This window comes from Choristoneura fumiferana, chromosome 18, assembly GCF_025370935.1.
Source record: "Choristoneura fumiferana chromosome 18, NRCan_CFum_1, whole genome shotgun sequence".
In the NCBI taxonomy this organism is placed as follows: Eukaryota; Metazoa; Arthropoda; class Insecta; order Lepidoptera; family Tortricidae; genus Choristoneura; species Choristoneura fumiferana.
Genome location: NC_133489.1, coordinates 13,441,037 through 13,585,215, shown reverse-complemented (window position 1 = coordinate 13,585,215; position 144,179 = coordinate 13,441,037). Strand labels below are relative to the sequence as shown.

Genomic DNA, 144,179 nt, shown 5'->3' with positions numbered 1-144,179 from the left:
TTTTAAAAGATTCCTTCTCGTGAAATGGCATGAAATTGAGTCTGGGTTGCGGTTCGCGTTGGGTAGTTAGATGTACTGAACTCTGTACCGGGTGCCTTCGAAGCCCCTCGCGTGTTGCGCTGCAGTCAGGTAGGTAGATGGTGCTTCGGCAGCGGGAGTCGGGCGTAAGCCGTGTAATCTCAGCTTTAATTGTAAAATATTTTCTTCAGTTGTGTGCCGTTGTTCGATCTCGAATTCTAAATTATCAGTCTGAGCTTCGATATCGCTTTGAATATTATCGAATTTTTCTCATAGTTTTCGAGATTTGACAATCTTTGACTTACTTCGAAATCCGATGTAATTTGTATTTGTTCCAATTGCGAACATATTTCGTTAGTTGACCGCGTATTGCAGCCCGTAAACGAGTAAGGCGATTAATTTCTTCTTCCGCCATCGTCGCCAAAATGTTAAATAAATTATCAAATGAAATAGAGCAATTCGTTCATCACATATATTTTCAAGTGACAAGCAAAACATGTAAACAAACGTGTCCAGGTAACGACATGACAGCAATAGTCTATGACAGTACACGAACATTCTGGTGATAAAATTGTGAATAAACAAATAAATGGTGATGTACAAACACGCTCGTTTCATGGCGCCCTTTCCGTGTGTCTTTAAGTGAAGAACACGTGTGTAAAAACGAAAAATCGTGAACTGTGCATTACTTTGACTGTTTTATAAACATTTTTACCTTTTTCGAGTGTTTTACGTGTTTACAATACTTGCCTACACAATGATGACTCGTTCTGGTAACGCCGCCGCCGCCGCCGCCGCCGCAGAGCACCATTCTGATGTGGATGATGGTGAACGACCTGGAAATGTGACGATGTCGATGGATAACCTGTCCACCTTGCTGCAAACCATTCAGCAATCGAACGCGGACATGTTCCAGCGGCTGCTGCGCGAAGTTCGCTCTTCGACCCCGGCTTCGGGCGAGCCCGTCAACGTGACCGTCGCCGCCCCCGCCCCTGTCGTGACCGGCAATTTCTCAAAATGCCAGGCCACTTACAGCGGCCGCGCCGAGGAAAGTTTGGAAGGATTTATTGACGCAGTGGAGGCCTACAAAGATTGCTGCCGTGTGACGGATGAGAATGCCATTCGAGGTTTTTCCATATTATTGACTCATTCTGCTGCTACCTGGTGGCAAGGAATCAAAGGCACTACGACGTCCTGGACGGAGGCCCTAGACAGACTTCGGCGAGCCTTCGGAGACCGTCGACCGCCCCACCGGTTATACCGCGACTTATTTGACAGCGAGCAGCAGGTCAACGAAAATACCGACAAGTTCGTGGCTCGAGCTCGAGCAATACTCGCCCGAATTCCCGTCGAGGACCTCACGGATAAAGCCCGACTCGACATGGTGTACGGCTTGCTACATCATCGAATCCGCGAACGCCTTCGTCGTGAAGAGTTGCAGTCTTTTGACGAGCTTCTCAGCAAAGCTCATTCTATCGAAGACGCATTAGAGGTGACAGGGGTGCCGCGGTCAAGCGCAGGGAAGCCGCCAGCTGCCGGCCCGCGCACCGCTCGACTTCAAACGCGCGCCGCTCAACATCAAACGTGCCGCCGCCGCTCCCGCCGCCGCCGCCGACGACCCCGGCTGGCGCGAGTACGAGCAACGCGGATCCCAACAGGAAAAAACGTATGTTCTGTTCGTACTGTAAAAGGCCCAATCATTCAAAAGACAATTGTCCTAAACTTAAAAATAGAATAAGTAGTGAAAACAGTGCTACATATGACGACATTAATGATATTAACAGTAACAACAATAACGGTAGTCATATTTATTGTTATGGGTGCGGGGAGAAAGGCGTGATAAGATCAAATTGTTCTAAGTGCAATTCGCAGTTTTCTGCAATAGGTATGGAACCTATTTCCGATATAAATTCAAGTTCACTGACCTTGTCTTCCGCACACAGTTCGACTGTTTGTTTTATTAACAATGAGTGTCATATTCGCTCTGACTGTAATGCCGCCGCTATTAAAAGGCATAATCAGATTTCGAGTGCTGTGAAATCTATTGTTTTGCCTAGTGTGCGTCGTAAATTTAAAGACAATGTTGCAACGAAATCCGATTACAACCTATCAATGTTTAAATCGGTTATTCCTGAATTGTTTTATGTTAGAAAATTTCATCATATGCAGTCAAATAATGTTGTGTTTTTGCCTAATCAGTTTACGAATGTTTTACCTACAGCTTTCTATGATTTACGCGTGACCTCGGTAGTGTCACTACCCGAGTACGAAATGTGCGTCAAGCCGGTAGTGCCCCTACCTTATGGTGATTGCGTTAAGCAAGTAGGGCCAGAACTTAATAGTGATGTGTATGTTAAACTGATAGGATCAGAAAATAATCAAAAAATGTGCGTTAAGCTGGTAGGGTCTCAACCGTATGAAACGCGTTTGGCCTCCGCAGTACCACTCACGGTGGGTAGTAATTTTGTTACGGGTGAGTGTCCTTTATCCACATGTGACACTTTCGCAAACGTTTCGGGTGACGATGCTAACTTAAGGGGGAGTGAATTTGATACTGATTTCTCTGAATACAAGGAGGTTTCACGTGATGTTATGGTAACCTGTTCAGACGTTAACGATAACGTTTCTACGTCTATTAACAGCCGGATTACGTCGAATCCTAGTATGCATTCAGTCTGTGCTCCACCTTCGTTAGATTTTGATTGTGCGTCTGCCGATTTGCACTCGTCCTCAAACCCAGTGGTACAACAACAGCGACCAATTTTGGGTGTAACTATTTTAGGCATAAGGGGCAGAGCTTTAATAGATACAGCCGCAAAACGGTCTGTAGTAGGTTGTTCGTTGTATGCTTTGTTAAAGAAACACAACCAGATTTTTTCTGAATCTTTCATGTCCATTAGGTTAGCAGATGGATCTGTGCAGAATATGAAGGTGCTCACAACAACACTAGATGTTGTTGTAAAGCATAAGACCGTGTCACTTGAGTTTGTTGTATTGCCAGACGCGTCAGGTAATGATACGTTACTAGGTATTGATTTTCTAGTTAAAGCTGCCATTTCGATGGATTTTGCAACTGCCAAGTGGCGTTTCTCTGAGGAACTCACACAGTATCCAGTAGAATTCGAATCGCCGAGTAGTCACGTCACGTGTTCATCAGCCGACATACTTCGCAGCGACGAAGGTGTTATGCTGCAATCTACTCAGCGTAATAAACTGGCAGGTCTACTTTATTCTAACGCAGACATCTTTAAATCAGGGGGAGCTCCGACCACCTTTGCCGAGCACCACATCGATACAGGTAATCATCCGCCGGTGTCTTCTCCGCCGTATCGCCTTACTCCTGCTAAGAAAGAAATCATGAGACAGGAGCTCGACAAGATGCTAAGTGAAGGGGTAATCGAAGAATGTGAGTCTGCCTGGACTGCTCCCGCCATTCTAGTTCCAAAAAAAGGTAATGGTGTTAGATTTTGTGTTGACTACCGCAAGCTCAATAATGTGACCAAAACTGATTCTTATCCCATTCCGGTTATTGACGAGTTACTTCAGGCAACGAAGCAAAACTGTTTTATGTCCACTATAGACTTAAAGTCTGGATACTGGCAAGTAAGTGTTGCGCCAGAGGATCGTGACAAGACTGCTTTCGTCACGCACTACGGGACCTTCAGGTTCACGCGCATGCCGTTCGGGTTGAAAAACGCACCGGCGACGTTTCAACGTCTGATGGACCGGTTTCGTTCAGGTAATACCCTCAAAAATGTCACCTTACTTTGCTATTTAGACGACCTCTGCATAATATCCGAATCCTTCGAGAAGCACGTGGAGGACCTGCAGAGAGTATTCGACAGGCTTCGGTTGTTCGGTCTGAGGGCCAATAGGGATAAATGCTCGTTTGCTCGTGAGAGTGTCACTTATCTTGGTCACGTGGTCGCTCCAGATGGTATCAAAGCAGATCCTTCGAAGCTCGATGCCATTATGCAAATGAAGGAGCCTACCAACTTGAAGAACTTGAAGTCTTTCATCCAAACATGCTCCTGGTTCCGTAAGTTTATCCCTAATTTTGCTCAAATTGCTCAACCCTTGACCAAACTTACGCGTAAAGATGTGGCATGGACGTGGACGGATGAACAGCGTGACTCTTTCAACAACCTAAAGCAGAAACTGACAACTGCACCAGTACTTATTCAAGCCGACTATAGTAAACCTTTTGTGATTCGAACAGACGCAAGTAGTTATGCTTTAGGTGCTGTACTTATGCAAGGAGAAGCTTACGATGAGAGACCCATCGTGTACGCAAGCAGGCTACTAACGTCAGCGGAAAGAAACTACACGACCACTGAGCGAGAGGCTTTAGCGGTGGTCTGGGCGGTGGAAAAGTTCAGAGGGTATGTTGAAGGTCATACTATTATAGTCAAGAGTGATCACCAGCCCTTGCGTTGGCTGCTCACTCTTAAATCTCCTACTGGGCGCCTAATTCGATGGGCTATGAAGTTACAAGCGTTTGATATTAAATATGAGTATACTCCAGGTAAGTTGAACGTTTTAGCGGACATGTTGAGTCGTCCCAGCTGCAATGAGTGTATTGATGGTGAGTGTAAAATATGTTCCGTGACGCTCGACTTACCTCGCTACACTCCAACCAGCCTCCGCGAAGCTCAGCTGCAGGATCCTGAAACAAAAAAGATTATTGAAGATTTAGAAAATACTGACCTGTTAGCTGCTAACCGATGGCTCGAGCGCGGATATGTCATGTCACAAGGAGTACTCTATCGCTTGGATCCTGACTCCGACTCTGAAGATCCTCAACTTGTAGTCCCGGCGTCCATGGTAAGTAAAATTCTTGAAGAATTTCACGACGTTCCTACTGCCGGCCATCAAGGCATCGAAAGAACGTTAGCTCGTATCAGAAATAGATACTATTTTACAGGTATGCGTAAATTAGTTACTGAATACCTGAAGAATTGCACGGAATGCCAAAAATATAAGATCTCGAACCAGAAACCGGCTGGCCTTCTGCAAACTCCCGTTTTACAGCAGCGAGGTGAGGTTCTCTCCGTTGATTTATTCGGTCCTCTACCGAAAGGTGACAAAGGTGAAACTTGGATCCTTGTAATAGAAGATGCTGCTACCCGGTGGGTAGAGCTGTACCCTCTCCTCGATGCATCTGCCGAGACGTGTGCACTAATCCTGATCAACGAATATTTTCTCAGGTATGGGTTTCCTCGTCGTATAATTTCAGATAACGGCGTTCAACTAGTTGCTGCAGCTATGCAACAATGTATGTTTGTGCTTGGAATCCAACAGAATCTCACCCCTTTATTTCATCCACAAGCCAATCCCGTAGAACGAAAAAACAGAGATATAAAAACTCAGTTGTCGATTCTAGTCAAGCACGAACATACATCGTGGCCGAAGTACTTGCCTCAGATTAGATTCGCGTTGAATAGCGCAGTTTGTTCTTCCACTGGTTGCACTCCGTCGTACTTGATGTTTTGTAGGGAGATGAGAACCCTTTCGAGAGTCAGACAGATATAAGGTCTGTTTTGGACAAAGAAAATTTTGTTCCTCAATGCACGCCCTTTTTGAGAGATTTTATTGATAAAATGAGCCTTATTCGCGAGAGGGTAGAAGTTGCTCAAGACAAAGCGAAAAGGTTCGCTGACGAAAAACTTCGTCCGGCACCCGAATACAAAATAGGCGATTTAGTATTGGTAGTAAATTCATCCTTAAGCAACGCCAGTAAGGGTATTACAAAGAAATTTATGCCTAAAAGGGATGGGCCATACTCTATTAAGAAACAGGTCTCGCCGACAACGTTCGAGGTGTCACATGTGGATAGTGGTGTTAGTGTAGGGAAGTTCCATACGTCATTTTTAACTCCTTTTGTTAGCAGACAAGGCGAAAATGCCTTACCTATTCAGTCTCGACGACCTCGGGGACGTCCACCAAAGGTGAATACTGCTAGGGCCAAGCCACATACGGACGTTCATGTAGCTTGGAGGGGAGGATGTAACACTAGCAACAGTACCCGTAGCGCCATCTGTGGGCTTTGTAGGGAATAACCCCACCGGCCGCCCGCGCCGACAAGTACAGCGCCCGGCGCGTTTTAAAGATGGCGAATTGAACTGATGTTATGGCCGAACGAATAATATGTGAATTGTGATTTATATAAGTTAAAAATTGTACACGAACATTCTGGTGATAAAAATTGTGAATAAACAAATAAATGGTGATGTACAAACACGCTCGTTTCAATGTTATAAATGAATACGCTAATTATAAAAGATATTAAATTTATAATAAATTACATGACAACGAAATATTTCCAAACATTTGGTAAAATTCACGTAAAATTTCCCGCTTTTTTAATAAAGTATGCAACTCCCTATATAGACTGCCTGCAGGGCTACTACGAAACTAGAAACTCGGAAGTTCGTGTCGTGCGGTCCCTCTCGCTCTCGTATTAAATAGTATAAGTGTCAGAGGGACCGCACAACACGAACTTTCGTAGAAGCCCTGCTGTAGTCTTCGGTATGCAATGCAACCTCGTTGTACGAAACGAACGCCGCTGCTGGGCTACTACGAAACCCGAAATTCGAAGTTTCTCTGACGTTGGCACTAAGTGATGAACACTTTATTTTTAACTGTGCTTAGATTTTATCACTTTATCGTAAAAGTGCATTTATATTTACAAAATGGAAAGTATAATATTCTATGCTATAATGTTATTTTTGCTATCGTAAAATATACATTTTATCGGTTATTTACGAAACCGAAATCATGGAGCAGCACTGTTCCTTTTATGCTGGCCACATTATTTTTACTTTTGACATTTCAGACTATCATTTTAGTATCTTCATTTCAGGAATAGACCATAGCAGAAAATAACTTAATTTGGTCCTGGCGCTTCGCCGGCCGTTGTCGCGGCACGCTCTCGCTACGCTGCAGCAGGGCTACTCCGAAACTCGAAACTCGAAGTTCGTGTCGTGCGGTCCCTGTCGCTCTCGTATTAAATAGTATAAGTGTCAGAGGGACCGCACGACACGAACTTCGAGTTTCGAGTTTCGGAGTAGCCCTGCTGGGCTACTACGAAAGACGATACTCGAAGTTCGTGTCGTGCTGTCCCTTTCGCTCTCGTATTAAATAGTATAAGTGTCAGAGGGACCGCACGTCATTGACAAACTTTAAGATACTTGTACATAGGCGGACTTATCCCTTTAAGCCATGCAAGTCATGTCAGTCATGTGTCATGTGTCAAACTCAACTTGAGTGTGGACAGTGCTGCCACCTTAGGGTATTTTACTCTAAATTTTGGTTATTTTTACGAGTTTAGGGTATTCATTAGGGTAGAAAATGATTTAGGTAATTTTTAGGGTAAAAGTTTTCGAATGAAATGTCCGATTTCAAGAAAAAAATTCTGCAGATGACATAGAAGCCAAGACTATTATGGTGCATTCCAAGAATGTTTCGAAACGGTGGAGTAGTTTAGGCATTAGTTTACTAATAAATTGCATTTATTTGCTTAGTTTTTATATTAAGCAATTTTTAGGGTCATAATTTAGGGTAATTTCGCTTTAGGTGAGGGTAAACAAAATATCTGAGGTGGCAACACTGAGTGTTGGTGTACGTACATTGGTTTGGTGTTCTGTTATGTTGCTTGAGTTGAGTCAAAGAGTATAAGTACCTATGTAGAGTTGAGTTGAGTTGAGTTGAGTTCACGTTGAGTTCCTCAAGTCGATCGAATTGCGAGCGAAGCATGATCGAAGCCGAAGCGCCTGAAGCCTGTGATATCTATTCGTATTTGATCGTATTTATTGTGTTGATAAGAACCGATACGGTAAATTCCAATCCAAAAGTCCGGAATAGAAGTTAATATAGCAAAGCAAAAGTCAGTTTCTTTACTTAATAATTAAGTAGCGGCCCTTTTAATTCTGAATATGGTTTTAAGATTTAAGCATGCGGCGCATAACGAAAAATCTAATAACTTTTCTGTCGGGCATTCTGTTAACCGCCCTTTATTGTGAGTTTATCATTTACTATGTTGTCATAGCGCAGGTAAACCATAAACATTGTTTTATTAGATTAAAATTTCTGCAATTGTTATTTTTATTTGTGATCAAATTTGTTTGTCAATTTCCAGTGTACCTGGCCAGAATTGAATATTCCAAGAAGTCGTACTGAACTGAGAGCTTTGATAATAGCAGACACACATTTACTAGGTTCAAGGAAGGGTCACTGGCTTGACAAATGGAGGAGAGAATGGCAAATGCATCGGGCTTTCCAGTCTATAATGACGTTGCATGAACCTGAAACAGTATTTGTATTAGGTAAGTACTTCCTTGTTTAATGAGTACTTTTTCCCTTAAACTTTGTGAAGCTGCTAATTAAGTTATTAACTTTATTACAATAATATTGCAGGAGACCTTTTTGATGAAGGCGAATGGAGTAGTGATAAGCAGTTTCAAGACTATGTGGAGCGTTTCTACAAATTGTTTTTGGTGCCTGATAATGTATCCATGCAAACTGTAGTCGGGAATCATGATATAGGATTTCATTATAAGTATGCTGTTTTTGACTTATGCGGATCATGATCATTGGCATATTTAGGGTTATTTTCTTCCGGACAGACTGGCCCATGAATGAATCTCATGCCAGCCTTGGCTGATAAGACAAAGCAGAATAAACACCCAAATCCTGGGGCGGAGAGGCATGGCCCAGCCTCTTATACACAATGATTTTTAATTGGTGAGCCGGTACACAATTTAAGGCAATCATGGTGAAGACACAGTTACACTGAACTTTTTTTCATTGAAATTTTTATATGAGACAATTTTGAATTATCAACTTAGAGCAATGCGGGCTTCCTACCGGAAGGGAGTAGCCTTAGTGGTAGATTACCTTTAAAATAGTTCTGGCGTTTGTTGCAAGGGAAATGTGCACACAAGTGCAGTTCCGCACACCTATACACTAATAATTCGTGTACAGATGACTCAAAACTCACACATTGACAGTAACATCACTAAGTTGTTCATCGGTGAAAAGTCGGATTTATTGCTTGACAGATCCATAATTTGTATGGATTAGTGGACTCGATGTTGGTAAACGAATCCGGCAATAATATTGTGATAAAATGAACGACTGTTGTTTAAATGTAATTAAATAGCAATAATACAATAACAAGTAACTTTCATGTGAAATGTTACACCTTTTTTTTGTCACAATACATATCTCTTTTTACAGCAGAAAACTGAACAATTCGGCATTTTTACCACTGCAGCGTTCACTCGCGCGACACGATTCGGTCTAGTTTGAAATTCGAGCGCGCGTTGTTTTATAAAGTTCGTATGCCCAGTTGGGCTTGTACTTTGACAGAGGGGAACGCGGCGAATGGCTACTCCCTTCCGTAGGAAGCCTGCGTTGCTCTAAGATTATCAATCAAAAGTTACCATGCTAATGGCTAGTGATGCACTTAAATCCTTTTGAAAGCAGCGTCAATATTCAGAACACACTGGAGCGGGCGGGCAAAACGCTCGTGAGCCTTACCCAGATATATCAAGGACAAAACTATATTAATGAGAGATAAATGATTAATAATTATATCCATGTACATACAATGTGGTGGGTCACAAATCAGTTGGGATGTGCATTGAGGGTATTCAGCGCTAGTGTTGCTTACCCTGCTGTGGGAAGGGTGGCGCGCTGCTGCAGACACAAACTAGCAGCTGCCTACCCTGAACTTGACAACTGCATGACAATGCAAATCAGATTGGCTGTATGTATGAAAATAAAATATCCATAGACCCGGATCTTGAAGACTGAAAACATCAAACCTATTCCTATCTTTAAATGCATTATTTAACCAAATTATTTAATTTGAAACATTAATTTTACTTTGTTTCAGCATACGACCAGGGTCAGCACAAAGATTTTTTAAGTCCTTAAATACCTCTTCAGTGAAGATGTTAACTTTGAAAGATAACCATTTTATTCTCTTAAATTCCATGGCAATGGAAGGTGATTCATGTAGTCTATGCAGAGAAGCTCGGTACAGCATTGACAAAATATCAAGTGAGTTTTTGATAATGAATTCTTGTTGCACCTTTTTACTTTTTGTAGTTTTGCTACAAAAATAGTTAACAGTTAAATGCCTCAAAATTCTATATACTTACACTCAAAAAAATTAGCATAGGACAGTAGGCAGGATAGTATATTGCTGTTTTTGAGCTCTTCATTAACAACAAAATAATATTCATTCGTTTTGAACCCCAAGAAAGGTCATCAAAGTTTAAATTAAGGTGATTATTATCATTTAATGTAGCCTGTTATGCCGCCTCCACATGCTTGGTGTTTGCCAAAAATACCAAACACTTGCCAAAAACTGACCACAATCACCCAACACAAACACGGCATCCCCAGGCTTGGCGAACATGGCCGGATTGGCAAACATGGTGGACGACGAGCTTGTTGTGGCAGCGATTACTTTCGGGTTGACCTATTTTTATTATAAAGAAAGCAAAATGAAATTAAACGAAAAAGAAGGAAAGCAAGACGTTGGTGGATGATCAAAATTCACAGAAATCGTACAAGGTTTGAATACATCGCAAACACGTTTGACGAATAACCTTTCATTTGTGCACAAAAACCGACACCGACGCCGATCACTGGCAAACACAGGCGAACACCTATCCACACGTTCGTGTTCGCTGTTTGCCGTTGTTTGCAAAGCATGTGGAGGCGGCATTAGTGTGTTAAGTTACTTCAATGGTTGGCTACCCGGATCTTGAGAATCAAACCGTCATTCATTAAACAAAATTTGTCACCTCTCAAAAATTACACTAACACATTTTGGTATAGGTACTTTCACTTGACCGAATTTCATTTGCCCGAATTTCATGTGCTTTAATATTCAACCGCCATAATATTGTTTCTTGTAAATTCATTTTCACTACTCATTGTTTACCATATTAATCAAATGATAGAAACTTTGTTTCCCATAATATTAATTTCAATCATTTCATTTTTTTTTTTTTATGGTATAGGGGCAAACGAGCAGACGGATCGCCTGATGGTAAGCGATTACCGTCGCCCATGGACACCTGCAACACCAGAAGAGTCACAAGTGCGTTGCCGGCCTTTTAGGGAGGATTTTTCATAATCATTGTAAGACATAAGTATCACATGCCATAATATCATTTGCCATCCATGTAAATGGTGAGTATCGACACTATAATACTGATAAATCCCATACGTCAAACAAGTCTTTGAATTAGGTAAATTTTAATCAAGATTAGATTAGGTTAGAATTGCTACTTTTGATTTGTGCGAGCGAGCAAGACGGTTCGGAGCAGAAGCGACTCGGATAGGTTAGGTTAAGAAGTTATGATGTTAGGTTTTTTTTTATAGCAGCCCGAATAATAAAGATAATAGATTGATTAGTAATAGAAAAAAGCAATTTTAATCAATCATAATCAAAATAAACACTATTTAGTATGGCGTTTGAATATTTTATTAAATAATATGATTGCACCTAATAATATGGAAAACAATACGTATTGCATTCGTATCATTATGGCATCTAATTTTCGGGAAAATAATAATTTATCAAATAAATTTTCTAGTAAACGAAACATTCGGGCAAATGAAGTTTCGGGCATATGAACTTCGGGCAAATGAAATTATGGCATATAACTTTCGGGCAAACAATAGATAACCGCACATTTTAGCTGACATATTTCGTTTTGTGTAGTTTAGTGACGGTTTGATTCTCAAGATGCGCATCTATGTATATGTTTTCTAATGTATGATATGAAATATTTTAGGATCCCTGGAATGCTCGAAATATCCAGATCTTTGTAACGATGTATCAAAACTCAATTACAGCCGACCAATACTCATGCAAGTATGCCATTTTATTATTTAAAATTTGTAGGAATTATAATAAATCCTTTTTCAAATTGAAAGTTGTTGATGACGATTGTCTGCTTTTCCAGCACTTTCCATTGTACAGGATGTCAGACGCACTATGTACCGAACCAGACGCGCCACCGCTGCCACTACGAAATAAACGTTTTAGAAATAAAATAGATTCCTTGTCCCGTGAGGCAACTACATACCTCACTAGTAAAATAAAGCCTAGAGCTGTGTTCGGCGGACATACACATCATGGATGCCTAGTTCATCATAAAGATGACAAAGAAAACATAGAGTTTTATGAGTATTCTGTGCCATCGTTTTCGTGGAGAAATAGACCAGATCCAAAATACATGTTGGTAAGTTTGATGTCTTTTAAATTTGAGAACTATATGATCATATTGTATTTACATTAATGTAATATGGTAAGTAATTCTACATTGTTGACATTACATAGTCAATGCAAATCCTGACATACCTAGCTAAAGGTGATTGTAAAAAAAACACCAGCAAAAAAAATAAATAAAAACGGCCGAAAAAAAACCGCCGCTAAAAAAGACAACTAAAAAGTAAAAAATAATTGTGCACTACCTAGCTGTTGCCCGCGACTTCATCTGCGAAGAATTCGTTTATCGCTATCCCGCGGAGACTATGGTGATTTAAAATTAGCCTAAGTTAATGTAGTATAAGTATCTAGTATCTAGTAATATTTTTTTATCTAAGCGTCGTCGGTGTCGGGGGACCGCTAAGGTTAAGTACATATGTTGTATTTTTTAAAGTATATATGGGTCTTTTTCTGGTTTTTCTGTGCATCCATGTCTCAGTTTGTATTTTCAATATGGTTTCACTGGATACCCGTAAAAGTAACAAATTTGGACAATAAAGCAGATGTATGATTATTGACATTATACATTTCAATAATGCGGATAAATAACACTTATGATTAAGAAATATATGAAAACAAATATTAGTATTAATAAAATTATGAATATTGGTGTTATGAATTAGAATGATTAGGAGGTTCGATCGTTAATAGAAGAAAATATATGAAAACAAATATTAGTATAACCAATATAAGTACAAGTTGTATGAATATTACGAATTTCGATTTTTATGAGTTTTGATCGTTAGTATTAAAAAAAATATATGAAGTGATCATTATGGTGTAAAATGGTATAAGAAAAATTTTCGGACTTCCGATAATAGGACTTAAAAAGTTATGTGAAAAAATGCGCACCCGGCCCTGACCGCAGGCTGCGCAATACTGAGTAAGGTTGCCTTCGTAGTTGCGAAGAACTAAACACTAGGTCACCAAAGAAACGAGGACTAAATCCAGCCTTAAGATTTAAAAAATAAGGATTATAGTTTGTTTGTAACTGTAATTTCTGATGCAGCATGGGAACAATTTCAATGGGATTTAGAACTGTATAAAATTGTGTCAAGTTGTGCAAGGTAACTGTCGAATCTACAGTAAACTACAGTCCGAGTGGACAAATTAATGATTGAACTTCTTTTTTTTTTCAGGTAACTATAAGACCAGAATCATATGTTGTGAACAAGTGTGGTTTGCCAAAGGAAACTACTATAGCAATAACTGCTGTAATACTAGTCTTTATAACTTGTTACTACTCATTTAGAACAAGACTAATAGGAAGGAGGTAGCAGCGGAGTGAAGGTGGGATTCCAGCATCATTGTATTATTGTTATATTGAGTGAGTAAGAAATAAAATCAATTTATACTGTTATTCAAAACTCATTGTATGGTTATATTTTATTTTTGACAATAAATACTTTGACAAGATCGAGCACTTTGTACACTATACACCTTACATTAACAAAGAAAGACATGCACTGAATAGCAAGTTCTAGCGGGGCAAGCTAGAGAACTTACTAAAAAGTTCATGATTTGTTCCAGTACAAGTTCTAAATTATCACAAAAGAAGTTATACCTACTGAAGTTAGGATTCAGCTGTTGCAATGATTTAATTCATACTAAGAAGTAAATATAAGAGGTAGATAAGAGGCAACATCTTAAGAGATTCAATGATTACTTAGAAAAATGAATACTGGTACTGGTACTTAGGAGTTGAAGTGAATAAACTACAGGCTGCTTGAACTCTTATTCGCAGCCTTATTGTTTTTAAAGCATAAGCTGGTGGTGACAACCAATCAACCAACATTGTTAACTAATTTCAAACAGTTGTTTTGAAAATAAGTTTATTATAACAATCCAATAAACTTTAGTCTTTAGAGCATCTAACACTTAAAACTAAAATCAGTCTGTAAACTCGAAAATGAGTTATAAAGGTACATAATCTACTGAGCATTGACAACTAGCAACTAAATTACCTGATAGAACAATACAAGCTTAGGAATAACACCTAATTCAAGGCACTTTTCGTATAAAAATTAGCTAAACGCTTTACAATTTCAGAAAGTGATAAGTGCATCTGATGTTTTTTACACAACACTGTTCTCAGCCTTTTCTCCAGTTACAGTTGTACAGCATAACATTTACATAATCTTTAATAAATACTGATTAATGACTACACTGTTACTTGTGTAAATTAACTACATTAATTTCTATCATGTTTGTTGACAATAGTCACAAAACTTTTTCACCACTTTCACCTTGGTAACTCACTATTAAATGTTTTTTTTTTTTCACAAACTGGTTATAAAGATAAACGGCTTTGTCGCCAGTGTCTATTACACAGTTCTATAAGAATATTATCTGTAGCACTCTGGGATGCTGTGATTTTAGTGTAGGTAGGTCATGGGAGCGCGAGCGGGGGTGGGGCGCGGGGCACCGCGGCCGCGGCGCCTGCGCCTGCTTCTGGTGGAAGCCCGTGTGCGCATGCCGCGCCGACGAGCAAATCACTGCGTGCAAGTATCGGTCGTATCGGCACAAATTGGAATCCCCTCCACACGCGAGATCCAAGTATCCATGGCCAGAATTATCCGACTTCGCCGTATGGAATGTTTTCGTTGGTTTCTCACTGATTGTGTACGATCTATTGCGGAGCTTCTGGTATTTGCTTTTTATCTCCTCTTCATTGGGAACGGGATCGCAGGGCTTTCTGTGGAGAAATGACATCAAAATTTAATTCTTATATTAATTCAGAAATGGCATCTCATAATTGTATCTTTAACTATAGCAAACTAACCTTGAAGATTGAAAACTCAAATGGTTCTTCTCCATATTCGCTTGGATGATTTCAAACAATTCGCGTCTTTGCAAACTACCAGAGCGTTTCTTCGTGTGTTTGCGTTCGCGATGTTCCTTGCGGTGATACCGGTGCGTCCGAGACGGCTGGAGTGGTTGCGGTCGCTGCTGGGGTCTTCGGTCAGCAGAACATGACGATTTCGAAGAAACATCATCGCCTGGAGACCTTTCTCTGTGCTCTTCCTCACTTTGCTCATTCTCCTCGAGTAGTGTCGTCGCAGTCTCTCTTCGTCGTCTTCTTCTCCCCTCTCGTCTATCCCGGTAACTCCGTGAGTTCTCGTCTTCAGGTACGACCGTTAGACGAACTTGTATTGTCTTTGAGCCATAGTGGGGAACCGTAACCGATTTTCCAATAGATTCGTAAATTGTTGATACAATGCCAGCTATGTCCTGTAAGGGATAACCACATTTATTCAGCAGAAATAACGCAGTTTTTTCTTAATTAAATGTTATGGTGGTCGCAAATCACGCTTCGCTTCCCGATCCAGTATTAGTTACAATAAAAACACGCAAAGTGGAGAATAAAATTGTCATTTGACTTTGTCAACCTAAGGCCGAGTTTAGACGCAAGAAAAATCGTGCAAGTTGCATTACATTGCGAGGCTGTAAAGCCAACGAGTTTGTGATCGTCGATTGAGCCCCGTAATGTAATGCAACTTGCACGATTTTTATTGCAAGTCTAAACTCTGCTTAAGAATTATTTATTTAAATTAAAGGGCAACAGACACAGAAAGCGTGCGCGGGTCGGGTCGTGTCCGCCGCGTGAGCCGCGCGGTTCGTTTTATTCACACAGAGAGCGGGTCGGACCCGCGACGGGCCCGCAACGGCTATCAATGTTGCCAGTTTAGTGACTTAGTCCCTAGAAGTGACGACTTTTGCTTAAATCTTAGCGACCGCAAAAAAGTTCTGACGAATAAAATGGTTTATCTGGCGACTTTTGGAGTACAAATTAAAACAGTTCTAGAAACAACAATAGATACGACATTTTTGTCAACTCGACACAGAATTATACAGTGCCGCGAGATATATGTGGAAAACGACAAACGCGCTTGCGCACCAAGGTCAAACTTTATTTACTTACTTAATTAATTAAATCCAATTTATATAATGATGGGCGATGGTTGAAATTTTTAAAAGTGGCTAATTTTTTTAATCGACAGGAATCAGCTTATATTGGTCAATGGAAAAAAATATCAGATTTTTCTGTAGTACCAATTAATTAAAAAAATAAAATACTTATATTTTATTCTCGCCAAAATCAACTAGTTACTGCGCATGAATACGGTTTTTAGGGTTCCGTAGCCAAAATGGCAAAAACGGAACCCTTATAGTTTCGCCATGTCTGTTTGTCTGTCCGTCCGCGGCTTTGCTCAGGGATTATCAATGCTAGAAAGCTGTAATTTTGCACTTTTGTATATATGAAAACTATCCCGACAAAAAGAAAAATAAAAAAAAACCTCCCACAGACGTTAAGTAGGGTTTTTTTTATCATCCAACCCTAAAGTGTGGGGTCTTTTAAATTAAAACCATTAGGGGGTTACTAAGACGATTTTTCGATTCAGTGATTTTTGTTTTGCGAAATATTCAACTTTTAAAGTACAAATTTTCATTAAACTCGAGTTTTAGGGGTTTTTAACTTAAGCTTTAGGGATAAATATTTTTGAGAGTTGGTAACTGGGCTCGGCCCGCACGCTGTTTGTGACGACGGGCGACGGGCGCGGGCCCGACCCGTCCCGCGCCCGCGTTCTGTGTGAAGGCGTCCATATACCGCCATGCAAATACGCCCGTCGCGGGCCCGCGCACGACCCGCGCCCGCTCTCTGTGTGTGGTGCCTTTAAGGGGATCCCATGCCCCAATGACCTTTGATCTGAATTCCTTAGTTTTCTAATGTTTTTTGTAGCTTATTATATTAACAACAACGGCTTTAAGCAATATAGTATTCCATATTTACTTCAAAGTTTATTTATTGTCTTCGAGATATTTGGCATCAAAGTTGAACAATTTAAGGCCAAAAACTGTTTTTCTGGCCATAACTTTTTTGTTAATTAGTTTCAAATGAAAACCCTCGACACGTTTTAAGAGACGTCAAAGATGAACCCAAATATGTAGATTTCGTATATATGTTAGATCGTTCACGTCAATAGAGATATGAAATAGTGTTTTTAGACAATATTTTAAAAAAATTGACTGCGTTTGACTTATAATTCTATCTGTAGTGCATAAGTAGGAGATACGATACGATTCAAAACTTGTCGAAAATCGACGAAAACCTCGGGTTAAGGTTATCTGTCTTGCGTATTTGTACCTACTTACATCTTTGGTCATCCGTCCATGTCCGTCCAGATCATAGAGAGTGAAGGAGAACTGGACTGGTTTTTGCTTCGATGATTCTGGATGCTGGAGCTCGACGTCACACGTCAATTCCTAAAATGGAAAAATGATATTTTTATTTGGCGCGCAGGATATACATTACAAAACTTTTAATAGGCTTATAAATTCGCGGCGAGATATCGCTACATTTATGAATGGGCGGTAGATAACCAGCGGCGCCGGCGCGTCGTGGACAATCACGGCGTTTCTTATCTCAAGCTTCAAATCAAAAGGAAACTAGCCGCCTAACCTAACCATCGCTCACTTATTACGATGTTTAAGATGCATTTCATGCATTGTTTGGACCGCGGTCTTGTGTGCTTACGTTGCAGATTTTTATATCATATTTAATGTAGAAGGATGTTATCCAATTCTTGGATGAAACTGAAATCAGACTATTGATCTACGGCTAGCTAGATACAGATAACGGGCGATTCATGGATCTCTGCAAGTTAGTGTAACACACAGAAGTTTCTATATCTCGACGAGTGATATAAAAAGTCACTGGTGCTCTTTCGTCATGCATGACCGGCAAGAGAAGCAGAGACGAACTGCGCGAGAAGTGTGGTTTCTACATTCGCGCGATGAGCATACTGTGGCACGCACAAGGGCTATATAAATATAAATAAATAAATATAAATATCACGGGACAATTGACCTAGTCCCATAACGTGTTTTCCATCGGGAAAACTGATGTCAATCGGAATACGACGGCACCGAAGTGTTAATCAATTATTGTATTAAACGAGTGACATTTTCATGTCCATTAATATAGAACTTTTTTTTTATTATGGTATAGGGGGCAAACGAGCAGGCGGATCGCCTGATGGTAAGCGATTACCGTCGCCCATGGACACCTGCAACACCAGAAGAGTCACAAGTGCGTTGCCGGCCTTTAAGGTAGGAGGTTTCTTGAAAACTTGAAGGTCAAAAATTTATTTTTTATTTAGTGTCAAATGTCAAAACGACTGTACAGTCACCAGCACCAATATCTGGCAGAACAAAACGTGCAATTGAAAAACCAATACGCAAGGTGCTCGGATAGTTTACCTCAAACCGCATCCTAGGCTGCTTGTCCTCGTCAGCAGGTAGTTGTTGGTGTCGCTGCGGCGGCGGCGTGGCCGGCTGCAGCAGTGCGCGCGCCTCGCTCGGCAGCAGGTCCGGCGGCGCCGAGCACTGAGACGCCGCCCGCCCGACCAGCTCCTCTGTATCCGTGCGCTCGCTCTCAGTGCCGACTGGAAACAAAACCATTTGACGATTTACAAAAAATCTTCAATGTTATAAAAACAGAGCATTTTTATAATGACTCACGATTATTACATTAGAAATATTTGTAACGGTTTGTTGACCGTAATTGGGCATTTCTATCTACCGTTGTACCCTGAGTTTATCTCTCCGATTTCAACAAAATTTGGGAGGTACTACTCAGTCCATGATTCCGAGCTGGAAAAATAGGGTCTCCAGATGTGTCCCCAAAATAATGTACGGACGTGCCCGTTTTGTTACGTATTTTTCTTACTAATTTTCGGTCGGTTGGAAAAAAAATACTTCCGCGAAAACTTTGAAATCGTTGTAGAGCGTAAATCATAAACGATAAAAATAAATTGATTATTCCCACAATGTCGTCAAGTGATAGTGAAAATTATGATGTCGAGCAAAGAGCAAAAGACATACTTAATTGATAATCTTTTGCCGCCGAAATCTAGAATAATTTATTTAAAAACCTAGGAAAGTTTGGGACACGCCCGATATAGGGTTCCGTAGCCATTACGAAAAACTTAAGTAATATTTTTTTAAGGATTTCGTTATAGTTTTCCTTGTAAGTTTGATATACTTACTTACTAACATCCTGAATTTTTTCAAATTTTCCACCCACTTTCCACACACATACAGTTTAGATTTTAGAGTTGCGCTCAATTTAAAGAAAATTTGCACTTTAAAGCTGAATATTTTGCAAAAACATCACTGAATCGAAAAATCGTGTTAGCAACACGGCAACACCCTAATGGTTTTAAAAGACCTATCCAACGATACCACACACTACATAGTTGGATAAGAAAAAAAAATCACCCCCACTACGTCTATGGCAGGTACTCTAAAAAAAATTTTTTTTAATATTGTACCACTTTGTCGGCATAATTTACATAAATATTCGTGGAAAATTACAGTTTTCTAGCATTGATAGTCCCTGAGCAAAGCCGCGAACGGACAGACAGACATGGCGAAACTATAAGAGTTCCGTTTTTACCATTTTGGCTACGGTACAATATAACACGAGTACAATATAAAAGCCATTACAATTTAGGTAGAGGACACCCTACTTCTTCTACTCACCTTTCTACTCAACTTAGCTGGTATTGACGACCGGATGGTCAGGTGGTTAGAGAACCTGACTACGAAACTTGAGGTCCCGTGTTCGATTCCCGGCCACGGCAGATATTTGTATGAATAATACGAATGTTTGTTCTCGGGTCTTGTATGTTTAATATGTATTTATCTACATAACTATGTTTATCCGTTGCCTAGTATACATAGTACAAGCTTTGCTTAGTTTGGGCTGGTATGTAGGCGTTACACTTAAAGTGCATACTACTAATAGCCCAGGATTTGTCCATGAGAAAATAAGTAGGCAGGCGGCTCTGGGATCTTAACCATGCATGATACAGTCTCTGACTAATGGATTTATTTATGTTATCGGAAGTTAATTATACCTATTTGTTTTGTTTTATTGTAAATGTTACTGTCGTTAGCCCAGTTGGTATTATCCAGAACTTCCGTCCCGCGAGAGCTTTGTATGTACCTACTATGGCTGGATAAAAAGTAGCCTATGATAATCAGGCGTATCTAGTTTAACAGACTGCCCGAAGGAAGGTTGTGTTTTTTTAACGTATGTATTTCTAGTATGTGTAGCCTAAAAACAACTCTGTAGCCATTATCTCTTCACTAAGAACGAAACTGAGAACGGTTGTGTAGGTATATTATATCATCACTTAGCAAAACTAATATTAATTTGACACAGACCGGAAGCTTTTGTTCTGATTGAAGTGGATAGTAAAGTCTAAGATCCGAACTTGAAAAGATCTTCACCGGTCTGATAATAGAATGAAATGTATTTTATAATAAATTTAGTATTTTAGAAAATATATTAGAAATGGATTTTCTAAAAATATCCTGGACAGGCTATTTTAATTATTAAAAAAAAATATGATTTTTTAATAAATTTTTGTTGCATCATCGAGATAATAAGAAAATTGTATATTAACTTAAAGTATAAAACCTATAAAATATGTAGACGTTGGGTTTGCTATTGTTTACCTGGACGAACTACTGGGTTGCCAGTATAAATTCAAATAGTTATATCGATGCCCGTTACTTTCACTTGATTAGATAATATAACTAATTGTATATCAACGTAAGCGCTGTTTTATTGTGAACACGTTGATATAGGGTTGTCTGCATTTAATTAAAAAACATTTAAAAAAAAAATTGCCTGTCTAGGATTTTTTAGCAAAATCATTTCTAATATATTTTCTAAAATACTAAATTTATTATAAAAATACATTTCATCCTATTATCAGACCGGTGAAGATCTTTTCAAGTTCGGATCTTCTACTAGTAGGGTGTGTGGGTGGGAGTAGGTATGGGTTAAAATTTTGATTAGTAGGAACATGAACTTATGCTACCCAATTACTTCGAGTTTACTGTTAGGGCGAGGATCACGTTTTTTTAACAGTTTTAGTTAGGTCTAAGCTATTCTCTTCTCCACTCAACCAGATAAGTGTATATACTTTCCGGCACAGGCAAACAAAATAAGAAAAAAAGAAGCCATTAAAACTAATATTAAACCGGTATAAAAAGCGACTATTCAAATTTATAGCGCGCAACAAATAACAAGAGTAAGAAAAATATAAAACATAATCGGTGAATGACAACGAATCGAATACAAGGTGTCGGCAAAATTCAAAGGTCGTCTGAGGCGGCCGGGCGGCCGGGCGGGCGCGGCGCAAACGGCGACGGTCCTTTATTTGATTCCCAGAAGGGCCATGGAACCGATCGTCCCGAATGCGCGGACCGCGAGACCACATCTGCTGTTTACGTTATTTTTCTCGAAACTTTGAATTCTTTTACATAATCCTGGGGAGATTACTGGGATGATTTCTCACTTAACTTGTGGTTTTAGGAACTTCTTAGCTAAGATTGCTTAATTGACTGACAGGATTATTTGTCGATGCATTTAAAAAACGTATGCGTATGCCGGATGAGTTGTGTTGTGGTGTGGTGTGAGCCAAGATAACCATCGAGTGCACGCCCACCAACACCAACTCGAGAAGGCGACCTGGCAGACCTAGACGGCGATGGCGGGATGAACTGGACTATTTCTTGAAGGCCCTTGTATGCAGGGGACAGTGGAAGTATCGGGAGGCCTTTGCTACTGCAGTACAGTCGAGTTCATAAACTTGTTAGCAAAAATTTGATCAAAAATATCTGATCACGCTTCTACGCCGTTAACAATAGTAGTGTTCAGATATTTTTTAACAATTTTTTTCTCACAAGTTTATGAACTCGACTGTACATAACCTACTTATTACTTTATTTTATTTTTGAGAAGTCACACGAAAACTTAAATAAAATACAAGTCCGGGTTGAAAAAGAGAAAAGCACGATGAGTAAATACCTAACCGGTTCAAACGAAATATTAACGAATTCAAACATTGTCTGATAATTATGAACCCAGGAAGGTACCGCATAAACATTTGAAACTTCCGCTCAAATCGCGAGACGAGACTGCTCGCCTCACCTAATCGCATACCTACTTCAAAGTAGACAGTCATCACTTTGATCTTGTGTTGTATTCCATTTCGAAATATCTAGTTAGATTATGATTTGAGAAGGCGATGCCTCAGTCTTTCATTATAAATGTTCTCGTGTCGAGGTAGGTAATCACACCAAACACGTGACGTGACGCAAGTTTGTTAATAAAGTTTCAGAAGCAAAAGCCGAGCGTCGCTCATTTGATTAACTTCAAAGGGAAAAGTTGAAAGCTCTTCGGCGAAGCGGAGACAATGATACCTTTTATACTAACTTCAAAGAAATTGCCGCCCTACATTTGAAGCTTTAGTGAGCCTATGTAGCTCATACAAATAGCAAATCATTTTGTGGGTAGAATCGGACACAAAAGCATTTTTCGGGATATCGAATTCTTTTGATGTTTCGTCAACCTAGGTACCTACCTACTACTGTTTGTCTCGCATAAGAGGCTGGACTAGATGAGAAAATTTTAATGACTTCGAGATTTAATTGCTCTAACCCGAAATTTCTTTTCTGCTGCGTCCTGCGGAAACTTGGCTATTGCTCGTGTTAACAAATTGCCTGTCAATCTGGGATATTGTAGATTTCCATTAGTAGAAGAATTTTTGAAATGAGTTCAGTAGTTCCTAATATTACTACTACCCCCCCTATATAATTATAAAAAGATACCTACAAACAAAATTACAAAATGTATCTACCTGTTTATTATATCTATTATTATTAGTACAGGACAACGACATTTGCAAAATGATGTTAATACGAATGAAATATCATAATTTTCTCTAAGTATATTAAATACAAGTACATATTTGTTAGTTCAAGAATTATATAAATAATTTATTGAATCAGGCGTTACTTTGCGGAAGTCCATATCAATTAAAAGGTGTAATGTGTGGTCGCGAGCAAAGAAATTCTTTTAAATTCATTGAGAATTATAATTGTATTCAGTCATCCTAGTCGAGGCTTTTTGAACAAACAGCGTTAACGGTTTCCAGTGTGTTTCCAACTATTAAAGTTTTTGAACGTCGTTATACTCACTTGTGATAAAACAGCTAGTTTTGTTCGTTTTTTTTGTTAATTACACATTAATTGCATTGTAATAAGAACCACGGCGCGCGTCATCGTGAATGATACCTATAGTATCGTTTGACGTTTAGAGGATGGAAACCGTTAAAAGCACCTAGTTTGTATGAAAATTTTAGTTTAGTTTCACGATCATCTTATCGCAGTTGTTTTACTACATAGGTACATACTACAAGCTACGAGCTACGAGAAAGATATAAGTAGGTATGTCAGTAGGCAGATTTTGTTTGTTTACACATCTTTGAATAATTGTGTTAATTCTGAAGCATATAGGTGGTAAAGGCCTACCTGCTTAATATTCGGGAGCTAAATAAAATATCACAATACCTACACTAGGCAGGTATTTGTAGGTATTTTATTGGTAGAGGGAAAAACTATCGTCAGCTGTCTTGCTCGGGAGAATGGTGCCGAGAGGAAAAGGCCTGTCAGCGATCTCCAGCCAGGGGGACCTCGCATGAATTAGGTTTTCCGTCAATCGTAAATACTTACTGCTGAATTTCTTGTATCCATTTCTAAACTTGTTGCGCCACCACTTGACGAACTGGTGTGCCATGGGGGCGTCAGCGGCGAATGCCGGAGCTTTCAACGTCTCGTAGCACGTCATGCGCTGCGCTCACGCACGCATCCCGCACACTTCAAAAGACGCCGCTTCTTCTCAAGTTCACTGAGAATAATTTTAAATCACTGCCACAGTATCACTTTGATTCACAGCACAGACGTTGCATTAGCAGTCTTCGATCCTAAAACGATTGCCGCGAAACTTGACCTAGTTGTACGCGTGAATGCCGAGTGAAAAAAATTGTGTAACGTCCATTCAGCACGCCTCTCGTTGAGTGACTGACTGACTGAGTGAGTGTCTGAACGGCGATTGTGAACGAAACGAACTGAGTGATGGAATAAGGGGCGCGCGGCGTGGATCGGCGCGGCGCGGTACGGTATTATATCTGGTAAACGCGGGGCGGCGGGGCTGGGGGAGACGATTCTCCGGCGAGTGAGCGGCGCAGCGGCGGACGCGGCGTAGCCCCAGCGCGGGCGGTAGCACACAGGCGCGAGCTGAAGCGATTCTGTGATCACTTGGTTGGAAATGGTTCCATAAAGTATAGAATTACTTAAGTACAGATGTACGTATTATTATATACTATTGATTACTTTACATACTAGGTACGTAATATTAAAAATTCGGAAGTTTGTGTGTGTGTTGTAGAGATATCTCGGCATCTACTTATTATGTTACTCCTTCAAGTCTTTCACCCTAAAACCGTTGGTCGGATTTGTATTAAGTTTAGCACATAATAATATAAGTACCAAAGTACCTAATTCATAACCTGTGGCTGTATTGTCTAAGGCTCTGGCGCTCGCGATGGCATTTACCATCTCTTACCCTTTTTTTTTTGCGATGTGAAAATGCTTTATGCATACTTCCGTGGAAAGTTATGTGGGACTCTCTGAAATTAGCATACCCACTAAAAACACATCGGCGTTTCTCAACCATGACGCTCCCCGCCATCTCCTACCCTTCCTTATCCTACTACAAGTAGTGTTGCCAGGTACAGGAATTTCATATCCGGGACAATTCAAGGGTTACGAATTGGGTCGGTAGATAAATGCAAATACAAGCACAAAACCAAGTATTTTCTTCAAATTGACAAAATCATTAGAAATGCTCGTTTTAAAAAGTGAGCCCAGATTTTGTCATTTGGCAAGTCTTGGACCTCAAAATCAGTTCTCCGTTGTATGTGAATTCTGAAAACAGGCCGTCAATGTTAACCGCAGCTTTAATTTTTAATATGGAAGGAAATACTGCCCTCGCAACTTATAATAATAAAAAAATAGTATTAAGTTTAGTTAATAGTCGAAATCCGGGACATTAATGTGTAATTCCTGGACACGGGACAATCCCGGATGTTCCAGCCTTCTGGCAACCCTAACTCCAACACCGTGTGGTAGAAAGAAGTGGTGAAATGAAAACGATTGTGATCTGATAGCTTTAGACAAAAGGTCTCTGGTTTATAACAATTATAATTATTATTATTAATTATATATAATTTTACTGGAAGCAACGCCGGATCCACCGTTGTGTGTGGGCACGATGGGCATTGCCCACAACACACCCAAATAGACTAGTAACGACACATTTTCAAAAGTCGTTCATAAGTCATGATTGTTCATGAGCGAGTTTGTACTCCGACTCGCACTTGGCCGATTTTTGGGTGGCTGTGACTGTGACCACAACCTTTTTTGACGGCTGGATCCGCGCCTGACTGGAAGATATCCCTTTAATTAAGGGATAAGTTCGCATTTGTACATCTCTTTCTCTTGTTAACTGTAATTTTCATATGTTTTATGTACAATAAAGTGTTACAATACAATATAACGTTTCCGCGGAATAGCAATATAGTACATTGTGCATTACGGGGCGTAAGAAGGGATTACCAACGAGAGTTTATTAGATTAGCCCGACGCCGGAGTAGGTGGGCTTTTAATGACCCGAGTTTGTAATCCACTCACGGCCCGCGATACACAATGATTTTCATCACATTGCGAGGAAAAAATGCAAAAAAAAAATCTAAACACTTCACAGCTCAGATAAAGCAAGACGCTAAGAAAACAACTGAATAAAACATTGACATATATTTTACATTATATTCTACGTACATATATATCGATAGAATAAAATAATGGCTACCCGCCAATACAGGGGGCTACTACAAAAATCGAAAATTGAAGTTCGTATCGTACTGTCCCTCTCACTCTCAAATTAAGTAATATCAGCGTCAGGAAAAAGATTAGAACTTCGATTTTCGAATTTCGTGGTAGCCCCCCTGGTTGTCACTTTTTTCGAGTCGTCTACCATACATAATACTAAGAACCGTGTTTAGTTTAGAATTGGAATGGTCTTACTTACGGCCAGATTATTCCTACATGCTAAAAAAATATTAACTAAAATGATTGCAAAACAATTTGATACAAATTTTAAATATAAAAATAACGAAGTTTCATGAAGCGTGGTAAAGTTTTATGGTGTAAAATTTAGGTTAAAGTACGTGAGTACTATTATATATTCTATGGTTATAGCTAAGTTTTAAATATGTAAATAAAGAGGCCATTTTCCTTTAGTATACAGGCATGGAATAACATCATTGACGAGCAAGTGTGATGAAAAACGTATTATTCTTCGCAGAAATCGCAAACGCTGTCGCGGGTAGCAGCTACTTATATAGGTACTTCTTTAAATTGTTGAAACACACTTGAAACATGAAGCTACATGGAAACTAAACGTAATGCCCGGTTCACATTATTCCAGTAAAACCGTTCCAGTGGCAAATGACACTGCGGTGCTCGATCGATCTTGTGCACTCGTTTGGATTGTGACCCCGCAATGTAGGTATACTGGCACGATTTTACTGGAATTATATGAACCGGGCATACAAGTATGTAGGGTAATTAAGCCATGCCATCCGTGGTGTAGCTAGGTGGACAAGGTGCATAGAGAAAGAATTGGGCCCTCACCCCCTCTTTCGACGTGTATAGCTTGAACTTATATTGACCTTCAAAATTATAGATAGGAATAAGAATAGGATACATTGAGTTGAAATTATCCGTAGTAGGCTCGAAGCTCAAGCCGGTTTACTAGATTTTTTTTCCTCTCTTTTTCTTTTATGCTCCTCTTTTGTCAAAGCTTAGGTTAGAGGGCCCCCTGAGCTCCGGGGCCCTGGTGCACAGCACAACCTGGCCCTACGATAGCTACGCCAGTGCATATGCCATCTTGACTATTGTGTTGGGATTAATATATATTACTTATTTCAATAAAAGGTAACAAATATAGGTAAGAATCGTCTTGCCAACGACAAACTGAAACAAACAACAACACATAACAAACAAATAAGTAACAAAGTTGGAGTCAAAAAATACAAAAAGACTCCAAAAACAAATCTTAATCATCTTGCCAGTCTTGCAGCCACCATCACGTAAACCTTGTCGCGAACCCCCTACCGTCGAATAGCGAACCCCTAGGCGTTCGCGTACCCCACTTTGAGAAACCCTGGTTTAAGACATAGGTTTCTTCACTTGTGGAGACTTAGCAGGAGCTCCATTAAACTTTCTGGTTCAACCTTGAATAAGGTTTCTGACCGTGACGACGATAATCATTGGACCCTATCGCGGTTTGTGGTCAGTACCCTTAGTGTACGTTTTCGAACTTACACTGAGGGCACTGTGCAACTTCACAATCGTCTTCGTAGAAGTCAACCAACGGGCATTGTTTTCAAACTAAAATCAGCTTCCTAACCTTCGAATCAGTATTTGCACTGCAATGCAAGTACCTACTTCAGTTAAATTAAATTTTTGAAAACTCGAACTCTTGTGTGTTGCTACAAAACTGGCACAAATTAAAACACCGACTACCTACATATTGTTACTTGGTTAACATGATTAAGAGCTATTCTACTAAGTAAGTACTTACTCTACACGTATTCGAATTCAGCGCCTTTTTTCTTTGTGATTTCGTATGTATGTAGCAGGGATGTAACGAATGTGGTTTTATCGGAACCGAAAGCGGAACCAGATGTTTTCAATTTAGTTTATCGGAACCAGAAAACGAATCGGAACCGGAAATGGAACCGGAACCAGAATCGGAGCCTGAGTGATATGTTATGCACGAGATGTTAAGGGTAGGTCTACTAAACCTGAGGGTCTATTGCGTAACGTTTTTGACACAAAACTGTCATTTGTTTGTGATCGCGAGTGTCAGAAACCTTACATAATTAGCCCTTTGTATGTTTTTGATGTACTTACCTACGCCGCTCATGTCCAGTCGCCGCGCTGAGCATTGACATCCAATTTAACTTCCGTTTCAAAAAGAGCGTAACCGGAACCGAAACGGATGTTTAATATCAAACGGAAGTTCCGACTTAACGGAAACGGAATCGGAACTCCTACGTAACATCCCTGGTATGTAGGCAGGAAGACAATGTAGGTAGGTATTAGGTACAGCATTAACGTGTATGTAAACGTGAGTATAAAATATTCATATAAGTTCTTAATTCATATTAACGTTATTCTTTAATTATGTACCGTCAGTACAAAGTACTTGAATGACGGGTGTTGCTCATTTCTCAGGTGGAGCGGTAGGTGCGCGTACACACGCACACAATCTACAATTTGTTGCATTTCTACAATTTTATACCACAATGCGAAAAACGCTCATATACCTCGAATGCGTTGGCCACGTTCATTGTAAGCTATAGACTTAGATTTAAGTATATTCTTCTTTTGCTTTTAATTATTATTATTGATTTGAATTCTAATTTGACATTCTAAATTTATTATTTTTTTCTTTTATTCTGGCTGACAATTCATTGTATTACGTTTTTTTTTATATACATTTGACGATCCTTTTGTGAATTTCTTGTAATTAACTGACATGTGTTTATAATCTATTCTTTCAAAAGGTAATAAATAAATCCAATCTAATCTAATCTATGAAACAGTTTTTCTGGCAAAGGGTATTTAGAATGGCAACATGGCAATCAGGGCAGATTCTTTAGTAAATTATCGGCAACTATTATAAATCTAGAAAGCATCAAGGAGTTTAAAAGAGCTTTACTCATTTTTTTGTGTATCTAAGGCTTATATTCAGTTCAGGAGTACCTATTTGAATGACATTATTTCTAAGTACCTACTTAACAAGCAATTTGTGCTGGTGCCCCTTATTTCGCATAACATCAACTGTTTATAGGTAATAATTATGAATTCGCGGAACAGATTTGGCATAATAATAAAAAAACAACACATTTAGCATAGGATAGGTAATAATGACCCAACTACTACCCCACTACCTAACTACGGCCCAAGCCCTCTTGTTCTGAGAGGAGGCCTGTGCCCTGCCCAGCAGTGATACGTATATAGGCTGGGGTGATGAGGTAATAGTGAATGAATTCGTATAAGTAATTGAAATATAAGTACATACCATTGTTAACTACTTACTTACTACATAATTTAATTATTAAAATGTTAAATTTATTTACAATTTAGCATCTTTTTCACGCTCGTGCCATGCATGACCGTCGGGACTAATCTAATCTAACCTACTAAACATCTACCGCGAAACGCGGTTCACATCTGTGTAGTCGGTAAAAAACGTATGCGTAACGAAAAGACAAACAAGTAAAAAGGTACGGTCGGCATCGAGCCGAGCGCAGCCGGCCGGGCGCGGTTGTACTCGTAAAGAAAGCCGACAGCCAAGATTTTGGATCGTTGATAACATGTAGCGCTTTCCGCCTCACGAACAAGCCGACCACCGCCACCAGCCCAGATTTGGTGTGAGCATTGTTTTTAGGGTTCCGGAGCCAAAACGGTACCTCCCATAGACATAAAGTGGGAGTGATTTTTTTTTCTCATCCAACCCTATAGTGTTGGGTTTTGGGTTTGGATAGGTCTTTTAAAACCATTAGGGGTTTGCTAAGACGATTTTTCGATTTAGTGATTAGTTTGCGAAATATTCAACTTTAAACTGCAAATTTTCATGAAAATCGGGCGTCCCCCCACACCCCTCTAAAATCTAAACCGGTGGGTGGAAAAATTAAAAAAAAATCAGGATGGTAGTAAGTATATCCAACTTTCAAGGAAAACTATAACGGCAAAGTTTGCTTGAGAATTATTAGTAGTTTAAGAGTAAATAGCAGCCTAAGGTATAAAATATACCTAAACTTGGAAGATTCCGTATAAAATACGAAATCCTTAGAAAACTATTACTTAATTTTTTCGTAATGGCTACGGAACCCTATTGTGGGCGAGTCAGACACGCTCTTGGCCGGTTTTTAAACAAATGCCATGAGATTTATTGGTAACATACGAGTAAAGCCCCTTTTTAGCTTACAGCTACTAATGTAATGTACCTATGTTGATCACGAAAGGAAATCCACAGCTTCATATACAGGAGATAATTTGGGCACTTATAAGAAATAAATAGATATCTGTTCAAGCGTTTTTGAAAATTTTACCTGCGAGGGGATGAAATATGGAACGTCGTCATTAAAATCGATGAATCCTATGAAACTCGGCATATAGGCACTTAATGAGAAATAAATAGATATTTGTTTGAGCGATTTTTTTTATTCTACCTGTGACAGTATCAAATAGGGGATGAAAGTATAAATAGAAGGTCGTCATTATCGAAGATAAATCGATGAATCTTTGTGTTTAGGTATTCGATAAGAACTAAAAAAAAAAAACTGGTTAAATTCGACCCGGACTCGCGCATCGTGGTTCCGTACAAATTTGTAGGTATTTATGAATATTCAGTGTTAACAGAGCCTTCTAAGCTCATAAGCAAAATGTACGCAATGTGGGGTCATTTTAGATGGCTTATTGATAAACAGTAATTGATATAGACAGTCAGACATGTAAAATTATGATTTTCGGATTTTTCTTATTTATTGTGCTATAAGTAAGAGCTACCTTTATGCAAAATTCCAAGTTTCTATGACAGCTGGAAGTACTCTATAACTTTTTCTGGCAATTTGTATGGAAACACCTCTTTAATGACTGTAGCTTTTGATTGCCTTGACTTAGAAGTTTGATTTTTTCACAGCATTCGGGACTATTGACCTGAGTTTAGGGTCTTAATTTCAACTCGATACCGATACTCCCCGCGTTTACGAGATAAAGGGTCTTGACAGACAGACGGACAGCAAAGTGATCCTATAATGGTTCCACTTTTTCCTTTTGAGGTACGGAACCCTAAAAAACATTTGTTTCGGTGATTTTCAAATTTCGACATATTAACTTGAAAATATGGGGATGAACAACTTAGTGATGTTACTGTCAATGTGTGAGTTTTGAGTCACCTGTACACGAATTATTAGTGTATTGTTGGATTATTTTTGTGTTAACGTCGTCATAACAGTCAGTGAGCAGTATTGTTTGTGCATGTAAGTGTGGGGAACTGCACTTGTGTGCACATTTCCCCCCGCAACAAACGCCAGAACTATTTTAAAGGTAATCTACCGCTAAGGCTATACTCCCTTCCGGTAGGAAGCCCGCGTTGCTCTAAGGATCACTATGAAGAATTAGCCCTTTTGTGTTGGCACGGTAGAATACACGTCGTATTGCTAAAATGTGGCTACCCGTAAAATATGTATGTTTTACCAAATAATGGAAGAACAAAAAAAGTAATTTATATTTAGAGCAATTAAAATAGGTTATTTTCATTAAACCAAAGAAGTTTCTATGTGCTATTATTGGCAGAATAGGTACTTATACTAAATAAATTAAATACTTCCCAAAGTAACTATTCCACGCAGACGAAGTCGCGGGCAAAAGCTTGTGTATACATAATTAAATCTAAACCTGACCGCGTTTTCTAAACAAGGGTGTAAGGTCAACTTTATAGAACGAGTAAGACCGTGAATGTCTATCTTTCGCATAAAGAAATATTCAGTTTAAATGGTTCCCAGTCTATTCCCAATTCTGGGTTTGAAATTTAAATCTTTGAGTGAACATAGGTGCCTTCATATCTATTTACTACATACATTACCTAATCTTATTCGGCTTATACCTAGCTTTGCGTGTCTCGCTAGCTAATGTCCCGGAGGTCCCGTTAATGCATTGGATATTCACCTAACCGAACGCGTGTGCACGTAAAAGGCGCATCAATCATTCCCGTGGGATCAAAGAATTCGTATAATTTTGATCGTGACACTTGTTTCGTTACTTAGGTATGTATAGTATCTAGACGGTTCATGAAATCGTTTGTTGAATCACAATCTACCTACCTACCTACATAACAATTGTGGCTATACCCTACCAGGGTGTATAATTTCTGTAAGTACTAGTATTTATGTCTTATGTTTTTGCCAAATAAATGAATACTGAATACCTATGTAGGTATTAGGGTTAGGACAGGATTTAAGCGAAACAGGCAGTACCCCTAGTGTAAGTTTTCGGTTACAAAATACGTCTCGATCGCGTTCGCGTAAAATCTCAATTTGTATGGAAACACGAACATCGCAAACGTTCCGCTAGAGGCGCTGTTTGTGTTTCCATACAAATTAAGATTTTGACGCGAACGCGATCGAGACGTAGGTATTTTGTAACCGAAAACTTGCACTAAGGGCACTGGACCAAAAACACCGCATTGAATCAAGTTGAAAATACATTTATTCACAACACAAGACATAGTATTAAGTACAAATAGACAACACGTAGGAAAGTATGTGTCATTGCTTGTGAATAGCGGCTCAGCTAATGCTGAAGCGAATAGCGCTGAGCCAGCACCGTTTGACCCTCGGACCGCTACAAAGATATACTACATTAATACTATACATAAGACTACATAAATAGATAATTTGTAAACAATGAACACTGAAAGACATTAACATTTACATAAATAATTATCTATCACTCACTTGCCAACAACACCGTTAGGTACGCGAGCTAAAAGGTGAGATCAAGGTCGTAGAGGCATAATTCCATCCAATTATTTAAGTTCTTATGCGTAGCTAAGCCGAAGGAAAGGTGAGCGATTTCAGCATGGGTAAAGATAATAATTAATAATGATACCGTACAGTCACAGTAAGTAAGTACAGTGTACAGTGCCCTTAGTGTAAGTTTTCGGTTACAAAATACGTCTCGATCGCGTCAGCGAACAGCGCCTCTAGCGGAACGTTTGAGATGGCCGTGTTTCCATACAAATTGAGATTTTAACGCAAACGCGATCGAGACGTATTTTGTAACCGAAAACATACACTAAGGGCACTGTTCAGTCTACGCACGACATGATCACACCTGCTCCAACAATAGCTACAACCAAAACGTAGCTTGCTTTATTAACGCGATCGAGACGTATTTTGTAACCGAAAACATACACTAAGGGCACTGTTCAGTCTACGCACGACATGATCACACCTGCTCCAACAATAGCTACAACCAAAACGTAGCTTGCTTTATTTAGAAGGATTTAAATCTAAATTAATGTAAAAAGTACTCAAGTATCAAAACTTTTTTCTCCGCTTAAATTATTAAGTAATAGCAAAATTTGCAAAATATTAGAAGATCTTTAGAATTTGTTTCGTTTTCTCAGGTCACCGTTTCATTCATTGCCTTTCAGCCAAACTTTGTCTACATTTCCGTGCTTACAGTATCTTATGACAGTAAACTGTCATAAGTGAGTAAGTAGTAGATACAGGTCATACATAATATCCTCGTTTGATATGAGAAACCATACCTCAGTCGTGTAAGTCGATAGGTGTAGGTACTTATAAGTAGGTAGGTACACTGAACAACGATGCTTGTTGTAGGCAAGTGAAAAAGTCATGAGTAACAGGAGAAACGAAATGTTACACCCAGTCAGGCAATGCGTAGTGCCCAACTAACTACATAGGTGTTACATTACATTTATCTTCAACACACTTGGACATAAAGCAATTCTTATGGGACAGCATCTGGGTTCATAAGTCCACTTTATGTTATTAATTAATTACTGTGCACCAGTATCTTCTAGTTATATTTTTTTATTTAAGCAAAGGGTTGGTAAATACATGCGAGGGGTGATCCAAAAGTGATGATAATTGTAAATATTTATCTGAACAAAATTAAAAGAAATTGCATTAGTAGCATTCCTTACTAAATAAAAATTAAATCATTAAAAATAACACATGTATTAGAGATTTGCGGTTATTTATTCACGCACGGTCGGAACCATTACGCAAAAATAGAAAAAAATGAGGTGAGAGCAGTAATTAAATACGCCCGCTTGAAAAAAAAGTCTATGAAAGATATACCTATTCAGCGAACTGTTGGAAACACGGGGTATTCTGCTTTTTCTGGTAGATACCTCAAGGGATCGGCGGGCTGGTGCTTACCTTGCACAACGCATCAGCCTAGCTATCCAGAGAGGTAATGCTGCCAGCCTCCTAGGAACGGCCCCCCAAAGCAGCAGCCTTGAAGACATTTTCTATTTAGTGTATTTGTAGTTGTATTTTTTTAAATTTTGTATGTGTTATAACTCTGTGCTTTTCTGGTCTACCATATTCTACTATTGCACGCTAGTGCAATAAGTTTTATTTGGGTAGAATAAATCCACTACAGATAAACATAGCGAAGGCCGCCCATTTCCATGTCCATTCGCCATCACTGAAGATAATTAAAAAAAAAACTTGTTTTGGCAGATAGGAGAATGACTATCAGGCATCTAGTTAAGATCACGGGGCGGGGCTCTCATAAGGACGTATTCAAAGGACCTTAATTGATCAACTGCACATGAAAACAGTTTCCGTTCGTTGGGTGGCTACGGTTAGAATGATAACCGCTGAACGGTAGTAGGTACTATTAGTTATTCTGTGGCTGGACAAAAGAAAATACGAACTAATCTTGAAAAGTTTTTGCATCGGTTTGTGACCATAGACGAATTTGAACCCATAATTTCGATCTTGAGACCAAATCGCAGTCAGACCTAGAGAAGCGATCATCCTTCCAACGCTCCGGAAATAAAGACCCAAGCTGAGTGGGAAATGTTATGATTCTGAAATCCATGTTCGGGGATGCCAAGGGATTAATAATGATTAAATAACGTGAGAAAAGAGCAACTATTATAGGTTTTACTAAGCTGACCAAAAACAAAGATTGCGCGAAGCAATCAAAGAGAAACGGCGAGGTAAACTTCTAGCCGGCGTTCTATTCCATCAAGACAACGCACCCGTTCACAAACCATTATTGCAATGGCTGCTATTCGTGATTCAGGGCTCGGAATTTTGGAACATTACCTATATTCGTTAGACCTAACCCCAAGCGACTTTTATCTCTTTCCATGACTTAAGGGAGAACTTTATGATCTCTATTTGTGAAACCGAGATACTAAAATGACGTTTCATGTGCCTACCTGTTTTTTACATCTCATAAATAGTGATGTGCCACGGCCACAACCAGTACCCTTAGTGTAAGTTTTCGGTTACAAAATACGTCTCGATCGCGTTCACGTTAAAATCTCAATTTGTATGAAAACACGAACATCGCAAACGTTCCGCTAGAGTCGCTGTTCGTGTTTGCACACAAATTGAGATTTTAACGCCAACGCGATCGAGACGTATTTTGTTACCGAAAACTTACACTAAGGGCACAGTTATCACCAAAGTTTTCGTAAGTAGCTATGTTATACGTAAATAATGTTAAGATATGAACGGATCTGTGACGGACCTACTAACACGGTAGGGCACATATGACATTCTAAAAAACCGCCCAAGAGCGTGTCGGATACGCCCAAAATAGGGTTCCGTAGCCATTACGAAAAAAATAACGCGACGCTCGATTTTAATGAAAATTTGCTCTTTAAAGTTTAATAGTTTGCAAACAAATCACTGAGTCGAAAAATCGTTTTAGCAACCCCCTAATGATTTTAAAAGACCTATCCAACGATAGCCCACACTACAAGGTTGGATAAGAAAAAAAAAACACCACCACTTTACGTCCATGGGAGGTACACTAAAAAAATTTTTTTTTCAAATTTTTATTGTACCATTTTGTCGGTAAATTGGGTCTAATGAATAAAAAAAAAATGATAACAAAAAATTGAACCGACTTGGAAAACCCATGAAAATAATTTTCTACCAGTCTGAAGTCGGTGCCTCAGCACCAGCCAGCTGGAGTGGACACATAGTCGTCTACCTCACACATACTATAACTTTATATTGGGCTTCAATCACTCCTGCTGGATCGTGCAGAGGCACCGACTTCAGACTGGTAGAAATTTTTTCATGGGCTACGTTTTTGTAGTAAGTTAAATTTTTTTTTCACGCTTTTTAGTGTAAATAAGCTAAGATACAATAGTTTAATGTCAACTGCTGGTCACCTTTTACAAAACATTGCTTTTCCCGATGCAGAGACGTTAATTAATTGAGGAGTCCTGGTGCTTCACCACCCGAATTCACCATTATTCCCCATTTCACCATTATTATGCATTACGATGAGCATAAATTGCTTAGCAACTGTGTTAAAGTAATCAAAATTCAACCCGTGAAATACTTGTTATTGAGCAGTCGTAACTCCGTTCCACTTCACCAAATGATGATTTTCAAAAGCAAATGCACGAGTTACTACTAAATATATCCAAATTACCATAGGTGTCCCTACAATAATTGAAGAGTTCCCTCGATTTCCTTAGGATAAAATAATGATGATAATAAAAAAAATTACAACCGAATTGATAACCTCCTCGTTTTTTTGAAGTCGGTTAAAAAGGCCACCGTTTAGGAGATATTTCGACTTTTTGTAGATGTAGTATTTAAATTTCATTTTGATTCTAAGCAAGTTCTGCCTAAAAGCTAAATGCTTATGGAAAGTAGAATATTGAATGCTTTAATTTAATTTTTTTTTCCATAAAATACTTACCTACTATGTTTTATCGATTATTTGCAATTATGTCGAAAACCTCTCCATTTCTTTCGTGGATGTCGTAAGAGGCGACTGAGGATATAGGTATACCGTAGCGTAGGCGACAGGTTAGCAACCTGTCACTATTGTACCGTTTTTGTCAAACTTAAACCCTAAAATTGCTAAAAGTGGCTCCGAAGCGATAACGTTTCGTTCGAGTGCTCTGCCTACCACATTTGGGAATACAAGCGTGATTTTTGTGTGTGTGTATGTCGAAAACCGAAATGAGAGAGCAGCATTATTCATATTACGCTGGTCACATTATTTTTACACTTGACATTTCATACTGTCACTTTAGTATCTTGGTTTAATAAATAGAGTATAATAACAGTGAGGCGATGGATGCATTTTTTGACGAATAAATTTTTTTTTTATAAATTTTGTGGTTTCAAAACATCATGGACCACGTTTGTAGACATATTAGGAGACTATATTAATTTAAAAAATAAATTTACTCTTTGACCACATGCTTGCATTTCTTACTCATTATCATTACTTTAGGGTCACTTTTTCATCATCATCATCATCACTACCATACAATCATCAATCATCATCGTTTGTATTGGCAAATAAATAAATAAATCATCAGCATCATCTTCATCAATCATCATCATCACCATCACCATCACATCACCACCACCACCAATATCATCATCATCATTACTACCACCCTCGTATGTCTTAATTATTATTTAATGAACATTTTTGTTAATAAATAATTATTTTTACGTAGATGATTGATGAACAAATGTTTTCATTTCAGCGTCGTATGAAACACGAAAATATTTGTGATAGATCACAGATTAGGTAATCTGTGTGATAGATTGATAACTATTTAAGTCTAAGAGTTAGTCGAAGATGAAACTTAGCTCACTTAAGTAGTTGTAATTGTGTCATACATTCTATCTAATATTCTTTCGTGAACCGTTTATGCTAGATATAGTTCAACCTCGCAAAAATGTTATTTCGGGAAATAGCCATTCAACAAATTCATAATCATAAAGTATACGCAATAACAAAGTTGTAAACGGTATGAGATAGTTTGTCGCAATGGATCCGCTATGTAGAGTTGAGTCCGTCATAAGGTATGTACTTTACTTTACGTTCACTAGCGGCAACCCACTCGGTCGACGACCCAGTGAGAGTCAGCGATTACAAAAAAGATTATATTCTAGATATCTAGTATACCACCCACCTTTAACGGACCTCCAAACAGATTAGTCTTTCGTGCTATAAAGAGCTTACGAGTACAATAAATACAAATTACTTTGATAAGATGCGTACTCACATCAGATGTCCGTTGGTTTCATTGTGTATTTTCTTTCCACTACTAAGAACTGTCGCTTACGTGAGAGCAACGTGTAAGATTGACCTCTAAATGTTTTCGTTGACGCAAAATCGCAGTGATGGTCCTTTGAACTAGATGAGTGATCAGCAATATCGGAAATATTGTAGCATGGAAATAATTAAGAATACGTATAAGCTACTCAGCTATTATACTGTTTCACCAGAGCAAAAACGGCAAAAAGTGACAGCATCGGCGTATCAAGGTAAACTTTTAAAAGGAAGTGAAGGACCACATTTAGTCGGAATCGTAATCGGTATCACTAAAGTTCGAACCATCAACGGAATGTTAAGTTTTAAGGGCGAGTCCAGTAAACCTCTGGTCCGGAGGATTAAATTCAGGTAGCCGTTTCGTTGTTTGCCTCGAGTGAGAAAACACTTCCACTAAATAAACACAACAATACTCGTGTGTATGATAGAACAGGCACTGACACCGCTGCGCTAAAGCAGTCTTCTAATCATTAGATTAAACAGAGCACCGGAGAAACCAAAATGTAAATGAGCTTAATTAGAGTTTTAAAAAACTGGTTTTTATAAAAAAGCTTCAAGGTTACGTAGAATCTCGTACATATACTTTACATGTTTATTAGCACACCGTTAATTAAATAGTTCCCATCGTTTCATATTATTTGGTTCGATGAATAAATATTTAATTATTACACAATGTCACACGGATGTGCAAAGTTACCTAAACCTACTCCTAATCCCATTGTAATCTTAAATCGTAATGTCGTTACGTTTAAGAAATAAATAAAACTTAGTAGGTACTTATAAATCCATTTATTTAGAATTATTATAGGGTTGCAACGTTACCCACATTTGATACTGATTGACTAACTGATTGAAACTGAATCATCAAAGTCGACAAGTACTTCCACTCCACAATACTTTGAGGTGAGGCAAAGATATAATGTTTACTTATAGCAATATAAAAGGAACCATATTAAATATATTGACCCGGATAACTCACGTCTTAAATCAAGTTTAGCCCAACATGTTTCGGGCTAATGTTAATCCGTAGCCCTTCGTCTTCGGAGCAACGCGACTCGGCGGCTGCTGCAACACGCGCACTGCGCGCCGCCGCTCTGCTCGCGCGACTACCCGACGAAACTGACACCGGCACACAACTACCCGCGTTTTCATCATCATTTTCAATACAACTGTCAAATGTATAGCACACAACACTAACAACATCGCTCTGTAAAGGTACGTTCACGTTAGACGTGAGTTATCCGGGTCAATATATTTAATATGAGTGAGTCTAGCGGTAGTTTCATGTTCATAAAATAAACTCCTGAATTTTAGAAGACCTGGAGTACCTACCTATCTGGTGGCGTTTATGTGAAACCCAAGTAGCTATGCCTACATTCATAATCAAGAAAACTAGAAGCACTTCATGTAGGTATAATAGGAACGGTGCCTCTTACAATACTTACTTACAATGGCACAACTCATAATATGGAATCCCACTACAGTCCAAATTTTGGCCAAAATTACTGTTTACTTCCATCTGAGTCTCGGCTATTTTAACATTTGACTTCGTTTCATAGACAAATCATCTTAATCGACAATTGGCAGGTTTCTTACGGCATGTCTTTGTTGGGGGTTCTTAATTATAGTTTAAGTTACCTTAAGCCTTATCATATAAATTACTATAAAGCATACCTACTTAAGTACTGGAAAAAAAAATTGCATTGAATTTCTTATATTATCTTGTTTGGTGAAATAGGTTCTTACTGGAAGGGATCATTGTTTCTGAATACGTTTATCGGCTCTACCTACTGGTTTGTGTGATACGTGGTTGCTTGCTAGGCATGCGTTTCAAATTAGATTTTTACTACCTCTTCGTGTTAGGTTTACTGTCGAAAGTTATCTGCGACCGAGATGAGGTCGTAATCCAAAATTGACTTACAACAAACATTGTTTTATGTTTGTAATAAAATTCGGTGGACGGAAAAATGGGTACTTACTTACCTTCGCCCGGGACGTGATCTTTTACGGAGTCCGCTACATCGTGAAATTCTTACAAGAAACTAAAATTTAAGAAGAGCATTTGCTTCTAAGATTATGGTTAAACAATTTCAAAGTTTTCACGGTAAGTATTTTTTTCCAACCAGACACGTTACAGATATAACAAAATCGCATCGGCGAAATGGTCCATACGCAAACTGGAATAAATAGAATGGCGCCACCTTCTAGGCGGAAAAAGCATAGAACTAAGTAAGACCACGTAGACTAAGAACGTAACATTTTCGTTATGAAAATGGTCCACACACAATTTTATTTTATGCCACAAACTAAGCAAGTAGGTACTGGCTGTTTGAGTTTATCTAAGTCACTCGAAGTAAATTAAAAAATTAATTACTTTTACTTCCTATGGACTGTAGTACTCACTTTAACCCCGCCTCGTATTGACCTACATTTACAGCATGAGAAGTGAAAAAGTTACTTTCGCCAAAACACTACATAGGCTAGGGGCCCACCTTATTATTTCATCACGTCAACTAAACATGTTGCTGCAGTTGTTTATCGACCTGCTCGAGTTTAATAGTGCTAACAACATCCATGTCTTTGCTGAACTTGACTACACTTTGCTTTAGAAGCCTGCCAAGTGCCAAATACCAGCAAATGTTACAATACAATACAATACAAAGACTCTTTATTGTACACCAGACATAGTAAGCGATACAGAAAACAGATACACAGAAAAAAATATTATTATTAAATATTATTATTATATTATTTATTATTATTATTATTATATTAAATATTATTAATATTATTATTATATGTTCCTACGCTTCGGCTTCTGGTCTGGTGTTCTATCATTATGGGGACGTAAATATGATCAAAAAGAGTACATCTCTTGTATGTTTAATTAAATTTTATTGCGCGTTGGTGTTTACTGTAATACTGTATTTTTTATTTATAAATAAATAAATGTCACTCAGCGCTCCCATGGGACAGGGAGTACTGCAACTGTATTAATTAAGACAGCTGTATGTAACGTTTTTTAAAAAAATGTTCTATGTTATTGCCCAGAATCCAGGTGATGTCAATGTCGCAGCGATATAACCTTGTGCGGCAGGCTAGCCGGCTCAACGTGGGTGGCGTCTTCCACGAATTAGTAGGGATGGTCAACCGGGCCAATCAATAAAAATCCATTCCCGTACACCTTAACTAACTCACAGTAAAGCACGTTTTGTTCTCTAATAGAAAATATCACTTACCGTTGTATTATATTATGCTCCGAGTAGGTACGCCTTTTGTTTTCATTTACCTTAAAAGCTTAAGTCAATTACATCTATTATCGCATATTATGTTCACATTCCTGTAGTTACTGCACCAAAAACACTTTACGTGAGAAAGATATCTTTATCATTAAGATTTATGACAACGATTTAGTAATTCTGTTCTGAACTTAGGGATAAAATTGCTGGAACTACTTTACAGTTGAAAATTTTACGTTAGTTGTCTTTCTGACCACATGTTGTCAAAAATAAGTTAAACAGTGATTTATTTTCAGCATAAGTTCGAATAATGTACGTAACGTATTTGGATTTTTTTGTACATGCACGCTTATTCTTATAAAGGTACTAACTTTTATAATAATTAAAATGCACTTAATTTCATTTGACTTACATTTCACTAAAAGTTTATGGACGGCATAGTTTATGGACTGTAAGAGTCCAAAGTCCAGATTGTTCGCTTTGAACGAGACGAGTCAGGATTAGGATATTTAATAGACGCTATTTTTGGTCATCCGAAGAAGATTAAATCTGTGTAGGTATAATAAAAGATAATCGTACGAAGTGACCTGGAATGTTGATAGTAGCGTTATTATATGCTGTTTAGCTGGCAAGCGGCCAGCCACGGTCGTCGTCGGACACGCTACTCTACTCTACCAAATGCTTCGTGTTCACCTTCTCTATATAATACCCAATCAATGGGTACCTACGGGTACAAACAGCAGCAATCCATTGTTTAATAATTTATGCCCTATCGAACCTTTGTGGGTCTAGAAAAGCTGTTCTTTAAAATAGATGTCTACTTTTGCGCATGCTTATAGTGCTTATATTAATCTGACGGTGACCTGAGATCAGACGCTACAAACGTGTTTATTGTATGAGCTTAAAAATACTTTGCGGCGGCGCCACGGCATTCGCGACAATTTCCAAACAAAATTAGAAAGACCTCGAAATCGAAAGTTAAAGAGGGTGTGTGACATAAAAAAATGAGTTCGTAGTCTGAGTGATGATACAAAAAACTTTATAGTTTTCATGTTAAATAATTACGTAAAGCTACAAAACAATGAAATATTAAATTCAATCCTGTAAGTATAATGAGAATAGTAGTACCTAAGTACCTACAACTACTGATGATGCTATCATTAGTTGCATGCAAATTACTAATCCTCTTTGGGCCATTGTAAAGCCGCTCCGTATTTCGACGGTAATTTAGTCTTCGTTGATCGGCACTTCAAAGCAATAATAACGTAAGATTACGTACCTTCATCGTCCCTCTCCCTCTCACCTCACGGCACAATACTTCTTTTTCTTGTATCAAAACCAGTTCTCTACCATGTCGGACGATCTCAAAAAGTGATTTCGACTTAATAGCTACGAAGTGTGATTATTAGTTATTATATAACGCTCTACGAAATTCAGTTTTAATAATAGGGTCGAGTCGAAGTGGTAAGATTTACGGTTTAAACTCTCTGGAACTAACTGACCTGACTACGAATTACTGTATGGAAGCCGATATAGGTACTTCTGAGGTTTGATATTACGTTCACAAGAGAGGTGTCTGAAAAAACAATAGACAAATACGCATATTTATTTTGGCGTAGTTGTGCTTACTGGACATTATTTCAACCATCCATAACATTGTAGGATTGGGGTGGTAGCTAGTCCGATGCATCGTGCAATAGGGATGCGATGCGATACGTTGCCGGCTGCCATCAAAGAGATTTTATAATATCAATAGCTTTGTGCTACTGCAAGGCTCTTTGTCGGCACTCTTTGGGAGCGGCAATATCATAGCGAGAGCCGTGCAGACAGACAAACCATTACGGGTATAAAGCGAACATCAAACGGTCCGGCGTCACGTGCCATGTCAATTGGCAACTTTGCATCACTGAGCTTTGTAAAAACAACTTCTGGTTTATGTTTTGTAATGAATTAATTGTTTGCATTATAATGACTGTAGCGATTTATTTGTTGTCCAACGATTCTTATCACAAGGTCACGTTTCGTAGAGTATCCATATAGACCTAACTAACACCTGTTACTGTTTCTTTGTATGTTTGAAAACCATATTGTAAGCTCATTTTTTTATGTTATGGTTCTATTATGTGAACTTAAGTGTAATTATTAAGAAAATTTATCAAGATGGGGAAACATTTCAAAAGAGATAAGAGCAAGCTGTTAAAATTATACATCAGAAATGAAAAGGGCGTGCGTGAGTCCTCTGCCTGCGCCGGCGGCGGTGATTCTCATCTTGCGTTTGATCTCGCCGCAGCCAGCCGGCACAGCCTTTACTCAGCTCTTGGTCATGTTTATATGTATATAATTCTACAGTTCTACTATTAAAATATGTAAGTAATTATATTCACAATTTACGCCTATTTTTAACCCCCGACGCAAAAAGAGGGGTGTTATAAGTTTGACCGCTATGTGTGTATGAGTGTCTGTATGTGTGTGTCTGTGTGTGTGTCGGTCTGTCAGTCTGTGGCACCGTAGCTCGTAACGGGTGGACGGATTTTAATGCGTTTTTTTAATTGAAAGCAGGTTTTCTAGCGATGGTTCCTAGATATGTTTTATCAAAATCGGTTCAGCCGTTTTTGAGAAATTGAACTTTGAAGTGACAAAGTCGGGGGTTTTCGAACTTTTTGTTGGTTAGGTTATGATTATTAGCGTTCATTTACATTCATGAGTTTACAATTCATTTTGTCTTATTGACAGAGCAATCTCTTAGTGCCCATCTCATTGCAAGTTTACCTGCATCATCTGGTACCACATGAGTAGGGGGCATACCTATACAGGCTCTTCTCAAAGTTACGGAAACATCTTTTCCGGGATTTTTTGGTCAATACCTATTACGAGTAGGTACGTCATTTACCCGAACGAAAACGATCTTCTACTGCTACTTCTAATCTGACCGGAAGTACTCGACAGACTTAGTTGAAGGTGACCTCTCAACTCGAGTATTTACGACATAGACATAGTCGAATTCTAAAGGTAGCTGTTTAAACCCAGGTCTCAAATACCAAAGTTTGCCACGACACAATTGGCCGGGGCCCCCTGACAAAAAAAACCGATATGATTTAAGTCATCAACCAGACCAATCGAACTCATGACGATTTTTTTTCTTTAGTGAAAATTTGGGTTAGGTAAGCCATTGTAAACAATGGTCTTAGGCATAGGATTAGAGTTAATGGTAGCCCTTTTGTAGTCGCAAGAAGCGAAAAGTGATAGTATCGCAGCTCGATTCTGCGGCAGGGTGGCGTGGCGTGGTTGTGTCGTGCAGCGAGTACCAAGCGCGCCATCAAATTAATTACGTCTATATTTTACCTCTTTGTCGGCACGATAACCCTAGAAGTCGCAAGTCTGCCGCATACCTAACCACACTGCTGTATGAAGCATTAGTTGGGTTGGATTCAGAATATTATAGTAGTTGAAATCTAACATAATTCAAATATCCAACAGCTGAATAACTTGCTTGGATTGGACGTTACATACAATACAAAATAGGAAGGAAAGAATGGTCTGAACACTTTTTGGAAATGTATAAGCGTTTTTGGCGTAATAAGGAGGTAAGCGAAATTCAATAGTGTCCGTGCAATACCGCCTCGCCATTATAAAAGTAATGCAACCGTATAGTTGAGAATTACATTTAATGACAGAGCACATGTTAACTTGTACTCGTATGATACATACTCGCGTTACAAATATTGAATTAAAAGAAAATAAAGTCGTGCTAGTTACAAATTAAAGTAAAGTATCCCCCCATATTTAAGTCACGCATAAAACCGTGTCTACCTTATGTCATGAAAAAACTAAAGACAAATTGAGTATTTCGAAGCGTGTCCGGCGGTGGCGGCGCGAGTCAAAGGCGCGCCGTGATCAAAGGCGCCGACATTGACGGCAGCCGCTTTGATCTCGCCGCACGAAGTGCAAATTATGTTATAAAGACAGTGAGTATAGCGCCCGTCCGCAACCGCCAAGCGGTGCACTGCTAATTAATTCAACGTTGCGATGCCGTGGGCCGCGAGATGCCGAAACGATATTGCTATACTCGTAGTACTTATAGGCGAATCCGACGTTGATGGCGTGGCCACCTATTTGGGGCATAATAACAATAGAAGACAAAACAGAATTTTAAACTGGAATATTTAAATAGAATTTAAAAGAAAACGTTGTCGTGAAAGCTACGACCAAACAAAACATAAACGGCTACGAAGGGGAGTTTCTAAAACTTATTACATATTGGATAATAAATAACTTATTTTTAAATGCATTAGGTATCTATGCAGATTACTTCTGGTACAACAATAGACATTGGGTTAATTCAGAAAATGATACGAGGAAACAAATAATGCATTAGATCAGGTGACATAACTCTTAATCACTGCGAGCTCCTGGACTAGGTACAGTTTTAATGCAGTGCGTGGCACTTTCGCAAACATTAAAAAAAATCACTAAGTATTAATAATTATTGATAAACAAAAGAAGTATCTACCTATACTTATATCATTTTATAATAAGTATATAATTTCTTTGTCTACTTTTTGCTCGTAACTACTTTTGAAGAAGGTAATTACTTGGGTACGGTTAGTAGGTACGTGTACTTACCAACGCAAACCAATCGCACCTACAACTACAACGGTCAGATATGCGGAAGGCAAACGTTTCGTAGAATAACAAGGCGCAAAACGATATTTCGTTGGAGCAATTTATGGCCATTAAAACTTGGTCGTTTCGTTTTTAAACAATAACCGGTTCAAAGACGGTTGTTTTCTTTGAGCGTAGGTATGGCCGTATTTTGCGCAAGGCAAGGCTGGCGCAGCGCCGCGTGCAGTCGGCCAAACGAATGGAGGCGTAGATATTGTTGTTGTGAGGTAGGCGAGGGCGGGGGGATCGAGAGCCGCGTGCGTCGACCCGCGGCGAGCTTTGATCTCATCGCTTGCGCCGACGAGCGAATGCCGCAAAGGCCGGACCGAAAGGGTCTCGGAGCCCCGCTCTCTTGCCAGCTACCAGTGAGGCACACCTGCCGGTCGCTTGCCTCGATGAATTCACGTCAGCCAAATATACTATATGTGCTTCTGTACTTTGTCATTAGTCTGCAACTGTACATGTCATAAATAAACAGACGAAGCTCTACATTACGAGACGTGCTCAATAGATTCATTTGATGAACGTTGTAAGGCATGACGTAGTGCGCGACACGCGCCTGCTATATATACGGTCGAAGCGTCTGTTGTTCGCGCTCGGTGGCCCACATCTGTTCACTTGTGATTAGGGTTAGGAAGGCTGAGGGTAAAATGACGCTTTTGTTTACTTGAGAAAACAATTGCCCTTGCCGATGCATAATACGACGTAGGCTTACTATGTTAGACAATGGCAGTCAGTTCATGTAGGTATTTATGGAAAGAAGTTTAGCTGAAATTACATTGAAAGTGCATTGAACGTTGTTTATTATTTTGTTTTCCTACATGCAGAGACACAATCTTATTGCAAAGTTTCAAGTTGGACTACAACAAAATCTCGGGTTCTGCCCATCTGTTCACTCACACGATACTCGGACTGGGGACTCGGGCGGGGCCATCCATAAAATGTTTAATTAAGTATTTATCGAACGCTGAGAAGTCTAGTCTAGAGAAACATCTTTAAAATGTACCGTACAGAACGTACGACGACAGAAGACAGATACTACGTTTGTAGCTCTCAGTATTTACTTACCATCAGATTACGATATAAATAAACTCGAGACGAGCGACAAGAGTTCCGATGTAAGAGTTACTCGGAACCGCTATTTCCGACATTCTACGAACGAACGTGTCATCTGCAATACCAATTCTCATTTAAGTGCTGTCGGTGACAGACAGGCGATGGCTGGGGGACCTTTGTTTATGCACAACAGATTTAGGTATTAAGAGAATCAATCACCTACAAATTTTCGTCCCTGCATTTAGCTGGGTGGGCCGATCTAGAAATCCGGTTCGAAGGATGATTGCAGCTTGATTATGATAATGTTTACTTTCACGATTATATTAGGCTCTATCTAGTTTTTTATTAAGCGGCCTAGATGCCCGTAACCCAGTACTTAAGTACTACTTGCGCAAATTTTCAATTTAAACTTGACCGCGGAACAAATTAATATACGTATCCGGTGGTTGCATTTGAATGTAACTATACTAATTAGCGTATGAAGGATACTCAGTATTCGACATCATTTAAGCTACATGTGAGATAAGTGACGTGGCGAAGTCAAAACCAATTTGGAACGGTTTCCGAGTAGGGCTAGTATCCACGTGGTTTATTTAACGAGCTGGTCGCTGTAGTCAGCGGGGCCGCCTTCCATATTCAAATTACAGGTTTGAATGTAGGTACCACTCCACAGCGCCGCGGGAGAGTCGGCTTGGCTTACGTACGACTGCCGATGAGGCCACTTTCTAGGAAATTTCTAAACATTTATAACGGCCAGTGCAACTGTAATTATTTTACGAAAGTTTTACTGTGATTTGCGGAGTCAGCTTTTTGAATGGTAATGGTAATATCGATTTACTTACTGCGCAACAACAGCTGCACACCGGTTATATTACAATTTATTATAATTTTCAGCAATATTGAAATTTTAGCATTAATAATTAAGTATCATTGAAATACAGTTCCATAACTGACAAGACAAGATTAAAAACATTTTGTCATAACATTACATAATTTAGCCTCCCCTCAGCTACTACACAGACCGAGCCGCTAAAAGATAAAGTAATTATTTATTTAGTTTTCTTTCTTCACACGAGGCACCCGCTTTTCTATTTAGTATAATTATCTTGTGTATATAAGATAAATTAGATAGCCGTAAGATAAACAGAGAAAGAAATATTGTTCAACAAAATTAAACTTGAGAGCAAATATACTTATATCGCCTAATGTAAATAAAAGGAGACTTATAGCGGTGAGCTGGTTGCGTTTGTGATCTTGGATCTCGCGTTTAAATATACTTACACGACTGTACTTTCATCTTCAAACTGATAGCTATTTACCTACTTACATTACGAAAGCAATATAACGGTTTTAAACTTAAGCGATTTTTTAGGGTTCCGTACCTCAAAAAGAAAAAACTACTTAACTTATAGGATCACTTTGTTGTCCGTCTCTCTGTCTGTCAAGACCCTTTTTCTCAAGAACGCGTGGTGGTATCAAGCTGAAATTCGTATCAAATACTCAGGTTTACTACTGTCCCTTGGAGCTGTGAAAAAATCAAACTTGTAAGCCAACGCAATCAAAAGATACAATCGTTTATGCTGCAAATTTTCGACAGTTAAGGGAATCAATTACCTACAGGGTACTTCCCGTGAACTCAGAATCTTGAAATTTGGTACGAAGCAACGTCTTATAGCACAGATAAGTTTTTTTTAATTTTAGTTACATCATATAATAAAAAATATTTGTTCGGAACCCTCGGTGCGCGAGTCCGACTCGCACTTGGCCGGTTTTTTAGTCATAGTTATGTAAGTAGGTCATTCCGAGAGGAGGCCTGTGCCCATCAGTGGGACGTATATAGGCCGGGTTGATGTAGGTACTTATAGGAGAAATATGAATCATTAATTAAGGCATAAGTACTAAATATTCCTATAGCAAAACCATAAAATTACACATGTGTAATCCTACTAATATTATAAAAACTACTTATTTGGATTGAATCTCACGAATAACACTTAGGGTACTTTTTGCCCGATATTCCTACAGCATATAAAATTCCGAAATCTCAATCGCTTAGTGTAAAATTTTGCACGAGTTTTCTTCATACAACGTAAATTAAGACTACGATGTATTTTTGAGAACTCCATTGAGAATTTAGTAAAATTCTGGAAATTCAATACAACTGCCAGCCAGACAGTTCACGCCAGCGAGGCTGGTGCAAAGGCTATATACTTAACCCTAGTATAAATAAGCACAGAAATAAGTAGGCCTTATAACCTACCATTCGATTTGAATCAGGCGTAGTAGGCGTAGTTTAATTTCGCTCGAAGCATTTTAGTCTTGTTTGATGATGAGAGTGCAAACAGTAGAATTGAATAGCGCAGAATCAGATTGTATTACGGAAGTGCGCCCGGCCCTGATTCAAAGCGGATTCCTGGCGCATTCAGGGCCCCAGGGCTCGATATCCGTTCAATACGCCGATTTAAGGTTTTTTTTCCGCAGCTGTTCGCTAAGAAGTGGCTGAGAACGTTGAGAACAGGCGAGTTAACATGGTTCCGTCGAAAATCGCATCCTGTTCTTTACAATTTATTAACGCTGGTGAACGTATTCGCGTCCGCCCGCGGGACTATAATCATTTCTGTCCAAATATTGATCTTTTTTCGCTTCCGTTCCATTCGATCAACCGGAAGAGGGCGGATTGTTGACGAAATACTCGTAACTCGTAATCAATACTCAACTGACACCCCAAACCCCTTTATTGTGTACCTACACTTTTCATCCCTTTGTCGATTTAAGCATCACGTAATGAGTTTAATGAAAGGACGTATAGCTCTACATTTGAAGCTCTACTTTTCGTTTGCTACAAGCAAGGATATAGACGACTATTAACCTGTCCTCTCCCAGAGGCACAAATTTGTGCCCAAATTCCTTTGATCCTGTTATCCTGGGAGATGACAGATTAAAAACCAAATCATAAAATTAATTAGGAAAGGTAAGCGGACTACCAGTTTCTATTATACCCAAGAGTGTATCTTTTACAGCTCTACGGCTGGCGAGATGTTATGGATTTGGCTTCGTCGTCGTAAAAATAGTCCCATAAAATAATAATGGTAGTTAAGAATGTTTGGATGTTTCATTGTTGGAACTGTAAACCTGACATGTCTATCTATAAAACTAGGTTTTAGTATGGCGCCAAGGATACATAAGTTACATTACATTACAGTTAGTTTTATTTATTTTAGTACCAGTATAAGTTCTTTCATGTATTTATTTTTTATTTATTTATTTATATGCGGAAACAAATTCATCAAAGCCATTGTAATGTATTTGGTGTTTCGGCTTTCCACTTTACAAAATTTATAATTCGTTATAATTAGCCCGAAGCCCAAAGTTGAGGAGCAACTGGGCTATATACTTATGCATCAAACTGTAAAAAAATTCAACAAACTACTTACCCATTGATTTAAAGATCATTACCCACCAACAGTACGGCTTTCCATAATAAATTAAAGTTGTTTTTGTTGAGAAGGTGCTTCTACAGCGTTGACGAAATTTTTGCCGACAATTGGTGGTAAGTACTCGTATATTAAAATTGTATGCGTGTTACAAGTAAGAAGTAGATTTAAAGTATGTTTTATCAAGTTATACATAGTAGTGCAATCTAAATAATGTGATGTAGTTATATGCAATCTTTCAAACACAATCTTTGTATTGTTTCTGAATAAATTCAATTCAATTCAATAAGTTCTGAATTTCGGCTCTAACGTGAAATGTGTCGTTAATTCAGTCGTTGTTGCATCCCAAAAGTCGTATTCAGTGCAGCGAGCGGGCTGCGGCAATGCATCGATTGTAAGAGTCGGCTCGTCGTCAAATGAAACGGGCAAGCTGGCGGCCGCAGGCTGATAATGGAATTTCTGGGAACGACCCCTGTGGGGTGTGTCGCGGGGCGCGGGGCGCGGGGCGGGCCGGAGCATCCATCACGCCGCGGGGGTGCAATTAGCCGAGTAGATGTGCTGACACGTCGCGCCGGCACCACGAGCCACGACACGCTCACGAACACGACGCGACCCGGCTTCAGTGTCTGATGTGCATCTAACTAAACCACGGCCGCATTAATCACGAAGCGCCTATGCATTCTCGTTGTCCATTAAATATGCAAATAACGTTTAGGATTTTTTTTACTCTATCACGATGTTAATAAAATACCTACTCAGTAGGTAGGGTAAGGTATCTATGTCAATATCTTGTTCAAATGTCAAGGTTAAAATTTTGGCCTGGCTTTGCTCCCGGCTTGGTCTTATGCATTAAGTAAGAGATAAGAGAAAACAAGAAATAAAAACACATCGAATGCTTAGTAAATTGACGCTGCACATTCCAAACTGCAGGAGTCACATTTCCTATTATAAGTTTGTCTATCACCGTACGCATTTATCCGTTTCATTTTATCAGTTCTACAAAAATCCCTAATGGCTTCCATTTACTGCGGCTCAGGCAGCGGCAGATAGCGGCCACGTTAATGTTAATGATAATCAGTTTGTTAACTTTTAATTCCCACAAAAATTCGACAAAAAGTTAATGTCCATCCGGGTAGTGGGAGATGGTGGCGGGAGGGGCGGCAGTTCGGTAGCAGCAGCCGATTATCCGCAGATAACACACAAAAACAACTTTTTGATTTATGAAGAAAGCTCGAGAGGCGGCTACCGGGCGCCGCCGCGCCGCTTGCTGCACTTTAGTGACGTCAACGTACGTACAAACGGACAGCCATTACATCGATTGTTTTTTTGCACATTTGGGTGTAAAGTTAAATTGTTTTTTTTTTGTATAATTCGTTTATAAAATTCATTGATCAGAAAAAACTTTAGAGGGCTGTTTCACAACCCATTGATTAATTTTAATTGACGGATAAATTAAGATTGGTTTTTGGAGTATTTTTTATTACAACTCCAAATTTTGTTACTTTTACGGTCATCCTCTAAAATCCACATCGAAACCACAAACTGAAACATAGATGCACATGGAAAAGAGACCAGCGCTGGGAATCGAATCCAAGTACTAAACAGGTGCAAAGTGACTAAATAAGAAACAAACAAACTGAGATATGTGGTGCATAGGAGAAAATTGTGTCTGTACTCCTGTCCAGTGGTGGTGTAGCGGTATAGTACGCAGCACGGAATGCTGAGGGCCTGGATTCGATTCCCAGCGCTGGTCTCTTTTTCTGGTTTTTCTGTGCATCTATGTTTTAATTTGTGTTTTCGATGACGGATAAATGTGTGTGATGCCCTCTCCGTCTATTCGAACAAAACAAACAGAGACGGCATCTCATTTATCCGTGAAATAAATTTAAGCAATGGATGGTGAAACAGGGGGTAATAATAATAAATATCTAAAGGAAAGTAAAACGAGGACTTCTAAAAGCTAAATTATATTTACCTATTATTAAATGTCTACCTCTACCACAAAATAAATAATAGTACAAGGGAAGTACAAGGGCCTCTACACATGGTGATTTGCTTTTCAACTTTAAACACTGTTAGGTCATATAGGTACGACCGTATAAGGCCGGCAACGCATCTGCAGTCGATGGTGTGATGGCGCTGTAGATGTCTATGGGCGATGGTAACCACTTCAACCAGGCATAAATAGGCCGAAATATTGAATATTTATTCTACATTTGACTGTAGAGAATTCCGCAGTATGACGTGATATTTTCCTGATAACCTATTTCTGCACTGCGTATTATTATTAGTTATAATAAAAAAATAAAATCAAATCAGAATTGAAATCCGTTCCAAAAGAATTGAGCTAAGCAGTTGTGTCGGTATTTCTTCAACTTAAACTTTGCTAACACGCTGCCGTGTATCTCGAGCGAGTCATTCGTCTACGTCATTTGGCAAGAATCTTCAAACACTCGTCCCACTCAAAAGGCAATCACCGAATCGATGCATGCATTTTAAAATAATTTAAATGTCGACAGGTGATGCAGACAGCACTAGCTTCAGTCAGTCAGGCCTGAGCGCGGCCAGATTTTGAAACATATGTAAATGAGCTGCGGTCGAGTCAAAGACGCCGCCTCTCGCGCCCAAGCCTTTTATTAGGTACGCATTAATCTGATATTTATGTAAAAGGAATGTCGATGTAAATAAATTTACCTGGTGCATTTTTTTTTCGTTAATTTATGAGCGCCTTTTGATTTTAGCGATGTCTTTAATTTGGTTCGAATTTTAGTGACACTAAATGTCTTGAGTACCTATAAGTACCTATGCATGTAATGTGTGCTATTACTAGGCGCGCCAAGAAATGGATATTTTTTTAGAGTCCAAGCCTTTGAACATTAAAGTAGGTAGCACATACATACTTGAGAGCCTGGAACTCGCATGTACAACGGGGAGTGCTCCGAGGAGTTATTCGGGTTGATCCCTGCCGCATCCTTTCGCCACCGACCTACGCGACAACACTTCCATCCTCACCATTTAGACGGTTGGCGGTCCTCTACTGTGCGTTTTTCCAGAAATTTCCTGCCTCGCACAGCAAAACTCTGGAATGAACTATCGCCTGCGGTATTCCCGGACCGATATGACCTTCAAGTTTTCAAGAAAAGAGCGTACTCCTACCTTAAAGGCCGGCAACGCACTTGTGACTCTTCTGGTATTGCAGGTGTCCATGGGCGACGGTAATCGCTTACCATCAGGCGATCCGCCTGCTCGTTTTCCCCCTATACCATAAAAAAAAGAACTGCAAAATGCGCGTGCTTTGGACATTGATTCCCGCAGCTTAGAAACTTTGCGCCGGAAATAAAATAAATAAAAGACACATTAATATTTTTTTAATGAATGAAATAAAATCTTAATTTTTAATTATTATTACTTATATATATTATTTAATTCTTATTATCGGGAGTCCGAAAATGTTTCTCATACCATTTTACATCATAACGATCACTCTTCATATTTTTTTTTAATACTAACGATCGAAACACAATCATCGGAATTCATAATATCACTAATCATACACCTTGTTCATACTGATATTGGTTTTCACATATTTTCTTATACTAACGATTTAAAACAATATTATGAGTTCAAATGTTTTCTTATTAATGCCATTATTAATAAGAAAATCATGATATTTGTCTGTTATGAAGGATTTTTTTATGAGCTGAGATGTATTCTTAGTAATGAGTTCCGATGTTAGTAAGTAATAAATATTTATTAGAGTCAATATGGACCCCTCAAACAGCCCGTACTCCGATCTCACAGACTACCTACTCTACTCAGAGAGAGAACTAACGTCGTCCGATCTGCAAAAAAACCGCGAATACCAATGTCAATGTAAAAATGACAAAATTGACAGTTTTTTTTTAGTTTACTTATGGCTTGCTTACAGCCTTTCAAGCCACTGAAAATTGTAAAATATCTATAGACAATATAAGAAGGTTTAAAGCTAGCTTTGGATGATAAATCATTCGGTTTAAGAAAATGCTAAAAGCAGACTTTCCCGAAGGTACAATAAAACAATAAAATTAAAATTATGCTTGAATGTTTATTTCTTAGCATCTTTCATCCTCCTATAAACGTTGTTATTTTTCACAAGTTCTTTATGGCAATACTATGGCACAATATGGCATAACTGAAACATGTCACGCGTAAATATTGAAGTAATTCATCCAGATTGGGATGCCACACCTGTTGCGGATGTCAATATTGGCCGCTATTTTTAGGGTATCTACCTATATTTGGTTCGCCGTTCGCTACTTCACTTGCATAATAAATAACTTACATCAAATGCACTTGCAGTTATGACTTGATCCAGTGATTACTTGGCAGTTACGTTTGAATACAAATGGATTCGTAGTTTATTTTCAGCAAACAATGTGACTCTTTGTTATGTAAGTATTCCACTCAATTTGCCCTAAAAGTATTTGTAAGTAAAGTACCTACGTAAGCAGCTTTTTTGAAAGAATTTAATAGGTAAAGAATAAATGTTATGCTACATTTACACGCTTGCCAAACTTTGGCAAGCTCTCACCAGCACAAGCGTGTAAACGGCCCGTTTAGATAGGCTTGCGTGAGCTTGCCAGCGCTTGCCTGCCACCGATCCGGGCCGGTGTCAGTTTTTCAACACATCACAGGAACTTGCGGCAAGCGCTTGCGACGTGTTTACACGTTGGCTCGTGTTTTGTGTCGCTCTGGAGATCACGCCGTACGGATGTACAAATTAAATACATTTTATTAGTGACCATTATGAATGCTATTGGAATAACGAAGAATTTTTATCCTTTTTCTTTAAATAAAAATATGTCAAGCTCAACACAAGAGCCGAAGCAACTTTGAGATCCACGTCTGCTATGCTTGCCTGCAGGGCTACTCCGAAACTCGAAACTCGAAGTTCGTGTCGTGCGGTCCCTCTCGCTCTCGTATTAAATAGTATAAGTGTCAAAGGGACCGCACGACACGAACTTCGAGTTTCGAGTTTCGGAGTAGCCCTGCTGTCCAGAATACACTGACGCGCTTGCATTGCAACCTTTCAAGCTTGTAAATGGCATTCAAGCGTTTGTATGGGCTTGGAGTTGGTAGACGCTTGGCAAGCTTCGGCAAGCCTGTAAATGTAGCATTAGTAAGTCATGGACATGAATGTCTGCTCTGCTGAGTTGTACAAATATAAACTTGGATAGGTATTACTTACTTGGCGAGGATGCAATAGATCTCTGTCGGGATATTGATTAACGGTCCGTCAAGAAAGAAGTCCTCTGTCAATGTCGATCCCCCTCTGTGTATCCCAGAAACTTTCAACTTTTCAGAAGCATCTTAAGTTCGGCGAAGCTTGCACATTTGCTGACTAAACTACAGCATAACCTTAGTAAAGATGCGCCCACATCATTGTTTAATTCATTGTAGTTCTGTTAATAATAGCATACCTAGATACTTCCTAGATGCGATGTATCTATATGAAATGGTCATTTTAGACTTGGTGATTTTCATCCTTTTCATTTTCATCATGTACGTAAAGGATAGATGTTAATGAAATTTCTTTAGAAGGGGCATGTTTGTTGATGTTTAGTAAATCTCTCATGGTTGTTAAATACTTTTTGATCTTGTAACTAATTGCGTGTACCCCGTGCTACGTAAGTCTAGCGGTGACAAGGTATCGCAGGGGGAGGGATGCACAGTAGGGCCGGCGGGGCTGGCAAGCTTAAGCGTTGATAGGCTAGCGCGACTGTCACGTGCGCAGAAATTAACGGTCAGCGCTTGACTTTCGTGCTATGGGCTGTAGGCAAAATACTTTAGTATACATATGTAGTTGTATGTTCTAAGTTAGTCTTACCTGTAGAAATACCGTAGTGCATACAGATACGTGGATTGTTATTCAGTCTGCTAATGCAGGGTACCAGAGTCGTGACTGCGCTGGTGCGAACGTGCCCTAAGCTGGCACTTCCCGGCGCCAGCCCGGCGGGTTCTGTTTGCTCATCCAATTCAATATCTCCCCTATAAAGGTGGCTTTCCACTAGAGCTGAGCTATATAAGGTTAAGATTAATAGGCTTGTACAGATGGGCCGACTAGGTTCTACATAATGACATTTGGAGCGATACTTTGCTACTTAGATTCTAAGGTCAAATCCACGTAGCCGCCATTAGGTAGAGTAAGTATAAGAATTGAAAGCTGTAACATTTCTGTGGCTGTAATGTAGATTCCCACTGAGGTAAATACGTTTCCCCCTAAAATTCAATGCTACCTACTGATGAGAATGTAAATACACCTAAACTTAGCCTAAACTAGAATAAATAAAAGTTGAATATCTTAAAAACGGCTGAACCGATTTTGATGAAACATGTCTAAGAACCATCGCTAGAAAACCTTCTTTCAAATAAAAAAGCCGCATTCAAATCGGTCCATCCGTTTAAGAGCTACGGTACCACAGACAGAAACACAGACAGACAGACACACATAGCGGTCAAAATTATAGCACCCGTCTTTTTGCGTCGGGGGTTAAAAATGCGTCTGATCAGAGCGCTGTCTAAAAAAAATAACAAAAAAATTGAAACGTCCAGCCTTGGTCCAGCCACAAATCTACCTTCCCATGGATATAGTTTTGCGTCATTATTCGAGCGTTTCAACCGCCTTATCCCCCTGGTCACATTTAAATTATAAGAATAGTTATAAGAAGTAAAATACAGAAAAGTACATACAAAATAAAAATATCATTATTATTATTATTATTATTATTTAGACTTATCATAACTATTATTTATTATTATAACTTAGATATATTGGCTATCGATATTTTTACTCATTCGATATTTTAATCAATCGACATTTCAATCTTAGACATTTTGACCATACATAGGTATAACAACTTTCGATATTGTGGTACAATCGATAATTTAATTTTCGATATTTTGAACATGGACATTTTAACCGTAGGTATTTTAATTTTCGATATTCAAATAAGTATGTAACCAGGGAGAGGGACCTATCCAGAGAAATGAGACGGTTAAAACGCTAGAATAATGTTATTTTTTTTATTCAAAATAAACGGCATCGCGGCACACGCAGCTCAGTGCAGACGAGCATAACCTGGGGGTATTTTCTCTATGTTAGCACTCACGCTATACACATACACAATACTAAGCGTACAATGAGGGTTCTTGACAGGCGAAATATTGGCTAGATTTAGTAGCGAGAGGACTTGCTTACGGTTGGCTTAAGGTTGGCTTATTTAGTTATTTAACCAATCATAAACGTGACACAAGTCAAAATTGTCAGATGGACTCATAACAACTCCACTAGTTTGTCACAGACACCCTCATTACTTGAAAGTCGCGCCGCATCCTCAGTGTGACAGAGCCTTTACACCGACAGTCCCGGCTCCAAACAATACGGATCTTATCTCCGGCGATCACAGACGTATCTAATTAGATATGTAAAGTTAACAATGTGTGCTGACACAATCGGAAAGTCTGATAAGGCTTTGAGCGCAATCCCTAGTTTCCGGTTTTGAAAAATGAGATAAGCAGGCAGGTGTAGAGAGCCGAGTACTTGGCGAATAAAAATAACCTGTCCAAATTAGAAAAGCTGAAAAATCCCCGACATTGTCATTTCAAAATGCAGTATTTAAAAAACCGGCCAAGAGCGTGTCGGACACGCCCAAACGAAATAAGGAAAAAATTAAGTAATGCTTTTCTAAGGATTTCGTATTTTGTACGGAATATTCCAAGTTTAGGTATATTTTATACCTTAGGCTGCTATTTACTAATTTACTAATAATTCTCAAGAAAACTGAACCGTTATAGTTTTCCTTGTAAGTTTGATACTTATACTACCATCCTGATTTTTTTCAAATTTTTCCTCCCACCGGTTTAGATTTTAGAGGGATTGGCCGCTGATTTTAATGAAAATTTGCACTTTAAAGCTGAATATTTTGCAAACAAATCACTGAATCGAAAAATCGTTTTAGCAACCCCCTAATGGTTTTAAAAGACCTTTCCAACTATACCCCAAAGTACAAGGTTGGACGAGAAAAAAAAATCACCCCCACTTTAGGTCTAGGAGGGTAGGTACTCTAAGAAAAAAATATTTTGAATTTTTTATTGTACCATTTTGTCGGCATGGTTTACATATATATTCGTGCAAAACGCTTTCTAGCATTGATAGTCCTTGAGCAAAGCCGCGGACGGACAGACAGACATGACATGAAACTATAAGGGTTCCGTTTTTGCCATTTTGGCTACGGAACCCTTAAAAAAACGGTTGAACTGATTGGTGACGGTTGAACTGAAACATAGCTAAAACCATACCATACTAGACCCACCGTAAAGAACCCCACTTTCAGGTAAAAAAAGCCGCAGATATTAAAACCAGTCTATCCGTTTGAGAGCTTCGATGCCACACTCAGACATTGGCGTCAAACTTAACACCCCTCTTTTTGCGTCGGGGGTAAAAAATGTCTTTCGGCACGGACATGGCCATACTTGCACTGGCGGCGCAGCGAGCGGTTTCTTTATAATCGTGTGCATTGCGTGGCCAAACCGCGCGCCGCACAGGGATTTACCTCTCAACACACGTAATCCTGTCCTATCCTACCTATCTTATCCTATCCTTCTAATATTATAAATGCTAAAGTTTGTGAAGATGTTTGGATGTTTGTTACTCAACCACGCAATAACGGCTCAACGGATTTACATGAACCTTGGCGTACAGATAGACAAAGTCATGAGATACTTGATATCCCGGTAGGTTAACCGTAACCTTTTTCAGGCCAAACTGTAAGACATTTATTTATTGCGTGCCATGGTAGCAAGAGTCGTGTAAGTAAACTGTTGTTTTTGTTTCAAAAATCGCACGGGCATAATATACAACAGTTCAGTTAAGATAGCATGCATCAGGTATTTTTAATGCGGGCAAAGCCGCGGGTTAAGGCTAGTGGACACATAAAATTGGTTGATTCAGGCGTTACTTTGCGGAGGTCCATATCAATGAACTACACTTACTACCTTTGCTTCTCTGCTAAAACCGTTCACCACAGCTATGTGCGTACGACACATATCCAGCGCCGGGGTTGACCAAGAGGAGCGCTCGCTCTACTACACTGACGCGTTTCGAACTATTAACTAGCTCATTATCAAAACCAATAGTTACCATCAACCGACTAATATCCCGTTGCTAAACAAAGTGCGTTAAAGCCGCGGCTTCACGGTGGGTGAAGGCCACTTCCAACCGATGCTCTATTATAGAGATCTATGGGGGAGGCCTATTGTTCTACAGTGGCCTATTTTCAGACTGATATTAATTGCAAATTAATCAGAATAAATTAATGATCTAAACCAGTGTTTTTTAAACTTTTTCAGGACGCGACTCCCCTTAGTTTGAAATAGTTACGTTGGTAATACGAACATTGAATAATAACGGGTGATAACGGTGAGAGTATTTTAAAGATACCGTGACCCCCTAAAGGGGCATCCGCGACCCCCCGGGAGCCGCCACCCACAGTTTGAAAAACACTGATCTAAACCTAAACCTATGATGAAACAAAACCAATGTGATAGCCAACGGCATCAAATTTGTCTTACGTAGTCGTAGCTGTTAGGGTTAGTGAGAGGTGTAGCGATAGTGAGAGGGACGGTACGATACGAACTTCGATTTCCGAATTTCGTAGTACCTAGACCTACTGGGCCTTTATAGTTGACTTAAATCAAACAGGCTACAGACATCACACTAGTGTTTATCGCGGACATGAATGAAAGCATCTGTCCCTTTCTATTTTATAGGTACATGTATGCTTTACACCAGCGACAAAAACTAGCATAAAGTGGCTCAAAGCAAAGAAAAGGGAGGTCCAATCCAATCTATCCGCCCGTCCCTAGAACGTCTCTATGTACGAGTACGACAATCATTAATAACTACACCACACGATTCTCCGTAAGCAATGGTAATTCAACTCCAGTGATTTTCCAGTAATTTGGCGAAAGCGGGATTTAGGTGAACAAAAACCGATGAGTCAATAGGTAGGTATAGGATGGTACAGTGAGCAGTAAACGATTCCATTCAACCAGAACTAAAAGATTTATTCTGGCTCTTACACCATTAGCAATAGAGTCTTATTTAATATTTTTTTGTTGTCTTCGTCCTAGTTAATATATGTGTTGCTGGCTGTACACGCACGTCAGCCTGTCGCCGCCCCCTGCGGACCAAATCAATTCGGGCAATTACTTAGGGACGGGACGAAGCCCCCGGCCAAAACATACCGCTGGATACCTAATCTCTTCCGATTGTTAGGTAGCGCCACAACTACATTTTGTATATGGATACATTGTATGCAACGTTGTATAAGTAAGTCAAAAAAAGCTCGTGGCGTTTAGGAACCCTTATAGTTTCGTCAAGTCCGTCTGTCTGTCTGTCTGTTTGTCCGTCCGTCCGTATGTCACATGCATTTTACTCGAAAACTACAAGATGAATATCAATGAAATTTGGAGTACAGATGTCTTGTAAAAGCCGCTATTTAGTTTTGTAGTTAAATTACAAAAATAAATTTTTATACTGTAACAGAAATTGTTTTTTTTTTAACTCTCATCAACGTGTGGCACATAGTTCGACAGCTCTTTTGAAAAGGTACTAAGGTTTCTCAAAAACTTTTTTGATTAAGTGAAGATTTCCGGAAATAATCGCTCCCAAAGTAGCAAAAATTTTGCCCCCCTCCCCCCCTCTATCTTTTAAACTGTTTGTCCAAAAAATATGCAAAAAATATGGAAAGGTAACGCTTAATAAATACTTTCAACGAAAATTGGTTTCAACATGATCGGATATACCGTTTTTGAGTTATTGCCGAAAAACTGCGCTTCTCAACAAAAGGACGTAAGTGCAGTGAAGATACGCTCTTTTTCTGGTAATACGCACATAATATTACTTGATTTTTTTCGTAATGGCCACGGAACCCTATCTTGGGCGTGTCCGAGACGTTCTTGGCCGGTTTTTTATAATTTGAACCCTATTATACAACCGTTGCATAAAATACTAGTAAAATTTTATTAATCTTAAGTAAATAACATTCGCTATCGCCATGCCATCTTGTGTCTACTATTAACAACGCGACAGAGGCGTCTTTCTTGTTTGCAAATAAGTCTGCTTTACAGAGATTATTTTCTGATGTGACTACTTATTTGGTGTTACTATTTTATCGAAGGGTTGTTTCAACTACTGGTACTATAATAGTTGCCGTATATAGGGAATGTAATTTTCATGTTGAGAAGAAAAAAACGGTTTAAGCGAAAGAAATAGTCCTCTTTCGTGTCAATGTCAAAAGATCGCGTGTGCGGTTGCGGTGCTGCGGTGCGGTGCGAGCGAGTGTCAACACAGTTAACCTTTCACATATATTTCTTTATATTTATTCTCCAATAATATGGGTAAAGTAAAGAAACCAAGGCGTGCAAAAAACGCCCGGAAAACCGAGCTAGCAGATAACTCTGACATTGAAGAAAACTTAGCGATTGATTCTAAAGAAAATGTTATCCAAACAATCCTCGATCAGATACAGGTTAGAAATAGAAGCAAATTCTTGGATTATTATGAAACTTTATCATGCTTTTCTATTTGTACTAAAATCAAATCAAACTTTAAACTAAATCATTTCCTGTATTACTACTACTGTTAATTAGCATAAGCACTTTAGGCCTTTCCCTGGTAACAACATTTAAAGAAAAAGTAGTAAAGGTAGAAAAAAAGGAACTTTTATTACAACAATAGGTAACTTTAAAGGTTTATTCCTTGCCTAAACACAAAACAAGTTTAACCCACCAGTCGGGTTCTCTGTTCATAGGCGCTTTTCGCTACAAAGGAAAATGCACGTTATCGGCTATGTTATAACCTAACGCGTTAGTTGTGTTTATTGTAGGTATATTATTATTTACCAAGTACAACCCCTTACTAAATAACTATGATTTTTAAACCAGAACAATTTGCTTAACGGCCGGGACACCATGCTTCAAACAGGGACATGTCATGGTGTACCGGGATGTTTGGCAACCCTAAACTACATAGTAATACTATATTGTAGTTATTCTTTCACTTTGAGTAATGTGGAATTTAAAACATTTAAACAATTTGTCATATTTATTTATTTATTTCGGTACAATTACATATTGTAAACAACACAGAGGAAATTAACATACATAAATGGAAACAATTACAGCGTCTACAATACAATTACAATTGCACTCAAAATTCATGCACACAAATTTTAAACTAAATACTAAGAACTACAAAAGAAAATTTGCCAAGTACATTTTTATTGCTATGATATTTTTTGCGTATATGTGGCTAGTGTTTGGTAAAAAATATCAACGTCTTGACCTAGGGCATTAAACAGACAACACATTCGCTGTATGGGAGCATTGTGGCTGACATTATTGTTAGTAGTTGCTACAGCAAACAAATTTTGGTTGCGTGTGCACTTCGTATATAACTGTGCATGCAAGAAATATTATCAAATTTTATTATATTTCAGACTGCCAACGTAGAAGAAAAATACTGTGGTCTCCAAACCTTTGCTATGTTGATAGAGACTCCAGAAAATATAGAGTTGGTGATCAAAAAGGGTTTGATTAAAGTTGTGGCTCCCTTGTTGCTTGATGTGGCTAGTTCAGTCAGGAATGCAGCTGCAGGTTCATTGAGGAATTTATCTGCTGTTGGGATGGAGGCATGTGAAGGGCTGCTGGAACAAGATGTCATGACCCCACTTGTGTGTTATTTCCATGAGGTAAGTGTTTTAAAAAATACAAATACAGTCAAAACCGTTTATAGTACAGATTGATTCACAAGAGCTGGTACAAATGGATGGAACAAACAAAAGTAATGTCACTTAGACATTTTTGTTGGAAAGTGACAGATGCTTGATATTTTCATGGCCCATAAACTATCTCTATGCTAAAAATCACGTCAATCCATCGCTCTGTTTTGACGTGAAAGATGGACAAACACACACACTTTTGCATTTATAATATTAACTAACAACATGCCCCGGCTTAACACGGGCAAAATAAAAAAATCCGGCCAAGTGCGTGTGGGACTCCCGCACCAAGGGTTCTGTACTCATACAACATTAGACATTAGCAAAAAACGGCAAAAAAAACCATATTTGCTCTATGGGATATGCCCTTAAAAATATTCATTTTATTTTAATATAATTATTTATTTTAAAGTGAATGTATATATAAATAAATATTCTGTGAATATTTCAAGCAACTACTTGTTGCTTTTATTAATATCAAGCAAAAAACAGCAAAAAAAACATGTTGTATCTGAGCCCCCCTTAAATATTTATTTTATTCTGATTTTAATATTTGTTGTTTTAATATGCCATTTTTTGTAGATATTGATATAATCTTTAATATCATAGAACATTTTTTTGTTCTATCATCAATAGTTTCCACAGCACAGAGATGTTTTATGGCAACTTTTTTGACAAGTCACATTATTGAAGTTTTAGTATGGAACCCTGAAATATAAGTAATATAACCTATGGCACTTTGGTATAATATATGATTTTTTTTTTAAATCGGTACTAGTTTTTAGGGTTCCGGAGCCAAAATGGCAAAAACGGAACCCTTATAGTTTCGCCATGTCTGTCTGTCTGTCTGTCCGTCCGTCCGCGGCATTGCTCAGGGACTATCAATGCTAGAAAGCTGTAATTTTGCACGGATATATAAGTAAACTATGCCGGCAAAATGGTACAATTAAAAATTCAAATATATTTTTTTTAGGGTACCTCCCATAGACATAAAATGGGGGATATTTTTTTTCTCATCCAACCCTATAGTGTGGGGTATCGTTGGATTGGTCTTTTAAAACCATTACGGGGTTGCTAAAACGATTTTTCGATTTAGTGATTTGTTTGCGAAATATTCAACTTTAAAGTGCAAATTTTCATTAAAATCGAGCGTCCCCCCCTCCCTCTAAAATCTAAACTGGTGAGTGGAAAATTTAAAAAAAAATCAGGATGGTAGTAAGTATATCAAACTTTCAAGGAAAACTATAACGGCTAAGTTTGCTTGAGAATTATTAGTAGTTTATGAGTAACTAGCAGCCTGAGGTATAAAATATACCTAAACTTGAAAGATTCCGTATAAAATACGAAATCCTTAGAAAAATATTACTTAATTTTTTCGTAATGGCTACCTTATTTTGGGCGTGTCCGACACGCTCTTGGCCGGTTTTTTTTAAGTTAATTCGTAACAAACATCCAAGAATAAAATAATCCAAATCTTTCTTCTTTATAATCCATACTAATATTATAAATGCGAAAGTGTGTATGTCTGTATGTTTGTCCGTCTTTCACGTCGAAACGGAGCGACGGATTGACGTGATTTTTGGCATAGAGATAGTTTATGGGCCAGAGAGTGACATAGACTACTTTTTATCCCGGAAAATGCACAGTTCCTGAGGGAACAGCGCGCGATGACCGAATTCCACGCGGGCGTACCCGAGGGCAAAAGCTAGTATTAGTATAAATATGGATATTGGATGTAATTCCTGGGAAAAAGACCAAATGTGATCTTATATACCATTATAGATGACTCTTTAATTTTTTCTTTTCACTAATTAATATTTCCCTCATCCAATAGATTAAGAGTATGATTTTATTGATCACCTAATAAATGCGTTTTCGGCGACCTAATAAATAATATTTGTTCCTAAAATAGTAGATCTGTCACCTAAATTGGGTACATATTATAATGTATAAATTTAAAATACATATCGGTTGAAATACATACAGTTGAAATACCGAAAATTGAATAATATAATGGTTAAAATAAATATTAATCAAAATTCATAAAGCACGTTTTTCATATTGGTCGAAATACATACAATTAAAATGACTAAGTTCACAATATATATGTTCAGAATATAACAATCAGAATATATAATAGTTGAAAGAAATAACAATTAAAATTCCTATAGTAGGGTGAGTAGGTAAGTACGTTTTTCATAATGGTCAAAATACATAGGTACTATAGGTTCATCATCATCTCTAGTCTATTTACGTTGTATTTACATGTTAAAGTCTGAAAAAATTAAGGACTGTAAGACAATGTCGACGGAGCTCCTATTCAGCGTAGCCTATTCAGCGTAGTTAAAGCGCTTCGCGCCTGGACAAAACACTAACTTAACCTAACCTATAAGATACCGACTGATCGAAAGCCGTATTGTCTAACAAGACCTTGCATTTTAAACTAAAGTCTGATCATTAATTGAATAGAAACTTTAGGTGCGACGACGAGCGTAGCGAGGAGGAGCGTGTTAGGTTCAACTACGACCAAAACTAGCAAACCAGAATTGTAATATATTCATTTTTCTTTGTAAAAATTCAGTGTCTAGTATGTATTTCAACCATTATCGAAAACATACTGTATAGATTTTGAACGTGTACATTATGAAAATACTTATGCATTTTGTGCCATATGACTAAGAACCATTATGCATCGTAACCATTATATAGGTCCCTGGCAAGCTCGTTTATGTGTGTTTGTAGTCTCTCTTTGTATCTCTTGCAGTACCGGACGACTACTTCTTCATGGTAGGTGTGTTTAAGTATTTGTGTATCTCCGACTTTCGCGAGAACCATGGTGCTCTTAGGACATTACCAAAATAATAGATGTGTCACTAAAACTGAATCACCAAAAAATATAGAAATGGCTTCCAAAAATTAATTATAATCACTGGAAAATCATATTGATCTGCAAATAATTGAACTGAAATTTGACGATAATGATATACTTACAATTAATGAAATAATAATAATAATATCTTCTCACTAGTTCTCACAAATTACACCAATTGAGCCAGCCCCAAACTAAGAAAAGTTTGTTCTATGGGTGCTAAACAACGAGTAGACATACATACATATATACTTAAATACATACAAACATCGAAGACTCAAGTACTTACTACAAACATTTATATTCATCATACAAGTATTAGCAAAAATTGTTGTTGCACACTGAGGGTTGCAGTTCTACCTAACACCTCCTCGCTTCGCTCGTCGTCGTACTTAACCAGACCTGCCTTAGTCGAATAGGTAGAAGCATCAAATTAAGGATCTGATCTTTTTATTAGGTGACAGATTCTTTTTATTTTGGTGATCGAATTTTGATGATCAATTTATAATTTAGGATACAGGTTTATATTAATATGACTCATACATAGAGACAGATATTTGATTAATTTGATGACCAATATATTTCTTAGGGATAGATATAATAATTAGGGTATCGCAATTTAATGACATATCTAAATTTAAGTGACAGAAAATATAGTTCCCATAGATTGATGGCTTGGTTTACAAAAGCACAAGCTTTAGGGGCTGTTTCATCATCCATTGATTAGTGTTAACTGGCGGTTAGGTGTGATGCCGTCTCTATTTAACCGTCAGTTAACACTAATCAATGGATGGTGAAACAGCCCCTTAGACTTTGAATTTACGGTTTGATATCTTTAAATCACTTTCTTAAATAATCATTAAAAAGCAATTGTGTCAATATTGTGTTTGTTCTTTTTTTACAGCACACTGAAACATTTACTCCAGATCCTAGTTCAAAAAGTAAAGATGAGGATTTAGATACATTTATTCAGTGCATCAATTTATTATGGAATTTGTGCGAAAGTTCAGGTACTTGTATATAGTTAGTTTTTATTATACAGGGTATATGTCTTAGCCGAAACTTGTTTTTTTTTTACTTGTAAATTTAGAAATTTTAGTGAAATTTACCACTTTTAGCCATATATTATATGGCTAAAAATGCTCAAAAATACCTCGGCTATTACCCCCTTAAAGCTTTGCACCTAGCTACCAAACACCCTGTAAAGATATAGATCATGTTATTGCTATTATTGAATACTAACTTTTGCTTGCAACTCTGTCTGCGAAGAATTAATTTATTGCTATCCTGCAGGAACTATACAATTTATGTCCTTGCCAAAGTCTCAAACTATCTTCATACTAAATTTCATCTAAATCAGTTCAGTGGTTTAGGCATGAAGAGGTATTAAACAAACTGACTTCTACATTTATAATATTAGTAAAGATAAGAATTTAATTAGTTTGTTTTATGAAAATAACTATAACTTACTAATCTAGTTAAATCATTGACAAGGCATTTGTAGATAGTTGTTGATTAAAGTTTAATTATTTTTGCAGATCTCGCCATCAAATACTTGGGGCAGTCAAGGATATTGGATATACTGCCCAGATACTTGGATTTGACAACATTTGGTAATGACATTGTCACTGCCGTCTTACAATGCCTGATTGTAGTTGTTGAAGATAATCCACCAGCCATGGAGAAAATAAAGTCAAATTCCGAGGGACAACTGCAAGTGCTACTATCATTAGAAAGTGATGAGCCTTCTATACTCTTAGTAAAAACTCTATCAGCTGGTGTCATTATAAACACATGTGGTGGAAATATATCAAGTCTTCCTGGTAATGTGATCAGTCAGATCATCTCAATTTTGGCTAAAACTTTGTCTGTAGACCACAGACAAGCATGTAACCAGCTTTCTAGCAATGTACCTTTGCCAGCTAGTGATGGTAAAGTGGCTGCTCCTAAAGGCAAGGCAGCACAGGTGTTGGAAAACCATATAAAATCAGTCTCGCAAATATTAGACGCTCAGCAGAGTTCAGTGGAAATTGTCGCGAATATTTGCTCTTGTGAAGGTAAGTCCAACTTATTAGTTTAATCTTCTTACTTTTTTAATATAAACGTGAAAGTTTGTATGGATGGATGTTTGTTTGGATGTATGTTCGTTACTCTTTCACGCAAAAACTACTGATAGGATTTGAATTAAGCTTGGCACACAGTAATATATACCCTGTATTAACATATAGGCTACTTTTTATCCCGATATCCCCACGGGATAGGGATAAAATCTCGAAATAATAACTCTGGCTTTAGAATCATGAAACTTGGTATGTAGGTAGCTGGACATCTGAAATAACATATAGGCTACTTTTATCCCGATATTCCCACGGGATAGGGGTAAAATCTCTAAATAACAACCGCTGGGCTTTGGGTCATGAAATTTGGGATGTAGGTAGCTGGACGTCTGGAATAACACATAAGCTATTTTTTATCCTGATATTCCCACGGGATAGGGATAAAATCTTGAAATTTCAACCGCTGGGTTTAGAGTATTAAAATTTTGGATAGTTGTTCTTGACATAACCTCAATGAAGATCACGATCTAAATTTTGGGAATTCCCAGAGGAATTTTGTAAAATCACGGAATTTCAATTGTAACTACTAGATCGAATAGTTTAGGCGTGCGAAGCCGCGGGTGTACTCTAGTGTAAAATAAAGATAGAGGAAGGGCAGCAGTTGAGATATTATTACCCTTATTGGTTTAAAAACTACCTACCATCCTACAATTTTTTTATTTAACAGGTGATTTCTCAAGGGCGTCAGGGATGGGGTAGCTGTCCCCCCCCCCCTACAGATTCCAAAAAAAATGCCAAATTTAAGCAACCAAACCAGTCCTAAGTCTTTGACTTGACTTGCTTGATCGATCATTTCTGTACGTCGAAACCGAAACTCGAATGAATGAATTCACCAATCCCAATAAATACCTACAATTCATACTTTTCTCGTTCTCGATATCAACATGCCCCACCCCTGAGCCATGGGCTAGCGACGCCCTTGTGATTTGTCCAAAGCAGGGATATCTCTGATATACTCTGTAATTGTAACTGAAACTTTTAGATGTACAAAATAAACTATCTAAATCCAATAAAGTTTCGGAAAGGGGTCGAGTCTAAACTGGCAGAATTCCGCATATCCAATTTATTTTCGGTTTTGTTTCCCTTCCATAATTTCAAAAAAATTTATAGTCAATACCAAAAATATGCATAACTAAAATATACCATCCAGATTCAAAAATAATTTCTTATCCAAAATCATAAAGATGTATGATTGCAGATGCAGATGATTCCTTGGATGGAGAAGAATCATCAGATAGTGAAGAGATGGGTGATGATGAACCACCCTGCAATGGTGAAAGCTCAATACTAGCTGAAGATAAGCTACCTACAGAAGTTTTGGAAGCTCTAATCACTCTCGATATCTTTGATAAAATTTGGACTAAAACTCAATTGCCTGCAGAAAATGTGGCCATGATATTGAAAGAGTATGAAGGTTCATCATTAATTTACAAAAAGTAATTTCATTATTACTATTTTCTACTTTGAAATATTTTTGAAATAACATGCAGATAAGTAATATTTATTTGTACTCACTCATTTCAGGCTTCAAAATCTACAAACAAGATCTCTCCTATGTGTCAACAACATGTTGGCAAGTTTACCTCTTGATAATCTGGGTGGTGTAAATGGTGTTTACAAAATTTGGGTTGAAGCTGGAAAACTAGTTTTCAAGCAGAATTCTGATGCCATACTTCTGGAGTCAGCCACAGCTGTCATGAGAGCATCTTTAGATAAAATAAAGCTACGAGAGAATGGCAGCACCAATGGAACAGTTCTATTCAGTGATTTGGCTGTGTCAGATTTAGAGGTAAATTATCTCTATTTGTATTTTATTTTACGGATTGAATGGTAATTGTTACCATGAATTAATTCCATTAAACTTTGTATTGCAGATGATGTTTACAGGCATTAGAGAGTGCAATGTACCAGAAATAAGATCAAATCTCATCCGTATGATTGGATTACTGGCTCTCCTATTGGTAAATTCTTTAAATGAAACAACAGCAAATGTGATATGCACTATAACAGATTTCATACTAGATCAAGCCCATAAAGAAAATGAAGTGTGGGTCCTGGCTGAGGCACTGGATACTATTATAGACTTGTATTCAGAAGACGAAACTGATGTACTGGCAGCAAAACTAAACCTTGTAGATAAATTGTCTGCTTTAGCACCTATAATGAAAAATAAGGTTTGTAGTAATGCTTCATAAGGTTTAATTCTATCAAGTGCCACCATTTTCTTGATTTAACCATAAAATTAGGACAGTTAAGTCATTGTCTATATTTTATTTCAGGCGAGACAACAAAAGAAGCTACCAAAGGAATTCAGGGTACTTGTCAGTACAGTAATTTCCAATTTACCAAGATTTATTAAATATAAGAAAGGGAGGATAAGTAAGTTATAATATGCCAACACTTAATGAGTATGTGTACATTTAGTACAAATATATAATTTTATTTTATGACTAAGCATAACTATATTATAAAAGTTTCTATGTAAATATCTCCCTTGTTTCTATTCAAACTACATATCTTATTTCTTGAAATACTTGTACTAATATAGGTAAAATAAGGTAAAAAAATGAGTTTCCTCTATCAAAATAATAATTTATTAAACAACAAAGCCTTTGCAAATACAAACATCAGTTTGCTTTAAAATGTAGTACCATTAAAAAGTAGTAGGATAAGTGTTCGAACTACCAAACTATAAACCATTACAATAACATACATATAGTTATAGGAAATAAAATTATCACATTGAAAATCTTACACTACGTTGATTTATTATATTATGTTAGATTATTTATTTATGGCATTTGTTCACACCACTCTGGTAACAGCAAGTGTTATTTTATCACTATTCAAACATATAAAAAGTACGTATTTCCTAAGTTGAAACTACTTCCGAACAGAAACATTTCATAATTTAGAAATTTGAGATCCAAAACTAATAAAGGACATTGCACTATTGGCTAACCTAGCAAGCTCTTGTTAATCTTAAGATGTGACTGCACGAGTTTGTGGCACGTAAACGGCATTTCTGTTTGTTTGAGAGAACTCGAGTGAACATTTTCAAGACGTGAACGTGCAATAATAGTCCAGGTGTTAGTGGCACGATACTGCTTGCTTACACACGTCGATCTTGTATTATAAAATTTTGCTTTTGCTGCCGGAACGAAAATAGATAAAGGTCATTGGAATTATGCACAAATCTTCTGCACTTAGTACATACTTTGGTGGAATCGCATCTGAATGTGACGGAATGCGGATGCAGCTTTTGTGGGTCGTAATGGTACCGAAGTCCTAATCGTACGTGGCCATATTAATTGTTAAATCAACGAATAGGCGAGAAATAACATTTCATTTCAAAGTAAGTGACTTCTCCCCTGTTCAATTTTCAGAGAATCTTATTTGTAATTATTATGACATCTTTTTCATGGAGTAATTATGTGTATAGATTAGACATTATGGTCAGGCGAATTGCCTCCGTAATGACTCCTTCTGGGCTTTGGTATTGGATTAGGAGGCGACGCGTTGTTATTATCAAATCTGCGCTTTATATCAGTTACGGATAAGCGGGCTCCAGTTAATATTTCCTCATCTTCTATTAGAGCAGAGTTTAATTTACTGATCTCTCTTTCGAGTTCTCTTGTTGCTCTATCAATTTCGATGAACTCTTTTTCAGTGCTTGAAATAGAATTATCAATGCTCTGTTTCCTTGCTGGTTCATCATACAGCTTACAAATAACTTTTTGTGGCTCTACATTGCCATTTGGATCAATATCAGGCTTACTTTCATTCAGGTTGATATCAAAAGCCACGTAAACTGGGTCCAGCGTGTTAGTGAGACTTTTGCTCCTTTTAGTGGAAAGCGAGTGAAAATCTTCTAAGTTGCCTCTTCTAAGCCGAATGTCATCATCATTAACGCTAGAGTTCCTTCTATACTTGCTAATGTCAACTTTAGGGAATGAAACTTTACTAAGTATGTCACCTTCAGAGTCGGCGTTAGTCATCTTTGCATGCGTCGCATCATCTGTTCTCCTAACAACAACGTCATCAGAGTCTTCGTGTGTCAGTACAGGTTTTGTAACGGAGTCAGTGGTAGAATCATGGGTAGTAGTTGCAATATTAATGCATTCTAAACTTGAATTAGTTACGTTTGTGTTTTCCGTTGTTGACACTTGTACAACGTCGGGAGGTTTTTCTGTGTCCGCATTTTTGTCCTTAACTTCTACGTCTTCAACTATTTTAAGTTCGACATTGAGGTTCATTTCTTCTCCTTCCAAGTCGCGATCTTTCGTTTTATCCTCATCCTCAGTTTTCTTGTCATCAGCTTCGCTTATGTTCAACGTTGAATTGGTACTGCTGATCTGTAATGCAGAAATGAGATTAGTGCAGTCCCATATTTACATTCGGCTTTATATTTTGGAATGCTACCTATATTCACATATTGAATTCACTTACTGAGACGTCAGCAGCGCCCTGTGGGGGCATTGGAGCTTTCTTTTTCTTGCGTCTGGAGGCTCGCACGGGCGGCACTGGTCCTTCGTCGAACGGGTTCGTGCTCTCCACACTTAGCCGGGATCCAGTGACATCGCTGCGAGCCATGCGCGGCGTTGCACTGAAATTTATTACGTGTCTCGATTAAACACTGAACTCAGAATAAACAACTTCCACCAACATAGCTTTATAGATATGTAGTTTATTGATGCGAATTAAACGGAGCACTACTGCTCAGTTGGCAAGGCAATGCCGTTAAAGGGGTTCTGGCACCGAAACTACAACGAAGCCAAGCGGCGCTCGAGGAAAGAACCCAATGAGATAGTAGAAATGCCTAGAGATTTGATGTTTTATTTCACAAAGTAGGGAGCATATTTGGTTTCTTACCTTAATGAATTGACTTCGTAGTTGCTAGGGCTTCGCAGACGCTCCTGGAAGCGTGATCGCGGGAGCGGCGTCACGGAGCCCCCGTAGATATAGCGGTCGGCACGCTCCGGCGAGCCAACTGTGCTGCGGGCCCCTGACATCGATGAATCTGTAAGTAATATTTATATATTGTTTGAGACATATCGTTTAGGTCATTTGTATAGTTTGTTAGTGCTGTCGCACATTGCTGCAGATTACCCGTTTAATTCATGAAGTTGTAATATACTCGATAGTCACCCATATTTGACACAAAGCGTGTTACCTAATAAGCGGTATATTAGCTTCACTTGTAACTATGCATCGACAAACGTAACCTACCGATGTTTGGGCTTGTAAGGTAGTTATATTTTGACCGAAGTAGTTTCCATGGTCTGAAGATGGAACAGTTAAGCAGTTACTATTATTAGGCTAAGGGGCTGTTTCACCACCCATTGATTAGTCTTAACTGACGGTTAAATGTGATACCGTCTCTGTTTTTTCAAATAGATGGAGACGGCATCACATTTATCCGTCAGTTAAAATTAATCAATGGGTGGTGGAACAGCCCCTAAGTCTCGTTTTCGTGACCGGCGCGACCGACACACGACTTCCACTCAAACTGATTGATTAGTCTATTATCATTCTTACATATATCATGTAGGTTTGAATTATAAATGCTCAGTCGAAGCCGTGTCGTTCTAATGAATGATGGGCCTTTTGGGTGGTACAATCAACTACCAACATGTCGATACGTCCAAAGTTAAATAATATGTAACTAGGTAGGTACTTATGCCTAGTCTAGTGCCATCCACGAAGACGCATGATTTTGACAAAATTAGACATTAATGACATTGTAGTAAGAACCACGGTACGCGTCATCGTGCATGGCTCTGCCTATACACACTACCTTAATGTGAAGTCAATAAAGTCGTGTAGGTATAGTAGGTACATATTTTTGTAACTTTGGCCGCATCAATCCTTTTGTTGAACTAAAAGAACTAAAAGAATTTCCTTGCTCACCCGCGACCTTAAATTCTTTTAGTTCATTGATATGGACCTCCGCAAAGTAACGCCTGATTCAATAAATCTTTTTGTTATTTTCTTGTACCTGTACATACCTGGCCAACCATAATCAAATTATAAAAGCATTGATTGGTATATTAAGTATGTAAAGTAGGTAACAAGGCGTGTAAGATTTTCCTTCTTAATATACTCGGATCGTTGTTACCAACTATTACTCCAATCGTGCAAATGTACCTAATACTAGTTCGGTCTTTTAGTACACTAGTACTATCAGCCAAATATGTGGTCTACCACCCTAAAGTTGATAATCGTTTGCGTGTCATAAAACAATAATGCCAATAGACGTGTCTGTCAATTTAAAAGTTCGACTTTAGAGACATCTTCATTTGATAGGAACTTGTTTAAAAATTGATAGACCACTTATTTGGCTGATGGTACCTAATAGAGTCTATGCATGTTTCACTCCCGTTCCGTTCCTGTAACCATTCCGTTTCTTTTTGCTCACTCGTTCTCACTCAAACTAGTATATTCAATCGTTCAGGCGCTCGTTGGGTCGGCCAATCGGGGCTTTTCGGAGTAGTTCGTACGTACAGTCAAGGAAATTAATTTACGTCCCAGGGTAGAACCTATTCATAATCATTTTTGTCATGATTTCTTTACTGCTAAAGAATATATCATCATCTATCATCTGCATGTATGGAATGTCAATATGACATTAGTAGCACAAAGGTTCCACCCTGGGTAGTGATTTAATTTCCTTGACTGTACATATAGGTACTAAGAGCAGGAAGCAGATGGGAATAGTTCATTCTATTTAGTACCTACCTGCAATCATATTACATGATATTATACCGGATAACTCGCGTCTTAAATCGAGTTTAGTTCGACACTTTTCGCGCTAAATCGTAGCCCTTCCTCTTAGAAGCAACGCGACTAGACGGCTGCTGCAATACGCGCACATTTCAGTGTTTATTTCACCCAAATACTGATAAATACCTACCTACCGAGGCCGCTGAGGTTCACTTGATGTAGTTAGGTAACTTGCGTTAAAGATATGCTACTTGCCAAGTTGTATGTACTCAGGATGACGACATTTTCAAGATAAGTGAAAGTACTAAGTACCTAATATATGTAATAGGTATTACATACTGGTCTTGTAGTACCTTATGAAGCAAAGTATAAAATAATATTCGAGAAGTAGGTGATAAAGAATCGTTGTCGTTTCATCTTTTAAAAGCGTGTGTATTAATAGGTAGTAGACTACAATCATACTACTCTGAAACTAAAGCGCATATTTACACATTTTTGACTGTTATATAAGCTAACACATAATGTGTTAGCTTCCTTGTCAATTAGGTTTTATTTAATGAAAAGGACCGAAAATGTTAGGGGTGATATTCTTTAGGCTTTATTTGTGCGAATTTATAGTTTCCGCACATTGTCCATCTTACATTGCAAAGCACGTCGGAACACGATGGGGCTGTTATCCCCATTCACCTGGTGATTCAACTTGCCATCCTGAGAGGTAGATTTTTTCTTCTTGTCCTTTCTCATGAACGACCTCAAGGACCTGAAAATAATAAGATATTTTTTGAGTTTTAGGCAGATAAGTAAAGGCTTGTCGCCATATTCCGGAAAACCAATAGAACTAATTTCTTGCACTGGTAACAGTAAATTCAAATGTCATCTGTCTATTGCTGTCAAAGTAACGTTGTTTGCGCGTGGTATTTTAACCTCCTGCCTACCAAAGGTACTTTTTGGAATAATTTTTTGAAACTTACAAATTATATTGCTTAGAGCTTAAGATGTTCAGGAAAAATATAGGAAAAAATCTCCGAGTTTTCCTACTAGTTTTTCACTATGTACTTTACAAAGGCCATCAGTGTCCAATTATATTTATTTCTTATGTCCTTCCCAAAGGAAGGATGTAGGTACGAGGTTAAAGTGTTATTTTGTATTTTTGTGCGTTAAAATGCCATCAATTAAGATTATCCAATCCATAGCTTTGGAAGGAAAATAATTCACAATGTATAAAAGTATTTGTCATAGAAAAAGTCTGAGGGATTAGAAAATATTCCTTTAAAAATAACATCACCGACACCGTTGTCAATATGACTGATGGTATCGTATAGTAAGTGTAAAGAATGGTGCAATATAAAACGTAGAAGTGCTGCCCGCGCGTCAAGTTTTTTTATATTCCTGGTCAGTCTTTAAAAACAAGAAACACGCAGTTTCAGGTTTTTCAGATGTTTCAATTTCAGGTTACTTTGCGGAGGTCCAAATCAATGAACTACAATATTTTCTTGCTTCTCCGCCACTAAAAGCTTAGCGGAGATGCGGAGAAGCAAGGTGGGTAGAATATTGTAGTCCAAGAAACATTCAACAGAATTTCCCGTTTTGACGTTACTGAACCATAAATCAATGATTGACTGTTAACTGGCGCAGATTAGGCATTCTTCATTATATTATCAAGTTACCCATATTAACTTACAAAAACAATATGTTGTTATTATGGGCACCAGCACCAATAATAATATCTGAAAGGGTGCATAAATAACTGATACAACTCTATTTCTAGGGCCGGTAGAACGTGGCAGATATTAATGCAGGTGACTGTACCTGCCATCGAAGTAAACAGGTTGGCTAGCAATTTTGTACAGGTATATCTACAACCCATTTTTAACGCAAATTCTCTTTGTATAATCTTTATCTTAATTTGTTTTACTTTGGTAAGTAGGTATTTGCAAAGTACTCGTGACATTGAGAGTCACGATTAGTGTCCCGATGCCCCAATCGCGTGGCGGATGTCTGTAGGCGCACCAACAGAGGTTTAGTGCACTTGATTCCACTTGAGCGGTCACAATTGTTCCGTGACGGACACCCACCTTACTGGGCCATTGCACTATATTGTATATATATGGGTTTAAAAAAAAGGTTTATTTAAATTTGCGTTGGAAGCGTTATTCTGCTCTTTCACGAAAGAGAAGAGCGTAATACACAGGGAAATGTCGGACCATATTATGCATAGTTAAGCTATGTCTAGAGTAAATTCCCTAGCTAATAATAATAATATGGACCAAACTAATATTCTGCTAGATGTCGTTGCTATATCTTAGTAAAGTTGGTCACTTTCGACGGTGGTGTAGCTAACTTGGGTTTGGAGTAAAGGTCCCTTTTTTTTAGTTTTTCGCAAATAACTCTTTAAACTATTAACTATAACTATTTCAACTCCAAATCTTTTACATTTATGGTCATCCCGTAAAACCATATCGAAAATACAAACTGAGACATGGATGCACAGAAAAACCAAAAAAGAGACCAGCGCTGGGAATTGAACCCAGAATCATAATTTGATTGCTTAGTAGCGACATCTATTGTCTGGGTGAGCGGTTAGTTCCGAAAGGATGTTACGTCTCTCGATGAGAGCGAAACATAGATGTCGCTAGTGCAGCTGCTTAAATAGCGTAGTAGAAAAAAAAGCAACCTGATATATGTGTGCATAGGAGAAATTCGTGTCTGTAGGTACTCCTGTCCAGTGGTGGTGTAGGAGTATGGCGCGCAGCACGGAATGCTGAGGACCTGGGTTCGATTCCCAGCGCTGGTCTCTATTTCTGGTTTTTCTGTGCATCCATGTCTCAGTTTGTATTTTCGAGAACTCTTAAACACTGGTCCACAGCAAAAAACGTTATAAAACGTAAGTAATCTACATAAAATTCTCTACAAAAAATATTCTATACATTTTTCTCTGATATCAATATTTCATGTGATATGGAGGGAAGAAGATGGGCAATTAAAAAGTGAAGTGGCCGTATGCGCACCGAGTTTGACGGATTTGGTGCCAAAATCAACAGTTTGAGAAGTTTAAACATCATCACAGATTAAACACTTCCCCGGCAGCGTACAACACACGGTAGTGTCGCGTAGAAAATATGTATGTAGGATGGATGGATGGATGTTTGTTACTCTTTCACGCAGAAACTACTGATCGGATTTGCATGAAATTTGCCGAAAAGATAATATTTACCCTGGATTAAAATATAGGCTACTTTTTATCCCAAAATAATCTATGGTTCCTGTGGGATCAAAACGATTAAAAAAAGTTTAAACTACATACTAATTCCGCACGAGCGAAGTCGCGGGCAAAATCTAGTTGATTATAATTGATGATGATGATGACGACGATATTTTAGATTTAGAAAATGATTTTTAGGAATATACGTGCCATACTTAAAGAAATGTGTTAGTTTTTAAGTTTTTTTTATTGTCTATCTTCTTCCCTCCATATCTAATGAAATATTGATCTCAGAGAAAAAATGTATAAAATCTTTTTTGTAGAGAATTTTATATGTAGATTACTTATGTCTTAGAACATTTTTAGCTGTGTGCCAGCGTTTACGAGTTTAAAGAGTTATTTACGAAAAACTAAATAACCAACAAAAAGTTGGAAAACCCCTGACTTTATCACTTCAAAGTTCAATATCTCAAAAACGGCTGAACCGATTTTGATGAAACATACATGTCATCGCTAGAAACCCTGATTTCAAATATAAAAAAACCGCATTCAAATCGGTCCACCCGTTTAAGAGTTACGGTGCCACAGACAGACACACAGATAGACAGACACAGACAGACGTCGGGGGTTAAAAAAGAGACCTTTTCACTTCTCATGCTCTAAAAGTAGGTCAATATTTATTTAATATCGCCTTACGAGGCGGGAGTAAAGTGAGTACTTTAGTCCCTAGGGAGTAAAAGTAATTAAATTTTTAATTTACTTTGAGTGATTTAGATAAACTCAAACAGCCAGTACTTGCTTAGTTATTGGCATAAAATAAAATTGTGTGTGGACCATTTTCATGACGAAAATGTTACGTCCTAAGTCTACGTGGTCTTAGTTCTATGCTTTTTCGCATAGGTGGCGCCATTCTATTTATTCCAGTTTGTGTATTGTATGAACCATTTCGCCGATGCGATTTTGTTATATCTGTGTCTGGTTGGAAAAAAATACTTACCGTGAAAACTTTGAAATTATTTTAGAGCGTAAATTATAAATGATACTAATAATACTAATTTTTTCTCGCAATCGAAATGAAAAATAGAGTTTTCACCTCGAGACTAAAAGTCAATATAAACCCTCGGATAAATATACACCCTCGCTAAAGCTGGGGTGGCTAACTACGTCGGGTATATATTGGCTTATTTTAGTCCCTCGATGAAAAATATATTATTACACCCCCCTGTTAGCTTCAACCCCACCCATCAGTACTTTTAGTATGTAGTTTAAAACACCAAATTTTGGTCCACATAACTAGGTACTTGACTTATAACGGGAATTTTGTTAGACATTTCGTGTCATCAATGTATTTATAATAAAACCGTTACTAGCATTCAAGAACGTTGTTGACGAGCAGTTGATTGCAAATTTAATCGACAGTGCACTGGGTTCTGTAAACAAATAGGACTGCAACAGCATGACATTAATAAATCTGCTAGGTCGTGAAGATAAATGTTGACCCGGTCTTGAACTGCAGCAACTTGTTACTGTGACTAATCACTGTTAATTAATGCACTCGTAAAGGATTGTTTCCACTCGAAAACCATAATTTCATAATGTAAATGTAAATAAACAAAATAATTAACACAGGTATACGTAGTTTGTTAAATAGGTACTTAAGAAATAAGAGCCGAAAGGGTTGGCAGTTCAGCAATGCTGTGGACTCCTGCAGCTAATATCAGTTACTTATACGTACAGTCAAATTAAATCACTACCCATGGTGGAACCTCTGTGCTACTAATGTCATATTGACATTCCATACATCTGCTAAAGAAATTATAACAAAAAATTTAACCGACTACTAAAAACCATGAAAATAATTTTCTACCAGTCTGAAGTTGGTGCCTCAGCTCGAGCCAGCACAGCAGGGAGTGGACCTATAGTCGTCTATCTCACCTACATACTTATACTATATATTGGGATTCTATCACTCCTGCTGGCTCGTGCTGAGGCACCGACTTCAGACTGGTAGAAAATTATTTTCATGGTTTTTTGTGGTCGGTTAAATTTTTTGTTATAAATTTGCTTAATCATTTTTGTCATAATTTCTTTAGCAGATGTATGGGATATCAATATGACATAAGTAGCTTTTTAGTGTAAATAATCTAAGATACAATAGTTTAATGTCAACTGCTGGTCACCTTTTACAAAAGATTGCTTTTCCCGATGCAGAGACGTTCATTATTGAGGAGTCTTGGTGCTTCACCACCCGTTCCATTTCACCATTATTATGCATTACGATGAGCAAAAATTGCTTAGCAACTGTGTTAAAGTAATTGAAATTCATCCCGAGAATTACTTGTTATTGAGTACTCGTAGTAACTCCGATGGTCAACTGTGGTCTTCATCATCAGTTCCACTTCACCAAATGATGATTTTAAAAAGCAAATACACGAGTTTACTACTAAATATATCCAAATTACCATAGGTGTCCCTACAATAATTGAAGATTTTCCTCGATTTCCTTAGGATCCAATCATCAGATCCTGATTTGGTGCTTATGGGATCTAATTGAAAGTATTCTTATACGACCGAAAAAAAAATTCAAATCGGTTCACAAATGACGGAGTTCTGAGGTAACAAACATAAAAAATATGATGATAATAATAAAAAAATACAACCAAATTGATAACCTCCTCCTTTTTTTAAGTCGGTTAAAAAGGTTTCACCCTGGGATGTAGATTAATTTCCTTGACTACCTATAGGTACTACTGAAATGTACTTAATTGGGCAAACATTATCAATTTGCTGATTTAATTTCAATGAGCAATAACGATTCGTGTTATTCGAAAAAAACCTGATAAATACGCTGAGAGTAGGTACGTTTACTATAACAGAGTAGGTACTTTTATTATACAGACGGATACGTACAGACAGAGTACAGAGCTGTACCGAGTATACTTACTTACATAAATACAATGCGAGCTAAGATTTCATTTCGGTATGAATTCGAATATTTATTAGGTACTTACTTATGCCGATTTACTCTGCCGCGACATATTTTAAATCGCAACTTTTTGTAATAATTATGATATCAATAATTGGTCAATGGTTTGCCTTCTAAGGAAGTCATTCATTATGATAGGTAATAAATTAAATTCTTTTGGAAAGCTTACCTTTTAAGTAAAGCCATTTTTACAAATACCTTTACTAACATTGCCGTATCTCGTTTCAAAGTTACTTCGAAATTTGGAATTATATTTTATGTAGTCCCAAGAGTAGGCATAGGTTCGATATCTTTGTTTGTTTTATGTGACAAGAAGTTAAACTTACAACATTAGCTAGCCGCGTAGTCGTCATCCTTGTTATGAATCATAACATTAATTTTAATACACACGGACCCGAATTGACATTATTTGCCATTGTGTGCATGAAGTGGGTAAGTCGTCCCACCTTGGGATTATTACTACTTATTGTTCAATAATCTTAGGAAGAGGTGTCTTATCTTGCTTGGCTTTATCACGCAAATGTTGCATGAAACGGACGCGGTGCGGTGAGGCAATTTTATTACATAGGTACAGGTACTCGTACTTAATTAGGACTACGAAACTCTGAGCAGAAGGGATCTAGGTGGTAGATAGTCACCAGCACCAATATCTGACACAACACACAAAAAACATGCATATATACCTGATACGACTCTATTTATAAGGCCGATAGGGCGTGTTAGATATTTAAGCATGTTCAGCCACAGACAGAGCGGTGGTAGATATTAATGCAGGTATCAGATCAACAACAAAAAACTGAAACTTTTCCTTTGGAAGTAAAAATTGACTCTTTATTCTGATCGCACATAAATGTTGCTTAGCTTAGATTAGCCTAGTTATTTCATATTTATTCATTAATATTGATTATTTCCTTCTAAAGTATTTATCCATATCTAATATGTGTAGGCACATAAATGTTTCACTTTCTTTATTTCTTTCCTTCTTTGTCTGAGTAACTATCCTACCTAGATAATGTGGAGCATTATTATAACTATGGTATGGGAAAGATCTGAGATTTTTAGGTTTACTGGTCGTTAAAATTTGACGTCTGACTCATAAATTGTTTCAACCGAACCTCAGTCGATCGGCTTGACGCGCAAACAATTATAGAATTCACGTAATGTTACTTATTATTATCCTGTCCAAATATGTATTATTGCATCTTAGAAATTAATTTACATGCGTTCGTGCTGGTTAATTGTTAAATGGCAAATTACTGTGCACATTGAACGCATGCAGTTATAGTAATGCCATTGCCAACATGCAGCTAGTTTTTCGAATAAGTACCTTTACTTGCCATAACAACGTTTGCTATAAATTATATAGAACCGTGCTGTTTTCGGGATTTTTTAACCGACTTCAAAAAAGTAGGAGGTTATCAATTCGGTTGTATTTTTTTATGTTTGTTACCTCAGAACTCCGTCATTTATAAACCGATTTCAAAATGTTTTTTTGCGTTCGTCTAGCAATGTCTTCAATTAGGTCCCATATGCAACAAATCGGGATCTGATGATCGGATCTTAAGGAAATCGAGGGAACTCTTTAAATGTTGAAGGGACACCTATAGTACATTGGATATATTTAGTAGTAACTCGTGCATTTGCGCTTGAAAATCATCATTTGGTGAAGTGGAACTGATGATGAAAACCACAATTGACCATCGGAGTTACTACTACAATAATAAAAAAAAAGTTATTCCAAGGTTCATAAATTTTGTTACTTTAGGATCCCACTGAATAATAAAACTCATTTGATAACGGGATTGCGCTGAGTTTATCACGTTGGTCGGCGTCCTTACTCGGTATGGGTACTGGCAGAACACCAGCGCTGCGGCTTACCGCAGCACAATGCTGAGCCAGCGCCTGTTCTTCAGTGCATCACATGGCTTCTCATTTATGTGTCTGCTCTGTTCAATTGTTACTTAATTTAAGTGCTGAATTGTTAGTTTTATTACTCTTTAGTTACTTAGCCATGTCTTTGTTTTGAAGAATAAAAATTATATCTATCTATCTATCTACTCAATAACAAGTATTTCACGGGTTGAATTTTAATTACTTTGACACAGTTGCTAGGCAATTTATGCTCCTTGTAATGCATATGGTAAAACGGGTGGTGAAGCTCTAGGACTCCTCAATAATGAACGTCTCTACATCGGAAAAAGCAATCTTTCGTAAAAGGTGACAAGCAGTTGATAATAAACTATTGTATCTTAGATTATTTAGACTAAAAAGCGTGAACAAAAAGTATTAAAAGAAATTGAACCGACTACAAAAAACCATGAAAATAATTTTCTACCAGTCTGAAGTCGGTCGGTGCCTCAGCATAGTGATTGAAGCCCAAGTTGCGTAGGTAAGGTTGATGACTATAGGTCCACTTTGATGACTGAGGCACCGACCGACTTCAGACTGGTAGAAAAATATTTTCATGGTTTTTTGTAGTCGGTTCAATTTTTTGTTTTATTTATTATTTAAATGTCATCTTATAGAATGCAGTAGGTTAGGTTAGGTTAGTTTAATATCAACTTTGAAGAAAATGCTATTTCGGAAATAAATTACTTTATGGCATATGAAATTCGGGTTAACGGTAGCACAGACGGTAGTGAACCCTAGTGTTTGATTAATTTTAAATTAAAAAGAAAGGACTGTAGATAAAGATACTTAGGTACCTACCCCCTGTTTCACCATCCATTGATTAAATTTATCCGTCAAATAAAATTAATCAATGGGTGGTGAAACAGCCCCTAAAAGTACAAAAGTATAATTGAAGTATGTATTAGCCCCTATGTGGTGCTTTTTTTGGTGTGTGGTTGCCTAGTATTCATAATACAAGCTTTGCTTCTTTGATTAATTATACCTTAATTGATTAATTATACCAGTTATAATTCATCAAAGCTTTGCTTAGTTTGGGACTAGGTCAAATGGTGTCAATTGTCCCATGATATTTATTTATTTATTTTACCACCCAGACGCAGGCAAAAACAATTTAGATTAGAACATTGTAAATGTCATTTAGATGACTTCTTCCCTACATCGCTTGTAAGGTAGGTATGTATTTCACAATTTGTGTACACAACATGACCTTCACAAGAATTGTGATAATGAAGCCGCAAGCCGATGCCATTCTAACAACTAGCCTGGCCGTAGATGAATACCCCACTACATACTTACTTACTTAGATATTTAATATATAAACGAGTTAAGCATATTTTATCAGAATTTCACTAACAGAATGACTCAGTTATTTATTATCTCTTACGCTGAAGTCATTCTTTATAGAACAATCTAAACACTGTTTTAAGGGTAGGTAGGTATATTGTTACTTACTGTTACTGGTCTAGAGCTGACTGTTAACGAAGATGAATTGTCCCACACGATTAAGGCCGCTTGTAGACGTCCGTTGTTTTGACCGGACAACGGACCGTTTTTTATGCCGGAGTATCGGTGTTATATGGCTTTGGCTTACAATGGATGTGTGTAGTGTACATACATGCACCGGACACTTGTCTGACGACAAGCCAACACCGCAAAAAACGGTCCGTTGTCCGGTGAAAACAACGGACGTTCTACAAGTGGCCTAACACTTCTGCGACTTTACTGTCTGCCTTCCTAGCTTTTTCTCCTGTTGTAGAAAAAACCGGCCAAGAGCGTGTCGGACACGCCCAAAATAGGGTTCCGTAGCCATTATGAAAAAATAAGTAACATTTTTTCAAGGATTTCGTATTTTATACGGAATCTTCCAAGTTTAGGTATATTTTATACCTTAGGCTGCTATTTACTCATAAACTACTAATAATTCTCAAGCAAACTTAGCCGTTATAGTTTTCCTTGAAAGTTTGATATACTTACTACCATCCTGAATTTTTTCAAATTTTTCCACCTACCGCTTTAGATTTTAGAGGGGGGGGGACGGGACACTGAATCGAAAAATAGTCTTAGCAAACCCCTAATGGTCCGTTTTTGCCATTTTGGCTCCGGAACCCTAAAAAAGCCTTTGACACACACACACACACACACACAAACATCGCGTCTGTTTCCCAAATGGGGTAGGCAGAGCACTCGAAACGTCTCCGTTTCGGAGTTTGACAAAAATGGTTCAATAGTGACAGGTTGCTAGCCTGCTTGGTATATCTTAACCTATATCCTTAGTAGCCCCTTACGACAGCCTCGGAAGAAGTGGAGAGGTGTAATTCTAACCCGACACCACCGGGGAAGCCTTTGAATGGGTAGTAATTACTTAATTGTGTTCGTACTAACAACAGCGCTGCCAAAAGTGAAAAACGTTTAGTCAGATAGCATATAGGCAAAGTGGTAGAGTCAATTAAAGTAACGTTGTTTGGTGCGCTTCGTATTATGTATTAAAACATAAACGTTTCTTATGAAGTGTTGGCAACCATCAGGGGGAAATGATGCGGTTTTTAGGTCCGTTTCGCATACTATTACTCTTACAATGAGAGGGCACGGGCCGTAGTTCCACATGGTCCATTGCGGATTGGGAACTTCACACACACAATTGAATTTCTTTGCAGGTTTGTGCAGGTTTCCTCACTCCTGCTTACTTATTTAGGTACTTTTATAATTTATGTTCGCTGAAATTTGTTTCTGTTTGGGCATGGTAGAGCCGAATTTTGTTAGTTATCTATCACCTGTGGTTATCACTAACCTACTGTAGGTCATGCTATTCTGGCAAAAGAGCAAATTGAAAACAAATCAATTCCGCTACAGCTATAGATAATTAATTTCATTTATCATCATTACGTCAATGGCGACTGACGATAAAGTCAAGGGTGTGGAGCAAACAGCTCCATCACAGCGGCTCGTCGTAGAGGCACGTTGTTCATAAGATCAACATGCAATTTGATACATCATGATTCATGAGACAGGGCTAGATACATATGAAAATACTTTCATTAAAACGCTATTGAAATCGCTGTCATCCGGATTAGTGGAACTTGTCGGATCAACAATGCATTAAACTCTAGTTAAATGACGAATTCTTGGATGAAGTGACTACACGGCTGCGCAATAGCAGCCTAGCTATCATGGGTAGGTAGTACCCGGGGCGGATATTGTAGGTGTCACCCCAAAACTCGAATGAAAAAAAACTTACTATGCAAGTAGGCACCTAAGCATGTATTTATTAGGTACTTGTTATTGTTTGTTACACATTATTATTTCATTAGTGGTGGTTATGCAATCTGCCTCAGTTTTTTTTTTTTTATAGATGGCACTACTAATGATGCTCACGGTCGGGTGTCACCCCTACTTAGTGGGTTACACCCGGGGCGGACCGCCCCCACCGCCCCCCCTAGTTACGCCACTGTGTGTAGCTAAAGGGGAGTGCAAGAAAGAATGCACTAATAATTTTCCTAGCGTTGCTCAGCGTAGCTTTCTAATTTGTGGATATTTATGTCCTTGGTGGATGCGCAGCCTAAAAGGATCTTCTGATCGGTAAGAGGCTTCATCCATCTGACTGAACTAACATTGTATGAACCACTTTATAGTGCAAAAAAAGATGCAAATAGAATCGACTAACGTTCAATTGAACGTCCGAAGGCGAAGTTATCTCCTATTGGGTTCTCTACCAGTCAACCTTTGAGTAGAATAGGGGAGCAATCAGTACAAAGAAACAAACATTTCATGCAAGAAATAGTAGATTGTTCAACAAGGGACTAAAACAAGCCATAATGACACGAGATGTTTGCAAGGGTGGCTATATTGTCGAGTGGCATTATGGTTGTTTAGTCTCGCGTTAAACACTCTACTTTTCACTTTTGAATGCGAGGAAAAAAACAAATATTAGGTACTTTTTAAAAACGTACGCTCGACTAATGGACGGGCCATTTGTTCAAAATTCAAATAGCAAAAAGAATTGGTTGCGTAGTTTTTTCTTTTCTTTTATTGTTTATGAAGTGACGCTTTAAATGCTTGCATATATATCAAACAGTTTTAAAATCGAAAACTATTTTAAAACTAATTGGACTATGCATAATAAAGTAAATTAATCCTTAATGTAATTGAATAGATTTATATTCGCAATCACGCATTGTTTCACGAAATTAAATCGTGTTTTTATTTTTAATATTTTTGCACAGTTGTCATTTTGAGGTTATTTCCACGCCCTAAAAATCCTCCATTCTCAAACACCCTGTTGGCTGTTTAGGGGTTTCCAACTTAAAAAAAAAAAGAACTAATCCCTAGAGAATAAAAAGGAGCTTTAGTCCCGATATGCAGAGACTAAAGTAACATTTTATGAGCATGAGAAGTGAAAAAGCCTGTCTTATGAGTTGTTGGAAGACATTCGGTTTTCATGTTGACGATTTCATCACATTCAATTTGTACCCGTAGTGTGTTGAAACTTTTAGAAGTTTTCTTGGTACTTAAATAGGTAACTTATGAACAGGAAACAGAAAAGATATCTTCAGTTCTAATTTGCTAAAATAGTAATAAAGTAAAGTCTGTGTAAGCCTAACAAATGGATGTATTGAGGAGGCATCAGTTGCCTCATTGTTTCGCAACAATAACGTAAGAATACTTTAATATATGCAAATGGATAAATAAAACGAGTGCCTGTGTATGTAGCTGTGAAATGATGCACGCTCATATTGTTTGTAAATAGGTATTGGCCGTGTGTTCATGACAGTTGCATGACTTGTGAACTTTGTGATCCATCGTTTCTGTGAATTTAACAACTTTTAACTTTTATGTTTTGCGATGTGAGAAAAGCTCATCTTCAGAGCAACACAACCTCTGCCCTCTGCTCTGCTGGTGCTGTCTTCTTGCTCTGAAGATGAGCTCTGGTTGAGTTCGAAACGCGTCAGTGTAGCGTGGTGGTGGTGATAGATGGGTTTATGTGATTTGTGTATTCTTACAGTGTGGAGGTGGAAGAGCTGCATGAACACGCATATCTTGCATAAACGTAGCCAAAGAATACTAATATGGTCGCGGGTGAGCAAAGAAATTATTTTAGTTCATTGATATGGAGCTCCGCAAAATAAGGAAGCCTGATTCAATAATCTTTCATATTTTTTGCGTGCGTCAGATTAATTTAAACAAAAATAAAATAATAGATAAAACAGTCCAACAGGACAGCTGCAAATAGGTAGGTTAAGGTAAGTTTGTCTGAAATGATTTGTTTTTATTTTAAGATCATAGGTAAACCCGGCTTCGATGCGTTTGGATGCGAGCCAACGTACGTCTGCACGCTAAAACATGATTACTTTGTTTGATGTTCGGCTTAAACTGAACTAGTTAAGCAGATATCTTTTAATTGGTTAAAATAATGCTCTTTGTTTATATGCGTCTAAAGTTTAAAAGGCTTGATAAAAATAATATGTAGGAACTGAATTAATACGCTATGTACTCGTAGGTAATAACAGGTAGGCAAAAATACCACAAACAGGACTTATCACGCTAAAACACACGAGTAATATTTACCTCGACGTTTTGACCACATTACAGTAGCCACGAGAGACTGAAGTGTGTCTAGTCTGCCTAGCAGTGAGAGTCCTTCGAATTATCCACACTTGATCACAAGTAGTACCGACTACCGGCACTCGTATCTCGAACTACCCGCACTGGGTCATTTCTATTTGTCACCCCATCACACCGACACACAACACTAACAACGTCCGATCGTCCCTCCGAACGTTCGTCCCGAACGCCGACACTTATTTATAAGAGGATTCCACGAAGATGAAAGCTTATATCCATATAGTCCCGGTTGAAATTTTTGTTCTTTTTAGGGTTCCGTACCTCGAAAGGAATAAACGGAACCCTTATAGGATCACTTTGTTGTCGGTCCGTCCGTCCGTCTGTCAAGACACTTTCTCAGGAACGCGTGGAGGTATCAAGCTGAAATTTATATCAAGTACTCAGGTCAGGTCTACTGTCCCTTGGAGCTGTGAAAAAATCAAACTTCTAAGCCAACGCAATCAAAAGATACAACCGTTTATGCCGCACATTTCCGCCAATTTTCGAAACTCGCAAGGGAATTAAAACTAACAGGGTACTTTCCCATGAACTCAGAATCTTGAAATTTGGTACGAAGCAAAGTAATTTTTTTGTTACAGCATATAATAAAAATATTTATACGGAACCCTCGGTGCGCGAGTCCGAATCGCACTTGGCCTTTTTTTTAATACCAAGTAGGGTCGCTAAGCCTCTACTCTTTTAACCGTCTTCCAAAAATGAGGAGGTTCTACGTTCGATTATTGTATGTTTACCGATTTCTCCGTCAAGCTTAGGGCCAGACAGAAGTTTCGTAGTTTTTACCTATAGATAGATAATATAGACAGCCTTGCTGGCCTTGCTATTTCGCGTCTGACGCTTTCCAACATACTAATGATCTGAAACTGCAAGTTGCTTTAGGTTTAAATCGCGTGACTGAAGTTAACAGTAATATAGGAATATGGGTCGCGCACTCGGCCGCTTAACTCTCTGTGATTGAGATCAAGATTCGGTAAACATCATAAAATGAAGCAATTACACAAATTAATTTCTAGTGTGCCGTTTTATTATTTAATTGTATATTGTTGCTAAAAATACTAAAATTAATAGGTTCGTATACATTACCTGCTATTTCATTTTTTTTGTCTCAAAAGGGCAAACCATTGGAACTTTTTAAATCAAAAATTGTGCATGATTTTAAACAACAAATATTTATTTTTTCATTATAAAGTAGATAATATATTGTAAAGCATAAATTAGTCAAATAAATACCTACTAATAGTGTAATTCATAGGTAGGTAGTAGGTATTTATGAAATTTTTTAACCAAAACGGTTTAAACTGGTTAGATTAGACGCAAGTCGTTGATGAGACACTTTTAGAGAAAATAAAGATTACTCACCTTAGTTATAAAAGTCTGATTCACATTTGCTCTGAATTTTAAGTGGGCCGATGCGATGCACGAAATCGCACGCGACCGTAATACCCACTACTCGCTTTTTTTATCGTTAGTTGGTTGGTTTGGTACTAATTAATAATTTTACCTATCGTCTAAAGACGTTTGTAGGAAAGCACCACGGTATAATGAGAACGGTATTATTCCGTGGAAAGTACAATGCTTTATAAACCTAGAACTATTAAAAACTAAAATTAATATTGGTACGCTACTAATATTCGCACGTTATTGGTGGAAACGCTGCTTTAGAGTTAAATTTCAATGTGTGAAATTGGTAAATATTAAGTAGGTAGGTACGTAGGTACATATTATATTAGACCCCAGTGCCGCCGTTCTCCGTTAATATCCTGTTATTTTATGTGACAAATGTGTATGATGCCGTCTCTACCTATTTTATCGAAAAAAATGTACATAGACGGCCTCACAAGTATCTGCACATAAAATAATAGGAACTTAACAAAAAGTGGTGTAAGAGGGCCTAAACCAACTTTTAATTAGGCAGTTTTTTAAACTCCAGTTAATTAATTACTTCTTGCTACCTATCAAAATAAGCTAATTAAAATACCTACTAACTTAAATATCGTTATCAACCTACCAACTACCAACCTACCAGTTAAGCAAAAATCTGAAACAATTTAGGTTTACTATTTAGATTAGAAAGATACCATAAGCAATTCATGATATTTGCTGTAATTGAAAATGTCTGATGTCCTAACATACCTACATTGTATCTCATTAATTATATATCCTTTTGTTGCTGCTTCGTTTGTCATCAACATACAATTAAATGTACCTTACCTACACCGAAATATAACCTACAATGAAATTACGATCACGAGTGGTGACGGAATGACTTAAGTCCTATAAATAAATACGGCGACACAGTCACAATGCATGCACAGACCCTAACAGCCTAGTAGGTATGTGTGCTGTCACACTGAATAAGTTTAATTATTATTGACACCCAGAATGACAATTAATAAAATTTGCCAAAAATGATGGTTATCCTACCTAACATGAAGATAAAGGATGGTGACACGGTTGTTGTACCGCAGTACCTAATATTGTATACGAGTATGCAAGTCACACACACCTTAAAAGTTTTTAATTAACATAATTATAAATTATCTACCTACATAATGCTTACGATCTTCCTGAGCTTAATTTTACAGTTAAAAAGAGGATTATATTACGTTTTTAACTAATGTCAGGTAACGCGCATTTAATGATCCTTCGAACCGGATGCCGGATTTTAAAATGTTCATAATGAAGAGTTACTCTTAGGTTAGATAGGCGTTCGCGCTTATTGGGTGTATGGAGAGCAAATTAATTAGGTATATTCACTATAAGTAGTTATTGTTACCTCAATTTAAATCTATATTAAGATTTGAAGTCCTTAACGGAATTCTATTTACATCTTACAAAACGTTGGAATGTTATAAAATTCTTGAGCGACTAGATTACCGGAACAATGAGTTAATGAGCATAACCTATATTGGTTTGTATTTAACAAAAGTAAAGGGAAGTTTTGCGTCACAAATGGTTTTCGCAATCATTTTATTGTTCTCTTGCTAATGAATTACCGTGCCAATTCAATTTTAAAATCTGAGTCTACTAATCTTACACAATAGCAAAAAACTTGCAAAACACAAACGATTAAGTAAATTTTGACTGTCATTTAACTCCTTCTGTTCTGAACTCATAGGACACTAGTGTTTATCGCGGACAAAACATTCATCTCTTTCGCACACACTCACTACACAGCACACTGGTGAGAAAGGAACATCATCTGGTGACAAAATCTAGCTCTGATACATAGTTATAAACGTTACTTGTTTTAAAAAAAAATATTTATACAAGAAATAAAATAAAAGTTCAATAAGAGTAGCTTAGGAAGCGAACTAAAACCGGACACGGTTTATCTGTCGCTGCCTCGCTTAATAGGTACTAAACTGCATCTATATAAGTAGGTACCTATTCATAATTATGCCATCAGAAAAGCCAATGCTAATGTTTATTTATTTGCAGTATCTACGTGTAACATAAACTATAAACAAGGATAAGTAGAGACAAAAAAATAAATACCTCTACCTAAGTTATTAGGAGTTTCTCCTTGAGTTGAGGAAAAGACAAGAATTTACAGTTGGTGCAGTAGTACCTACCTATACGTACTTGGAAATTGAAACGTAAGTAATAATAACAATACAGCTCATTCAATTGGTTTTAAGTACGATAAGAATCAAATCGTTCAGAAGTAGTGGAAAACTATGTTAACTGTATTTCAGTTTTCAGCTGTGTAATAAAATAACTAACAATGGTGAATAAGAGGGAATCCCCGAAACGACTGGTTCCCTAGCTGGACCTCAACACAATGAGTAGGTTACTAGGTGCGCACTCGAGTAGTAGATGACTTCTATGTAACGTAACTATTTATTTCCAAGCAACATTGTACACAATTGTAGAGTTTAATGTATGTTTCAAACTTAGTAGGTCAAGGACAAGGTTAGACAATAATAACATAACTAAGTCAAAGAAAACCTTAAAATAACTCGAAGGGTCCTTTTAACTACCTACTGTTATGACATACAGTCAAGTGCAAAGATATCGACACGGCCAAAGCTACAAAAACATGTATACACGGCCTTAATGTTGTGCAAAAAGTCGTGTATACATAGTTTTGTAACTTTGGCCGTGTCGATATCAATGCACTTGACTACATATTCTCAAAAACGAGCAAACTTGTGGGCCACGGCGTCCACGGCAATGGTTTTTATTTGGATTTGGTATCACAGCGAATCATATAGGTTGTGCCAACACTTGACGTCACTTACATGACTATAGCGCTATAGCACAGGTGTTTTACAGTGTTCCAAATTCATTTCAAGTACCTAACTTGTATATAAACTAAAAAACTTACCATGAATTTTTCAAGTCCTTAATCCCTGAAAAACTGATGCTGTTCGTCCTATTCAGCTTCTTGCCGATAGTCCAGAACCTGATCTTATTGTGGTTATCCTCCTCGTGGAAAGGATTCAGGTGTTCCGGGTAATCTTGAACGGAGTAGGTCTTCCGAGGACCCGTAGTCGCAGCCATGATTGAATCAAGAAATCCTCGTTTTACATAATACACAAAAGTGTCTAGCACTCGGGTCTTTATCTGTTATCACACTGGGGAATTATCACGTTGATAGCGCGTTGTATCGTTTTATCGCAGCGAGATAATTACGATGGTTGGTTTGTTTACGGTCGCGGCGAGGCAGAGAGCGGCGCGGGTCGGACGTCGCGGCGCTCGGCGTCGCGGGCGGAGGCGCACTACCACGCTCACCACGTTACCGTACTGCCACCAGCCACCAGCCACCAGTGACGGCCGCTATCACATGCCGCTTCGTCATTTCGCTAGCCGCAGCCGCAACGCGCTTTCACGGCATTCGCGTTGCGCGCCGATACCACACACACTCTACTACAACTGTAATTTTATTTTGATAGCGCTGAATCTAAAAATGTACAATTACATTAGATCTACCTATCATTAAGTAGAAACAAAAATGTGATTTAAAAATCATACAAAGCAATGAAACTTTTCGTACAACCATTTCAATTTCAATTAATATGTATGTGGTAGCGGCCGGCCGGGAGTTGTAGGTACTGTAAATATGAACTGTATCTAATACCTGTATTAGTATTTAATACCTATATTGAATTCCTAATTAAGTACCATGTCGTATCATCTTACGTTATAAAGTAAGTAGGCACTTACGTTAATGAAGTCGCATCGCATACTAACCAATTGCTAACAGAGGTCGCTATTTGAGAACATAGTTACACTCGTAGGAAACTTGGTATCGTATAACTCGTCTATTTCCAACGTTGATGCGACATTATATTCACGGTAAACAAACGCAGAATTTAACTATCAACTAGCTGCCTATATCTGCATGCTGATGTGAAAATGACGTCATGCTGCATGACTCGGTAGCGTCACCCAGGGAGGCGAAGGTCGAGTAAACTTTGGAAAATTTACCTTGAATGTGATGTTATAAGTTGACAAATTGATCATTTTAGGTGGGTGACTACTTATTTGGCAGATACTTAACAGTTACCAAGTTTATAGATAAACACGCAGACACTATAGGTACCTACATATATCGACGAATAAGACTAGTGCCCTTAGTGTAAGTTTTCGGTTACAAAATACGTCTTGATCGCGTTCGCGTTAAAATCTCAATATGTATGGAAACACGAATATCGCAAACGTTCCGCTAGAGGTGCTGTACTCTTAGTGTAAGTTTTTGGTTACAAAATACGTCTCGATCGCGTTCGCGTTAACATCTCAATTTGTATGGAAACACGAACAGCGCCTCTAGCGGAACGTTTGCGATGTTCGTGTTTCCATACAAATTGAGATTTTAACGCGAACGCGATCGAGACGTATTTTGTAATCGAAAACTTACACTAAGGGTACAGTTGGGCACCTACGTAAAACTATAGGAAAACAGGGCGCCCACGGCACGCTATGTCATTCATGAATCTTGGATCACGCCACGGCTACACCAACAACCAAAAATACACCACACAAATGGAATACACGCCTTGGTTCTATCGATTTTTCTACAACCGCAGTGCTCAATAAGGGCAGTTTACTAGCCACGAGAATATGGTACCATTCATATAAAAAACCGAAAAGCAAAAAATAATAAACCTTTTTCTCCTTTCTCTCCTATTTATCCTTAATCTAGGTACTAGTTTGAAGTCGGTAGGTGCCTCAGCAATAGCCATCAGGAGTGATAGAAGCCCATCAGTTAGACGACTATAGGTCCACTCCTGATGGCTAGTGCTGAGGCACCGACTTCAGACTAGAGAAAGGAGAAAAAGGTTTATTATTTTTAACCGACTTCAAAAAAAGTAGGTTATCAATTCGGTTGTATTTTTTTTATGTTTGTTACCTCAGAACTCCGTCATTTATGAACCGATTTCAATTTTTTTTTTCGTTCGTCTAGGAATGCTTTCAATTAGGTCCCATAAGCAAGCACCAAATCAGGATCTGATGATTGGATCCTAAGGATATCGAGGAAAACTTCAAATATTTTAGGGACACCTATGATAATTTCGATATATTTAGTAGTAACTCGTGCATTTGCTCTTGAAAATCATCATTTGGTGAAGTGGAACTGATGATGAAGACCACATTTGACCAACGGAGCGACTACTCAATAACAAGTACCTCACGGGTTGAATTTCAATGACTTTAACACATTTGCTATTAAGCTCATCGCATATGAACGAAAATGGTGAAATGGAACGGGTGACCAAGCACCAGGACTCCAAAAAAATGAACGTCTCTGCATCGGAAAAATATTTTTTTCATAAAAGGTGACGAGCAGTTGACATTCAACTATTGTATCTTAGATCTTTCACACCAAAAAGCGTGAAAACAAAAAATTTATCAGACTCCAAAAAACCATGCAAATATTTTTCTACCAGTCTGAATTCGGTGCCTCAGCACGAGCCAGCAGGAGTGATTGAAGCCCAATTATACGCGTATAGTATAAAGGTAAGGTAGACGACTATAGGTCCACTCCTGCTGGCTCGTGCTGAGGCACCGACTTCAGACTGGTAGAAAATTATTTGCATGGTTTTTTGTTGTAAAATTTTTTGCTTTTCTGTTTTTCGGCGGTTTAATTTTTTGGTTTCGAAAATTGTGTGGATCATGATATTTTATTTGTATTAAATTTTTATGGCATTCGTGGCCTCGGTATTTTTACCTCCAAATAGCGATTATATAGGGATCTGTGGTCGAAATTGCCTCAAGGATCCATTCTTGCCCCATTCCTGTATCTTATTTATGTAAATGAATTATATGGTAAGCCAAAATCGGACTACTCTGTAAAAAGATACCGACTTCATTGAGCCTGGTCATATCCGCATTAGCTGCTACATTTGTTACTAATCCTAAGTAAATGATTAAATATTTTATATCTGAACATTGAGTCAATTTTTATCTTACCTGTTATAATTTGAAGACCTAATTTTAAATGGAAACTATCCTCCCTGGGCTTTATGTTTTCCATTATGTTAAAGACGGCCACTAACGTCGATAAGCGGCTACTAGAAACACAGGAAAAGTTCCATCTTACAGACTGGCTAGTCTTTTCTGGGAAATTGCATACGTTTTTATATAAAATTCCAAAAAATATTATAAATAAACGGATATTCAATTATTGTCAAGGAATTAATATCAAAGTATTATTAAGTTACATGGACAGTATTCCGATTTAGGATCTGCTACTTTTACTCTTAATACTATCTAATAATTGTCAAATATATACTCGTAACTTCGTTATGGTAGTATTTAATGCTTGTATAGCCTGATATATTTTGACTTTGACATACCTACCATCCTGATTTTTTTCAAATTTTTCCAATTTGCACTTCAGAGTTGAATATTTTGCATACAAATCACCTAATCGAAAAATCGTTTTAGCAACCCCCTAATGGTTTTAAAAGACCTATCCAACTATACACCAAACTACAAAAAATCACCCCCACTTTAGGTCTATATTTCATAATTTATTTTGATTTTTTTATTGTACCATTTTATTGGCATAGGTTACATATATATTCGAGCAAATTTACAGCTTTCTAGCATTGATAGCCCCTAAGCAAAGCCGCGGACAGACAGACAGACAGACAGACATGGCGAACCTATAATTATCAAAATCGGACTACTCGTTAAAAAGTTATGCGTTGTCACATAAAAAATATATATACTCGTATATACTCTTATAAGCGTCGACTGGAGAACCTCCTCCGTTTTTTTTCGTCGGTTAAAAATTTATAAAATAGACGAAATGCCTCTTAGGTATTAATGTACGTACTTACTTACATACGCTTAGAGAAAGTAGGTTGCTCATCCGTAAATAGTTACCACCGGTTGAGAGCGACTAAATAAACGATAATAGGTCACGATGATCCCTTTTTTACTCCCTTTATTTAAGTAAAAGTTTACGGAATTGGCGAGGTGCCTGATAATAAAGCCGGAATTAGTCATCGTCTTCTTTGTTCTTTGAAATTAGCACACGTTGAAGTCCAACCGAGTTTCCACTTGAAACAGTATAACTCGAAGCATAATCATATCCGGTGATACGTAGGTATAACTTCGTCTACTATTTATACAAGATTTATACACTTACTTCCTTTGTTCAATACTCGTGTTTTCTGATTTTTGTTCGAAAATAAATACAATAACGTCTTATACCAATAAGTATTGTAGATTAAAGGGACATAACCCATTTTAGGGTTCCGGAGCCAAAATGGCAAAAACGGAACCCTTATAGTTTCGCCATGTCTGTCTGTCTGTCTGTCCGTCCGTCCGCGGCTTTGCTCAGGCACTATCAATGCTAGAAAGCTGTACTTTTGCACGAATATGTATATAAACTATACCGACAAAGGGTACAATAAAAATTACAAAAAAAAATATGTTTTAGTGTACCTCTCATAGACGTAAAGTAGAAGTGTTTTTTTTTTCTCATCCAACCTTGTAGTGTGGGGTATTGTTGGATTGGTCTCGGGATTGCTACAATGATTTTTCAATTCAGTGATTTGTTTGCAAAATATTCAACTTTAAAGTGCAAATGTTCATTAAAATCGAGCGTCCCCCCCCCCTCTACAATCTAAACCGATGGGTGGAAAAATTTGAAAAAATTCAGATTAATTTTCAAGGAAAACTATAACGGCTAAGTTTGCTTGAGAATAATTAGTAGTTTAAGAGTAAATAGCAGCCTAAGGTATAAAATATACCTAAACTTGGAAGATTCCGTATAAAATACGAAATCCTTAGAAAAAGATTACTTATTTTTTTCCTAATGGCTACGGAACCCTATTTTAGGAATGTCCGACACGCTCTTGACCGGTTTTTAGCTTTATAAGTAATAGATGCCCAAGCCTAGAATGAAAATAAGGGTCAGAATTCGACAACCTCATGCCGCACAGGACAGTGAGTTAAGACATGTGTAGTGTGCGGTTCCCAGTGCAGATGCAGTCATTGCGCCACCAGCGGCCACTTGCGCTCGATATCGTCAATTCATTGAATGGGTCACTTGCTGGTGGACTTTATCTCATTTTGATGGACGTTAGACATCAAAGTAATTAGGGTTTATTAACAAAGACTTGGTAAACAACTACTCGTTGTACATAGATAGATAACTGTTTAATCAGCCGGATCATTATTTAAGTAGTTAGTTAAACAAAAAGAGAAACTTGGAACAATAAGTGTAAATAAAAGTCGTAACCAAAACTAGAACGAACAATTAATTATTAGCATTGCCGAAAGCGTGTCAGGCCTCTATCAGGTAGCCTAGGTGATCGCCGTGGCTCTCTTGGTATGATATCGCACAGAGATTCCGTAATAGAGTGAGGTGAGCTGAGTTGGTCCGCGTGGGTTGTCGGAGGAAGCTGTGACTTGTCTCGGAAATTGCAGAGAGGATGCGCTGCTACAGACGGCATTGAGGAGCAATCAGGTGGATCTCGGTTAAATGGCGAACGCTCCATTACGATGCGCAGTTTGCTGAACAAAGTGGATTATCAGTATCATTACCTTTCCTGAAGCGAATTTTAATTTATTTTAATGTTAAACTGAATGGAATGATATACATTAGTACCTAATATATGTATATAAAAACAAAAAGACGAATCGGAATTTCTGATGGATTTTTTAAGTCTAATATATATAATTTGTAACCATTGTAAGCTATCTTATTATGTTCTACAGTAGAATCTACACATAAGTAGTACCTATTTATTGTAGGTTAGCCTATTCCTATTTTTAGATAGTTTGTACCTACTTATCATCATTGTGTTCCTCCAAGTTGGGTCCCGAATGTTACTGACCTATTTATTCATTATTTACTTGTCTAAAAAGTACGTCAGGTCAGCCTAGTTAGTTCAGGCAAGTTTCAGTATCCATGACAACACAACTGCAGGGTGTAACGCGATCAATTTTTGATCTCCAGCGGTAACCGCAGTTTTGTATAAGTATTTGGTTTATACTTGCAGTAGTTAATATTGTTTTACGAAAGCGTTTATTTACGTTATAATCTAGAACATGAGTTCAGTGGCATCTCCGCCGAATCTTTCGGCACGCTTTTTCTACGGTCTAAGGACGGACATCCAGTAAGTGTCACGATTTTTACTTATAAATTAACCGTTTCCAATTGGCGCAGCAATAAGAGACTGTGTTTTTGAATAACTGTGAAAACTGTAAATAACAAAATAGCCCCGATGTTATGAATTTTAATGTTAACTACCAATTTTTCAATCACCTCCTGTTCCTTGTTTTATAGGTTTAAACCGGTTAATATCAGGTTCTAACTACAATTGTTTCACAGATACAATGCACATTACCTGACAGAATCGGATATCATATATCCAGCAGGAGGCGTCATAGTGATATACAACCATCTTCAGAAAAAGCAGAAGTTCATTAGACTTCAAGATAAGCATAAACCTATTAAATCCATAGTCTTAGCACCTAACAGGTAAGCTTCAGTAGGTATATACCCAAACGTTAAAATACTTATGATTGTTTTTTTTGGAATCTTTTGTATTTTTTATCTCAACTCCAAACTTGTTACTTTTACGGGTTTACGATATGGTTAAAATACTTGTCATTATGGAGCAGATGATTGACCTCGCAATTTTTTCTTAAATTCAATATTTTTCGCTTGCGCACACAACTATGGCGTGCAAGTGATAAATGTTTTCGGGTAGGTTGGTTGGGAGCGACGTGGTACAGTAACAGCGTACCTACTCGGCGCGTGTAGCTAAGAGATCCGGGTTCGAATCCCTTCTGGCTCAACCGAAAATGTTAAAAAAGTTTTGTATTATTGAAATAAATAAATTTCAGACGATGGCTTGCTTTAAACGAAATCGCAGAAGAAGGGCAAAAACCTATCATAACTATCTACGACCTCACAACGTACAAGCGACGTAAAATATTGACGGTGCCGTTCGAGAATTCAACGGCGCGGGAGTTCGCCTGCGTCCAGTTTTCCTACGATTCCAAATATCTTGTAGCCATAACAGGCGAACCTGATTGGTACTTGTATTACTACAACTGGGATAAAGGAAAAGTGGAGAGTCATGCCAAAGCACAAAATCCAAGTGGTCAAGGGACCGTTGAAAGTGTAAGTGACTATAGCTATACGGTAGTGTAGTATGTAAATAAAATAAAGATACTATCAAAGCTAGAAGCGGCTCCACGTAACGGCCAAGCCACAACTAGGTACTAAATACACGCAAAAGGTGGCATTGCGAGTGTTTTCTGTTCTTTGCTCAGCCGCGAAGCTCACTCACCACACAGTGGTTACCGAGGTTGGCAGCACGCGCAGGCTGTAAGGATGCAAACAGTTCAAGTGTATTCCGGCATCATGCCCTCCGAGACCCTCGATGTTTTAAGCATAAATATGATTGAGGCAGGAGTCCATTTCACTTCCATATTCCATATATTGGTTGGAGTTGCCACGTTAGTGGTAGAGCTTGGCTCTATCAAGCTTGTTAGAAATACATATGTAGTCTGTACCGTTGACCAATTTGTACTTGAGTTTTTTGTGTTTTGTAGGTACAATGCAATCCTTCAGATGCAACGCTAGTGGTTATAACCGGGCCTTATACTTTTCGCATAATGAACGTGTCAGAAACCGTGTGGAGACAATGGGGTTGGTGTAAAGCTGAAAATGTGAGTTGTAGAGCACCGAAATACATGTTTTATTATTAGTAGAATCTGTAACTAACCAAATCAGCTTTGTATGCTATACCGACGGTTTGGGAATGTTTTCGTTCGTTGGTACCTACCTTACAAGAGTTGATTTCACAATACCTACTGATTTTCAACGTTTCAATAAAATAAATCCTACGCTGACATCCCGTAGACGTAGTAATTAGCAATAACAATTGCTCATAATATGAAAAAAAAATGTATATATATATATAACAAGTATTTTTCCATGTGAAAACAGTTCACCCAAGGTTCTGTAGGTAGGTACTTAAGCAGTTAAGACTGGCGTAACGTAAATAAATCGCAGCGAATAGTGTGAATAGGTACCTACCAGGAGTAACTGTACAAAGGTCATCGCTTATTCAGTGTGTTTGCACTAGATCAACATAACCAGCTGTATGTGGCTGTCGCCCGACCGCATACTGATTGGCACAGACAACGGAGTCATCATGATGATCGAGAATGGGGAGTTGCGCCAGAACTGCATTTTCCAGGCGTTCGATATTACTGAGATGTCGCTCAAGAAAGTGGAGTCTACGGAGTAAGTTGCACCTTTTGGATGCTGCTAACCATGTAGCCATCGACTAAAATCGACTTATGCATATTTAGCAGACCTAACATACCGGACTCTAGGTCTTATGTTAGTTGTAACTCTACGCTGTAGGTGTACAGCGACCTTATTATCGCGGCTAAATGGATTCGTGCTTCGACTCTCGTTTTCAATAGAATATAATCAAGAATGTGTTTTTAAAGTTAATGCATCCAGTTGTGCACTCGTAATATTGATTCTAACGCTTGTTTACGAGGCGATACGTCTAACCTTCGACGTGTAGATGCTAGGTCAATGTAACATTAGCATCAGTTAATGTCGATGCAGCGAGCGGCCCACTTTACTAGACTAGCCAATTAATTAGAACTCTCAGGTTTGTTCAAAAATCTCAATACGTCATCGGGTCATCACCATACTGAACTTAAATCTGCAATTTGTGATAATTGGACCGTTAACTTGTAAAAGATGTGAGATGCAAATTAATGTTAGATGCTTTATGGCACACTTTGATTGAATTAACATGTGAATTGATCTACTTTTGAAAGGATCTTAACTCACATAGTTTTTTACAGGGGAGCTGAGGAGTCAGGGGACAAAACAAGCACTTCAAGTAAACAAGAGACCACCAGTGACCAGGATTCCGAAGGCGCTGGGGAGGTCTACCCAGTGACCAGTTTTGTCAATTTTCCAAAAGGTAAGTAAATCATGCATGCATACATTCGTTCACTCTTGACAGAATGGCTGTGGTCACGGGGGAGTTGCTCAATCCATACAGTGGCCCACCGCCTTTATGATACTTCTCCACCAGTTCTTATTGGCCGCATGGCGATATTAGTAGATACTTAGCAGTTATAAAGTTATTTAAGAGCCTAAGACTGCGTTTCCACCAAAAATGTGCGAGGAATGTGTTTTTCACAAATCAATAGAAACGCTTCATTTACCTAACAGGGTTGCGGCTCGGCTTGCCATAACATTATGCTGAGTGGGGCCCACTTTATACTATTCGATGTTATTTTTATTCTTTCCATCTAATGTATTTTTATGTGTATCGAATATGTGTACCTAAATAAATGTTTCTCTCTCCTCTTTCCTCGCACAGCACATCTCTGATGGAAACAGTTGTGCGGAGCGAGGCGAGGTAAATGAAACGTTCCTATTGGTTCATGAAAAACACATTCTTCGCAACACATCCCCGCACCGCACATCTCGGGTGGAAACGGAGCCTTATTCTCTATTTTCTAGTGGAAATTGCTGCTTGAACTGCAAATTGAACACTTGAACAATGAAGTCATTTAAAAATTATATTTGTGGGGCAAATTGTAAAGTTGAAAGACTGTATTTAGGTGAATATAATTTGGGTAGGTACTAGGTAATTACTTTTACTTACGAATAGATCTACATACATTACATACCTAATTATCTACGCATAGAATGGAATTAGCTCATTTGGAGAAAGCGTATTTGCGTGTAAGTATAGCAATAGCAATGATTTTTCTTTTTTACGATCACGCTAATATTAAACTAAACCAAGCTCATTACTTACATACCTACTTAATAAATATATTTTTTTGCCGTTACAATAATTTTATAATTTTATGTGAATGCCTGTTTGACTTTCTATTTATTAATACGGAGCGGTAGGTGCCTTAACTTATATCAGTACCACCTAAGTACGTTAATAAAATAACAACTTACACTGTGCCGATTACAGTCTGTCTGACTGTCGTTGTCTAAGTAAAAATCTTTTGGTAGAGATAATAATCTTACCAATAGTAGACCAATGGACTGGCAATGAAGAAGACTTGTTGTTTAATTGCTTAATAGTTAAATAATACACGCGTGGAGTGAGCGAACCGGTGCAGAGCTATTGGACGCGAACGAAACCTAGCGATCAATGACCGTTTTCTGCATAGTCATTCACGGTTTACCGACAGTAGCACACGATTTCATTATGACTAATTAGGAACGGAAAGGAAATAAAAATGTTTAATTCTGCAACTTAGCAACAGTACTTAATTTGCGTTAAACAAGGGCATTAAGTATCAATATAGGTTAGCAAAGTTGCACTTGCCGATTTACTATCTTTAGTATAACAGGTAGAGAGACAGAACAGGGCCCATTTAATTACATAGAGCGTTTAAGCATCGTTATTTGAGGAACAGACGACCTAGAAACATAAAATTTGGCGGGGAGGTTGTTTGTGGATAGGACAGGAGACCTGATTAATGTAGTCTAAATGCTTTGGCTACTACCTCAGCTTATGTTATGGACTTATGAATATCCATGGGTGGCGGTGATTGCTTTCCATCAGGTAACCCTCCTGCACGTTTGGCCCTATCATATAAAAAAAATACTCTGGTTCAAATTTTTAAATAAATCTTAAGATAGTCAGTTAAAAGTTACAAGACACGTTTTAATATGAAATTAAAGGTGTTATGTTAGTATTTAAGGGTTTTATGTGAGTTTTTTTTATATTCGGCGTCCAGAGGTCTGTTTGTACATGCATAAACAACATAGACCTGCCACAGATTTAACAGAACGTACCAGAACGATATCCCTGGAAAAACTCCAACATTAGGCATCTAAAAAAAGGTATATTGTTAACTTAGTATTAGATAATGTATTGTACCTAAGTATATAATATTGTCACACTATTAATAGGTACCTAAACTTCGTTTGCTTATCACTAACTTTATAATTCGACGATTATTAAAAGGATAAACTGCTGGTTGAACTGAAGTTAAATGTTTTTCGACCTTGATAACTTTACTCATTTATCGATAAGTCTTGTTATTTCCAACGATATTACTTACTTAAGTCTTTGCTTTAGGATTTGTATTCGCGTGTGGACCTGGATACGTGCACATGTTCGAGAAAGAAACTATTCATCACTACAGGAAGCGAAATGTTTTTAGGATTTCAAGGAAATGTTATAAGTACGCATCGGTTATTTTACGATTAATTACTTCCGGTTCTTGTTCCAACTAAGAACTAACAAGAAATATCTTGTTCTCATCAAGGCACACTCGTGATTATCCACTTTGGTCTCCTCTCGATGCTATTCAGCACATAGCTATCGATCCTAACCAAGAAACACTGCTCATAACGACACTTAGGAAGCAACTTTACTATGTCAAATTGTTTGGACAGCATATGTTACAGGTGAGGAAATATTTACCTACTTACTTGGCGTCGTTTTGTATCACGTTACATCATAATGCTAACATTTTTCCTCGTAGAACCCAGAGATTCCGTTCACGGAGCTCGGTCCTGCGATGCATTTTGGACGAATAAACTCGCTCTCTATGTGCGCTTGGAAACCCATATTCATGACTTCAGGGGAACAAGACAAAAGCATAAGAATTTGGAACTATATGACCGATGATATAGAGATGATTAAATTATATCAAGAGGAGATTCAATGCGTCTCTTTACATCCTACCGGTAAGACTGTAAAACTTGAAAAGCATGTAATACAAGTTCGGCATCCGGTTTAAATGCCGAACATTCAGCACTAGAAAAAAATAACCTACTTTACTTGTACTATTTGGATTGAAAATAAAAGATAGCATAACTGTCATATCAGTAAAATATGCACCAAAAATTCAATAAACTTAGTAGGTACCTATTATTTTAATAAACATCTTGATTACAATTCGTAAATTGAAATAAAAACAAGTTTTTGGTTCACAATTTTCACAAACTAAACATTGAGGAACATTAAGTATTTTTAATCATTAAAGGGTATTTCCAACAATCAAATTTTACAATCTATCTACTCATATTTAGAATTCACTATACTCCATTCAGGATAACATTGGACTCTAGAAGATCACAGAAGAAGGGGTTCTTAACATTTTTTGTGAAGTCGTAATGATGATGATTATGAAAATGAATTAAAGAATAAGATGAAGTCATAATTTTTGTTATTACTTACAAAATAACACATTATTACAACGTAATTCGCTACATAATATGATTAATTCAATTTATATTTATACATTTATTTAATAATTGTGTTTCGTGGACTCATCCGCTCTTATTCCCTGTTTAAAAATATTTTACTCGTAGCTCCTGCTATGAAGTTCAAGCTTTTTCCATTCCAAATTTCATAAAATTTGGAGCAGTGCTTCAGTTGTGAAAAGTTAACTATTGTATATGATTAAAGGTCCATCACATTTAGATTCAAACTATCGATTAAAAACTATAAAATAATGTACAAAATATTTCTTAAATTAACAATATTATAAGCGTTCCGTTTCTTGCAGAATGTTGTTTACCTCTGCCTCTTTAGGTATTTTATAGGAACACGTTTCTGTTTTTAGCAAAATAGTATAAGTTTTTTTATTGTTTTTAAATTATGATATGAAAGTTAGCAAAGTTAATCTCACAAATATTAATATAAATGCGAAAGTTTGTAAGTCTGTATGTTTGTTTGTTACCTACCTCTTCACGTCTTATCCGTTGAAGCGATTTAGATGAAATTCGGTATACAGATAGTACAAGTCCCGGGGAAGGACATAGAATAATTTTTATCCCAGAAAATTCCATAGTTCCCGCGGGATAGCAACAAACGAATTTTATGTGAACGGAGTCGCGGCCAACAGCTAGTTAATGAATAAATGAAACTAACACTATTTTCCTTCTGTCCATTTCTATATTGAACAGACTGTAGAGGCATTTTATTGAACCGAAGTTCGGCCGAAGTTAGTATTCGGTTCAAACCACATTCGGCCCATCACTAATATATATATATATATATATATATATATGTGTGTGTGTGTGTGTGTGTATATGGTGACCACGTCACCGTCGACAGCGGGGATAGTTTTTTTTTCATGTCCAAACCCAGTGTGGGGTAGGTATATAGTAGAGTTGGATAAATCTATCAAAAACATTACCTATACATTTTCCCGGCACGCACTTAGCCGGTTTTACTCAATGAATGTTCCTATTTCAGGTCTATTTGCAATAGTAGGATTCTCAGATAAGTTACGATTTATGGTAGTGCTGATCGACGACTTTGAAGTAATGAGGGAGTTTCCAATTCGGAATTGCAAGCGTGCTAAGTTTAGCACTAACGGTCACCTTTTTGCTGCGGTCAATGGTCAAGTCATACAAGTGTTTTCATCAGTTTCCTTCGTAAATATGTTCAACCTTAAGGGACATAACGGAATTGTAAGTCTCAACTTAATAACTTTAGTTTAAATAATTCATAGATGATCATCACTAGTAAAATACACTATTGTCACTAAGGTTAGTTCATTGGCGTGGTCTGCAAATGATTTGGTCTTAGTATCCTGTGGTTCTGAAGGAGCTGTGTACGAATGGAGCATGTCTACAGGTCAACGAATTGGAGAAGTTATACTGAAGACAAATCAGTTTGCTGCTTGCGCTGCTAATAGGTAATATTTACCAATTATGTGTTTCCAAACTGTGTTAACGATTTATTATATTTTTATGCCTACTTACAATTAGCTTTCTTTTAGCATTGGAAAATTAACCTATGCAGTGGGTTCTGACGGAGAAATAAAAGAAATCGGTGCCAATATAATCCGACGGAATCTACCACTGATTGGCTGTAGTCTTGATACCATAGTTTTATCTCGTTCAGACATGATGCTATTTATAACTGGCGGTGAAGGAGGCGTAACTTCGGTCCACCTTCCTCTCTTAGATAAGGCTATATTCAATGAATTCCATATGCATAATAAGAAAGTAGGATGCATAGCTTTGTCTTATGATGATCAGACGTTAGTATCGGTTGCTGAAGATGCTTCAATTTGCGTATGGCGACTTACGAATGCTGATGGAAGAGCTATTGCCTTAGATAAAGATTTCGCTTATTCGAAAGAGATTTTGATAAGCAAGAAGGATTTGCAGGAGAAAATCAACAGCATCAACGTAAGTATGAAGCAAACTAAGATATGCAGGATATATGTGGGGTTTAATATGTTCATACAACGTGCAACTAATAATATGTATGTACTAATTTTAGCTACTTAGCACAAGAATGAGCGAGTTGGAAACAGAACATACGTATCAACTGCGTCAAGCCGAGGCTACACAAGCAGAAAAGTTAAAAGAAGTACACGAAGGATACTGTGCAGCTATTGAGGAGCTGAAAGAAAAGAATGAGGTATACCTAACTAATTGACACAATCGGCAACCTGATGATTTAATAAGCAGTATAAAATTAACTGAAGTTTTACTTATGTACCTACTTTTACAAGCTTTTTATTTAACTTGCCCTGTTAGTTTGTTTATTTGGGTCAAATCTTGGAAGCTAAATTTGACCCACTTCCAGTGGTACGATTGACTTGAAATTAGGCATATTTATGTAAATCTGGTGACAATACAATCTGGTAGTGAAATCCTGGTAGACCGGCTAGGATCGTCTCCGCAGAACGGAACTCCTCAACGGTTAATGGCATCGACTTGAAATTTGGTACGGAAATGTAGCTTAGATGACAATGCAAGTACAGTCAACAAAAAGTACAGTCAGCAAAAAAGCTTGTATTAAAAATGTAATTTTTAACAAAAACTTATTTTAATATAACAGACAATGGAGAACGAGCATACTCATGAAATAGGCATGATTCAACAAGACATCGCAAAACTGCGTTCGGGTCATGAAAGAACCCTTCAAGGATTGGAGGCAGATTTCAATATCAGACTTATTAGTGAATACGACAGATATCAGGTAAGTTATAGGTAACAAAAAAGACTAAATATAATGATACAATTTCAGCAGCTTTTATTATCATGAAGATTCATTTGTAGAATCTCGAAGACAAAACAGCCAGAATGCGCAAAGATTACGAACAGCGGCTTGAGGATCTTGCCGAAAGTAAAAGACAAGCTTTAAGGGAAATGAACAATATGTTTGAAGCCAAGCTAGAAGAGAAGGAACTTGTTTTGCAAGAGGTTTGCTTACCTTATTAAAAAATAAAGTTCATTATTTTGTTACTTTTTTTTAATTCTTGTTTTGTTTTCCAGTTGCAAGAACAAACCGATATGGAGAAACGTGAACACGAGACAATAAAGTCATCAATAGAAGAGGATGCTGATCGCGAAATTATAGAAATTAGAACTGCCTACGAAGTTCAGTTGAAGGAAGAGAAAGATGCCAATGTCAGACTTAAAGGAGAGACGGGGCTTATGAAAAAGAAATTGATATCTGCCAATAAGGAAATCGATGAGTTTAAGCATCAAGTAGCCCAACTTAAATGTTAGTATCGGTTATTGGTCGTTTTAATATTATTATCTTATAATTATATCACTATCTAGTAAATAGCAACAAATTAACTACTTATGTTTAATTTATTTATACAGCTGAACACAAACAGTTTCAAAAGGTGATATCTACCTTAGAGCGCGACGTTACTGATTTGAAGAAGGAAATCCAAGAAAGAGACGGTACAATACAAGATAAAGAAAAAAGAATTTACGAATTAAAACGTAAAAAGCAGGAATTGGAAAAATACAAGTTTGTTTTGAATTTCAAGATAACGGAACTTAAAAATCAGGTTGATGTGTTTTGTTCTACTACCTTACCTTCTATTTATGTATAGCATAGGTAGGTTCAAATTATTAAAAAAATTAAAAGTTAATGAGTAGGTATTTTTATGTAGATCGAACCGAAAGAAAGAACTATAAGGGAATTGAGGACCCAAATAGATGATATGGAAAATGAGGAGCTGAAGCTACTTAATTTTAAGCATGATCTTGGTATGTTGGCGTTGTAGCCAATGGTCAATAATTATAGATAAATAAGTAGTGGATATTTGAAAAAATATGAAAAAAGTTACAGCTGCTAATTTACTCGCTTACTTTGAAACAGATTGAGCCGTTAGAACGCGAAATTAAAGACAAAAAAGTTCGTATACTCGAGCTGGAAGTATCTCTAGAGACGCTGCTCAAGGCAAGATCTTTCCGGGGTAATAAGACTCCATTTGCTAACAACTTTCAGTTGTAATTTTTTTCACTTGTCACGTAGGAGTGTAAATGGCATCGCGATTTGTCACGCTACTTTATTAACTATAGCACATTTGTCATAACATTCACACGTATAATCTTTGTTTCATCTGTATCTAGGTAGAGATGGTGCGATTGACGCAGAACCAATTTAGTCCTTTATTTTACTTTTGTGCGTTAGACATAATTTTTCTAGAATCACAATCTTTGCACTGTTGTAGTTTAAATATTATTTAATTTGGAGTTAAGTATGACAATGAGTGGTTAAAAATATTCAATCTTTCTTATTTTTATAGAGCTTAAAATCAATCAGTTGACGGAGAAATTATCTTCGGCGAAAAAAGACTTTTTGAGCGAGGCCGACAGAAATCTGACGCTGAAGAACACTTTAAAGAAAATAAAAATTGATCTTCACAACATGACAGCTAACTTTCAAGATCCGATGAAACTAAAGCTAAACGTGAAAGTGAGTTTGCATCTTTACAAACATGCTGTTTTAATATCTTGTGAGACAGTGTTGGCAGGATGTTTAACTATTTATAAGCTTTTATTTAGTTTCACCTGTCCCGTTGTCTCTGTCTGTGTCTGTCCGTCTGTAATCAAATCTTGCAAGTTACAATCGACCAATTTCCAGTAGTTGGATCGACTTGAAATTTGGTATACTTACCTATGTAAATTGCGTGACAGTACAATAATCTGGTAGTGACATCCTGGTAGTTTGGCCAGGATCGTCTCCACAGGACGGAACTCTTCAACGGTTAATGGCATCTACTTGAAATTCGGTATGTAAATGTAGTTTAATACAAGTACAGTCAGTAAAAAGCTTTTTTTTTTTTTATTTGACTGGATGGCAAACGAGCAAGTGGGTCTCCTGATGGTAAGAGATCACCACCGCCCATAAACATCTGCAACACCAGCTTGTATTAAAAATGAAATTTTTACAAATATTTTTACTTTTTTATATTTTTACTCATTATTAGGAATTCCTACCTATTTCCTTCAGTACACCTGAATAGCTAGTTAGGAGTGTCTTTTTTTACGTAAGACAGCAGGGCTACAATGAAATTCGAAAACAGAAGTTCGTGTCGTCCGGTCCCTCGTCAGAGATAAGTGTCAAGATTTTCGAACTTCGGAATAGGCCCTCTGACCATGATTGACCCCTATCCCCTGATGTAAAGTGCAGATGAGGCCAAAGGTGAGGCTTCTCCGATAACATTTTTAAATTAAATATGAACTGTAATGCGATTTGCAGGCCTTATTCCACAAGTACGTAGAAGACATTGATTTTGTGAGGAGCCGAATCGCGGAAGATGAGGCCATTCGCGAGTTCAACCGTCAGAGGGACCACCTTGAGAAACAGGTCGCCGGCCTCAAGCAACAACTCGCCAAAGCCCTTGGAGGATCGAAGAGCGATATCAACAAGATAATGGACGTAAGTGTGTTACTATCATCATCATTGTCGGCAGCCGAAAGACGTCTACAGCTGGACATAAGCCTTCCACAAAGAACGTCACGATAATTGGACCTGAGCTGGCAGCGCTCATCGGAATCCTGTAGCTATTTACTAGCTCGTCAGATCAGTCAACCTAGTAGAGGGCCCACGCACCCTGTATTCGGGTACGTGGCCGCCACTCAATAACGTATTGGCTCCAATGGTTAACAGTTCTTTGAGCAACGTGCCTCGCCATCTGCCACTTATGTATGGCAATTTTTCAAGCTATGTCCCTTACTTTGGTTCTTCTGCCAATCTCCTCAAATCCTGTCCGATTCGATCTCGTGGAGAAAGTCTCAATCGTCTGAGGGGTCTGTGGAAAGAGATCAGGCGACATCACTAGCATGATAAATCGACGGCTGATTCATGGGTAAAACAAATCCAATTATTTTCAATAACTTATTGATTCGATAATTAGCCTGATCTCTAACCTCGTTACCTACCACAAAAACTTAAGCAACTATTTAAAAACGTATACGTTTTTGTGGTTTAATTGACAGTAAATATTCGAATTCCTCCAACTCGAAACTCCGATTCGAATATCTACCTATCTTCTAGCACCTCCAGTTACGTAGAGGTCATATATAATTTGCTACATTGCTTTCCCATAGGAGAATTGTACCCTGCTCACTGAGATTAATAATCTACGGACGGAGCTCAAATCAACACGCACGCGCTGCTTCCAAATGGAATCCATTTTGGGTCTCTCCGCGCGGTACATCCCACCGGCCACTGCGCGCGCCAAGTTGAAACACGTCACCGAAGACCGAGAGCAACTCGACGAGAAGTTTAAACAGAAGATTGAGGTGGGTTTTTGGTTCTGTGGTATGATATTCTTACTAACAGAGCTATGCGAGTAAGTTTAAAAAACAACGACAATGAGTTTGCTCCGTTTTTCGACCTTTGCACTTTATCATAGGTACCGTGAGGAAAGCATATTTAATGTAACTGAAAAACTGGTGTGACAAGGTGAAACATTAAATCTACGACGAAAATGTTCTATTAGTGTTGGACGTATATTGTTTTTAACTATCCTTACTTAAATATTTTCACGTGTAACAAATATCCCATTCGTTTTTAACCGACTTCAAAAAAGGAGGAGGTTCTATGTTCCAATGTTTGTATTTTTCTTATAACACAATTTTATGAACCTCTTCACCGCTAGTCATCCAATCGTGACAGCCAATGGAATGCCTCACACGCCACGTTCATGTATACATCTTCTGCAATGGAATTAAAAATCAAGTCGATTTGTCGCTCATTTTTCTGTGGCGTACAGAACATGGCACTTCGTTTGTTTTGTGGCGGTGAAGCAAGCTTACAAATCTTGTAAGCGAATTTTGACGTTCCAGCGGCTCGATTGGCTTGAAATTCAGTCTACGTATGGAACTCTCATTACACGCACCGCAGTAATCAAATGCCGTCAATTCATATTAAATGCATTGACCCAGATAACTCGCGTCTTAAATCGAGTTTAGCCCGACATGTTTCGGGCTAATCCGTAGCCCTTCGTCTTCGGAGCAACGCCACTCGGCGGCTGCTGCAACACGCGCACTGCGCGCCGCCGCTCTGCTCGCGCGACTACCCGACGAAACTGACACCGGCACACAACTGCCCGCATTTTCATCGTCATTCTCAATACAACTGTCAAATGTAGGGTAGCACACAACACTAACGACATCGCTCTGTAAAGGTACGTTCACACACACCGATGACGCAGCACGAGTATTTAACACCGTTTTCCATTTCGGAGGTACCGTCCAACCACTATACCCGTGGAGTTATCCGGGTCAATATATTTAATATGACTGAGTCTCACGGTAGTTTCATGCCGTCAATTATAAGCACAAGCAACTAAAAAACATGTTTTACTGTCGTCCACAGGAAAGAGAAGAAATAATTGTGGCATTGAAAGATGAGAACGATCGCCTCCTCGGCAAGATGAGGTGTATTGAGGAACCAGAGAAGCAGTCTGAAGCTGCAGCTTTACACCCCCCTCATAATTAACTTCATAGCTTAATATTATAATATTTTCCAATTATGATATTGAAGAAAATAATATTAATATTTATTTTGTGATTCCAGTACCTAATAAATATTCCCAAACTTAAAATTATTTTATTCTCTTACAGGCGTTAAAAAAAACATGGCATGTTATAAAAAAAAACTTATATTTCCAAGAGTGCCTATTTCCTATTCATTGAATGTGTATTGGACTTAAAAATCGAATAAAACCTATAAATAGTGTTGTATTGCAAAATATCCCTTAGCATCAACATTCAGTCAAAGAGCATACAATAAATTAAAAACCATCACCTGTCAATATCCGACACCTGCAGAAATGCAATGCATACAATACAAATGCCTCATTTGCGAAGGTTGAATATTTTTGAGACGCAAAATATCTCCAATCCTACTCTACTATGCGTATTTTGGAATAAAAATTAGTGGACTTGAGACTCCACTACAAGCAGCTAGTGCAGAAGCGGACTAACCACATTCGTGTAGTCTTGGAACGTGTATTATATTATAAATACAAATTATGTAACTATAAATTACTTGCTAAATGTCAATACAACTTGGTTAGTCCACTTCGCGCGCACTGCTTCAAATGCATAGAGAGACGAATTTAAAGAATAAAAGGTACGATTGCTTTACGGCCTTTGGGGTAGTCGGGGAACTCTTTCTTGTAGTTGCGGTGTTTGCCGAGCGCCCATACTGCCATCTGGTAGAAACCGACCGCGGCGAACAGCCCAGCTGGAATAATGACAATGTCTCTTTTAAATAGGAGGTATCTGAAATCTCATTTTTAGGATTCCGTAGTCCTACAAGGAACCCTTATGGTTTCGCTTTGTCCATTTGTCTGTCTATTTGTCAGTCCGTCCGTCTATACGTGGCTTATTAGCTAGCTTAGAGACTATTAAGTATTAACCAAGCGGATAATTGGTAGGATAATTTTGAAAAAAAAAAGGTATAGTGGGGATGTGTTTATTTTCTCGTCTGGACCCATTGTGTGATGTACCTACATTCACTAGCACCAATATCTGACACAACAAAACGTCCATAAATATATGATAAGACTATTTCAAGGACTGGTATGTGTTAGACATACGAAGATTTGTTCTTAGAAACTATGTCATCGATTTTAGTAAGAAGAAAAACTGTATTCATACTTAAAAAAAAAACTTGTTATCAGCACATGAATCGAACCAGGACTTTACTATGAAACACGATATCTAGAATTAATAAAATGCATTGTATTTCATATTCCTTCATAATGTAAGTTTTGTTTTTCAAAACGTCCTGGTTCGATTCCTGTGCTGATTACAAGTTTTTTTTTTAAAGTATGAATACAGTTTTTCTTCTTACTAAAATCGATGACATAGTTTCTAAGAACAAATCTTCGTATGTCTTTATAGATTCAGACTTTCCCATACTGACCGATATGAAGGTTACACCCTATATATATGTTCAATGAAGCGGTCGGCAAATCGCGACCTGCGACAGTTTTGTAAATTAGTCTTATTATTTCAGTATTTTTTTATTCAGTTATGATCAGGTGCGGCCAATTTTTTCTTATTTTGTTGTAATGTGGCCTTCACCTGGTAAAAGGTTGCTGACCGCTGGTTTAAGGTACCGACCAAAGTCCGAAAAAATATTCCGTTTTTACTGACGCTTTTGCGTTAAATCTGATTCATAAGTTTAAATGATACTGTGGCTTTTTTAGGGTTCCGTAGTCAAAATGGCAAAAACGGAAGCCTTATAGTTTCGCCATGTCTGTCTGTATGTATGTATGTATGTATGTATGTCTCTGTCTGTCTGTCTGTCCGTCCGTCCGCGGCTTTGCTCAGGGACTATCAATGCTTGAAAGCTGTAATTTTGCGCGAATATTATATGTAAAGAATGCTGATAAATGGTACAATAAAAAAATCAAAATATTTTTTTAGAGTACCCCCCATAGACGTAAAGCGGGGGTGTTTTTTTTTCACATCCAACCTTGTAGTGTGGGGTATCGTTGGATAGGTCTTCTAAAACCATTGAGGGTGGCTAAAACGATTATTCGATTCAGTGATTTGTTTGCAAAATATTCAATTTAAAGTGCAAATTTTCATTAAAATCGAGCGTCCCCCTCCCCCCCCTCTAAAATCTAACTAAACTAGTGGGTGAACATTTTTGAAAAAATTCAGAATGGTAGTAAGTATATCAAACTTACAAGGAAAACTATACCGGTTAAGTTTTCTTGAGAATTATTAGTAGTTTAAGAGTAAATATCAGCCTAATTTATAAATATACCTAAACTTGGAATATTCCGTACAAAATACGAAATCCTTAGAAAAATATAACTTAATTTTTTCGTAATGGCTTCGGAACCCTATTTCGGGCGTGTCCGACACGCTCTTGGCCGGTTTCTATAAATTTGTTAGCTATCACAATGTCAAGTGAACCTTTTTAAATATTTTTTGTTTTAAAAGACACCGCTTACCGCGTGACGTCAGACAGTCAGACGTTACCTTTGAATCGTATGTAAATTAAGAGTCGATAATTAAATAAACACTTATGTAAATCGTATTCAAAAACGACCAAAGTTCACGGTGAGCCAAGTAACTTAATGTAATAGTAAGTTGCCCCAACTAATCTAATTCTAGGCCAAGGATTATAAACATTTATGATTATGATTTATGATCATCATGTTTTACAAGCTTATTATTGTTTTATTAATAATATTAACTTGCAATGTTTATTAATCGGTTCAGGCCAAATCTTGGAAGTCCATTTGCACTCAGTTTCAGTGATCTTATTAAATTGATATCTGGCTGGGGGCACGGTAGTGCTTCCGCCAAGACGATTAAAAAAGAAGGTGGGACACTACCTAACTTTTCTCAATCCAATTCGTGTCATTTCAAATTCTTCCTAGTTTCGTCCCAAACAACACTAGATAGCCCAAATTCACAGGATAAGTGTAAAAAACATATGAAATACTTGTACTAAGTTTCATTAATCTAGCTTAAATTTAGATACTTGAAAAAAAATATAAAATGAAGGGTCTACGGAAAGAACATGCCTAGTCACTTTTTTTAACATTATAAAATCTGTTTTTTTTCTTTTAAATAAATGGTAACCATAGTAATTGTTCGTGATGACTAACTTTCAAACTGCTATAACTCAAAAAGTTGCTTAGGTGACTAGACACGTTCTTTCCGTGGACCCTTCAAATGTTTTTGATTCCGCACCATTTGAAAAGCCCTGTTATACATATATACAATAGTACACATATCACAGAATGATGAAAAACTGGCTTGGCTGGCTGGCTTTTCTGGTTTTTCTATGCATTCTATTTTCAGCATAATTAAAAAAAATGTTGGTGTGGACTTACCTGGTGCACATTGTGTCAACAGTGTGAAGAAGACCCAAGAACCCACTTCGTAAGTGTAGTTGGGGCATGAGACATAGTTGAACAGAGCTGAGAAGGGGTTCCCGTCGGGAATGGGGATACGCCTCACTTTGGTGCCCGGAGGACGCAAGTTCTTCAGTAAAATATGGATGCTCAAGTTGCCCAATTCACAAAACTGTAACCAATGTGAAAAAAATATTACAATGGCTATTTCTAGGTCTACTCTATTCTATTTTTAAGAAATAGGCCATCAACCAATACCTTAAATATTTTTAAAATGATTACAACTCTAACTCTAATTCTATTTAATGTGACATGGTACGGTCAAGGGCATAAATATTGGGTGTTCGGCACATGGGCCGTCAAATTTTTTTGGAATATTGTTACCCGGGTTATTTGCTCTTTTCACCCTTGAAACATTGAGTCCTAAGGGTTACGATTTTGAAGATATGATTTTTTAAATGTTGTTTCGCGTAATTCCCGAAATCCCGCCTTAAACGTCTCAACGAGGTTTTTCATACCACAAAATTACAAATTGTGTGAAGTTGCGGTTCATTACTTCTAGCTTATGCTTATGACCTTTCTAACGATATGCTACACATAAATCAGAGTCAAATTACGGGGATATTCCGTCAATAGGGCGGAAATTGTTCGGAATCAGCGAGTAAAGCAACCTGCGTTGCGAAAGCTGTTAATGGAAGTTCCCGTAAGTAATCAAGACGTCTCGATTGTTTTCCAGCACAGTTTCAAAGAAAAGCTCCAGAGCTCCTGGATAACTCCTTTTGTAACTCATGGATAGGCAGAAGTGGCCCGATACGTTGGCCCACACGGTCTCCAGACCTAACGCCCTTAGACTTTTATCAATTAGTGGTTACGCACTAGCTTTTATGATCGTGTGGCTAGCTAAACTGGTAAGCATAATGCTTTGTAAACTAGAACACAGGTAAGTATGAAATAAAGTTCAATTCATCTAACACTTGTTTTACTCATAATTCGATTCAGATTTATTTTTTATCAATGTGTAGCACTAGCATATCGTTAAAAAGGGCATAATCTAAAGAAGTATTTAAAAAAAATTAACCACAGTTGTTTTTAGTTTTTTAATAATTGAATTTCGAATTTGTTTTTTTTCACACAATCATTAATTTTGTGGAATAAAAAACCTCTTAAGTCCCTTTAAGACTATCAATTAGATTAAACCCTTTTATTATTTGAACAAGCATGTATCACCAAGTATTAAATACAAAAAAAAAGTAATTTTACATCTATGAAAACAAAAAGTTACAAACGTTTAAATGCGGGATTTCGGGAAATTTGAGAAATAACATTTAAAAAATCATATCTTTGAAACCGTGACCCTTAGGACCCAAGGTACAGGATGAAAAGAAAGAAAATAACCCCATCAGTATCCCAAAATTGACGGTCCATGGGCCGAACACCCTATATATATACCAAGACGTCAAAAATATCTATACACCTTTATGCCACCAAACATAAGATTGATGTATGAGTAAGGCCGCGAATTTTGACCAATTTGGACGTTTCAAACGCTGATAAAAAAAAAACTGATAACACCTAGAGGTTTAATTTTTTTTATTATATTACACGATATAAACTCTCAAGGTCGCAAATCAGATAATTGATTTAAACCCTTCAAAAAAATAAAATATATATATTTCGCGTCCAAAACGTAACGAAAATTGTCTATTTTTTTTGACCACGAGTACTTAACCCTTTACCAGGCCCCCTTAGAACTAGCGTGTCTTCATACGTACTTTATATACTGTTACAACCGTATTTAACACCTTGTAAAAAATGTATTTACGAAAGTCGGAGATATTCCTTTAAACCAGAAATAAAAATGTGGGTTACGGTTATCCCATCGCCTGTCGAAGTAATTAACTGTCATACTCGATTTTGTCTTATTATATTCTTGATCAGGCGATGGGATATATTCCTCCCACATCTTATTCTTCAGGGAAAGTCTTTAAAAGGAGATTTTACAGCTAGGTACTTGAATTCGCTCTAGGTTGAACACAAAAACAGTTTTATTACTTACGCGAGTTTTTATGACACGACAAGACAATTTACCGGGCCATGGGAAGAATAGCTCCCGCATAGTTAAACTCTAATAAGGCCTTGGGATAATGTCAACCCACATCCTAATTTTGGTCATACACAAAAATGCATGAATATTTAGCAATGTTTAAGATTACATTACCTTTCAACACTCAAAATCTATAAAATATCAAAAAATTGTTCGATCTATGTACTTCTGTTTCATAGAAATTAAGGAAAGTGTTCCAATTTCTCCGTAGTTTACTGAAATTAGAGTTCAAGTGAATCTAAACGTCTGCCAAAGATATATTACGCGATTTATAAGCGTGTTGTGAATGAAGATAATAAAATACTATTTTCAGGGATCGACAAAATATTTTGTAGGAGGTTTGGAGTTAAAACCTGACTACGGTAACCGATATAAGATGTGGGAGGAATATATCCCTTCGCCTGGTAAAGGGTTAATACCTTATTATTTTCATGCTATTTAACTTCTCATGATCATGATTTTGTTTAAACAAAATTTTATGATATAACGATAGTTCTACCGATTGCGGAATCATGATAATCAAATAATTTTCTTGTTTTATATATTTATTTCTTTTCACGTGCCAAAATTCCACGTTTTCGTTACGAATACTTAGGTGACGCTTTATAAAGCTAGCTTTAACGCCAATTTTGGTAGAAATCTGTTTTTGTACACTGGCAACTAATACTCTCATAGGGCAACACCGATGAGACAAATAAATCTCATCAGTTTGTTGACAAACAGCCATCAAAAGTGACGCGGAGATTTTTTTTCGAAAAAACGTCGAAAGTGCTTGTTCGATTTTAAGGGCAAGTAGTGATTATTTTTAACTGGTTCTTTTTTCTTACGATAGGGTAATCTTTTCCACGCAAGTGGCATGTATTATTATGTTCAAAATGTCGTTATTTCACCATGATAATCGATTTTTTGTTTAAAATACGTTACACTTTCGTTACGATTACGTTACATTTTTACAAAATGCTACGTATTTTTTACATAACGTAACGAAAAAATGTGGTAAAGGGAAGTGCACCCAGAAAAATTCAAACTTACACCAGTTTATTATTAGGTTTCCAATGACTGCACAGTATGTTAGTTAGATGGATATTTTGAAGTTAAATAAATTTGAATCTGTAGGTGCAAGGATCGGCACAAGAGTATTGTGGTGGGGGGTTCTGTGTTCACGTCCTGCTTACATTCATAGCGTATTTAAAGTGAGAGACAAACGGAGAGATTCACTTACCTACTAAGTTCATTTGTTACCTAAACTTAATCATAATAATTTATTTCCAAAAACATCTGTTTTCATTGTCCACTTAACTAAGACACTACTTCCTAAATTGGTAAAACCTATTATATAAGAGTTTACATTTAGGAAAATATAAAGTTTTAGACAAAATACTAAATTGCTATAGTTTTGGCCATTTCTTTGACGTATTAAATAGCTTGTACAGTCGAAGTCACAAGCATGCTCACAACCAGGTGGTAGGACCTTGTCCAAGGTCCGCCCGGATTGCTACCACCATCTTGCTCGCTAATCCTGCCGTGAAGCAGCAGTGCTTGCACTATTGTGTTTCGGCGTGGAGAGTAAGACAGCCGGTGAAATTACTGGCACGTGAGGTATCCCATCTTAGGCCTCTAGGATGGCAACGCTTCTGCAATACCCCTAGTGTTCCTGGTGTTCCTGGTGGTCTCATCGAGAGACGTCACACTCTTTCGGAACCAACCGCTCACCCAGACAAGAGATGTCGCTACTAAGCATCATCATTTCATCATAATTTGATTGCTTAGTAGCGACATCTCTTGTCTGGGTGAGCGGTTGGTTCCGAAAGAGTATGACGTCTCTCGATGAGAGCGGAACATAGATGTCGCTAGTGCTGCTGCATAAGTAGCGTAGTAGAAATAAGCAACCTGAGATATGTATGCATAGGAAAAATTCGTGTCTAGATTCCTGTCCAGCGGTGGTGGGTTATAGCACGCAGCACGGATTGCTGAGGACCTGGGTTCGATTCCCAGCGCTGGTCTCTTTTTCTGGTTTTTCTGTGCATCCATGTCTCAGTTTGTATTTTCGATATGGTTTCACGGGATACCCGTAAAAGTAACAATTTTGGAGTTGAAATAAAAAATACAAAAAGACTCCAAAAAAACAATCATGACTACTTAGGTGTTACTGTTAAGAGTTTGTTTTTATTGAAAATACAAACTGAAATATAGATGCACAGAAAAACCAGAAAAATAAGACCAACACTGGGAATCGAACCCAGGTCCTCGGTATTCCGTACCGCGTGCTATACGTAGCGGTACACCACTGTTGGTCAACGGCACAGACACGAATTTCCCCTATGCACCACATATCTCAGCTTGTTTGTTTCTTATTTAGCCACTTAAGCAGTGACGCTAGCGATATCTATACCGTAGCCCTCATCGAGAAACTTTCGGCATTCCATTGGAACTAACCGCTCACCCGGACAAGATATGTCGTTATTAAGCAATCAAATTAAGATTGGTATTTTGGAATCTTATGTATTTTTTATTTCAATTCCAAATTTTTACTTTTACGGTCATCATTTTATATGAGCTTTGGCGCACCCATTAGTAGAAACATTACAAAAATGTATAAATATTTTAGAATATCGTCGAAGCAAACCGTTTCTCCGAAAAATCCGAACAACATACGATAAAAGAAAAGTTAGACCATGTCAATCAAGCCAGGATTGTTATCTTCAATAGGACGTACAAGTTAAAAGACAAATCACAACCCTTCTTGAGTATCCGGAATTACGATGCGTGCAACTTGCCACTAGTTGCCACTCTGTCAATCGGAGTTACTCCAACAAGTGTTACGCACAAGATGCATGTGGAGTATGAAGAATGCCCATAATGCAAAAAATATTGATCTTTTACCAACGGACTATGGATGGAAAGAAGTCCACGGAAAGTTCGAAATGATCTGGTTTGCTGGTGATCAATTGCCGAAAGCGTATGAAGATGTAGTCATAACACCATATTCTTGAGGGTACTCCAGAATTAGGTATATTTTTTCTCCAATAATTAAAAAACACGTTATTCATAAAAAAAATGCTAAATATTTTAATGATTTCTTGTTACAGATACGCAATCCCGCAATCTGAGGATGAAGCCGAGCCAGAGGAGGAAGATGATTCTACCGATGATGATAATTAAAAAAATACTCAAAAAAAATAATTGTTTATCATTATTTCTTATAAATACAAGTATTCTACTTAAAAAAACATACACTTTTTTATTTGCATCTTATTTCCTGAGATTTTCAATTAATTAAGTTCAATGATTTAATTGATTTACAAAAATAAAGAAATAAATTTTTTAATTGTCAGATTAGGCGAATCACTCCAGATAATCGTCAGATTATGAGAAAGCTTGTCTAGGGCATAAATATGAACCATATAATATATCTTATATATATATATATATTATATATATTATATAAAAGAAGAAATCTTAGTCTGACACGCTTGAGTATTTCAAAATGACGAATTTTTTTTTGCCCATTCTAATAATGACCGCGAGTTTGCGTCACATCCAAATCGTCTTCGAAAGAGCTTTTTTTTTAGGTTCACTTAACATCCCCTTTGAAAGTCTGACGTGCTCAATATTTTTTTTTATTTTCAATCCTTACGTACGACCACTCCCATCATGGAAACAATCAGATTAACATACGTACATTTTAAAAAATACGTAGGATATGGATGATATTTATATCTGACACGCTCGAGTATGTCCATGCAACAGTTTTTTTTTTCATTTTTGGTAATCTATAGCCGCTCCCCCCACCGATAAAAAGGTAAAATATTATACAACATTCTTTTCTTTTTATCATCTAAGCTTTGCAACCCAATAGGTCACTATGGCGCTTGAGTAAATCCCGATTTAGCATCGTGGGCTCCCCTACTATATGGTGTGGAATGCTAAAAAGTATACCTGGTGGGAAACCATGCTTTACTCAACCTAAAACTCAAAAACACATGTTTTTCCAAACCAAACTAGATCTATTGTTCATTCCCAAAAACCCCCCTTAGTAAATTTCATAAAATGCTGTTTCCGAGGTCCACAAAATAAATGCATTTAATTATAAATAAACAAGAATGGCTTGTTTAAAGATATTAGATACTTACAATGAACCCTGCAAGCCCGATGTAGAAGCAGTTAGTGCACGGTGGGGTGTACAGAGGGTGGTTAATGTGGTATGCCACATACAGGGTGAACAGCCAGTAGTATGCACAGTTCTTGAATAAGTTCCTCATTGGCATTGTTCCATGCGAGAAACGGTGCACAAACAGAGTTTCAAGCAATCTTTTGGCATAGTGGAATGACCAGCAAATAGCTGCAACACTGTAAAAATAAATATACTTTTTTAAGTATTTTGCATAGCCAATTACTTCAATACATTTACAATTGATTTTGTTTTCAAAAACAGCACTATAGTACTTTTTTCGGATAGGATGGGTACGGTGACACATGTCATTAAGCAATTAAAGGGTTGTGACTGTAAATTTCAATCAATTCATTGCCATTCTCAATTAAATATGCTAAGGGTATGTAATTGATTTTATTAGTGATAGTTTATATTCTTAACCAGTTTTTGCCTGCAACTTCGCCCGCGTAGCAAGTGTTTTTGCTCGTCTATCAAAACTAATAACGGTAAAGAAATTTACAAAAACCATAATAACAAAATTGAATAACAAAGTAACAGTTCAAAACATCAAACAATACGAAACACTCGAAACGAAGATGCATTTAAGGACCTTCACTCTCATACTAATTGACAGATGATGCAAGTCAAACAATTTGACAAGATTGTGAAATCAATTCGGTTGATAAGCAAAGTCCAGCTCTATTATAATAGAGTTCCGTTTTATGCAATGAAAGTTGACAAGATTAAAATGTATCTTATTAGTTTTATAAAAAATATTATATTTTTAAGTGATTTGTGTTTATTTTAAGCTACATGGGGATATTTTTTTTGTTCTTTCAAGTTTGAAGTATATTTTTTTATAAAATATTGGCCTGAAACATTCATGGCGTGGAATGGAAAAAAGCAAAAGTCACCGTGCCCAAGCTAACCGAAAAGTACTATAGTTGGGTAAATAAAATTTTAATTTTTTAGTAGGTATCATTGCAACTTCTTGCAGCCATATGAAAGTTAATGCTATTGAATTTAATCTCATCATCATCCCAGCCTATATACGTCCCACTGCTGGGCATAGGCCTCCTCTCAGAACAAGAGGGCTTGGGCCATATTTCCCATGTGGGCCCAGTGCGAATTGGGAACTTCGCACGCACCATTGAATCACTTTGCAGGTTTGTGCAGGTTTCCTCACGATGTTTTCCTTCACCGCAAAGCTCGTGGTAAATTTAAAATGTAATTCCGCACATGAATTTCAAAAAACAGAGGTGCGAGCCGGGGTTCGAACCCACAACCCTCTATCTAATCTATTCCAACTAACACAGGTTAATTCATCACAAATACCTGGCAACTGTTGAAGGACCTTCTGCAGGAGTTCCATAAAGGATCCATGGCCTCTGGTACACCCAAAGATAGACAAAGAAGGGACCAGCATATTCCGCCAGGAAGACTGACTTCCAAGAGATTTGAGGGCCAAGATCCCTGACATAAAGCTTTGATCCGTTCTGGATGTTCAACTCTTTCAGTGATTGTTCATCTTTCAATGACTTTCCTTTGGATTCTAGAGTAATTGATTGGCGGCTAGGATATAGCGACTTCTTCACAGACTGATGTATTTTATCTTTTACAACTTTGACAGAAGCATCTTGCGGCACTTGTATTTTTCCCAACGGCTTAGAGCCGACGTTGCTTAAAATTTCAATCTAGAAAAAAAAATTGGAAATGTAGCGTCATCGTAATTCATTTGGTATACAATACAATCTAAAACTGGTTTTAACGGCATAGCGCTAAGAAAACATACCTCCATTGCGAAAAGTAGAATGAATTATACACTTCACTGAATGGTCACCGGGTATTTAATGGGTGCTAATCCTAAGAACAGAACTCAATCTTGCCACAAAATGTAAATAATGATTATACTATTTTATTCAACATTAATTTGAACAATAATTATATACGACACTGCGGATCGGATCTTCGCACCGTGAAGTGAAGCAAAAGTGAAGGCTGCCCTGTGGCTGCCCTGTGAGTGAAGGGTCGAACGATCGGATAAAACGAAACGATGAACGAACGAAACGAAAGTCACGTCACTCAAGTATTCACAGTGTGTAGTGTGTTGATAACAGATTTAACAATGTACATGTGACAAATTGGTACGATGCCCGGATACCCGTTTCAAAATAAAATTTAAAAAAAAAAAACAATGTATGTACATTGTTACCTAACTATGTAGTTACCTATATAATTTCATCAATAATAAACAGATGTCACTGCTAAGTACTGCAGGGCTACTACGAAACTCGAAACTCGAAGTTCGTATCGTACCGTACCGTCTCTCTCGCTCTCGTATTAAATAGCATAAGTGTCAGAGGGACCGCACGACACGAACATCGAGTTTCGAGTTTCGTAGTGTTAGATAAATTAAAAAGTAATATTGTCTATGGTATTTTCAAATATTGATGACAGTGTCAGTCAAGTAAAAAAAATGACTATCGTGTTTTCTTTTGCTCATGTCTCTTGATAATATGTTTAATTTATTGTGTTTTTATCTTTTAATTATATTCTGCTAATACTACTGCGTGTGTGCATGATTTATTTACCTACTATATCACGTAGTAGCCCTGCAGCTTTATTATCTAGCCTCCATAAGCTTGGCAAACAACAGCAAACAGCGAACACCAAACAACAAACACGAACGTGTGGGTAGGTATTCGCCTGTGTTTGCCTGTTTTTGTTCGTGTTTGCCAGTAATCGGCGTCCGTGTCAGCAGGGCTACTATGAAACTCGAACCTCAAAGTTCGTATCGTAGCGTCCCCTTCGCTCTCGTATTAAATAGTATGTGTCAGGAAGGACCGCACGACACGAAGATTGAGTATCGAGTTTCGTAGTAGCCCTGCAGTTTTTGTGCACAAATCAAAGGGTATTCGACAAACGTTTTTGCGATGTATCCAAACCTTGTAAACTCCAATTCAATAGAATCTGACAATCCTGTAGACACTTCCAGCCTACTAATATAAACACCGGGCTGCCTAAGGCTTTGTGATGTGACTATTATTCTTTTTTGATTCCTTTTAGATGATAATTGCAACAACAGGGACATATATAATCAAGTGTGCCCACGATAGGGTGTCTTAAATATGTAGAAAATTGACAGATTCTATTGAATTGTACTTTACGATTTTGATCATCCACCAACGTCTTGGTTTCCTTCTTTTTCGTTTAATTTCATTTTGTTTTTTTTTTGCTATGCCGTCCCGCTGTCGCTCATTTTATTTGATACTAGAGTGAGAGGGAATGTACAATATGACCTTCGAGTTCAAATTTCGTAGTAGCCCCCTTGGCAGTTGGCATTACTATTTTTTTTATTAAACATCTAAATAAATGATTCCGTTCTCAGTAAAATCAAAATACAATTTCAAAGAATGCAACAAAACGACTAAAATTAAAAAAATACTCGCACAATAAAAATAAACGTTATAAGTAGAGAAATTAAATTAAATTCGTTACAAAATTTAGCGAACCGAAACCAAAAAACATTTTTTTTTTATTTCTCTGAAATAAATCATTGCGTGAATTCTGTTTCTTAGTTTACGTTACTTAGTGCACTTGATTTTTTTATTCTATACTAATTTGATTTGTTTTTGGACCTTTGCTCACCCGCTCCACTACTTCTTCGGGCTTTCTTTGGTCGTGGGTGAGCAAAGAAATTCGTTTAGTTGATTTATATGGACCTCCGCAAAGTAACGCCTGAGTCAATAAATTATTAAGAGATGTTTCAAAATAGGCATTAGGTTTATTGTTAAAAAAAATATTTATTGCCCATAGCATTGCTAGTAACAAAATAATTTTCTATAACTATGTTAGTAACTTAACTTAAATGGAGAGAGAACGGCGGCCAGGAGACTGTGGCGGCTGTCGAGCACCCTGCGCCGTGTCGCAGCACAGCGCTTGCGCAGCGTCGTGTGGAAGCTGTCCACATGCGCATCCGCGAACATTCCTGATGCACTGTAGTATCTCATTTTGGCAGCCACAACAGAACTCTGAACTGAACACATCATTGTTCTGAACGCGCAGAGCATTGATCGATCTGTTAAAGGAAGAGAATATTTTAAATTAATTTTATTAACTTTATTTGCTAATTTGTGATTGTCATTGTGCAAAAAAATCTTGTATTATTTTTAGAACAATTTGTACAATGAATCATGCATTAGTAAGTTAATAACCATCATGGTAAAAAAAAACACATCTATAGTCTGTCAAAAAAGAGTAGAAATTAAAAAGTGGCAACACTGTCGTGTCCTCCCTTTTTGGTTTGACAGGGTTTGAAAGGGATGACACTACAGTGCTGCCACTTTTTAATTTCTACTCTTTTTTGACAGACTATACCTAATGTATTTAACGGTACTGAATCACATACCAAAATTTACTGTCACTAAAATATTACCTTTTTACATAGATATATTTAGATTACACATAATACTGAGCGGCAAAAAATCTGGCCCTCAAATGTATTCATGCAGTTATAGGTAATTTTCTATGGAGAGTCCATCCGTCCATGTATGGATAAAAAAAAATTGAGCTCCATAGCACGCAAGAGGTATCAAAGGTTGCGTTTTGACATAAAGATTACGATTATCATAAAATTTGCCATCTTGAGGCCTCCACCGGTCCTTGAAGTTTTCCAAATTTGCCATTTTTAGGGATTCCTAACAAACTATAAATCATACAAAAATAATGTTTAAATAGTTTTTATTCAATTGAAGGGTACAACAATGAGTGAGTGAGTGAAAGTCAAATAATCAATGACTACTTTAAAAACGGAACTGGGTTTTGTGCCCGAAATTAGGCATTTCCGTGCGAGATTTCAATCTGTTCCTAATGAAACCATCCCGAGCTTTAGCGTCTGTGACGCTCTGAGGTGTGTCAGGGAAATCAACAATGTCGAGGTTGTGTTCTTTAGCCTTAATTCTAAGTTCATCATTAGAGACGAATCGCAAAATTGGAGGAGCTGATGACATCTCGAACTCTTGCCAAAATATTATGTCAGTGTAATCATAGCACAAAAGTTAAGCTTTGGTGCTTTTAATACCCTGCGTGAGTTGTTCTTTTCTGCTTCTCTGGCCTTTAATATTTTGCGAGATGCAAGTTCTCGAAGATGGTCTCTATCGTCGAAAAACATGGCAATAAGTAAGTTTTCTGGGTGCGCAAAAGAAAAGTTTCTCTCGGTCACTGAATTTACAACATTTCTGACTATGCCAGCCACTGCAGAAAAAGACTGCTTTCGTAGTTGTATTTTTTTTTGTATTTTTGTGATATCTTATCAATTACAGATATTTATCACGGGTAAGTGGCGATCGCCAAGTTCTTTATATGATCCCAAAATAGTACAAGTAGTCTCACTTCGTCTTGAACCCATTATTTTATGTGACAAAAACACGTATTTTATCATAAGGGAGTGCAGAGCGACACCTGAAAGCAATAAGACCGCAATAAAAATGAAATTTACAACTAATAACACAACTTTTGAGGGGTCTTGAGTAGCAAATATCGGAAAAAATATTTCGGAACACTACCGTTTAGTATATAATTTGTGCTTAACGTACCTACGTACGTATCACTCTGTACTACATATACGAAACTATGTCATGTAGTCTGCCATAGACAGATGGCGTTGATTGATGTGAGCATTGTTGACTGATGACTCATTAATCCATTTTTTTTGCTATACTTTTATCGTGCTTAAATTTTATCTAGCTAAATAGATGTTTCGGATTCGCGCTGTCATCGTTCATCCACCATTACCTCTCATATTTCGTTTTATATTTTTTTTTACCGTACAACGGCAAAACCTACTAGACACTGGCAAAATTGTCCTCCAATGGACAGAGCCATATTTTTAGTTTATAAATACTCCGTTTAATTTAAGGTTCTCCTGCTGGCTCGCGAAGTTCTCGACGAAGTAATCAGAGGGCCTACTCCTAAAGTCGAAACTCGAAGTTCGTATCATACCGTCCCTCTCGCTCTCGTATTAAATAATATAAGTGTCAGAGGGACCGCACGACACGAACTTCGAGTTTCGAGGTTCGTAGTAGCACTGGTGCAGGAAAGTTAGCCGAAGTACCCACCGAGTTGGACGAAGTAAACCGAAGTGCCTCTCTTCATACTAAGTATACTTAGTATTAAATTAACCAAACCGCGTTGTCACTGTCATTGGAATTTGTGTGAAAATTACAAGGGAGTTTTTTTCCTGTGTGAAATCCATTTTAATCTCTTGAATATTCTCATATTATAACTTAACCTCGTTCATTTTCGTGAGCAGTGTGGAGCTAGCTTTATTTTAGTATTATTTATGATGTTGGTACAATGTAACAGACGTCTGTTATATGTGTGTGGGTGAATCCACAGACGAAACTTGATGGAAGGTGAATCAGTATTTTTTTGTATGTGTGATACGTAGTATCGCAACGCAATCTTAGTAGCTGTGTTTGTGTGCAGTGTAATGGCGATTTTGTGAACAGTAGTTATTTTGTCTGAAAAATAACATTTAAAAGTACTAAAATTCGTCATAATAAACGTGAAACATAAATACTAACAGTACCAAAATGCGTTCAGTTTTAGAACTAGGGGCAAGTGTCCCAGCCTTTTTAGGAAAGTTATGGAAATTGGTTAACGACTTGGAGACCAATCACTTGATTTCTTGGAGCCCTGTAAGTTTATTTCGCACTTTCAGTGTTACTGGTAACGTTGTGTCAAATTTGGAAGATAATGTATGTAAAACATCTTACGAAACCGGCAGCAATTTGTTACAATAATAACAACCTGAGAGTCGCAGGTTGACATAGGCAAACATAAATAAATATAAAGTCATAGGTGTCACGTTTTCTACCATGCTATCAGCTCCTGACACCAATTTATACCGAAAGAATCTCTCATCTCACTGAATTGGAAACTTTTATAATATATAGTTAAATTTTTAGAAATATGTTAATTAATTCACAAGATTATAATATGCTTTTTATTTTATTGTATTGTATGTATATTGTTGTATGATTAAAACTACAATATAAAAAAACTTGACAACATTTTTCTCCATTTTCAGGGAGGAAAAACATTTGTTATAAAAAACCAAGCTGATTTTGCAAGGGAATTACTCCCACTCTATTACAAACACAACAATATGGCAAGTTTTATCAGGCAATTAAATATGTATGGCTTCCACAAAATCACATCTGTTGAAAATGGAGGCCTGCGCTATGAAAAGGATGAAATTGAATTCTCGCATCCTTGCTTTGTTAAAAATCAATCTTATTTGTTGGAGCATATCAAGAGGAAAATTGCAAATCCGAAGACCATAGTAACCAGTGGAGAAAGTGGAGAAAAAATACTTATCAAACCCGAACTCATGAACAAAGTGCTAACTGATGTGAAACAAATGAAGGGGAAACAAGAGAGTTTAGATGCCAAATTTAGCGCTATGAAGCAAGAAAATGAAGCTCTGTGGAGAGAGGTGGCCATACTCAGGCAAAAACACATAAAGCAACAGCAGATAGTGAATAATGTAAGTTATAATGTTTATTGCAGTTTTTGGAGGACATGCAGGTAGGGCTGTGTCAACATTTCTTGGGCTGATTATAGTTTTTTTTTTTATTAAGCTTTAAAAGATAACCCTTTATGTAAATATAGTGCAATGTATTAATAAAAAATTACAATATACAAACAACAAACAAATATTCTTTAATGAACACCACAAGTCACTGCAATAAGTATACAAAAAGATAAAATGCAGGGTAGACAATAAGAGGTGTTATTGCATTAAAGTAATCTAATCTCTCAATGAATAATCAATATAGTTAGTTTTTTGTATTATATTTTTATTTAACAAAGTATCTATGCAGAAGTTTGTTGTTTAGAAGGAAGACACAACAAGTCCATAAATAAATACATAAATAATAAGTTATTGAAAAATTAACATTTATTTTTCTCAGCTCTCAAAAAAATGTCTTATAGCTCACAGAATATATTCAAGGTTGTAGTATATATACACATTAGTATTTTAATCCATTGTAATATGGATATGTACACATATTTATGACCATGTATTTGTTTTATACTCGAGCAATTTGTGAGTTATGTAGTATATCACTTCTGACTTTTACACTCATTTTCTGTCAGTCCCTAACTAGGCTATTGTCAAAATGTGGGCAAAGCTTTTTTGGGGGCTCCGCAAAAGTACTGACCATAACTAAAATAAATACTTAAGGTGCAATGTATGATGTGTGCAGAGTAAAACATCCCATTATATTAGTTGTATTTGTGTATTTAGGGCTATGGCCATTGACATCTATGTACTAGACTGCATGTTTCTTACACCAAAACGGTGCACAAAATGAGTTCACAGCGCGGTTTTGTGAACAGTTCACTATAGTTTATTGACATCTGTGACAGGGGTTGTGTCAAAGTAATATTGATGATTGATGCGCCATACGTTTTGTTCTTAACAGCCAGTCTAGTGCCATAAGGTACATAGTTGTTGATGGCTGTGGCAAATATTTTGTTTTCCAATGGGGTTGTTTTACTAAAAAAGTTTGAGAACCACTGCCCTAACTAAATCTAGGTAAAGACCTTTTGATACGTTAATTGTAGTTATTTTTAGGGTTTGGGAGCCAAAATGGCAAAAACTGAACCCTTATAGTTTCGTCAAGTCTGTCTGTCCGTATGTCACAGGCATTTTACTCGCAAACTACAAGATGTATATCAATGAAATTTGGAGTACAGATGTCTTGTAAAAGCCGCTATTTAGTATTGTAGTTAAATTACAAAAATAAATAATTATTGGGGGGCACCCCATACACGTAACAGAAATTGAAAAAAATATTTTTTTAACTCGCATCAACGTGTGGCACATAGTTTGACAGCTCTTTTGAAAAGATATCAAGGTTTCTCAAAGATTTCCGGAAATAATCACTCCCAGAGTAGCAAAAGTTGTGTCCCCCCCCCCTTCTATCTTGTAAACCGTTTGTCCAAAAAACATGCAAAAAATATGGAAAGGTAATGAAAATTGGTTTCAAGTTTTAACATGATCGGGTATACCGTTTTTAAGTTATTGCCGAAAAACTGCGCTTCTCAACAGAAGGACGTAAGTGCCGTGAGGTATTTGTTTTTTTTTGTAATGGCTATGGAACCCTATTTTGGGCGTGTCCGACACGCTCTTGGCCGGTTTTTGTTTTTAGAATCTTTACTCTTGGCCCCATAATGTTTAGTATATATAATGTATATTTAGGGTCTTGAATGTACAGTATAATTAATTACATAGGAAGAGCTGCTAATTATCAGTACTAAATCTGAGCATGTAAAACATTTCAGCTGATACAATTCCTGATGTCCCTGGTCCAACCTGCTCGACCTAACAATGCTAACAGCAACAATGTTGGTGTGAAGAGACCATACCAGTTGATGATCAACAGTGCAGCACACAACCATGGGGAGGGGGCCTATCCGGGCCGTGTTAAGAACATTAAATTAGATAAAGATTCTATTTTAGAAGATATTAATGAAGATAATCAGGTATGCAATACAAAACAAAACATATCCTTTTATTTGTTAATTATAATTGCAGGGATTTGGGTCAATCAACTTTTTAGTGTTGTTATTCTGTCCCGTAACTCTGGAGACATCAGTAGTGTATCAGTTGTTAGAATAATGATTGCAATTTATACTGTTAGAGATGAACCATGAAAGAATTGCCTTAAAACTGTCACAACTCCTGACGTTTAGTAGGTTTGTACCTCATAAAATCATACTTTTAATAAGTAACTCTGAAGATGTTACCATGGAAACAAGCTACACTAAAAAGTTGATTGACCAATTTAACAATAATGGAATCGATGGGTATGAATGGATGTATAGTGTACCATTCTGGTATCCATTTTAGAATTAGAATTATGTCTACACTTTCTTACTTGAAATACTTATAATAATTTGTGTTATATTTTTCAGGAGGATGGCCCAACAATTCATGAACTTGCTCATGATGATGTTCTACATTCTGAAATTGCTGAAGATTCACTGAATCCTGCTAATTTTGTTTCAATAGACACAGAAATTCCCTGTAGTTTCAGTCCTCATAATCCAAATTCTATGCAGTATCAAGTCACCCTGGAGGATGGAGATGAATTCGACACAGGTACATTATATTTTAAAACATATTCTGATGGTGACTATTAACAGAGTTGGATCTGCAATTATTGTGCCAAAGTCAAATATACTGTTTTATATTGACTTTGATGTAATAATCCCAAAATGGCTACATTGTAGTTCTGACTCTTTTAATAGTCACTGTCAATTCATGTGCAAATGAAGTATGATTACAAGAAGCTGATTTACATGTAATTGTATAATTTACAGGTGGTGTCAGAATATATCCTGTAACCAAAGTCAACAGTACCTTACCACAAACATTAGATGTTCAACCTGTAGTCACATCACCCTCTCCAACTATTGTTAATCCAACTTCACCATTGGATCAGACAGTATTGGACCAGGTCTTCATAGATCCATCAACAATTATTAGAGAAAAAATGAGAAAAACACCAAGGAATACCAATAAGCAAGTGAAAAAAATGACACCAGCTAACAGTTTCAACAACCTAAACCCAGCTGCAGATCCTAAATTACCTGCTGATATATTTGCTGATGATGATTCAGTTGAGAATTGCTTGGGTGCAGGAGATAGTATTTTCCAGAGTGCACTACATAATGCAGAGACTGATCCCATGGTGTCAACCTCTAAAGACAAAATGTTTGGTGGGATCAATATTAAAGTCGAAAAGGGCGTGAATCCTAAAACATCAAAAAAGTCTAAGAAATCTAACAAGGACACGCCACAGTTAAACCTGGCCGATATTAAAACTGAGCTACAGGATGATTTGGATTGGAACAACATGTCTCTTGCTACTGTCAACAACAACAGTGATGTCAATAGATTCAATTCTATGTAAGTAGAGGTGCTTTCTATTATCAACTAATATTTCACTTCACTAAAAAATTATTTAGCTTTTTTTTCAAACATACTACCAACTGCAGTCTAGTCCCATCACAATTTTATTTTAGGTGTGAGTGCTATTTCCTAATTGATTTGTAGCGTATTAATATTAAATGTGGTTTTGATATACAGGAATAAGAGAGATAACATCAGCAAAAATTTTGAAGAGTATTCTTCACTCTTTGGAACAAATTCAAACAAGTATGTTTTATAATAATTATTCTGAATAACAATTGCTATTGGCGGTGGCCTACTATAAATATTTATTAGAAGTTATAACTTATATAGGTATAACTCCTATATAGTTATAGTGGTATGAAAAAATGAATTAACTACTTTTTATGACATCAACTTTGATAACTATCTATAATAGACCAATAAATTTAAGTTCCTTCACATGCCCAATGTAATGTTTAACCATACTTGCCTCTGCTTATTAATTATTGTATAGTATTGTCATAGTTTATATTCCATAACATGTGTCCAACACCAATTAAGTAAGATGCCAGGATTATGAGGGCTCAAGTCACTATTAAAATATGATTTGTCTGTAGAATTTTGTATATGGATTCAGTAAAAATATAGATGTCCAGACACCTCACCAATATTGCATGTCTGTTATTGGAATTGTAAATGGAATTTATTAACATAATGATCTTTTTCTGATGTAAAATCATTGGCAAAAATAAATTTAACAGTGGCTGTGTAAATATGGGTTGAAATACTGTGGGAAAGACAAACTTTATTGTTTAAGTTCCGGCCAAAACTAAAGTAGTTGCGGTTTATGATGATAACAGTTTTAATTTAACCATTACAGGACTGATATTGACGATCATTTGGACTCCATGCAAACAGACATTGAGTCCCTGAGAGAGTTATTGCGAAGTGACAGCTACGCCTTGGATACAAACACTTTAATGGGGGTAAGACTTGAAAATCTAAGCTTATATTGTTGTAAAAACTTTACTACAAAAAAACTAGGGCTCATATTAAAAATACCAGACACACCAACTCTTAGTCTATTACATAACAAAGTATTATAAAATTCGTTAAAATTAATAAAAGAAAAACAGTCTTTCAGCTTCGCGGAATAAATTCAAAACCAAAGTAAGCGATCGCTACCGGTATGATTACTGCAGCGTCTACAGCAGTGTGCGTTACTTAGTGAGATGTAAACATTGATGTTTGGTTCCGCGCGGTTGGCAGTACTGCGGCCGAGTCACGTTGCAAGCAACGTGTAGCCGCTGCGTGGTCTGCCCCGTGCCCCCTACTGCCGCGCACACATACACGCCGGCTACGTAACACGGACTACGCAATAGGCCCGCTCTCTCAATACTGTATCTTGTTTCATTCAAGCTGTGTCATCGTTTGGCGGGATATTTGAACTTTGAAGGGGCTAGGAAAAATGATTGTTTTTATGTCTACTATAAAACTTTGTTGTCCATAGATGACGGATGCAAGGCTAGGATCTTCGATGTCTTTCGCCATTCCTTCCGGTCAGCTGCCGGCAGATTATGTAATAAAGTTAAATAAATAGTAAATCATAGCATTCTTGTACTTGTACATAATTTCACATAGTTATTTATTTTGCATAGTTATGTAGTATTGGCTCACTAAGGTGTGTATGAGAGGCGCATAGTAATGGTGGCTTATAAAGAATGGCTGGTGACATTACGTACGATGCGGTGACAAGAATTTTGTGATTTTTAAAATAATAATAAGGGTGTCTTTTCACTACAATTGTGATCAGCTTTGCTGAGAAAATAGTGAAGCGGTCTTAAAGTTCTTAGGCATAGCATCCTTGAACAACTCTGGTGAAAGGCACCCTTATGCTTAAGTAATTATTATAATGCAAGAGAAATCGTACTAGTATACAGCGCTCGAATGATCTTTTGCAACTTGTTAGCCTTGCGTGCTGCCCCGCGATACACTCGCACGATTTTTCTCTCACCATGTCAACTAACTAAGAACTATGTGTTGACTGTTAACAGTTGATCGCGTTATCTTAATAAAATCCAAGCAATTTTACGCAATTTTGTATACTTACGGATCTGCGATCGTACCCGTATGTGTAGAACGGCTGTTTTAAACAATATTAGTCTTGTGCGATGATCGAATTGCATATTCGCGAGTTGGTCCCTTAATTGTGTTCTTTTTGTACAAGTCCATGTCCTCGGGTTTGTCGTCCATTATTATTTATTAGACATCGTAATTGTTGTCCGCAATTTTATTCGCGTAGAATGTGGTTATTGCTACCGTTAGGGAACTTGGAAATTATTACGATATCAAATAAAAGTACGACATAAAATAGCAGAAATCGAAAGAAAGAGGAACTGAAATTTTTCATGTAAACTCTGGTCATTATAAAATACTAGCTTTTCCTATGGTTTTGCTCCCATTACATTTAAATATATTAGTTAGTGCTTTTCTCAACAGATGGCGCTAATATTGCTTAAAGAAATAAAATGTTTTCCTGGGATAGAAAGTAGTCTACATAATTGTCGTTTTCTACCCCTAACTCCTTGATCATGTCGATCGGATGCTCTGTTGCTCCACGGAAGAAGAACAAACAAACAAACAAATGCACTTTCGAATTTATATCGCCAGTTGAAGTTATGATTTAAACTACTCACAATGCTGGCCATAGGCGAAATTTTTATTTTTGTGAAAAACTTAGTCCTAGTAGAAAAGTTTAGTTTTGCCACGCGACGGGTCTTACTCTTGCGACTAAATTTATCGAAATTGAAAATAATAGTTACATAATTCACTGGTATGTCAATCTTTTTTTATTGTTTCAGCTATTTGGGTCTGATGATCCGTTCTATGGATTGTCGTATAACCCCGTGGACGAGAGAGCTAAAGCATCTAACAGTGGTAAGCTTATTCAATCTGATTATTTGCATGACAGGTTTGTTTCCCCAAAGTTGTAGCGTTTGGGTGATGGTATCAAAGTTAATTTTAAATGCTACAACGATTGTTTGATGATCCTATCGTTTTCTCCCTTTTGATATCCTTGTCAAACTTAATAACAAAATCTACAACTTTTCCTACTTCGGAAAAACTAAAAATGTTTATTGAGTTATATGTCACATTTATGTTAATTGTAGATACAACAAAACAGTATCCGATGCTTGATTTTGATTGGCTGGTCCATAACAGCGAAGCATCGCCTGCAAAATAGCCTGTTCCTACCTCATCTTTTCAAGAGTTTAGACTAATGGTGAACCCATCAAGTCGATATGGGTTGGACTTTTTGGTAACGGGTTTTTTAGTCATGGTGGTTGCGTCTGTGATACTGGCGGAGTTCGTGCTGCGGCAAACAGTGACCCACACTAAAAAAGTCAATTGTATAAAAAAAAGTATATTTACATTTGTTTTGCTTCTAAAACGCTTCATGCGGTTTCTTAAATATGAACTGATAATTTAAGAGTCTTGTAAGGTAAAGCAGATAAATGATGTTTGCGTAACTGTTGTTTTGTTGTTAATTAAAGCAAAGAAGCTGAAAGGTGAGATATCGAATGTAAGCGGCGAAGAGAGTCGCGTCGAGCACTCCTATGCCGAGGACTATGGTACTAATAATAATTATATCCAGTAGTAAAGTGATCAGTATTTAGTTAAAAAATTAGTTTGCACGTTTGGAACATAGTGTTCATATTTTTTATTCAAGTACCCAAACCACCATACTACCAGTATAGATAGTAAGCAAAGCGCAGCTATCATGATCTTATAAAATAAGTATAATTAGTTTGTAAATAGCTTTACGTGATTTTAGTTTATTTAGAATTGTCATAACACGTGTTTATATTTATCTACATTATAAATTTTTATATATTTTTTATTTGGCTGAAATTTATTTGCTGGCACATTTTTTTCACAAACATAACCTTGAGCGATTTAATTTTTGTTTATAATACAGTAAGTACACGTCCAGATTCAATTCTGAGGACAAAATTAGAAGGACAAAGTGCAATAATTTTGAGATTAACTCGTTTTATAATGCTACAATGTACACTAGTAAGTTTCGAATAGAATACGATTTGAAAACCTCATACGCTAATAGTAGGTTGAGATATGGCCTGAAGGGAAGAGTTACTTCAAAGTTCGTGTATAAACATTGAAATAATTTTTGCCAATAAAAATAGGTGTAGCCACTGAAACAAAGCTATCTGTGGATTATCGTTGCAATAGTGGCAAATATGATTTTATTGGTAATTATAATTGCATGTGGCAGCATTTCATATGGCCAGAGTTCATTTTTTATTGTAAATTGCTTTCTAAATGTATGAAAATAACATTGTGATATCTGCAGTCTATACACTAAGGCTAAGGTTTGATTGTACCACATTATTTAGTTACCTTAGCTCATGGACTGACCAATAGAAATTTAATTTTAGGTTATGATTATAACTACCATAATGCATGATATTATACGTAAGTTAATTTAGAGAACTTACAAGCGTAGCCTCTTGTAACTATTACAAATAATTGATATGCGACTAAATGTGAAATTTTTCGTAGATGTGCAATATTTGTAGCATTTTGTTTTGGTGTGGGTATATTTTAATATGCGTAAACTTATGATCCATTTCCCATTTTCTTAAAATTTAAATACCGTATCTCCAAAACTGTTATTTATTTTATTCGCCGCCTCGATACTGGTTTAATCGTTTACGTTACAAACGATACTAAACTTTTTTTTCTTGGGCATATTTCAGCTGAGGGGAATCAGCTTATGTCGTATACAGGGAATATGATTCCGTGCCTTGAGGATATGAACCTCGAGTTGTTGGAGAACTCGCAGGAGGCGGTGTCGCCGAGCCCGAGCCCGAGCCCGAGCCCTAGCAACTGCACCCTAAACACGCCTCAGGTGCAGGTCGCCAGTCCGGCCTTCCCGCAGAAACGATGAGCCCGCGCCCGCTCGCGCTGCTAATTATTATCCGAAAGCTAAGAATGCAAGCGATTTATCAACTATGGGGAACGAGCTAAAAGCCCCCACTCGAATAGGGCTGCTCTCACTTGTATTCCCTACGTGTAGTGGGCCGCTTTCAACTTCATCCCACTTGTACCCAATGGTACTTGAGAATAAACATCAGTAAGTATTTTTTGGGGGTTACAACTAAAACAAGGAAGCGAGCGGTAATAACTCTAACATGATTCAGCGTTTAGCTCGTTCCCCGACTGCAACATAATTTTAACGCAAGTCACGGATGTACTAATTTAAAACGAGCTCTTACTTTATGGCTTAAGGCCGAGTTGGCGGTAAAATATTCTGAAGGATGAAAACAAAATAATGTAGGTAGGCAAAGAAGCTCTCAGAAAAAAGGCGCGTTTCAATGAAATACATTTTATTTGAGTGATCTGATTTTTTTTACTTGCTATTTTGTGATCATTTGATAGGAAAAGTTACTGAAATGAAATCACTAAATAAACACTCATGCAATTAAGAAGCATCTTTATCGCATGAGTGTTTATGTTTATTTATATTGATGATACCTCTTTTTAGACTTTTTTTTGTAAGTAAGTTTATAGGAGGAAAGGTTTCATTGAATTACTGATGTTACATTCTGAATTGATTGGAATAAAATCAACTTAATTAATAACTGGGAGCTTTAGAATGCTGGAGACTGCAGGTTCATTGATAGCAGTAAGATTCAGTGGTAGAGCCTTGACGAGGCAGGAGTAATCAGTAAATTGTACTCTATGCCACGCGTGAGCCTTGCCATACCATTTGGGTATATTATGTACGCCCGATTAAGTACAGTTATTTTTATTGTGAGCATAGCTTTGACAATTTTAACATATTGATTGATGTTATTTTATACAGATAATAATATGTCAGTCTTAGAGCCTGTATACATTCGGCGTTGACCGAAATGATGTACATATATATCTAATAACTTTAAACGCAACTGCAATAGTTGTATATTTATTTATTTTATTGCCGGATTTCGGAAACGGCTCTAACGATTTCAATTAAGTTTCCTATGTGCGGGTTTTCGAGGGCGAAAAATAAATGTAGCTTGCTCTTATCTCTGTTAAACCCGATGTTTTCGAGTTTTAGCCCAAGCGAATCTATACTATCATATACCATATGCCAGACCACTTTAGAAAAAAAAGTAAACAAACCGTTTTCGTAAAAATAATTCCACAATAATCCACTGGCTAGAATCAGTATCAGTACCTACCATATTTATCCGAATTTCGTATCTTGTAACTTTGTGTTAACACTTTTTTCCGATAATATACTCAGCGGCACAAAATTTGGCCCACTCTTCATACAAAATTACCTATTACTGCTTACGTTTGAGGGCCAGACTTTTTGCCGCTCAGCTCAGTATATTAACTTGATTTACGTATTTACTGATGTACATTGTAAATACCCTGAAAGTGATGAATCAAAGAAAATCTGTGTATGTCTGTGGTGAAGTTGAGCTGGAGAATATGTGACATTAACCTAGTCGATTTATTCATTCTATATTTTTACATCACTAAAAAAAGTCAAGATTTTCTAGGGTTGGTTTAATACCGTAGCTGTTCACACTTTATCTAAAATGGTCTGACATCGAGTATACGCGATAGCAATGTCATATCGCCGAGTTTAAAGCACGTCACACACTGAGCAATAATACTTATTTATTAAAATAAAAAAAGAGTTACATAACAGGTAATAATCCTAAAGAGTAACAAGTTAACAAAAACATAACGGACTATAAGGATAAACTACAACTAAAGTAACAAATTGAACAAAAAATAAAAATTATAATTACAGCTAAGCTACACTACAAATATACATATCTGTTGTTTACAATATGTAATTGTACCAAAATAATATAAATAAATAAATAAATACGAAAATATATGCATTAAACCGTTTAAACTCGTTAACTTCGCTTAGGACACTAGAAAGCACACGATTTCAATACGTGTAGGCTGTTCTAAAAGTGAAGCAAATCTTGTGGGCGTATCCTCTCTGTCTACTGCCTACATTGTAAATGAAACGGAGATATATCGGTTATAACCGATTATCGTATACACGGATCGTATACGATAAGTCACATCAGAAAAGGAATACTATAAAATGTACCGTAATATACCGAGCTATTGTATATATTATAGCTAAGTGTGTGACGCGCTTAACTATGCCTTTGAGTGAGGATGTAACTCGCAAGGCCATAAGAAACAAGGTCCCTGTTTTATCTTGGACATAAGTTAATATCTTAAGCGGCAATTACACTGCGTCGTTCATCTAATGCGGTCGCCAAACTTGTTTCAAATTTCTTCGCCTTTACATTAATCTGTCCGTCTATTGCGGCGGCCATATTAAGGCGGTGGCAACTGTCGCTCGCCAAATGCGGCCGACTACCGTGTTCTTTATACTTTTGCGGTCGCCGCATGCGCATGCGGCGAACGACTCAGTGTAATTGCCGCTTTATGTATCCTAATGATGTCACATTGAAAAGTTTGTTGTATACTACGTACTTTGGATATTGTGGTTGTATAAGTGTGAATTGCTTAATTGTTTGTTGTTTCTTGCATTGTATAAGGCTCAATTTATCGTTTGTAGCAATTAAATATAATTTAAGCATATAATAATTTTGGATATGAAGTAACTAAATAATTAATTTAAATTATTTAGTTCATACATATTGTGTCGGCTACTAATAGTAGATTATTGTCGTGGCCTGGAAGTAGGCAATTGCTGGCTGAGTATGAGTATTAAACGGACGAGCTTGCGAGTCCGTTTAACTAATACGAAGCCAGCAATTGCTATTCCAGCCGAGACTAATATAAAGCTTTTCTCAAAAATGGTGAATAATTCTGAAATAGAACAAACTTTTTCTCAAAATCTATATAAAATTTAATTTTATTCCAATATTTTTCTTATGCTTTCCCGCCTTTTTTCATTAAAAATAAACTGCAGGTGTATTTTTCCACCGAAAACACCACAAGCTATTTCATACCCAATAGAAAAAGTCCGAAGTTCCAACAAAATATCTGATACCGGCCATTAGACTTGGCTGTATACGACTTGTGCCAACATTTCCATGGCCTTTTTAACTTTAAAAAAAAAAAGTGACTGATTGCAGGCGCGCTAATTCATTATTGTCGAGCTAGCGCGCCTGCAATCTTTTTAACTTTTTAATTTTTCGCTGACCATAAACTATGCACTTCACCTTCTGATATGTAAAGAATAATGTCAACTTTTACGGACATTTTTGAGAAAAGTATTTTAATTCAGTGCATTAATACGTTTGTTTTTAAATCAATTTCTCAAAAATGTTTAGGTATCTAATCTAAATCTAACAAGCGGATGACGGATTTTAATTAGCGGGTACCTCGGGGGTATCTTGAGAAAGTACACATTTCGAGAAAATGCGTTCCACGATCCTAAATTAATTTTGATGTGTGAACTTACAGAAAGTAAAAAAGTATTTGCCTAAATGAGATTTTGTGGAGTCGCGGATTTGTAATTCGATGTCAACTAATAAGCTATTTGCAGATCGTGCTTATATTGAAAATGGCAATGGCTTAACTTGTAAACTGACACAATTTTGCCACTTGCACGTTAATTAGTATTACTAACTAATTACCGAGTCGTATCGAGCATTTAATTTTCATCTTTTCGTGATTGTATAACAAAAGCATACTCAATTCATGAAGGGAATGTTGATGAGCAGGAAGCGAAACTTTGATGCCGGTGACGTCATTATGACGCAAATTGACATATAGGGTGTTTTTATAAAATATACACAACAAATTAAAATAGTGACATTTATATTTATAAGTACTGGCCGTCTCAAGTGTCAATAAAATATCCGTAAACTAAAGAGGCCAATAAGTTGTTAGTGATTATCTATAATATAGATAAAAACACTCTATGAAGCTTGATGTCATACGACTGTCACCGGCATCCAAGTTTCGCTCCCTGTTGATGAGGTAAATGACCGTGTGACCGTGGTGTACCAAAAATCTGAGGTCCAAACGTTAGTGCTATTATTTCGGGTTGGAATACACTAGGACTGAGATAAATCATAACCCGTGCTTTGCGTATTGTTGATAAAATAATATCAGTATCAATAATTAAGACTTAGTAATTTGTATTATACTTGTACAGGCTTATGTTATGTGTTCGTAGTCGTATGTGACACCCTATGACACTATCTTAATGTAATGTGTTATAAGTATTAACTTATAACTACTCGTAGCGAGACGAACAAATTAATTCGTGTAGGCGATACGTTGCGAGGCTTCAGACGTATATTGGGGTCAAACGATTGATTCGTAATGCTACTCCTATGATTTTCCTCACAATACTCGTGTACACAGTGCTTTACCTAGTGATTTGTGACACATCTAACAATATTTGGAAATTTCATATTATGTTACAGGGGCGAGGGATTTTTTTTCCATAACTAGCTAGATGCTGCACTACATTTCGCCATTTGTATTCAGGTTTACGTACCGGACCTATATCTATTTTTTTTATGACAATTTTTGTTGAGAAAGGTACTTGTTATTGTTCAACTTGATCAATTCATACTTAAGAATAATGAAGTTTCTTGTTTATATAGGCCTTGCACTCATGTCCGTCCGATGTTGAAAAATGAAAATGTCTGTCAGGTATATTTTCTGTATCTATTAAAGTGGTCGTGCTTCATTGGTTATACGACTGATGTCATATTTTGTACACATCGATGTGATATAGGGTGTCACATCACACGATGATTGTCGAATTTGGAGAGTTTGTAAGAGCTACTTTAGGTGTTTAATTTAAGTTCCCAGTTCTGTAATTTGTAGATAAATAGGAAGGAGTTTACCAGTGTATAAAACATTTAAATTTCATTATGAACAAAGTTCGTTAGAAAACAAAATAGATAAGGATATATTATATATTTCGTTATATTGATGTAAGTTATTTTAAAAATGAAATTTAATAAAAGGTTGAAAAGAACGCAACTATCTTTTTATTTTGCTCTTGCTTCGTGAGGCAAGTTGGTTGTTCCTTTTGAAAACACTGAACTTATTTTAAAAACAAAATATACTCTAATGGCTCGATTCTACTTGTAGGTGACTAATTTTTTAAAAATTCTGTCTGTAACGCAAACCAAACCTAGATTTGGCAACTCTAAAAATCCAGCAGCAATTAAATTGTGACAGCTGTAAAGCCGTGTAAATATTCAATTCACATAGGCACGAATACACGGATTTAAATTTGATATGAAGGTAGTTAGAGCGCAACCAATAAATAGTAGATTGTACGAGAACATAAAACGAGCCATTTCACCCAAGACGTTCATATAGCCACTCGAGCATTACACTGCTTTTCACTTGGATTGAGAGGAAATGAAATTGCAACAGTGGAAACAATTGTTCTCTTTCTATGTATCCTTTATTTTTCATGCATTATTATGTAATTATATTTTTTTAGTTTTATTGATTTATTTTGATTGATTTGATTGATTTTTAGTTTAATATAGGTATAT

General features: G+C 37.4%; 7 protein-coding genes across 18 annotated transcripts; 4 read left to right on the top strand and 3 right to left on the bottom strand.

Annotated features, from left to right (window-relative positions):
- Nucleotides 1-7,687: 7,687 nt before the first annotated feature.
- On the top strand, nucleotides 7,688-13,726 carry LOC141437647 (metallophosphoesterase 1 homolog). 2 transcript variants are annotated; one of them, XM_074101098.1, is made up of 7 exons: nucleotides 7,688-7,852; nucleotides 8,156-8,342; nucleotides 8,434-8,575; nucleotides 9,917-10,083; nucleotides 11,835-11,914; nucleotides 12,006-12,284; nucleotides 13,450-13,726. In XM_074101098.1, exons 1-7 carry the CDS (start codon nucleotides 7,772-7,774, stop codon nucleotides 13,585-13,587), a joined length of 1,074 nt encoding a protein of 357 aa, XP_073957199.1. In that variant the 5' UTR covers nucleotides 7,688-7,771; the 3' UTR covers nucleotides 13,588-13,726. The 2 variants fall into 2 exon arrangements, with proteins under 2 accessions (XP_073957199.1, XP_073957198.1); XM_074101097.1 differs by having other exon boundaries at nucleotides 7,688-8,070.
- On the bottom strand, nucleotides 13,682-24,348 carry nkd (NKD inhibitor of WNT signaling pathway naked cuticle). The gene is made up of 5 exons (XM_074101096.1): nucleotides 23,903-24,348; nucleotides 18,572-18,756; nucleotides 17,465-17,575; nucleotides 15,093-15,541; nucleotides 13,682-15,005 (listed from the first exon to the last, which is right to left on the bottom strand). The coding sequence occupies exons 1-5, from the start codon at nucleotides 24,015-24,017 to the stop codon at nucleotides 14,645-14,647; spliced, it is 1,221 nt and encodes a 406-aa protein (XP_073957197.1). The 5' UTR covers nucleotides 24,018-24,348; the 3' UTR covers nucleotides 13,682-14,644.
- Nucleotides 24,349-53,095: 28,747 nt separating this feature from the next.
- Nucleotides 53,096-70,859, top strand: LOC141437576 (HEAT repeat-containing protein 3). Of its 2 annotated transcripts, none has more exons than XM_074101009.1 (8): nucleotides 53,096-53,204; nucleotides 63,104-63,355; nucleotides 67,159-67,264; nucleotides 67,793-68,311; nucleotides 69,570-69,807; nucleotides 69,896-70,160; nucleotides 70,246-70,545; nucleotides 70,651-70,859. In XM_074101009.1, exons 2-8 carry the CDS (start codon nucleotides 63,149-63,151, stop codon nucleotides 70,759-70,761), a joined length of 1,746 nt encoding a protein of 581 aa, XP_073957110.1. In that variant the 5' UTR covers nucleotides 53,096-53,204; nucleotides 63,104-63,148; the 3' UTR covers nucleotides 70,762-70,859. The 2 variants fall into 2 exon arrangements, with proteins under 2 accessions (XP_073957110.1, XP_073957109.1); XM_074101008.1 differs by lacking the exon at nucleotides 53,096-53,204 and adding an exon at nucleotides 61,893-62,134.
- An 83-nt stretch (nucleotides 70,860-70,942) lies between these two features.
- Nucleotides 70,943-93,613, bottom strand: LOC141437577 (uncharacterized). The gene is made up of 5 exons (XM_074101010.1): nucleotides 93,140-93,613; nucleotides 75,736-75,854; nucleotides 73,244-73,391; nucleotides 72,821-72,977; nucleotides 70,943-72,726 (listed from the first exon to the last, which is right to left on the bottom strand). The coding sequence occupies exons 1-5, from the start codon at nucleotides 93,313-93,315 to the stop codon at nucleotides 71,815-71,817; spliced, it is 1,512 nt and encodes a 503-aa protein (XP_073957111.1). The 5' UTR covers nucleotides 93,316-93,613; the 3' UTR covers nucleotides 70,943-71,814.
- Nucleotides 93,614-99,166: 5,553 nt separating this feature from the next.
- On the top strand, nucleotides 99,167-113,118 carry LOC141437615 (cilia- and flagella-associated protein 57-like). Of its 3 annotated transcripts, none has more exons than XM_074101064.1 (22): nucleotides 99,167-99,389; nucleotides 99,605-99,754; nucleotides 100,123-100,402; nucleotides 100,837-100,953; nucleotides 101,373-101,533; nucleotides 102,115-102,236; nucleotides 104,373-104,478; nucleotides 104,563-104,704; nucleotides 104,782-104,986; nucleotides 106,503-106,720; nucleotides 106,799-106,947; nucleotides 107,032-107,446; nucleotides 107,541-107,681; nucleotides 108,105-108,245; nucleotides 108,326-108,469; nucleotides 108,542-108,773; nucleotides 108,878-109,071; nucleotides 109,386-109,482; nucleotides 109,816-109,985; nucleotides 110,772-110,951; nucleotides 111,623-111,817; nucleotides 112,896-113,118. In XM_074101064.1, the coding sequence occupies exons 1-22, from the start codon at nucleotides 99,322-99,324 to the stop codon at nucleotides 113,016-113,018; spliced, it is 3,750 nt and encodes a 1,249-aa protein (XP_073957165.1). In that variant the 5' UTR covers nucleotides 99,167-99,321; the 3' UTR covers nucleotides 113,019-113,118. The 3 variants fall into 3 exon arrangements, with proteins under 3 accessions (XP_073957165.1, XP_073957164.1, XP_073957166.1); XM_074101063.1 differs by lacking the exon at nucleotides 109,386-109,482 and adding an exon at nucleotides 109,177-109,273; XM_074101065.1 differs by lacking the exons at nucleotides 109,386-109,482; nucleotides 110,772-110,951; nucleotides 111,623-111,817; nucleotides 112,896-113,118 and having other exon boundaries at nucleotides 109,816-109,937.
- A 45-nt stretch (nucleotides 113,119-113,163) lies between these two features.
- Sc2 (trans-2,3-enoyl-CoA reductase Sc2) lies at nucleotides 113,164-124,812 on the bottom strand. The gene is made up of 5 exons (XM_074101066.1): nucleotides 124,456-124,812; nucleotides 123,999-124,357; nucleotides 122,644-122,860; nucleotides 116,386-116,578; nucleotides 113,164-113,768 (listed from the first exon to the last, which is right to left on the bottom strand). Exons 1-5 carry the CDS (start codon nucleotides 124,459-124,461, stop codon nucleotides 113,641-113,643), a joined length of 903 nt encoding a protein of 300 aa, XP_073957167.1. The 5' UTR covers nucleotides 124,462-124,812; the 3' UTR covers nucleotides 113,164-113,640.
- Nucleotides 124,813-129,090: 4,278 nt separating this feature from the next.
- Nucleotides 129,091-140,481, top strand: LOC141438349 (heat shock factor protein-like). 8 transcript variants are annotated; one of them, XM_074102201.1, is made up of 11 exons: nucleotides 129,091-129,361; nucleotides 129,754-130,212; nucleotides 132,018-132,218; nucleotides 132,651-132,837; nucleotides 133,059-133,647; nucleotides 133,828-133,896; nucleotides 134,513-134,618; nucleotides 135,143-135,211; nucleotides 136,494-136,569; nucleotides 137,187-137,264; nucleotides 138,411-140,481. In XM_074102201.1, exons 1-11 carry the CDS (start codon nucleotides 129,257-129,259, stop codon nucleotides 138,599-138,601), a joined length of 2,130 nt encoding a protein of 709 aa, XP_073958302.1. In that variant the 5' UTR covers nucleotides 129,091-129,256; the 3' UTR covers nucleotides 138,602-140,481. The 8 variants fall into 8 exon arrangements, with proteins under 8 accessions (XP_073958302.1, XP_073958304.1, XP_073958303.1 ...); XM_074102203.1 differs by lacking the exon at nucleotides 133,828-133,896; XM_074102202.1 differs by lacking the exon at nucleotides 135,143-135,211.
- The last annotated feature ends 3,698 nt before the right edge of the window (nucleotides 140,482-144,179 follow it).

Excerpts from the sequence above, each read along its gene's own strand:
- LOC141437647 (XM_074101097.1), top strand. The coding sequence starts at position 7,972 with ATGCGGCGCATAACGAAAAATCTAATAACTTTTCTGTCGGGCATTCTG. Across the intron at positions 8,576-9,916 it reads GATATAGGATTTCATTATAA|CATACGACCAGGGTCAGCAC; the intron begins GTATGCTGTTTT and ends ACTTTGTTTCAG. Across the intron at positions 10,084-11,834 it reads CAGCATTGACAAAATATCAA|GATCCCTGGAATGCTCGAAA; the intron begins GTGAGTTTTTGA and ends GAAATATTTTAG.
- nkd (XM_074101096.1), bottom strand. The coding sequence starts at position 24,017 with ATGACGTGCTACGAGACGTTGAAAGCTCCGGCATTCGCCGCTGACGCC. Across the intron at positions 17,576-18,571 it reads AGCCTAGGATGCGGTTTGAG|GAATTGACGTGTGACGTCGA; the intron begins GTAAACTATCCG and ends TTTCCATTTTAG. Across the intron at positions 15,006-15,092 it reads TTGAGTTTTCAATCTTCAAG|AAAGCCCTGCGATCCCGTTC; the intron begins GTTAGTTTGCTA and ends ATTTCTCCACAG.
- LOC141437576 (XM_074101008.1), top strand. The coding sequence starts at position 62,000 with ATGGGTAAAGTAAAGAAACCAAGGCGTGCAAAAAACGCCCGGAAAACC. Across the intron at positions 69,808-69,895 it reads TCATCATTAATTTACAAAAA|GCTTCAAAATCTACAAACAA; the intron begins GTAATTTCATTA and ends CACTCATTTCAG. Across the intron at positions 70,161-70,245 it reads TGGCTGTGTCAGATTTAGAG|ATGATGTTTACAGGCATTAG; the intron begins GTAAATTATCTC and ends TTTGTATTGCAG.
- LOC141437577 (XM_074101010.1), bottom strand. The coding sequence starts at position 93,315 with ATGGCTGCGACTACGGGTCCTCGGAAGACCTACTCCGTTCAAGATTAC. Across the intron at positions 73,392-75,735 it reads GTTCCGACGTGCTTTGCAAT|ATTCATCGATGTCAGGGGCC; the intron begins GTAAGATGGACA and ends TATTACTTACAG. Across the intron at positions 72,978-73,243 it reads TACGAAGTCAATTCATTAAG|TGCAACGCCGCGCATGGCTC; the intron begins GTAAGAAACCAA and ends AATAAATTTCAG.
- LOC141437615 (XM_074101064.1), top strand. The coding sequence starts at position 99,322 with ATGAGTTCAGTGGCATCTCCGCCGAATCTTTCGGCACGCTTTTTCTAC. Across the intron at positions 104,705-104,781 it reads TTGGACAGCATATGTTACAG|AACCCAGAGATTCCGTTCAC; the intron begins GTGAGGAAATAT and ends TTTTCCTCGTAG. Across the intron at positions 107,682-108,104 it reads AGCTGAAAGAAAAGAATGAG|ACAATGGAGAACGAGCATAC; the intron begins GTATACCTAACT and ends TTAATATAACAG.
- Sc2 (XM_074101066.1), bottom strand. Across the intron at positions 122,861-123,998 it reads GGTCCTTCAACAGTTGCCAG|TGTTGCAGCTATTTGCTGGT; the intron begins GTATTTGTGATG and ends TTATTTTTACAG. Across the intron at positions 116,579-122,643 it reads TCGGGCTTGCAGGGTTCATT|TTTTGTGAATTGGGCAACTT; the intron begins GTAAGTATCTAA and ends CATTGGTTACAG.
- LOC141438349 (XM_074102201.1), top strand. The coding sequence starts at position 129,257 with ATGCGTTCAGTTTTAGAACTAGGGGCAAGTGTCCCAGCCTTTTTAGGA. Across the intron at positions 132,838-133,058 it reads TGGAGATGAATTCGACACAG|GTGGTGTCAGAATATATCCT; the intron begins GTACATTATATT and ends TATAATTTACAG. Across the intron at positions 133,897-134,512 it reads TTTGGAACAAATTCAAACAA|GACTGATATTGACGATCATT; the intron begins GTATGTTTTATA and ends TAACCATTACAG.